This window comes from Triturus cristatus, chromosome 4_1 (assembly GCF_964204655.1).
Source record: "Triturus cristatus chromosome 4_1, aTriCri1.1, whole genome shotgun sequence".
In the NCBI taxonomy this organism is placed as follows: domain Eukaryota; kingdom Metazoa; phylum Chordata; class Amphibia; order Caudata; family Salamandridae; genus Triturus; species Triturus cristatus.
Genome location: NC_140585.1, coordinates 383,898,780 through 384,042,958, shown reverse-complemented (window position 1 = coordinate 384,042,958; position 144,179 = coordinate 383,898,780). Strand labels below are relative to the sequence as shown.

The 144,179-nt window shown below is 43.7% G+C and overlaps 1 long non-coding RNA gene across 1 annotated transcript; it reads left to right on the top strand.

Moving 5' to 3' along the window:
- Positions 1 to 59,053: 59,053 nt before the first annotated feature.
- On the top strand, positions 59,054 to 117,052 carry LOC146854988 (uncharacterized). The gene is made up of 2 exons (XR_014981265.1): positions 59,054 to 59,330; positions 114,267 to 117,052. It is a non-coding gene; the product is annotated as an uncharacterized LOC146854988 (long non-coding RNA).
- The last annotated feature ends 27,127 nt before the right edge of the window (positions 117,053 to 144,179 follow it).

Here is a 144,179-nt window from a genome sequence, read left to right as displayed (position 1 = left end):
TGTCACATATCAGTGCGAAAGGAATATGTAGGTTTTTGTCACCTGTATGGAGAAATGAGGGTATTGCTAAGTGTGCCGAGAGAGTGGTTAAGAACTGTATGGTGTGTTTGATGCACAATCCCGGCAAGGGCACTCCCACTCCACCTGGTCATTTTGCTCCTCCTGTTTGTCCCTTTGAGGTTATCCAGCTGGACTTTATCCATATGGAGAGATGCAATAACCTAAAGTATGTTTTGGTTGTGGTTTGTGCGTTCTCCAGATGGATTGAGGCCTATCCTCTTAAGGATAACACTGCCCTGTCCACAGCAAAAATCCTGCTGAAGGAATACTTTCCTCGGTACGGAATGCCACGGATTGTATGGTCGGATAATGGAAGTGAGTTTGTGGGAAGTGTAATGCAGAGTGTGTGCAAGGGTCTTGGAATTCGTCAAAAATTCCATAGCGCTAATCATCCACAGGCAGCGGGTTTGGTTGAAGGGTACAATGGTACCCTAAAACTAAAACTCGCCAAGATCCAGGCTACGACTGGTCTATCATGGCCTGATGCCTTGCCTCTGGCTCTCCTATCGACCAGAGCGACCGTACACTCTCGAGTAGGGCTTAGCCCGTATGAGATTGTGTTCGGCCGCCCTGCGAATATTTGGGGGGTCCCGAGACCAAGGGCTTTTAATAGTCTTGAGTACCCAATGTTAATTGATTACCTGCATGATTTGACCACTAAACTACGGTTAATCCATCAACAGGTCTTTGAAGCTCTACCGGCGCAGACAGAGGGCCCTGGACACCAGCTCCGGCCAGGAGACTGGGTTGTTACCCGAAATTTTGTTCGGAAGCGTAACTTGGAGCCAAGATTTGTAGGACCCTTTCAAGTCTTATTGACGACGAGGACTGCGGTTCGACTGGAGGGCCGGAAGAATTGGGTGCACGCCAGCCATACGAAAAGGGTACCGATTCCCTTACCAACGGATGGTTGGGTGAGGACTGGGATTTCGGCAACAGAAACTGAGACTCCTTTGCACTTTGTGCCGTTTAGCGACGCTCAACCTGTGGGGAATGATTTGTCACTGCCAAACCCACATGTGGAGTCATCAGTAGCAGAAAGCCCAAGGTCTGACTCGTTGTCCGCTTCATCGAATACTGTTGCGCCAGCTGAACAATTGTTTGTAGAGCAAACTCGACCTGGAAGAAGTCGATACTTTCTTCGTTCAAGGACTAATAAAAATTAGATTGTATATTTGCTTTTGATGTTATGAACATTATGGACAATTATATCCTTTCTTTTTAAGTTTTTATGTGCTTTCCCACGGCTTAGAGATTTGTAATCTAAACTTTTCGAGGGAACCTCTCCATCCGGGTCACCGTAGGGCCGTGCGGGTACTCCTTTCTGTTTAGCAGGTTTCTGACGCTAGGTCGGTTACTTTTGTCGATTCCTGGGAACTCCTGGGGATTGATAATCGCTACTCAGAACGAAGTGCGTCAAGTACGTCACGGACGGTCTGTAGAGGATGGTATTCTCTAAGCTGTTGGAAGTAGAAAGGATGTCGGCGCAGAGATCAGAATTAAGAAGAGTTGTATGTACAAAATGCTTTTTGTTTCAGGTGTTCCTATTGTTCCTGACCGTATCTATGTTATTGGTGGGTGGAGTGTACTTTGGGGTACAGTTGTTATTACCTTCTGTTTCACCTACCTCTTCTCCTAAACTGAGCTCCCTCACCACTGTTTCCCCACATTCTTTTCATCCCCTGCCTCAACATGAACAGGTTAGGCGTGCGGAATTTATGAATAACTCCTTCGTTCAACTTCTACATCAGCATCAGTTGGTGATGAATACTACCAATTGTTGGGTGTGTGGGTTAATGCCACATACCATGGATAGGGGTATTCCATATTTGGTCCTTCCTTACAGCTCCCAGGGTTCGGCTCGAGCATTCCAAACTATGTTCCGTAGTGCACTAGATTCCTACCCCAGTCGAGAGCCATGTTCTGCCAATTTTGGTCCTGGGCCGTATCACAAACCTTTGGCGATAGCGATAGCGGATTTAGATAGAGATGTTTTTGATGCATCACTTATCCCAAATGAAGAGGTACAGGCTTATAAGGATCTGAGCGAGGCTGAGTATAGTACGTCAGTGGGTGATAGACAGCTTAAGAGCTCGTCCCCAATATGGATTGTACCACACCTCGGTAATTTCTGCTTGAAAGGTCTGGGTCGAAATCCGAGAGCACAACTTGGGAACAGTGCTTGCACTGACACGTATGTTCTGCCGATGCTCTCCTCCCCTGTTTTTCTGACCGCTAAGGGCACTTATTTTGTATGTTATGAACGCGCATATACATGGTTATTTTTCGGGTACCTGTTATATTGCGAATCTTTTACCACCGACTTTCACAGTTGCCTCAGATTATCACAAGACTAGAGTTGTGAGAGGCGTTATTAGCAAAGAGGATACTGCCGGTCAAGAAGCAGGAGACTTCTTTAAGGGTTTCTTGCCGTTTTGGGGACCTATGGTTAATAGTAGGAACCTAAGACAGCTGACACGTGTAGTAGAGTCGACTGCTAATATTACTGCAAGTGCCCTTGGTAATCTCACAGCTGAACTTCAGGCGGATAGACTCATGACGTTGCAGAACCGTATGGTTCTAGATGTTGTTCTCGCAGATAGAGGTGGTGTGTGTAAAGTTATCCATTCGAGTTGTTGCATTTTTATTCCTGACAATGCTCCAACTGTCTACCAAGCCATCTCGAAGTTGCACAAGATCTCCGAGTCCATACACGTGGACGAAGGTAATTGGAAGCTACTAGGATGGTTTTGGGGCCTGATGTCAACTTGGGGTTGGAAGATTCTGATGATCGTAGGAGTTGTTGTAACGTTTCTGTTCACGTGTTGTCTTTGTGTACAGTGTGGTCCTGCCTTATGTGGCCTATGTGCTACAACGTGTATAAGACGACCGTCTGTTACCAAGGAGATGTTGATGAATAGAATGATGTTCCAGCAGCAACTGAGCGATCTGATGAATATTGAAATAGATTCCGATCTTGACTAGTGCTTGCCTACATGAGGGCAAAAGGAGCGTCTGAGGTTCCGTGTGGGACGGAACGACACTTTTTGGGTGGTGACGAATATGGGTGAGTTGGGTATCTATGAACCGCAAATGACGAGTATAGTGGGTGTACGCAGTTTCGCTACGCAACCACGTATGGTTCGTCTGATTTTTGGGTTTGTTCATCTGACCCCTCGGGTTCCATTTTAGATACGGCATCCATTTTGTTTCTTGCCCTCAAGTAGCCAGCGAACGGACTTTGTCCGCTTCGTGACCCTGGGACTCCCAAGCTTACACGAGGGACACGTGTTCTTTGGAGTATGACTTTTATGACGAGGGGAACGACACGACGAAGGCAGATGGCCCCGCTCAAGGCTCATCTTGCCGTGCCGGTCTATTGTTTCAGCCATGCATACATTAGACACGGTGTCTCTGATCCCGTTATCAAGTTCCCTTTATTACTCCTAACACTCTTCTCTAATCTGTTGTGCATCCTTGTCCTTTCTTTGCATCTGTTCTTGCCCCTTCTCCTAATGTGTTTACGATCAGGATGGAATGTGTTTTATTGCAGAGAAGATATGTTTTTACAGTTGGGAACTGGCAATACTGTTGTAATTATGTTCCGGCCTCCTGAAACATGAACGCGACCCTTTTGAAGTTTATTATGGGAACTGAGTTGTAATCTTTGTTCACTATACTGTTCTATGGGAAAAACATGTATAAAAGGAGCGATCCACTTTTGCAAATTGAAGCAGTCTCCGAGAACCTACACGCTGTGTACTTCTTGTGATCTCTGTATCCCTGCAGTAAATAAACGCTGATCTCTGACGTCGCTGGAAGTGTCCCGTGTCTCTGTGTTTGGTACGCCAGAACAGGTAACCCGCGAAGGTTTCAGGTGTTGTTCCCTGGCACCGCTGGGTCTTAGAAAAACCCAGTCCTTCAGTTGTCTTGGCTGTATGTCTAGATCTGGCTCTCTATCAGAGTCTTCCAGGGCAATGCCCCTATTGGTGGCAACGTTGTGCAACATAGCACATGTAGCGATGATTTTACAGCATGTCTCTGGCCTATACTGTAAAGCCCTACCGGTTTTGTGGTGGATGCAGAACCTGGATTTGAGTACACCAAATGTCCTCTCAATCACATTTCATGTTGCGATGTGTGCGTGATTGTATTGCTGCTCCTTTCGTGGTGTAGGATTCAGATAGGGAGTGACGATGAAGGACCTCACAGCGTATGCACTATCACCTACAGAAAGTTAACAAGAGACATACATTAGGTACTGCTATGTGTCACCATGGCGGACAGGTGTGCAAGACAGTAAGACATGTGTGTACCCAGCAAATATCCTTCTCCAAATTCACCCGCAAGCAGACTTCTGTGTATGTCACTATGCCTGAAGATGTAGGTGTCATAGGCACTGCCAGGGTAACTTGCTACTATATCGGTGATAATTGTTTTGGAATTGCATATTACTTGGATGTTCAGTAAATGGTATGATTTGCGGTTCCGGTAGATATGTTCATTCACTGAGGGGGGACATATGGGTACATGCGTACCATCAATGCAATCAATGACATGTGGAAATTATGCAACCTGATAAAAACCTAATTTGGTTTGCAGCAATTCCGGTGGTGTTGTGGGGAACCTGATGTGGTGGTGTATTCTCTGCAACATGGCATTTAGGAATGCTTTGAAGAAGCGTGATAGGGCACTTTGTGAGACACCGCCAGCTGTTGCAATTACTCCCTGGAAGGTCCCTGAGGCTAGGAGATGCAGTAAGCATAGGACCTGCACATGGGTGGGGATGGCATGTGTCCTGCGACCCTTGACCCTGTTTAGGCAGGTCGCTCCCCACGCCACACAGCGCCTCCTGTGTGCCGGTGTCCCTCGCTGCTGAAACTTGCTGAAGTGTTGAAGTCGAGGCCCTCCTCCACCCGCTGGCTACCACCTGCGCCTCATCCCTGGTGGCCACTGGTAAGCCGTCAGCTCTTGCGCTCGCTCTGCTCTTTTTCCCTGTGATTGTGCTTCGGCTCCCCTAGTGTACTAAATTGTACTCGCCTTATTCCTTGTACTGTTGTAGCGTGATTGTGTTATTGTGCCTGTTTTTGCCTATGTTCCTCTGCCCGCTCTACCCTCTCGCCCTCCCGCCACTGCGTCCCCTGCGTCCCCGCCACCCATGCTCGCCCATTCACTACCCCGCTCCCGCTTCCCAGCTGCTCTTCCCTCCCACCTCCCCTTATATGGCGGCCGCTGCGCGGTGAGGAGAGCCACCCTTGACCCTGTTTAGGCAGGTCGCTCCCCACGCCCCACAGTGCCTCCTGTGTGCCCATGTCCCCCGCTGCTGCAGGTTGACGAAGTCGAGGCCCTCCTCCACCCGCAGGCTACCACCAATATAGGGGGGGGGTCAGAATTTTAGAGGGATAGCAGTTTAGGTGCTGTATTTTCTGAGGGTTCCACTATCAGGCTTTTTGTTTACACTTATGCAAGACTTAATAACCTACCGTAAACATTTCATGTTTGTAAATCAAAGAACACAGAAAATTAAGATTGCCATGCTAAAATGGTAACTATTAAAGCACTCTTCATGGTCGCTAACCCACTGAGAACACCAAGATATGTACAACAACAATGAAATATGGATGCTGCAAGTCTGTAGGGAATAAAAGCAAAATTCTAAGAGTTGAATGAAGTTTCTCACTATTTGCACGAGGGCCGGAGAGCGTCACCCCACCGCCTGCTGCCAGCCGTGCCGGAGTGCACACTGCAGCAGCCAGCCGACCCCGAGCCCAGAGACATATGGGGTGTGTCCTCTGCTTGCAGTGCCTGGCTGGAGGCTTCAAAGTGCACTTGTCACTTTGGCCGGCTGTCTTGGCCGGCCGAAGTGACATGCACACTTTGAAGTTCTCCACTCAGCTGTCTTAGACAGCGGGGCGGAGACCAAGCGCAGGTCTGCAGCGCCTGAAGTAGTGTCTAGCCAGCCTGCTCCATCCAATCCAGGGACTTCTCTCATGGTAGTTGAAAGCATGAGAGCAGCGTCTGGATTGGTTAGGGGAACTCAACTGCAGATTTGGAAGTGGAATACCGAATTTTTGTTTTTGTGGGGTTTTTTACCTTTGGAAGGAGGGGTGTTTTATTTTGGGCTTTTGGAGGGCGGGGTGGTTTACTCTGGGATTTTGGAGGAAAGGGGTGTTTTATTTTGTTTTTTTACGAAGTGGTGGGGCACTTCACTCGCCCACCACTTCCAATGAGTACCAGCCACCCCTGTAAACTGGGAGTCTTAGCATCTGCAAGTCAATGGCCCATCATTCAGAGATTTAGATCTCAGTCATTGGGGAGGCAGACAGAGATCTTGAGAGAGCAATGAGAGTGTGGACCCACAGGCACAAGGACATTACAGAATCTAGTCAAGCTCAATGAATCTGGCTGGTGCACATGCCAACTGTGTTCTGGACCGATACACGGCAAGATAGGGTCTGGGGGACCATCCCATGTGGCCCCGGAACCCTACTAATAGCACCCAGTCCACTTTAGCTGTTGAGGGGCCCGTGCTCACACCAAATTGGTTGGGGATTAGTGGGTACTGGGAAAGGGCCAGTTCTTAATTTGAGCTGGTGGGGTGGGGCACACTGGTACTCATTTTTGGGGACCGGCACTTATATTTCCTCATCAGCCTCTGACCCAGAGCAAGAGAGAGAAAAATACTCAGGGGAAAAAGAAAGAGGAAGATGGAAACCCCTGACAAGGGGAGTACAGTGGGATGAAAAACAACCTGAAAGAGTGAGATAAAGGGCAGGGAGTGACTGGAGGTGAAACAAAAACTATGCAGCCTTTCCATTCAGCACAGCAACATTCCGTACCCCCCTCGGGCTTCTGAGCGAAACTTTGGGTTGAGCACCTACTCCTTTATAAATGAAGCACTAGAAAGTGCCATGGTTGATGAGAGGACCCCACAGCATTTAATAAAAGCACAAGCAAACTGTTGTGTCCAAATAATTATTCCAAGGGCCACACTTACCACTGGCCCGCAATATTATGCAAAAAGGAGCAGTTGGCAACGTGGAAGGTTCAAACGTTTATTAGCCACCACAGAACTCTATATAGAGGAGCCTCGTCGATCCTCACCCATCAGGTGCGCCGAGGAAGACTGCTGGCTCGTTGACAGTAACACACTTTTATACATTATCAGTACAGCATACAAAACCTTATATGTGGAAAAGTACCAGTCAGTCCTGGCGCCCCTAATGAGCTCATGCCTATTTCTAGTTTCGGTTACACATACAAAGGGTTACTATCTTTACAGAGAAGGTCGAAAGGGTGACTCCCTTCTCGTCCCAGGTCTAGAGGAATTTGCCTGATACTCCCTTTTAGCAGATGTGACCTTTGCTTCTCAGCAACTCAGCCTGTCTCCTAATTAAATGTAAGGAAAGGGGGAAGCAGAGGGTGTGCGGAAAAGACCACGTGACTCCCAAGTGAGAGAGAGCCGCAATCCAAGATGGAGGCGGTTCGGTTTCTCCGCCCTTTTTGTCGTACTAAACATAATCGGGGATTTCGAACCGTTTAATACACCATAACTAGTCAAACTATCATTAGATATACTGCGCTAATCATATCGTAGTGCCTTGAATACCTCAAAACGCTGGCACAGGGAGTGTGCTCGTCAAGGAGAATCACCTTCACTGGTAAATAGATGCTACTTTACAGCCTACCTCTGGTCTCTGGTGAAGGGTAGAAAGGGCTTCCTGATGCTGGATAAAGCAGAGCTTGCTCTGCTCCCAGAATGTACTCTGGGTTTCGTGGCAATACAAATGGAGAACAAAGAAACTGAGAACAACTGAGGAAAAGGGCTGTCTTTGTTGTACTCAGGGGGAAGCAGTCAGCGTCTATTTCACTCTTATGCAACTTCATAGATGTACATGATCATTAAAGGTTCCCATTTACCATAGTCCATTGAACTTAATTTACACAGATAGGTCCACTGCACCATTCCTGCAAACAACCTCTGCACCCCAAAAACGATATAATGCTGCCACCAGTCAAGACTTGCTGAAGAGGTTTGCGACCGGCTATCGTATGAACACTAAAGTGCAAGAAAAACAATTTAAGGTTTCCCCCATCCTAGGATGCTCCAACTCACTGTCACTTAAGAGCACTAGATATCCAGTTTGGGGTGACTGCAAACAAGGCAAAAGGGAACAAGCATTTGCAAAGCCAATAGGCCTCACCTATTTGAGAGCTATTGGCTTTGGCAATGTGTATTAGTCATGTTGTACATCAGTGCGACTGCTGTTCAGCATGTCTAAAAGTTAGTGGCATGGGGTAGGGTAGATTGGAGTGATGTAGATTGCGGTAGAGTGGAATGTGGTAGATTGGGGTAGAGTGTAGTGGGGCTAGATTAGAGTGGATTGGGTAGAATGGAGTGGGGTCAATTGGGGTAGATTGGAGTGGGGTGGAGTATGGTAGACTGGAGTGGGGGAGTTGGGTAGATTAGTGTGGTAGAATGAAGTGGGGTAGATTGAATTGCGGTAGATTGGGGTGGAGTGGGGTGGATTGGGGTGGAAAGGGCAGACTGGAGTGGAGCAGATTGGGGTAGATTGTAGTGGGGCAGATAGAAGTAGGGTAGATTGGGTATATTGGGGTAGAGTGGAATGGGATATATTGGGTAGATTGGAGTGGAGTGGGGTAGATTGGGAAAGTTTGGAGTGGGGTGGATCCGGGTAGAATGGAGTGGAGTCGGGCAGACTGGAGTGGAGTCGGGCAGCCTGGAGTGGAATCGGGTAGATTGGAGTGGTGTAGATTGGTGGATTACAATAGGTTAGAATGGAATGGAGTGGGGGTAGATCGTTTGAAGTGAGATAGATTGGAGTGGGATAGATTTGGGGTAGATTGTGGTAGAGTGGGGTAAATTGGAGTGGAGTGGAGTAGATTGGAGTAAAGTAGATTGGGGTACATTGCAGTGGAGTAGGTTGGAGTGGGATAGATTTAATTAGGATAGATTGAGGTTGAGTGGAGTAGATTGGGGTGGAGTGGAGTGGGGTAGATTGGAGTGGAGTAGATTGGAGTGAAATGGAGTAGACTGGAGTCGGATATATTGGAGTAGATTTGGGTGGAGTGGGATAGATTGTGGAAGGGTGGAGTGCAGTGGAGTGGGGTAGATTGGAGTGGAGTGGGATAGATTGTAGTGGGGTAGGATAGACTGGAGTGAGATAGATAAGAGTGGGGTAGTTTTGACTGGGGTAGATTGGAGTGGAGTTGGATAGAGTTGTGTGGGGTATATTGGGATGGGGTGGATTAGACTGGAGTGCAGTAGATTGGAGTGGGATAGAGTGGGCTAGGGTGGGGTAGACTGGAGTGGAGCAGATTAAAGTGGAGTAGATTTAAGTAGATTGGAGTGCAGCAGACTGAAGTGGGGTGGATTGGATGGGGTAGATTGGAGTAGGTTTGTTAGGGTGGCGTAGGGTAGATTGGATTGGGATTGAATAGGGTAAATTGGGATGGAGTGGGTTAGATTGGACTAGAGTGGGGTAGATTTGAGTGGGATGTGGTAGACTGGAGTGCAGTGGAGTGAGGTATGCTGGGAAAAGTGGAATGGAGTGTGGTAGATTGGGGTAGAGTGGAGTGAGGTAAATAAGATTAGAGTGGTGTTGGATAGATTGGCATGGAGTGAGATAGACTGGGGAGGAGTAGAGTGGAGTGGGGTAGATTGGATTGGAGTGGGGTGGATTAGGGTGGAGTGGGGTAGATTGGGTATATTAAAGTTGGGTAGTTCAGAATGGAGTGGGGTAGATTGAAGAGGGGTGAATAGAGTTGGATAGACTGGAGTGGAGTGGGGTGGATTGGAGCCAGGCGGATTGGCATTGGGTAGATTGCAGTGGGGTGTGGTGGAGTGCTTCCAGCTTTCCGGGAAGGTTGTGATCTCGAAGGAGATGTTGATGGCTTTGCGGAGATGGGGTGCGATGGTGGCGCTAGCTTTGTTGAAGATGTGGTACGGGCATGGGTCTGGATGGTGTTCATGATTTTGATGGTGTCGTCGTTGTTTATGTTAGTTCAGGTGAGCAGGGAGTTGATGTGGGTGGTGGCTGTGGGGTCTGAGGTGTCGGTGGCTGTCGGGGCGGTCAGGTTGTTGAAGCTGTCGTGGATGTCTGCGATCTTGCGATGGAAGAAGGTGGCAAGGGAGTCGCACAGGTCTTGCGATGGTGGGATGTCGTTGGTGTTGGAGCTGGGGTTTGAGTGTTCCTTCACGATGTTAAAGAGCTCTTTGCTGTTGTGTGCGTTGTTGTCGAGGCGGTCCTTGAAGGAGGCCCTTTTGGCGGATCTGATGAGGCGATGGTGTCTGCGGATGCCGTTCTTGTGGGCTGTGTAGCTGTCCGGTGTCTGTTCGCTGTTCCATTCCTTCTCTAGTTTTTGGCAGATTTGCTTGGAGGCCTGAAGGTCCGCGGTGAACCAGCTGGCTTTCTTGTTAGTCCTTCTGTTGGAGGGTTTCTTGATCAGGGCGAGAGTGTTGGCGCAGTCGTCGATCCAGCGTCTGAGGTTGCTGGCGGTGGTGTCGAAGTCGGTGGGGTCAGTGGGTGGACTTCGGGCGAGGGTGGTGTTTAGCTGGTCTTCGGTGATTTTGCTCCAGCTGCGGCGGGGGATCTGTTGAGTGTGGTGGTGCGAGTTGGGTTCCCGGAAGGTGAAGTGGATGCATCGATGGTCGGTCCAGTGCAGTTCGGTGGTGTGGCTGAAGGAGACATGGGGGCTTGCGGAGAAGATGGGGTGAAGCGTGTGGCCGGCAGAGTGGGTGGGTGTTGTGATGAGCTGTCTGAGACCGAGGTTGGTGAGGTTGTCAATCAGGGTGGTGGAGTTGGTGTCGTTGTTGTTCTCGAGGTGGAAGTTCAGGTCTCTGAGGAGGATGTAGTCTGTGGAGGCAAGAGCGTGCATGCGGATGAAGTCGGCGATGGAGTCGCTGAACTGAGGCCGGGATCCAGGGGGTCTGTAGACGAGAGTCCCTCTGAGGGTGGTGTTGGGATCAGTGTGGACATGGAAGTGCAGGTGTTCGGCGGTGCTGAGGGTGTCTTCGGTGCTGGTCGAAACCCTGAGGGTGTTCTCGTGGATGATGGTGATTCCACCTCCTACTCTGTTGGTGCTGTCCCTGCGGGTGATCGTGTAGCCGTCCGGGATGGCTATGGTGATGTTGGGTGCAGAGGAGGCGTCCATCCAGGTCTCTATCAGGAAGGCGATGTCCGCGGAGGATGTGTTGAGCAGGTCCCAGAGTTCGACGGCGTGTTTGCGTGTGGAGCGGGTGTTCAGTAGTATGCCTCTGAGGTGGCTACATCCTGTCGCCGTGGGCGGTTTAGCGGCTCGGAGGCTGGTGAAGCTGCAGCTCTGGCAGGAGAAGGGTCATTTGGTGTTTTTCGGGGCGGCCTGGAAGCAGGTGTGCTGTCGTCTGTTGTTGAGTGCGTGGAGGGTGCTGGCAGTGTAGTGGCGGCATTCAGTGTGGCATCCGCGGGGACCAGGGGGTCTGGCGCTGGGTGCAGTCCAGGTGCGGACGGGCGCATACAGGCTTGCCTTAGGCTTGCCTTTGCCCTTGGATCTCCTTAGTGTCCTCAAAAATCTCCACTCAACCCAGCCCTTTCAAATGTATACATCTGACCTAGACTATCACTCACTCTACTGCATTACGTTCAGAGTCTTAATAATACGGATAACACTGACATTTGCATTCAAATGCGGGATCCCTGAAATACCTTTCAAGTAATGCTTGATTGGTATCTACATAGTTCAAAGTACATTTAAATGTATCCAGACAAAAAAAGAAACTGAACTGTTGTTACATCTCAGAGATTGAGGCCTTATCATGTTCTCCCTCCCTCAGTGACCCAAGGGTCCTCTTCGCTTAAGTACTTGTGTCAAATGATGCAATCTATCGTGTGGGTGCAAGTAAAGCTTATTCCCTGCCCATCCACTTTGCAGTCTGGGTTTTCCCACCCCACCATGCTCTCCCCTCACACCCTGCACTTTTGCCTTGTATTCTATGTCCGCCCAATAGGGTCAGTCATTTGACATCACATTTGGGACTAGCTTGTGCTTTCCATTTTGCATAATTTTACCATTTAACTTGCATTATGTTACATCGTGTTACACACTATTGTACTGGAAGTGCATTCAATTGTACACCCTATCAGGAATCTTCACTCTCTCCCAATAGTTGTAATCTCAAGTGTTTTAGCGATGGTCAGTATTTCTCTCACATGGCAACGCAAGATACCATCAAAGTTGTTGGCATGTAAATGTGACCCTAGTGCATATCAATAAGTAACTACCCAAACGCTTGGACTGTCCACTTCGGCATCTCCAACACCCTGCTTCATGTCCAACGAAAATATCAAAACCAGTCCAGAAGAAAAAAACAAACCTTCGGCTCATCTATGTTGTAACAAGAGCTGAAAACATTGCCTGTCAGTCCACCAGAGCTACCAACACTGCAGATCCATGCACCAGTCCCACCAGTGCGTGTCTCTCGGCACCGGTTACCTTCACTCTGCCCTGGTGCCCCATTGAGAAGGAGGGCAGTCTCACTTTTGGAGTGTACCAAGCAATAGCACACAGAGGTCCTCAGTTAGCAGTGAACCCTGTTGTTTCTGCTCACGGTCTAGTTTATTGTCGCTGCCAGGGAAGCTAAAACACAGAATTAACATGTCTTCTGTTTATTGTGGTTATGCACAGCCATATATTTCTACCTATCCAAAATTACTATTTTCTCTGTGTCTTTCATTGAGCAAGACCAATCCAATTAGGATTTGAGTAGTCTTCCTCTGACTTCACTTTCTTTTCTAATCATACTTGGCCATATATAAGGAAGTTTGTGCAAATTTTGGGGATTTCACAAAAATTTATTTTTATAGTCGCATTCATCAGCCCTTCCATGCTGCTTTTTGTCCCATGTTTTACATTTTTCCAGTTCCATTCTAGTCCTGTCTTGAAGCCCTTGGCCCTTATTCTGCTCTATTCAGACTTGGGAGTTGTTGCCTATCTATCTTATTCTCTCCTGAGTCATCTCTACCTAGAAAAACACAAAGCCATCTTTTCCTAGGAGTTTTTTTTGCCATTTTTCTCCTTTGATGCAGATTTTGGAAGACACTAGTCACCTTTCACTATCCCTTAAGGGCGGGGCAGCCCCTGCCAGGTGGCTCCTGGAAATGGTCACCATACATCAGGCAATCAAGACCATCCAGAAAGGACTTACTACTGCATCCAGTCCATAACACCTTAAGGACTTCTCTATAGACAACCTACTGCACCAACTTGACTCATCAAAAACATCATCCAACATTAACCTCCTTTTTAACAACTTCAAAACATTACTGAAAAAAACATGTAAAAACCTAGGCACCAATGAAAACACACATACAAATTTAAGCAGTTGGTATTCTGGTGCTTCACCAACAATTGCACCATTTGCAAGCCAGAAAGAAACATTGAAGTAAAGTGACATACAGATAAATGTCAGTGAAAAAAACCCACCTACACTATCAATGAAGTATTCAGCAGAGGCTCTTCATGATAATCAAGCATTCCATCAACCTCCACCCAGACTGATCAATTGCACACTCCACCAATACGTGAAAAATTATCAGCCACTTATTCGATGAAGAAATGCAGATATCCGCACGACGCCATGTCCCATACTCTGCAACATCCTGCTTTCTCTCACAGATATTACTGACATTCCCAATTCCCTCAAGACCACCATTTATGTAAGCAATGTCTTATCCATTCCTTTCATCAAAGCCCTCAGTTGAAAAGCTCTCTTACCATTGCTTACCATCATCAATACATCCCTCACCCAAGGCATCTTCCCAGAAGCTTTGAAGACTTTCAAAGAAAATCACACTAGTCCCTGAAGAATCTCCACTTACTGATCCAGCAACCATCTATACTTCGTTAAAAATGTAATCAAAAAGCAGTCTACACTGAAATGCAAGAGCACGTTTTCACCAACCATCTCCTTCATGACTACCAATCAGGCATCAAATCACACTGCAGCACTGAAGCTGACACCTTAAAATGATACCTTCCTGACCTCTGACAAAGATCACTCCTATCTCCAATACTTCTGGACCTTTCAGCCACCTTCAGAACCATTAACCATCCCACCCTCATCCACACCCTTAAGTCGCAAATTTGATTGCCCCACAAAGTCCTCCACCTGTTCTGCTTCTAGATCTCTAATCAACACTTATTCATAACATGGGCACCTCAGATCCAAGATGCTCTGTGCCCCCTACAGTAAACCCCGGGCTCTATCCTGTCCTTCAATATCTACATGGAGCCCCAAGCAACTCTACTCACTGACAACAGCATAAAAATCCACAAATATATTGATGACACACAAATTTACATGAAAGTTTTATCTGCTAGTGACATTTAAGGACTCGTTCACTGCTTGCAAGACTCCGATGTCCAGCTCCAATCTGACCAAATTGTTTCTGTCCAACAACAAACAAGTACTTGTTCAAACCTGACTCATCAGCATTAACGTAGATGGATTTAACCTCCAATCCCAAATCACTCGGCACCACCCTCAGAACCAATCTTTCCCCCAAGGGATACATCCCCAGGAAAATCAAGACAGCATGGTAGCAGCTGTTCCCACCACAGACAGTGAAACAATTCCTTCAGCAAAGCAATTGCAGAATTGCTGCCTGAACCCTTGTACTCTCACATCTGGATGGCAACAAAGCCTTGCTCCATAGCCTCCAAGGATTTATTATGAAGAAAAAAAAATGATTTGAAGTGATGTGTGTTCTCTCTGATAAGTTGAGGTGAAAATTGTATGTAAAAAATGGAAATACTAAAAAGTAGATTTAAAAGAAGTAAAGGTATATAGTCATGGTTAACATATAGGTCTGTTGAAAATAAAAATGTTAAAGGTAAAAAGGTTGAAGTTTTACCACTAAGTAAATGAGTTGCACATAAACATACCTTAACCGTAACCCCAAACTGGCACCTCTCCTTAATCCTAAGCCTAGCATTTTTTCTCCAACATCACATTGTATCTGCCAGTTTACGGGGGCTGATACTCCACGCAAGCCTGTCCCACAGCCACTCTCCTCCCATACCATCTCTGACGCTTTCCATTATTTTAACCCTCAACCAACCCCTAAAGTTAACGTAAGCCTAGCCCTTCCCTGGCCCAAACAATAACCTTTACTCCAGCCCCTAACCAAAATACCTACCCTTGCCCCATCCCTTACTCTAATCTCAATCCTAACCCACCCAAAAAGATAAGATAATTATAACCCATCCCTTATCTCATTCCATCATACCCCTAAACTGTAGATCTTGTCTTGCAACATCCCTCACATCATGCCTTACTCTGAGTCCCTAGCTTTAACCTTACTCTTACCATAACCACAAACCATAATTTAAACCTTAACCCTAAACATTTTCCTCACCTTATCGCTCACGCCAACCTAACGCTTGCATTTCTTACTTTTTAAAAACATTTTGAACATTATTCTATTTTGTAGTCTAGCATTCTGCTTTTCTAGGTTTTTGTCTCTCTTTTTTTGTTAATCTCTCCTTTTTAGTCTATTTTTTCACTGCAAACGTGTGAAAAGTAGGTAAATTGGCCTTTCAGGGTAATTTGGGTGTGGTATAAACAAAAGTGATGAGTCAAAGTAGACCATTTATGGCCAATTTCAATCCTCGGGGTAGGGGGAATAATTTCATGGCTTGTTTTGTAATTATGGGATACATGTCCTGGTGAACAATGTGATGCTTTTAATTTCATGGACCATGGAGGGACAACTTAATGCATTAATACTTACCAGTAATTTTCATTACTCTGGGTCCCATTGTCCTCGTCCCATTCAATAGAAAGTAGAGATAACCATTTCCCGACAGAAAAAAAGACCAGAGGAATGCTGGGACCCTAACCCCGCCCCTCCTACTGGGAGTATATAAGCAGGACTTACCCATTGTACCGCCTGAACTACCAAGCCCCTAACAGGAAGGCCGTCCGGATGTCCGGGAGGGAGGGCGGGGCGTGTGAATGGAACGAGGACAATGGGACCTGGAGTAATGAAGATTACCGTAAGTTATAGAGCATTACCCCCAGGTCCCTCCTGTCCTTGTCCCATTTAGTACAAAGTGGAGAATACCAAAGAAGAAACCCCGGCCTTCCAAAACCCTCAAGCACACCCAGGAAACCACACCAAAGGCAGCCACCCAAAAAAAGCAAAAGGGAGAACTGCCGGAACCCAGGCAGCGCACCCAGACAGGAGGTCGCCCCACCAAAGCAAGGACACACCAAAGCAGGGATGCACTTACCAAAACAAAGGGAGACTACCAAGGCGAGGAGGCAGACAACACACAGAGGGCATCCAGCACACATCACAAGCACCCGCCAGCGATCAAGGAAGGGTGAGAACAAGCCCAACAAAAAAACAACCGAGGCTGCCAACAACGAAGGACAGCGAGGAGGCCACCCAAAGAAGAAGACCCCCAGCAGCCCAAAAGGCCAGCAAGCCAGATCCGGCCAACCAGAAAATGAGAAACAGAGAACCCAGGCCAACAAAAGGAAAAATCCAAACCGCCAGGCGAAGGGGAGCATGCCCAAATAGGCGACCAGGCCAAACAAAGTAAGCCGAAAAGGAAGCAACCCAAAGAGGCCCCAAAGGCAAAGCCAGAAGGGAAACAAGCGCCAAAGCAACCAACACCCCGTACTTCAGCGGGCCAGAGAAAACAAAGCCCCAACAGGACATGGACAAGGGTGCCCAACGGACAAAAGGCACCCCGCACCACCAGGCAGTCACACAGGACCAACCCAAAAAGGAAAGAGGACAGGGCCAGCCAACAGGTAAAAGGCACAAAATCAAAGAACCATACAAGGGCAGGACCAAACCAGAAAGGGGGGAATAATCGGCCAGGCTCAAACCCCCCCAACAACCAGAACGACCCGGCCCAAGAGAGCCCAGAGGAAAAAGCCCCTGGGACCCCACAGAAGAGCACCAGACCCCAGGAAAGAAGGCAAGCACCAATCACCAGAGCCGACAGACGACAACCATCCAGTACCCTGCCTGGGAGGCGAGGCGAGGCAGCGCCCAGGGACCAAGAGGGAAAGCCAAGGCACCCACAAACGAAACCGGGGAAAAACGAACACAACCCCGGAACACTGCCCCACAAGGCCCCAAGAGCCAAAAGGGAGCAGGCCCGGCAGAGACTAGAGCCCCAGTAGGCCCAAATACCACCCACGGAGCAAGTCCCCAAACAGAACCAGGGACCGCCAGGAAAAGCCCAAGCAGCAAGAGCCGACGAGGCCATCCCCCAAGGACAACAAGACCAGGGGAAACCAAAGAAGAAAGGGGTACAAGAGGGAGACCCTGCCCTAACAACACAGCCCCAGCAGAACACCCCAACCGCAAACCCGAGGAGACTGGAGCAGGAAGCCACAGCCCCGGAGAAGGCACACACCAACCACTGGAGAAGAGATACAACGGGCCCCCATCGGAACAGCCAGCCCAGCAGGCAGCCAGAGAACCCAAGACCAGAGCAAGGGAACCCCAAGCGAGCACCAGCAGCAGACGAGCCAAGACCAGAAACGGGCGAAAGAACAGACTAGCCAGTGACACCCTCAAAAAGACCAGGCAAACTGCCGACCACCAACAGACAGGCCAGCAAAGATGACCGGGAACCTACAGAGGCCCAGGAGGGGCGGGACAGGGCCAACGGCCACAGCCCGGAAAACCCAACCCGAGGGGAAATATCCCCAAACCAGCCCAGTCACAGAGGCAACACAAGCCAGGGCGGAAGTCAAGCAGACCGCACAGTCACACCAAACTCCAAGGCCCAGCATGCACCAAGGGAGGGCAGGAGCAGGGGAGGAACCCTCAGGGCAGAGCGAAGGCAACAGAGGACAAAAGCAGCTGAGAAGCCAGGGCCAAAGCCAAGCAATCCGCCCAAACAGAAGGACCCGCCGGCCCAACCCACACCCGGGGAAGGTTAAAGCGGGGAAGGCCCCAGCAGAGCACAGGTAAAGCAAAGGCCAGGGAAGGCAGCAGAGACCCTGGCACAGAACCGCCGGACCACGCAGGACCAAAACCTAAACAAGGCACCAGCCCAAAGGCCTGGACCAGCCAGGGCCAAGAACACAACAACCAGGCCCAAAACCAAACAGAGGCTGTAGCCAAAGCCCCAGAAGTAGACCGGGAGCCCTGTGCCCACGGTGGACACACAGCCCCCTCCACCCCACACGGGAACAGAGACCCAAAGAGGCCAAAGTAGAGAAAGAGCTGCAAGCAGGCCAACCAGACACAACCAAAAAGCGGAGAGCAAGCGACCCGGAGACAACACAACAGGCAATGCAGGCAGAGGGAAAACCGCCCAGGAACAGAAGGAAGCAGAGCAGGCAGTGGCACAACCCCCCCCCCCCCCAAACACAGCCGCAGACCCCCCAGCACCCAGGCAGGCAGCCGCAGAGGCAAGACAAACACCACAGGACCGCCCCCGACAGGGGGAGAGGGGGCACGTCGCCTGATAGACACCCACATCGGGAGCTAAAGCCCACAGAAAGAAAGAGACACCGCAACGCGGCACACACTGGGGGGGGGCGGGAGAGAGGAACAAGACCCCCCTCCGCTCCCTGCCACTAGCCAGCCTAAGGTGCCCGACCAACATCCACGCCAGGGCAGGAGAAAGCAGGAAGGCAGGAGAACCAGCAATCGTGCCGTGCCTTCCACCCGACCAGGCCACAGGAAGACTCACCCAGCACCCCCCGGAAGGTACCGGGAGGCCGGTGCACCAGCCGCAAAGGGCCAGGCATGCAGGGAAGACAGGAGCGGGTGGACAGGCAAAGACAGGCCCACCTGGAGCCACAAGGCCAGAACAGTAGGAACACCCCACACTCACAAGGACCAGAACCCGACTGCAGCGGGTCCTGCCACCCAACAGGCAGAGAACACGCAAGCCAGGACAATGACACCAGAAAAAAGGGGGAAGGAATGCCAGGCGAAACACACCCCATAGCCGGCACAAACCCCACAGCACAGCCAGCCCCAAACACAGCCTCACCAGGCAGCCCATGAGTGCCGCAAGCGAGTGCCTGGGCAACACAGAGCACACAGCACCCGAACACTCAGGCAGCTAGCCAACCAGGCAGCAACCAGGCCCGAACCAGCCGAATCACAGACAGGAGAAGAGCAGCACAGGGGGAAACCAAAACATGGTAATGGAGGGGCTTCAGACCCCAACAGCTGCAGGACAGCTCCACAGAGCAACAGACCCAGGCAGCCAAAGCAAAGGGAGAATGACAGCAATAGGCACACAACACCAGAGTCCCCACACAGGCAAGAAGAAAGCCAGAACCAGCTCCGCCGCAAGCCACAAGAGGAACCAATGAAGGAGGATCGCCTGGGCAACGGGAGAATGTCGCAGCCCAATCCCGGCCAAAGAGAAACCACCAGCACATGGCAGAGACAGACGGCCTCCCACCAGGGGCGAACCTAGCCCGTGGAGAGCGCCACAGCACAGTTGCCCGGGCCATGGAAATGCCATGCAGCAGCAAGGCCCAAAGAGGCCCGACCAGGATTCTCAGCACACTGGCAAGGGAAGCAGGCCCAGGAACGGAGAGCGGCCCGCACCACAGCACCCGCTGAGAACCAACAGAGGATGAAATGCAGAGCAGGCCAAGCAGAAATCGAACCAGCTCCAACAATGCCATGGACAGCACCCCGAAGCAGGAGCCGGACCCCACCCAGCACACACAGCAGACATGCAGCCACCGCCACCTGACAAAGCAAATCCACCTTGCGGCATTCAACCCGGCGGCGACAGCCACAAACAAGCCCCCCTCCCCTTTGCCACAGCCAGCCCAAGGAGTAGGACAGAAGCGGAGATGACAGTTCACCAAAAAAAGGGGAAAACAGATACCCCTCCACCAGGTCCCATGCCAGGGCAGGGAAGGCAAGAAAACAGCAAGCGCAGCACGTCGTCCAGCCGACAGGCCACAAGAAGATACATCCAGCAACCCGGAAGCAACTGGGAGGCTGGTGCATAAGCCGCAAAGGGCCGGCTGGTATGCCAGAGCCGGTCGTGAACAACCAGACCAGCAGACTCCCCTCCCACAACGCCTGGCAGCCGGACGATGAGAGGAAGAAGAAACGCCACTCCAGCCCAGCAGGAGCAGCACCAGCACCTCGTCCCAATACTGCCGACAGACAGAAAAAAAGAACAAGCGGAATGCTGGGTAAGTCCTGTTTATGTACTCCCAGGAGGTGGGGCGAAGTTAGGGTCCCAGCATTCCTCTGGCCTTTTTTTCTGTCGGGAGATGGTTATCTCCACCTTGTACTGAATGGGATGAGGACAGGAGGGACCTGGGGTTAATGCTACATTTAGTGAATTTAATATCCTGTTGGAGTTGTCTATTGTTTCAATTTTATGAGGCCTTAACATAATCCCCCGTAGTACCTAGTCAATGCCATGTTGTAGCCTAGTTTTCCAAGACCCATCTATAATGACCCCTGTAAGTTATTTTCTCTTACCACACAGCTACACTTATTACTTCATTTACCTTTGGCTATCCTTTCCGCCATGCACTCTTTTACTAACAATTAATATTTCAGAAACTGATAAATTAAGCTTGTAATTTCAATTGTTTGCCTGATGGAGCTGTTTGGGGCTTTTGACTGTTCGACCTGTTTAGGCTGCTGGAAATGAGAGCGCCCCCAGGCCATGTCCGGAACGTACGACAGATGCATTTACTTTCATTTCTAACAAACCTGTTAGGAAAGTTGACTTTTCCAGTTTGTGATCACTTTTCATTGTACTCCAAGTATACACAGCAATAGAGCTGACAGGTTAATGTGATGGAGTGCCTGCATTTGAGGCGAAGGAGCCCTGGTATCGCTATTAGGAATATTTTTATGACTCACTGCTCATAGATGAAGACACTAGAGAGCTAAGTCAAGCTAGTACAGTCAGAAACTGTAATGCAGTGTTTGATAAGAAAGGTAACGCATTGGTACTAATGTGATTAATCCGTTGAACAATTTTTCTGCCTATTATTTATTATTTTCATGCCTGCCAACAACAAACATCTATCGGATGGTAGGAACATAATCATAAATTTAGCTCCTTTGCAGATGGAGCTCTTGGTTCCAACACCATTGTTTACTTAATGAAACTCCTATCATTATTAGCATATCTTCATGTATAAATGTCCTGGGCTATTCCTTGTTATGTGACACAATCTCAGCGCACAGTCCTTATGATTTTATGATGCCTGGTTTTGCATGCCAGTTGCTGGCTGTGTCCATATCTGTCATTCCTTCATACCATGCTCTTCTTGACAATAGTTGCTATGTTTTTAGAACATATAAAGCAAACACAAAGAGATGATGGACGGAGCGCCAAACCTTTTCAGACACTCACCCCCAGCCACAGATCTGGGTTGAATCCATCATTGTTCTTCAGCTCACTTCACCATCCCAGTTCAGATCCAGCAATATGCAAATCAGTCTTGACCCTGTGCCTCATGGGAACAGTCCAGCCCGAATTGCCAAGCCAGGTCTTCCCTGGACCGGAAACAAGCATCTTGGGACCGGTTTCGCGGTAACACCACTCATCAGCCAGGTTAGCTTAAATCCAGTGGCAAAGTGAGCACGGGACCCATGCCTGGTCATACCCTGCCAACTTATGGCGAACAAAGGAAACACAAGGAGATGATGGATGGAGCGCCGAAATATTTTAGACACCCATCCCCAGTCACAGATCTGGGTTGAATCCATCATCGTTCTTAAGCTCACTTCACCACCCCAGTTCAGACCCAGCCATATGCAAATCAGTCTTGACCCTGTGCCTCAATGGAACAGTCCAGCCCGAACTGCCAAGCAAGGTCTTCCCTGGATCGGAAACAAGCATCCTGGGACCAGTTTCGGGGTAACACCCCTCATCAGCCAGGCTAGCTTGGTTCCAGCTAACTTGACCTGTTTGCCTGCACCTTCGCTAGTGCCACACTCACCACCAGGGCCTTCAACTACAATGTTTAATAATGTCTTGCCTACAGTGTTAGCTGTGACATCCCTTCCTATTCTTTCACCACCTTCCATTGTGTCTATGGTTGTTTTTTCTCCATCACCTTCTCCAATTGAACCTACATTTTATGATTTGATTAAAATGTTTTCAGCTTGACTATTGCACAAACTTTTTAAAAAAGCCGACAGGTGCTAATTTCTTTTCCTGTAAAGTGTTGTTTTTGTATCCAACATTTGCCCCTGATTTTGCACCCTGCTGTCTGGTCAAGAGAGGCATATAACTGTTGTATTGCTTGAATATTCCGGACGTTCTGATGGGGGGTGGGGGTGGCGCGGGACAGTCCTGACTGGTACATAAGCACTGTTTTTAATATAAGTGGCTATAGGAATTGTAACCTGCACATATTATGAGACCTGAGCGGAGGCGGAGGGTTGGGAGGAGGGGAAAGTTGATTGGTTTCCAAAATGACTTCATGTGATGTAACTGTATAATTGGCTTCTGATTAATAGTCGCTGTACTGTTCTTTGAACTACAATAAAAATGATACATAAAAAAACATGCTTGAATATTTTATCAATGTACAGCTATATAATAATGTCATCACATATCATCAAACAGATATACATACACTTACATGCATACGTCGGCTAAAGATGCCCACCATCATTCCAAGGATGTCATGTGTTGTTTATTGATTGGACATACGCCCAGTGTGTCGTGCACCTGCCCATCATTCTTTTAGGTCCTACAGGCCATATAGGTTTGTGCCAATTGGTTATTTCTTTGCATTGTGATTATTATTGTATGGAAATGTATTTTATTTAACATGAGTTTTAATATCCCTATATTTTGGATAATGTTTTGATAACCGTGTAGAAAGATTGTAAGTGAAAATGATATTTTTCTCACAATGGTTTTGAGGATCAGTATTAAAGCAGTGATTTCAACTTCTGGGGAACTTGTTGTCTTTCTACCAAGGCTACAGATTTAGGACATCTTTGCTTCTACAATTATAAACTGCCCTTGTAGGTAGTTCCGGGCTGTCTGTGCTTGACTTTAAGATATGCGACTGATGTTGTGCGCCCCCCACAATGGGACACCTTTCCGTGCTAACAACTATTAGTCAAGACAAAATAAAATGCATTATGTTATCTATATAGAGTATATTTTCTATTTGCCTGTATATAATCGCTACATTTATTTTAATATCGTCAGTCAGAATTGTGCATTTCCTTTGCATTAGTTTGGCTGTAAATAAAGCCTTCTCCAGTGGTGCTTCCTATTTCTTGCGAGGGCTCTATTGATAGAACTAGAACATGGGAAGCAATCTACAAACCTGCATCTCGGTGTTAGTCTATTACTGGTGTGGTCTAAACACGAACATTCTCTGGGTCAGATCGGCAGATGTTTTCCCTTTCTGAATGGTGAGTTGGTACACCTGTGCTTACTATAGGGCAAAAGGTAACATCCACCAGGGGTGGTCAGGATTGAGCTCTGACATACAACACTAGACCTTTATCTAGCAGCATATAACATTTGTAGGATGAGACCATTAAGCGTATCCTCTAGGATGCAACTAACTTTCTCCTGATTCCAAATGCAATACAACCTAATCTGCATTCACGTCACACTATGTAAACCACAATGTCATATATTATTTACTTGGGTGACCCACTGTATCATTAAATAGAGTCTGCTGATGGTTTATTAATCTCTCTATTTTCAGAAATAAACTTGAATTTGTATATTATTCTGTTATTTCAACTCCCAGTGTGCACTGGTGTGATGTATTCTTCATTATATGTTAGAGTGTCTGACTAGCTGGGATAGCTACACCTGATAATGCGCTACACTGATTACATAAACACCAGTATCACAGCTCCTGTTTCTCCTGGGATCTTGCATGGGCGTTGGGCTAAGCATCTATCCCTCCACTATCCTTCTCAATCCAAATAACAGACTAACATATCACCACTCAAAATACTTTCATATTTCACTATACTAATTGACCACTAATCCTTTATGGGTTCCGGATTAGCATGTTACTCGCAGAAAAGCACTTCAACACCTCATCAGGGGTAGCAAGCACTGTATAAATGCAAACCTTTTCCCTCTTCTATCTCTCCACCAGTGGCGGCTCCTCCGCAATGGCGGAGGAGCGTCGCCTCACTGCCTGGCGCAGAGCCAGCAAAAGAAAAAGAAAACAATGCTCTAGCATCGTTTTATTTTTCGTTTGCCAGCTTGTGCATGGAGGGGCGGCCTGGGCATGGGAGGTGGAGGAGGAATGCTTGGGCACTCCCTAAGTGCTCATGTGTATTTGTCTGGCCGTCTCAGTCGACCAAAACACACATGCGCACTTAGGTTGCTCCAGCCCAGCTGCATTCAGCAGCCACTCTGGAGTAACCCCACAGGCTCCCTGATCTGAGGAGGGGGTCTATTTCGCCCATTCAGACCAATCCCTGTGCTGCTCTGCAGCACAGGGATTGGCTGAGAGTCTGTCCCATTAGAAATGGCATTCCTGTGGCGATAGGGGCTTGTAAATATGCCCCATCATGTGTTTCCCAATTATCTCTGTGTTCTCCTATAGAGCAGCATTAATACCTGCCTATTCTTCATTGCATTGTTATTGGTTTCTGAAAGGTGTATTGTTTGCCAAGTTATTAAAAGAATGTTTGATCATTTTCCAAAAGTGTTCATCTCATCTTCAAACACAATCAGGTCTCAGAAGTCCAGTCCCTGGGTAGACCTCACATGCCCAGTAACCTTTACCACTCTCTTCAGTTGGGAGGATCTGCAAACCTCATGCAGAAGTGATAAGGGGTTTACCTGTTAGCGGCAAACACTGAAGCAGGTACCATTCCAAAGGCCAGTCAGTCAAGTTATTTTAAGTCTGTGTGTTTTGCTGTGGTACCGATAACGTTTATGAACAAATAACACAGAGGGCCTCATTATGAGTGGGTCGGTATATTCTGAGGTTTATGCATGGGTCAGAATTTCAAGTTTTAAGGTATTTAACATATCTGATAGTTATTGGATACGTAAATAACTCAACCTTCATTACATTTTGGCAGGTTATTTTTTTTTTATTAGACACAATTTTTTATTGAGTTTCAGTTTGCAAGTGCATACACATATACAATAGAGTATATAGCTCACGGCATATTGACATCTCAAGTCTGCAGTGCATGAAGGTGCCTCTAGTGCTGCGTGCACATGGCTATCTAAACAGTGAGTGAAACTTAGGTTTTCTCTTTAAGTGAACCATTACATCGTTAAAGATAATAAAGAACAGGCTAAACGAAAAAGGAAATAATAAACCACACACAGGTACCCCCCTCCCTTCCCTGGTCCATTGGTCCACACTGTGCATTAAGGTTTAGGAGAAAGTTGTATACACTGATTTAACTGCACAAAGAAATCAAACTCCACAAGGTGCAGTAGACAATTACATGCATCCCTGGGCATCGACAACACATTAGAACATATTGCTACTCAGTTTCAAGTGAGTCAGCCATAGGAGAAAGGGGGGCCGTGGGTAATGCGGGCACAGCTGCTGACACCGGGGGGGGGGGGTGAGTGAATCAAGAGCTTTAAGTGTCTCTAGCATTTGGTCCCAATCCATTGAAATGGGAGTCTTGCGGTGGCCTCTGTACTCCTCCTGTCTGAGGATACCGCTCTCTGCAGTGCCCCACCTGACCATTTCTGTCTGCCCGACCATTGCTGTGGGGGGGTGGATGGATTTCCACCTCATGGTGATGGCCTGTTTTGCCACCAGCACTGCCAGATCCGCAAATTTATACTGCACTTTCAGTTATGCAGACTTAGTAGGCAGCTATTTGCAGCTGCCCAGTCTGCCGTGCCAGTGACCTCTCGGACTCTGTAACCAATTGTTTGCCAGTAAGTTTGCAAGCGGGGGCAAGACCATAGCATGTGGAGGAGGTCTGCACCCGGCTCCTGGCACCTAGGGCAGGAAAGTTGGGCAGCTGGGTAGATACAGTTCAGTCGGTGTGGGGTCAGATAGGCCATGTGTAAAATCATATATTGTATATGTTTAAATTTAGCATTCCGGGAGACTTTCTTGGGGATTTCCAACATCTTACTGTCCCCCAGCGACCTGGATCATAGTTATTAAAGAGTTGCAGATGGTAGGCCTCCACTTCAACCAAATAGGTCCTTGACCACCTGAGGAGTAATCAAGGGGAACAAAGGGTCATTGCTGCCAGAGTCTGACGGCATCACGTCATCATCAGAGTGTTCCAGGGAGGAAGAGATCTGTGCAGGATCCCGCATGGCAACGGCCACCTCCAGCGCCGATTCCTATTCCAACACGGCCTGTTCCAGTGTTGGTTTCTTTGTAGGAGGCAGTGTTCGCAGAGCTCCATTAAAGCGGGGTCTGAGCCGGTTGGACTGCGCCCGTGCTCCCCGCACTCGCTGGTCGATGATATCCAGAGACTGGGAGGGTAAAGTGTGTTTGAGCCAGTCGTTCGCCACTTCAGGGCAGTCGAAGAAGTGGGTTTTCTGGTTATGGATAATTTTTTAATGTGTGGGGAACAGCAGAGCGTACTTCAGATTGAGGGCTTAGAGCTTCTTCTTAAGCGGCTGGTAAGAGCCCCTCTGGTGCTGTACCTGTACAGTGTAAACCGGATACAGGGAAATTCTGGTGTTTTCGAACTGTATCGGGACATTTTCCCGTGCCTTTTGTAGCAGAAGATCGCAGTCTCTGTAGTTGAGAATGCGGGCTATGAGGGGTCTGGGTGGCTGGCCTGCAGTGGGCCTGCCCGTAGGGATACGATGTGCACGTTCCACGCAGAAGAAAGCGGAAAGACCATCTGGAGCCACCATGTCCCTGAGCCATTGCTTAACAAAGTGCGTTGCATCTGTACCTTCAGAGCGTTCCGGCAGTCCAATAATGCGGATGTTATTTCGCCACGCCCACTCCTCAGCAGGACTGTCAGTTGTGCATTCAAGTGCGCTAGTTGAGCAGCATGATCTTTTTGTTGAGGCACAAGATCAGTTAGTGTACAGGCATGGTCCTTGATGGTGTTTGCGAGATTACCATGATCTGCCCGCAGGAGATTAAGGCAAGTAGTAAGCGTACCTATCTGGTGCTTGATTGCCTGGTGCGAGTCTCTTATCTCCTGAAAAATCAGGTCTGTTTTGTCGGGGGGGGGCGACAGGGCAGTCGGCGGAACGCAACTGATTGAGAAAGCCTGGGAGGCCAAGTCCGCAGCTCCTTGATGTGGATCCTCAGTGTTGGGCCCCTCAGGTTACTTCCCCCGCGGGTGCCCCATGGCAACGTGCACAATGCCAAGAAGAAAAAGTGAGAGGACCCACAGGCATCTTCAGCAGTCGTCACACCTAACACGACAGGAAGGCTATGCACCACTGGTCAAGAGAGCAGCCCACGCGCAAACAGTTTGTAGGCCGCAAACAGGGGAGGAGAGGTACTCCAGCCAGGAGCAGGGCATATGTCAGGCAGAACACAGGCAGTACTCACAGTGTCCAGTCTCAGTCAGTGGGTCCGCATCCACTCAGAGGGACTAGCGTGGGGTCAGCACCGGTTCCCAAATACGATCATCTGCCGTGCACGTGCCCAGGGCGCCGCCAGACCACAGAATCTGCTCACCGCACCTCCGGCCCGTGTCCAGCCAGTGGGGCTCCCTTGCATTCGGGGTTGAAGGGGTAATCAATGCATCGTAGAGTGGCTCCAGCCCCACAGCTGTGGGAGCACCAACACCAGCCTCAGGGCAGACACCGCAGTCACACCAAGTGATGCAGCCAACACAGGCAGCGCAGTGGCTGCACGCCCAGCCGGCCACCGGTCAGGGCTCAGGGCACAGCACCCTCACAGAAGGCAGATGCGTAGGCCGCACAGCAAGTCACCCTGCACCGCCCCCACCTCTTCAGGGAGGCTCGCAGGCTGGGCGGTCGACACGCCGTAAAACGGAAGATCTCTGTATGGAAGCTGGGGCCCTCCACCATCGGGGCCCCCGATCCGGTGCCAATCGGCACCCCTGCTCTGTCAATGTGGGGCCAGGCACTCGCTGGCCTGCGCCGTCCTCGATCGCCTCCACAGCAGGCAGCGACGGCAGACGAGCAACAGACGCCGGCTCCCAGTGGCCCTCCCTTCCGATGATGCAGGGCCGGGGAGCGCAGACGATGTTCAGGCCAGGATATCTTGGCCGTCTCGGGGATTTGCAGCTCTGTCGCTGCAGGTAGGAGACCCCGTTGGATTCCGCAAGCAGGCGGACAGATTGTGCAGCAGGGAGACGCCCAGGTTGTGCAGGGATATCAGGATGACTCGAGTCCCGGCCGGGAGCTCCGCTACAGCGTGACCGCCATGTTTAGCGCCTAGCCACGCCCCCCAAATTTTGGCAGGTTAAACCTGTCAAAATTTAATGGGGCAAAAGCATACAGTATTTACACCAGCATGTGTTAAACACCAAAATCTGCATGTTATTCCCCACAAACTTGTAATGGGTGTTATTTATCGCACCCGATAAATAATGAGTCCACAGACCTCGGTCCTAGGAGCTCACTCTCCCCGGCAGCTCCTCTGTGCCCTGCGTCGCCTCTGAAGCCTGCCACTCCGTAGCAGGGTTCGAGTCCACCCTGATTCCGGCTCTCGCTGGTTTGCACTTTGTGTGCTAAATTGTGTGCTATATTAATTGATTGTGCCTTTTGTTGTCTGTTATGCCATATTCCTCTTTTTCCTGTTGTCCTACTTCTGTTTTTTCGCACCGCTCCCGCCGCTGCTGACCCGTGACTCCTCCCCCTACCGCCCACTCCCGCCTCCCAGCTGCACGTCCCTCCCCCCTACCCTTCATAATGGCGGCCTCTGCGCGGTCGTGCCGCTGGCACGCCTAAGGCAAGCCCGTCTGCACCCGTACACGACCCGACCGTGACCGGCGCCAGCACCCCTGGTCCTCCCGGACCCCACCGATTCAACCACCCTCCACACACTCAACCCTGGAAGACACGCAGACTGCGCAAGATCCTCGCCGAACACCACCCATGGGCAGTTCTCGTGCAGACCCTGCCGCAGATCCTTCATCATCGACAAAGCTCCCACGACCACCGAAGGCTCGTACGATGCGCGCTCCACTGATACCCTGACTTGCATCCTTCTCAGCGTGTGCTCCCTGCACCGACACGCCGTAGAGATCTGGGACCTGATTGACCCCTCTCACCCGACATCGTGTTCTTCACGGAAACCTGGAACAATGCCTCCTCCGGCCCCGACATCGCCACGGCCATCCCAGACGGCTACAAGATCCAGAGAAAAGACCGGTCGCACTGCCCAGGAGGAGGACCCTCACTCCAACACAGAACACCTCCACTTCCAGATCCAGACTAGCCCCAGGACCATGCTACACGGCACCCTCATCTACAGACCGCCAGGACCGTGCACTCACCACGCAACCACTGTAGCCGAGCTCTCCGCACCCCACGCCATCACCTGCACGGACTATATGCTACTCGGGGACCTGAATTTCCACCTCGACAACGGCAACGACCCCGACTCCACCACTCTCCATGACAACCTCGTCAACCTAGGACTGAAGCAACTCATCAACACACCCACCCACAGAGCAGGACACTCCCTCAAACCCATCTTTGCAGGAGGAACTAACATCCGCTTCAGCCACACCACTCAACCCCTCTGGACTGACCACCACTGCATCCACTACACCTTCAGCTCCATCACCGCACCCAAACCCACCCTGCGCCCGCCACATCGGAACTGGAGCAAGGTCACAGAGGAGCACCTCAGCACCACCCTCCGCCAAAACCCTCCCATCACCACTAACAACACCAACTCCGCAGCCAGGGAATTCCACCGATGGGTGTCCTGCTGCACTGACAAGCTTGCACCCCTCAGCCCCCGCCAAACAACGCCCTCTGAAAGCCGCCTGATTCACCCCAGAACTTCAAAGCCAGACGCTCCTGCAGACGCCTAGAAAAAACCTGGCGAAACCTGAAAACCACGGAATCACGGAACAACCACAAGAACGCCCTGCAGGAAAACCACCAGCGCATAAGAGACACCAAATGGACCTTCATAAGAGACAAAGTCCAGACCAATGTGACCAACGTCAAGAAACTGTTCAACTTCATACAGCAGTTCGCCAGACCCGCCTGCGAAACCACAGATGCGCTTCCCCGGAACTCTGCGACAAGCTCAGCTCCTACTTCCACCTGAAGATCAAGGCCCTCTATGACAACTTCAGCGAACCAACGACAAACTCCACCCCCCTACCCACCGCCGCCGATAAACCTACCATCACGTCCTGGGAGCCCTCTACCATCAAACTCATCACCGCGACCATGAAGAGAACCCAACGGACCCCTGCCCACTGCACATATTCTACAGGGCCGCCGCCATCGCACCCGAACTAGGACGCACCATCAATGCCTCCCTTAGATCAGGCATATGCCCGGATGGCTGGAAACGGGCAGAGGTTAAACTCCTCCTCAAGAAACCAACAGCCGACCCTACGGACCTGAAAAACTACCGGCCCATCTCTCTCCTCCCCTTTGTGGCCGAAGTCACAGAGAGACTCGTGAACACTCAGTTGATCGCCCTCATAGAAGAGAACTCCATACTAGATGCCTCCCAGTCTGGATTCCGCAGCAACCACAGCACCGAGACTGCCCTCCTCGCTGCCACTGACGACATCCGCATGCTACAGGACCAGGGACACACCGCGGCCCTCATCCTTCTAGACCTCTCCGCACCATTCGACACCGTCTCACATCGCATGCTTGCAGCCAGACTTCACGATGCGGGAATACAAGGAGCCACCCTCGAATGGATCCAATCCTTCCTCAATCCAAATGGTCGCACACTGCTGACCTACCTGCGTGTTACCCCAAAGAACTGTGGTCCCTGTAGTCAGCGTCGGCGGATACACCTATGCTCGTGTCGTGAGTGCAAGTGTGAATAGCGTTAGCCATCCCTGGACACGTGTTTCGAGGTTGTTGCCTCTCGTCAGCAGGGAGTAGGAAAGAGTGCAGGGTTGCTGTGTAGGCTGCTAAAATCATTATCAGGTATGTACCTCTCGTAGCAACGCAGGTGCGTAACCTGAGCCCGTCGACTCCCCAGCTCAAAGAGCCACTAAATAACTAAATCCAAATGGTCGCACACTGCTGACCTACCTGCGTGTTACCCCAAAGAACTGTGGTCCCTGTAGTCAGCGTCGGCGGATACACCTATGCTCGTGTCGTGAGTGCAAGTGTGAATAGCGTTAGCCATCCCTGGACACATGTTTCGAGGTTGTTGCCTCTCGTCAGCAGGGAGTAGGAAAGAGTGCAGGGTTGCTGTGTAGGCTGCTAAAATCATTATCAGGTATGTACCTCTCGTAGCAACGCAGGTGCGTAACCTGAGCCCGTCGACTCCCCAGCTCAAAGAGCCACTAAATAACTAAATCCAAATGGTCGCACACTGCTGACCTACCTGCGTGTTACCCCAAAGAACTGTGGTCCCTGTAGTCAGCGTCGGCGGATACACCTATGCTCGTGTCGTGAGTGCAAGTGTGAATAGCGTTAGCCATCCCTGGACACGTGTTTCGAGGTTGTTGCCTCTCGTCAGCAGGGAGTAGGAAAGAGTGCAGGGTTGCTGTGTAGGCTGCTAAAATCATTATCAGGTATGTACCTCTCGTAGCAACGCAGGTGCGTAACCTGAGCCCGTCGACTCCCCAGCTCAAAGAGCCACTAAATAACTAAATCCAAATGGTCGCACACTGCTGACCTACCTGCGTGTTACCCCAAAGAACTGTGGTCCCTGTAGTCAGCGTCGGCGGATACACCTATGCTCGTGTCGTGAGTGCAAGTGTGAATAGCGTTAGCCATCCCTGGACACGTGTTTCGAGGTTGTTGCCTCTCGTCAGCAGGGAGTAGGAAAGAGTGCAGGGTTGCTGTGTAGGCTGCTAAAATCATTATCAGGTATGTACCTCTCGTAGCAACGCAGGTGCGTAACCTGAGCCCGTCGACTCCCCAGCTCAAAGAGCCACTAAATAACTAAATCCAAATGGTCGCACACTGCTGACCTACCTGCGTGTTACCCCAAAGAACTGTGGTCCCTGTAGTCAGCGTCGGCGGATACACCTATGCTCGTGTCGTGAGTGCAAGTGTGAATAGCGTTAGCCATCCCTGGACACGTGTTTCGAGGTTGTTGCCTCTCGTCAGCAGGGTGTAGGAAAGAGTGCAGGGTTGCTGTGTAGGCTGCTAAAATCATTATCAGGTATGTACCTCTCGTAGCAACGCAGGTGCGTAACCTGAGCCCGTCGACTCCCCAGCTCAAAGAGCCACTAAATAACTAAATCCAAATGGTCGCACACTGCTGACCTACCTGCGTGTTACCCCAAAGAACTGTGGTCCCTGTAGTCAGCGTCGGCGGATACACCTATGCTCGTGTCGTGAGTGCAAGTGTGAATAGCGTTAGCCATCCCTGGACACGTGTTTCGAGGTTGTTGCCTCTCGTCAGCAGGGAGTAGGAAAGAGTGCAGGGTTGCTGTGTAGGCTGCTAAAATCATTATCAGGTATGTACCTCTCGTAGCAACGCAGGTGCGTAACCTGAGCCCGTCGACTCCCCAGCTCAAAGAGCCACTAAATAACTAAATCCAAATGGTCGCACACTGCTGACCTACCTGCGTGTTACCCCAAAGAACTGTGGTCCCTGTAGTCAGCGTCGGCGGATACACCTATGCTCGTGTCGTGAGTGCAAGTGTGAATAGCGTTAGCCATCCCTGGACACGTGTTTCGAGGTTGTTGCCTCTCGTCAGCAGGGAGTAGGAAAGAGTGCAGGGTTGCTGTGTAGGCTGCTAAAATCATTATCAGGTATGTACCTCTCGTAGCAACGCAGGTGCGTAACCTGAGCCCGTCGACTCCCCAGCTCAAAGAGCCACTAAATAACTAAATCCAAATGGTCGCACACTGCTGACCTACCTGCGTGTTACCCCAAAGAACTGTGGTCCCTGTAGTCAGCGTCGGCGGATACACCTATGCTCGTGTCGTGAGTGCAAGTGTGAATAGCGTTAGCCATCCCTGGACACGTGTTTCGAGGTTGTTGCCTCTCGTCAGCAGGGAGTAGGAAAGAGTGCAGGGTTGCTGTGTAGGCTGCTAAAATCATTATCAGGTATGTACCTCTCGTAGCAACGCAGGTGCGTAACCTGAGCCCGTCGACTCCCCAGCTCAAAGAGCCACTAAATAACTAAATCCAAATGGTCGCACACTGCTGACCTACCTGCGTGTTACCCCAAAGAACTGTGGTCCCTGTAGTCAGCGTCGGCGGATACACCTATGCTCGTGTCGTGAGTGCAAGTGTGAATAGCGTTAGCCATCCCTGGACACGTGTTTCGAGGTTGTTGCCTCTCGTCAGCAGGGAGTAGGAAAGAGTGCAGGGTTGCTGTGTAGGCTGCTAAAATCATTATCAGGTATGTACCTCTCGTAGCAACGCAGGTGCGTAACCTGAGCCCGTCGACTCCCCAGCTCAAAGAGCCACTAAATAACTAAATCCAAATGGTCGCACACTGCTGACCTACCTGCGTGTTACCCCAAAGAACTGTGGTCCCTGTAGTCAGCGTCGGCGGATACACCTATGCTCGTGTCGTGAGTGCAAGTGTGAATAGCGTTAGTCATCCCTGGACACGTGTTTCGAGGTTGTTGCCTCTCGTCAGCAGGGAGTAGGAAAGAGTGCAGGGTTGCTGTGTAGGCTGCTAAAATCATTATCAGGTATGTACCTCTCGTAGCAACGCAGGTGCGTAACCTGAGCCCGTCGACTCCCCAGCTCAAAGAGCCACTAAATAACTAAATCCAAATGGTCGCACACTGCTGACCTACCTGCGTGTTACCCCAAAGAACTGTGGTCCCTGTAGTCAGCGTCGGCGGATACACCTATGCTCGGCAGAACCCAGAGGATCCGACTCCCTCCCTTCCTCTCCAAACCCACGGAAATCAGCTACGGAGTCACCCAGGGATCATCACTCAGCCCCATGCTTTTCAACATCTACATGGCCCCCCTCGCCGCCATCGTCAGACAGCATGGGCTCAGCATCGTATCCTACGCGGACAACTCCCAGCTCATCCTCTCGTTCACGAAGAATCCCAAAGACACCAGACTCTGCTTTCAGGAAGGAATGAAGAACGTGGCAGCCTAGATGAAGGGCAGCTGCCTGAAGCTAAACTCAGAGAAAACAGAGGTCCTCATCCTCGGACCCTGCACCTCTGCTTGGGACAACACCTGGTAGCCCTCTGCCCTCGGGAACCCACCCACCCCTACTGACCACTCTTGAAACTTCGGCATCATCCTTCAATCCTCCCTTTCCATGAACCGCCAGATCAATGCCGTCGCTTCCACTAGCTTCAACTGCCTGCGCATCCTCCGTAAGACCTTCAAATGGATCCCCCCGACTGCAGAAGGACCATCACTCATAACCAGCAGACTGGACTACGGAAACGCCCTCTACGCCGGAATCAACAAAACTCTTCTCCACAAACTCCAAACCATCCAGAACGCAGCACCTAGACTCGTCCTCAGCACGCCGCGCCACGAGCACATGACCGAACACCTACGAGACCTCCACTGGCTCCCCGTCGAAAAGAGAATCACCTTCAAACTCCTCACCCACGTCTACAAATCCCTCAACAACGTCAGACCCAAATACCTCAACGAGAGATTATCCTTCCACGTACATAAGAGGGACCTCCGCTCCGCCGACCCTGCCCTGGCCGAGACCCCCTCATCCGCAGAAACAGAACCGGCAGGAGAGCTTTCTCCTACATCGCAGCAAAAACCTGGAAAAGGCTCCCTGTGAACATCAGACGCTCCCCGACCCTGCACACGTTCAGGAGAGACCTCAAGACCTGTCTCTTCGACTGACCCGGAGCCGCTGCCCCCCCCACGCCTTGAGACCCTCACGGGTGAGTAGCGTACTTTATAAACCCCTGATTGATTGATTAATTGAATGTACCCTGTGGTATAGTTATTTATCAGCAGCGGCAGCGTAGGTAAGCTGACGATATTTAACCCCTTCGCTGCTAGGCCTTTTCCCCTCCTGTGCTAAGCCCTTTTTGGGCTATTTGAGGTAGTGCGCGCTTAGGCCCCTGTAACTTTTTGACCACATTAGGTATCCACGCCAAATTTGCGTCCTTTTCTTCCAACATCTTGGGGATTCTAAAGGTACCCAGGGTTTGTGGATTCTCCTAGAGGGGTCACAGAAATTAGTCAAAATACAGCAATTTTTTTTTTTTTTTGTGAAAAATGTGAAAAACGGGCTGCAAATGAAAGCTTCTGGGTTTTTCTCTGCAAATGGTATCAAAAAAGGGTTTGTGGGGCTGAAATCACAATTTCTCCAGCTTTTAGGGAATGACAGACTTTTGTTAGAAAACCAACATTTTTTACACAGTTTTGGCATTTTTCTGGGACATACCCTATTTTTGCTATTTTTTGTGCTTTCAACCTCCTTCCAGTTAACGGTAGAAAAGGGTAACAAAACAATAATGGATCCTGGAAAGCTATACATTTTTGAAAAGTAGACAAAATTCTGAATTCAGCAAGGGGTCATTTGCGTAGATCCATCAAGGTTTCTTTATAGAAATTTACAGGCAAATATATGAGAAATTAAAAATTTGTTGAAAAAAGCAGCCTCTTGAGTCAACGTTTTTACCTGTAACTTCTTCGAATTATGACATCTCTTTGAAAGCAATGTACCGTTACATCCGGTAGACCTTCCTGGTTGTGTGGACATATAGGACTTGTAGGTTCATCAAGAGCCCAACGAACCCAGAGTAGAAAAATGAGCAGCATTTTGTAATGTTTTTTTTTTTTGGTCCGGGTATATAGCTATTATTGTGGGAAAATGTATACTTGGAAAAATCGGTATGAAAGTCACCTATGTATTTCTGAAATGGGAACAAATTACAGAGTTCAGAAACAGTGCATATTTGCACATTTTCGAAATTGGGAATACTCATATTTGCATGACAATTATTGGTCATTTTTCAAAATGACTTTTTTTTTACACAATGTCTTTCATTTGGAAGGGAGAAATGCATCAAAAATCAACAGGTAATAACAGTAGCTTTACAAATTTGAACTACCCTAAGTCTCCCGAGAAAAATGGTACCTCACTTGTGTGGGTAGGCATAGTGCCCACGACAGGAAGTGGCTCAAAACCTAAGGTGAACACACCACATTTTCACACTGAAAATTTACACTTTTTTTGCAAAGAGTCTAGCTGTAGTTTTTGAACCCTAGCCCTGCCGGCACCTAGGGAAACCTAGCAAACCTATACATTTTTGAAAACTAGACACCCAGGGGAATCCAGGATGGGGTGACTTGACTGCCTCCCACCATGGTCTGTTACCCAGAATCCCTTGCAAACGTAAAAAATTGAAAAAAAAACCACATTTTCCCCACATTTCTGTGATGCAAAGTTCTGGAATCTGCGTGGATCCACAAATTTCCACCCACCCCGCGTTCCCCAAAGTCCTACGAGAAAAATGGTACCTCACTTGTGCGGGTCGGCCTAGTGCCCGCGACAGGAAACGGCGCAAAACGCAACGTGGTTTTGGAGTGAAAAATGACCCTTTTTTTGGCAAAGTGACTAGCTGTAGATTTTGTACCCTAGCCCTGCCGGCACCTAGGGAAACCTAGCAAACCTATACATTTCTGAAAACTAGACACCCAGGGGAATCCAGGATGGGGTGACTTGACTGCCTCCCACCATGGTCTGTTACCCAGAATCCCTTGCAAACGTAAAAAATTGAAAAAAAAACCACATTTTCCCCACATTTCTGTGATGCAAAGTTCTGGAATCTGCGTGGATCCACAAATTTCCACCCACCCCGCGTTCCCCAAAGTCCTACGAGAAAAATGGTACCTCACTTGTGCGGGTCGGCCTAGTGCCCGCGACAGGAAACGGCGCAAAACGCAACGTGGTTTTGGAGTGAAAAATGACCCTTTTTTTGGCAAAGTGACTAGCTGTAGATTTTGTACCCTAGCCCTGCCGGCACCTAGGGAAACCTAGCAAACCTATACATTTCTGAAAACTAGACACCCAGGGGAATCCAGGATGGGGTGACTTGACTGCCTCCCACCATGGTCTGTTACCCAGAATCCCTTGCAAACGTAAAAAATTGAAAAAAAACCCACATTTTCCCCACATTTCTGTGATGCAAAGTTCTGGAATCTGCGTGGATCCACAAATTTCCACCCACCCCGCGTTCCCCAAAGTCCTACGAGAAAAATGGTACCTCACTTGTGCGGGTCGGCCTAGTGCCCGCGACAGGAAACGGCGCAAAACGCAACGTGGTTTTGGAGTGAAAAATGACCCTTTTTTTGGCAAAGTGACTAGCTGTAGATTTTGTACCCTAGCCCTGCCGGCACCTAGGGAAACCTAGCAAACCTATACATTTCTGAAAACTAGACACCCAGGGGAATCCAGGATGGGGTGACTTGACTGCCTCCCACCATGGTCTGTTACCCAGAATCCCTTGCAAACGTAAAAAATTGACAAAAAAAACACATTTTCCCCACATTTCTGTGATGGAAAGTTCTGGAATCTGCGTGGATCCACAAATTTCCACCCACCCCGCGTTCCCCAAAGTCCTACGAGAAAAATGGTACCTCACTTGTGCGGGTCGGCCTAGTGCCCGCGACAGGAAACGGCGCAAAACGCAACATGGTTTTGGAGTGAAAAATGACCCTTTTTTTGGCAAAGTGACTAGCTGTAGATTTTGTACCCTAGCCCTGCCGGCACCTAGGGAAACCTAGCAAACCTATACATTTCTGAAAACTAGACACCCAGGGGAATCCAGGATGGGGTGACTTGACTGCCTCCCACCATGGTCTGTTACCCAGAATCCCTTGCAAACGTAAAAAATTGACAAAAAAAACACATTTTCCCCACATTTCTGTGATGGAAAGTTCTGGAATCTGTGTGGATCCACAAATTTCCACCCACCCCGCGTTCCCCAAAGTCCTACGAGAAAAATGGTACCTCACTTGTGCGGGTCGGCCTAGTGCCCGCGACAGGAAACGGCGCAAAACGCAACATGGTTTTGGAGTGAAAAATGACCCTTTTTTTGGCAAAGTGACTAGCTGTAGATTTTGTACCCTAGCCCTGCCGGCACCTAGGGAAACCTAGCAAACCTATACATTTCTGAAAACTAGACACCCAGGGGAATCCAGGATGGGGTGACTTGACTGCCTCCCACCATGGTCTGTTACCCAGAATCCCTTGCAAACGTAAAAAATTGACAAAAAAAACACATTTTCCCCACATTTCTGTGATGGAAAGTTCTGGAATCTGCGTGGATCCACAAATTTCCACCCACCCCGCGTTCCCCAAAGTCCTACGAGAAAAATGGTACCTCACTTGTGCGGGTCGGCCTAGTGCCCGCGACAGGAAACGGCGCAAAACGCAACGTGGTTTTGGAGTGAAAAATGACCCTTTTTTTGGCAAAGTGACTAGCTGTAGATTTTGTACCCTAGCCCTGCCGGCACCTAGGGAAACCTAGCAAACCTATACATTTCTGAAAACTAGACACCCAGGGGAATCCAGGATGGGGTGACTTGACTGCCTCCCACCATGGTCTGTTACCCAGAATCCCTTGCAAACGTAAAAAATTGACAAAAAAAACACATTTTCCCCACATTTCTGTGATGGAAAGTTCTGGAATCTGCGTGGATCCACAAATTTCCACCCACCCCGCGTTCCCCAAAGTCCTACGAGAAAAATGGTACCTCACTTGTGCGGGTCGGCCTAGTGCCCGCGACAGGAAACGGCGCAAAACGCAACATGGTTTTGGAGTGAAAAATGACCCTTTTTTTGGCAAAGTGACTAGCTGTAGATTTTGTACCCTAGCCCTGCCGGCACCTAGGGAAACCTAGCAAACCTATACATTTCTGAAAACTAGACACCCAGGGGAATCCAGGATGGGGTGACTTGACTGCCTCCCACCATGGTCTGTTACCCAGAATCCCTTGCAAACATAAAAAATTGACAAAAAAAACACATTTTCCCCACATTTCTGTGATGGAAAGTTCTGGAATCTGCGTGGATCCACAAATTTCCACCCACCCCGCGTTCCCCAAAGTCCTACGAGAAAAATGGTACCTCACTTGTGCGGGTCGGCCTAGTGCCCGCGACAGGAAACGGCGCAAAACGCAACATGGTTTTGGAGTGAAAAATGACCCTTTTTTTGGCAAAGTGACTAGCTGTAGATTTTGTACCCTAGCCCTGCCGGCACCTAGGGAAACCTAGCAAACCTATACATTTCTGAAAACTAGACACCCAGGGGAATCCAGGATGGGGTGACTTGACTGCCTCCCACCATGGTCTGTTACCCAGAATCCCTTGCAAACGTAAAAAATTGACAAAAAAAACACATTTTCCCCACATTTCTGTGATGGAAAGTTCTGGAATCTGCGTGGATCCACAAATTTCCACCCACCCCGCGTTCCCCAAAGTCCTACGAGAAAAATGGTACCTCACTTGTGCGGGTCGGCCTAGTGCCCGCGACAGGAAACGGCGCAAAACGCAACGTGGTTTTGGAGTGAAAAATGACCCTTTTTTTGGCAAAGTGACTAGCTGTAGATTTTGTACCCTAGCCCTGCCGGCACCTAGGGAAACCTAGCAAACCTATACATTTCTGAAAACTAGACACCCAGGGGAATCCAGGATGGGGTGACTTGACTGCCTCCCACCATGGTCTGTTACCCAGAATCCCTTGCAAACGTAAAAAATTGACAAAAAAAACACATTTTCCCCACATTTCTGTGATGGAAAGTTCTGGAATCTGCGTGGATCCACAAATTTCCACCCACCCCGCGTTCCCCAAAGTCCTACGAGAAAAATGGTACCTCACTTGTGCGGGTCGGCCTAGTGCCCGCGACAGGAAACGGCGCAAAACGCAACGTGGTTTTGGAGTGAAAAATGACCCTTTTTTTGGCAAAGTGACTAGCTGTAGATTTTGTACCCTAGCCCTGCCGGCACCTAGGGAAACCTAGCAAACCTATACATTTCTGAAAACTAGACACCCAGGGGAATCCAGGATGGGGTGACTTGACTGCCTCCCACCATGGTCTGTTACCCAGAATCCCTTGCAAACGTAAAAAATTGACAAAAAAAACACATTTTCCCCACATTTCTGTGATGGAAAGTTCTGGAATCTGCGTGGATCCACAAATTTCCACCCACCCCGCGTTCCCCAAAGTCCTACGAGAAAAATGGTACCTCACTTGTGCGGGTCGGCCTAGTGCCCGCGACAGGAAACGGCGCAAAACGCAACGTGGTTTTGGAGTGAAAAATGACCCTTTTTTTGGCAAAGTGACTAGCTGTAGATTTTGTACCCTAGCCCTGCCGGCACCTAGGGAAACCTAGCAAACCTATACATTTCTGAAAACTAGACACCCAGGGGAATCCAGGATGGGGTGACTTGACTGCCTCCCACCATGGTCTGTTACCCAGAATCCCTTGCAAACGTAAAAAATTGACAAAAAAAACACATTTTCCCCACATTTCTGTGATGGAAAGTTCTGGAATCTGCGTGGATCCACAAATTTCCACCCACCCCGCGTTCCCCAAAGTCCTACGAGAAAAATGGTACCTCACTTGTGCGGGTCGGCCTAGTGCCCGCGACAGGAAACGGCGCAAAACGCAACGTGGTTTTGGAGTGAAAAATGACCCTTTTTTTTGGCAAAGTGACTAGCTGTAGATTTTGTACCCTAGCCCTGCCGGCACCTAGGGAAACCTAGCAAACCTATACATTTCTGAAAACTAGACACCCAGGGGAATCCAGGATGGGGTGACTTGACTGCCTCCCACCATGGTCTGTTACCCAGAATCCCTTGCAAACGTAAAAAATTGACAAAAAAAACACATTTTCCCCACATTTCTGTGATGGAAAGTTCTGGAATCTGCGTGGATCCACAAATTTCCACCCACCCCGCGTTCCCCAAAGTCCTACGAGAAAAATGGTACCTCACTTGTGCGGGTCGGCCTAGTGCCCGCGACAGGAAACGGCGCACAACGCAACGTGGTTTTGGAGTGAAAAATGACCCTTTTTTTGGCAAAGTGACTAGCTGTAGATTTTGTACCCTAGCCCTGCCGGCACCTAGGGAAACCTAGCAAACCTATACATTTCTGAAAACTAGACACCCGGCGGTTTCCAGGGAGGTATGGCTTGCGTGGATCCCCCAACGTTTCCTTACCCAGAATCCCCTGCAAACCTCAATTTTTGCTCAAAAAATCACTTTTTTAACACATTTTGGGGTGGGAAAGTAGTGGCATCACCGGGCTCACACAAATTTACCACCACCCAGCGTTCCCCCAGGTCTCCCGGTAAAAATGGTGCCTCACTTGTGTGGGAGGCCCAAGTACCCGCGGCAGGCAAGGGCCCCAAAGGTAGTGAGGCCACCTCAAGATGGCCTATCGCCAAACCACCTGGTTTTGCAAGGGGGGTCACTTTGGTTTTTGGCCCGGTGCGCGGCGGCCATCTAGGGAAACCTACCAAACCCAGGCATTTTTGAAAACTAGACACCCGGCGGCTTCCAGGGAGGTATGGCTTGCGTGGATCCCCCAACGTTTCCTTACCCAGAATCCCCTGCAAACCTCAATTTTTGCTCAAAAAATCACTTTTTTCACACATTTTGGGGTGGGAAAGTAGTGGCATCACCGGGCTCACACAAATTTACCACCACCCAGCGTTCCCCCAGGTCTCCCGGTAAAAATGGTGCCTCACTTGTGTGGGAGGCCCAAGTACCCGCGGCAGGCAAGGGCCCCAAACGTAGTGAGGCCACCTCAAGATGGCCTATCGCCAAACCACCTGGTTTTGCAAGGGGGGTCACTTTGGTTTTTGGCCCGGTGCGCGGCGGCCATCTAGGGAAACCTACCAAACCCAGGCATTTTTGAAAACTAGACACCCGGCGGCTTCCAGGGAGGTATGGCTTGCGTGGATCCCCCAACGTTTCCTTACCCAGAATCCCCTGCAAACCTCAATTTTTGCTCAAAAAATCACTTTTTTCACACATTTTGGGGTGGGAAAGTAGTGGCATCACCGGGCTCACACAAATTTACCACCACCCAGCGTTCCCCCAGGTCTCCCGGTAAAAATGGTGCCTCACTTGTGTGGGAGGCCCAAGTACCCGCGGCAGGCAAGGGCCCCAAACGTAGTGAGGCGACCTCAAGATGGCCTATCGCCAAACCACCTGGTTTTGCAAGGGGGGTCACTTTGGTTTTTGGCCCGGTGCGCGGCGGCCATCTAGGGAAACCTACCAAACCCAGGCATTTTTGAAAACTAGACACCCGGCGGCTTCCAGGGAGGTATGGCTTGCGTGGATCCCCCAACGTTTCCTTACCCAGAATCCCCTGCAAACCTCAATTTTTGCCCAAAAAATCACTTTTTTCACACATTTTGGGGTGGGAAAGTAGTGGCATCACCGGGCTCACACAAATTTACCACCACCCAGCGTTCCCCCAGGTCTCCCGGTAAAAATGGTGCCTCACTTGTGTGGGAGGCCCAAGTACCCGCGGCAGGCAAGGGCCCCAAACGTAGTGAGGCGACCTCAAGATGGCCTATCGCCAAACCACCTGGTTTTGCAAGGGGGGTCACTTTGGTTTTTGGCCCGGTGCGCGGCGGCCATCTAGGGAAACCTACCAAACCCAGGCATTTTTGAAAACTAGACACCCGGCGGCTTCCAGGGAGGTATGGCTTGCGTGGATCCCCCAACGTTTCCTTACCCAGAATCCCCTGCAAACCTCAATTTTTGCTCAAAAAATCACTTTTTTCACACATTTTGGGGTGGGAAAGTAGTGGCATCACCGGGCTCACACAAATTTACCACCACCCAGCGTTCCCCCAGGTCTCCCGGTAAAAATGGTGCCTCACTTGTGTGGGAGGCCCAAGTACCCGCGGCAGGCAAGGGCCCCAAACGTAGTGAGGCCACCTCAAGATGGCCTATCGCCAAACCACCTGGTTTTGCAAGGGGGGTCACTTTGGTTTTTGGCCCGGTGCGCGGCGGCCATCTAGGGAAACCTACCAAACCCAGGCATTTTTGAAAACTAGACACCCGGCGGCTTCCAGGGAGGTATGGCTTGCGTGGATCCCCCAACGTTTCCTTACCCAGAATCCCCTGCAAACCTCAATTTTTGCTCAAAAAATCACTTTTTTCACACATTTTGGGGTGGGAAAGTAGTGGCATCACCGGGCTCACACAAATTTACCACCACCCAGCGTTCCCCCAGGTCTCCCGGTAAAAATGGTGCCTCACTTGTGTGGGAGGCCCAAGTACCCGCGGCAGGCAAGGGCCCCAAACGTAGTGAGGCCACCTCAAGATGGCCTATCGCCAAACCACCTGGTTTTGCAAGGGGGGTCACTTTGGTTTTTGGCCCGGTGCGCGGCGGCCATCTAGGGAAACCTACCAAACCCAGGCATTTTTGAAAACTAGACACCCGGCGGCTTCCAGGGAGGTATGGCTTGCGTGGATCCCCCAACGTTTCCTTACCCAGAATCCCCTGCAAACCTCAATTTTTGCTCAAAAAATCACTTTTTTCACACATTTTGGGGTGGGAAAGTAGTGGCATCACCGGGCTCACACAAATTTACCACCACCCAGCGTTCCCCCAGGTCTCCCGGTAAAAATGGTGCCTCACTTGTGTGGGAGGCCCAAGTACCCGCGGCAGGCAAGGGCCCCAAACGTAGTGAGGCGACCTTTGGGATAGGCAATGTTGATGTTGCCTCACTACGTTTGGGGCCCTTGCCTGCCGCGGGTACTTGGGCCTCCCACACAAGTGAGGCACCATTTTTACCGGGAGACCTGGGGGAACGCTGGGTGGTGGTAAATTTGTGTGAGCCCGGTGATGCCACTACTTTCCCACCCCAAAATGTGTGAAAAAAGTGATTTTTTGAGCAAAAATTGAGGTTTGCAGGGGATTCTGGGTAAGGAAACGTTGGGGGATCCACGCAAGCCATACCTCCCTGGAAGCCGCCGGGTGTCTAGTTTTCAAAAATGCCTGGGTTTGGTAGGTTTCCCTAGATGGCCGCCGCGCACCGGGCCAAAAACCAAAGTGACCCCCCTTGCAAAACCAGGTGGTTTGGCGATAGGCCATCTTGAGGTGGCCTCACTACGTTTGGGGCCCTTGCCTGCCGCGGGTACTTGGGCCTCCCACACAAGTGAGGCACCATTTTTACCGGGAGACCTGGGGGAACGCTGGGTGGTGGTAAATTTGTGTGAGCCCGGTGATGCCACTACTTTCCCACCCCAAAATGTGTGAAAAAAGTGATTTTTTGAGCAAAAATTGAGGTTTGCAGGGGATTCTGGGTAAGGAAACGTTGGGGGATCCACGCAAGCCATACCTCCCTGGAAGCCGCCGGGTGTCTAGTTTTCAAAAAGGCCTGGGTTTGGTAGGTTTCCCTAGATGGCCGCCGCGCACCGGGCCAAAAACCAAAGTGACCCCCCTTGCAAAACCAGGTGGTTTGGCGATAGGCCATCTTGAGGTGGCCTCACTACGTTTGGGGCCCTTGCCTGCCGCGGGTACTTGGGCCTCCCACACAAGTGAGGCACCATTTTTACCGGGAGACCTGGGGGAACGCTGGGTGGTGGTAAATTTGTGTGAGCCCGGTGATGCCACTACTTTCCCACCCCAAAATGTGTGAAAAAAGTGATTTTTTGAGCAAAAATTGAGGTTTGCAGGGGATTCTGGGTAAGGAAACGTTGGGGGATCCACGCAAGCCATACCTCCCTGGAAGCCGCCGGGTGTCTAGTTTTCAAAAATGCCTGGGTTTGGTAGGTTTCCCTAGATGGCCGCCGCGCACCGGGCCAAAAACCAAAGTGACCCCCCTTGCAAAACCAGGTGGTTTGGCGATAGGCCATCTTGAGGTGGCCTCACTACGTTTGGGGCCCTTGCCTGCCGCGGGTACTTGGGCCTCCCACACAAGTGAGGCACCATTTTTACCGGGAGACCTGGGGGAACGCTGGGTGGTGGTAAATTTGTGTGAGCCCGGTGATGCCACTACTTTCCCACCCCAAAATGTGTGAAAAAAGTGATTTTTTGAGCAAAAATTGAGGTTTGCAGGGGATTCTGGGTAAGGAAACGTTGGGGGATCCACGCAAGCCATACCTCCCTGGAAGCCGCCGGGTGTCTAGTTTTCAAAAATGCCTGGGTTTGGTAGGTTTCCCTAGATGGCCGCCGCGCACCGGGCCAAAAACCAAAGTGACCCCCCTTGCAAAACCAGGTGGTTTGGCGATAGGCCATCTTGAGGTGGCCTCACTACCTTTGGGGCCCTTGCCTGCCGCGGGTACTTGGGCCTCCCACACAAGTGAGGCACCATTTTTACCGGGAGACCTGGGGGAACGCTGGGTGGTGGTAAATTTGTGTGAGCCCGGTGATGCCACTACTTTCCCACCCCAAAATGTGTGAAAAAAGTGATTTTTTGAGCAAAAATTGAGGTTTGCAGGGGATTCTGGGTAAGGAAACGTTGGGGGATCCACGCAAGCCATACCTCCCTGGAAGCCGCCGGGTGTCTAGTTTTCAAAAATGCCTGGGTTTGGTAGGTTTCCCTAGATGGCCGCCGCGCACCGGGCCAAAAACCAAAGTGACCCCCCTTGCAAAACCAGGTGGTTTGGCGATAGGCCATCTTGAGGTGGCCTCACTACCTTTGGGGCCCTTGCCTGCCGCGGGTACTTGGGCCTCCCACACAAGTGAGGCACCATTTTTACCGGGAGACCTGGGGGAACGCTGGGTGGTGGTAAATTTGTGTGAGCCCGGTGATGCCACTACTTTCCCACCCCAAAATGTGTGAAAAAAGTGATTTTTTGAGCAAAAATTGAGGTTTGCAGGGGATTCTGGGTAAGGAAACGTTGGGGGATCCACGCAAGCCATACCTCCCTGGAAGCCGCCGGGTGTCTAGTTTTCAAAAATGCCTGGGTTTGGTAGGTTTCCCTAGATGGCCGCCGCGCACCGGGCCAAAAACCAAAGTGACCCCCCTTGCAAAACCAGGTGGTTTGGCGATAGGCCATCTTGAGGTGGCCTCACTACCTTTGGGGCCCTTGCCTGCCGCGGGTACTTGGGCCTCCCACACAAGTGAGGCACCATTTTTACCGGGAGACCTGGGGGAACGCTGGGTGGTGGTAAATTTGTGTGAGCCCGGTGATGCCACTACTTTCCCACCCCAAAATGTGTGAAAAAAGTGATTTTTTGGGCAAAAATTGAGGTTTGCAGGGGATTCTGGGTAAGGAAACGTTGGGGGATCCACGCAAGCCATACCTCCCTGGAAGCCGCCGGGTGTCTAGTTTTCAAAAATGCCTGGGTTTGGTAGGTTTCCCTAGATGGCCGCCGAGCCCTGGGCAAAAAACAAAAGTAACCCCCCTTGCATAACCAGATTACCTATTGTTACTACAGCGTGAGAATTTAGGAATAATACTGCAAAGAAAATGTGGCAGACAATTTGAGGTTTACAGGACAATGGGGATAAAAAATATTTTTCAAATCACTAGAGAGACATCACCATGAACTCCCAAAGGTTTTCGACAATATCTACAGTTGGTGGGTTATTCTTACATGGAAAGTGTACCTTGGCAGAGAAACAAAAAAAAAAGATTCCTGCACAACCATCTATTCCTCAAACACACACACATACTGGTTGGATTTGGCACGAGGGCAAGTCATGGTTCAGTGTATTAAATTTTATTAACGAGATTTCACAAATATGAAATGCACTGTCAATAATTAAATTCACAAAAATCCAAACCAATGACTTGCAGCTCGTGAGCTGTAAAGCCACGTCAAGGCACCAACCGCTTTACAGGCCATTCACACACCTTTCATACGTGATACAAACAAGACCATTCGCACCACCAGGTACAAAAGCAACACAGTACAAAAATCACCAAAAAGGGACAAGGTACACCCTGCTTCAAAAAAACAAATATTACTGCACAGTCATCTAACCCGCAAGCACACGCACATACTGGTTGGATTTGGCACGAGGGTGAGTGATGGTTCAGTAGATAAAATTGTATTACCAAGTGATTTCACAAAAAATGAAATGCACTGGTAATAATTGAAAGGGCAAGAAACTGAACCATTGACTCACAGCTCGTGAGCTGTAAAGCCACGACAAGGCACCAACCTCTTTACAGGCCATTCATACACCTTTCATACGTGTGAGACATACAAAACCATTCACACCGCCAGCCGCGGGCCCATCACATAACAAAACTCACACCGGCACACAGCGCCATTCAAGGGCCCATCACTTTCACACGCCCACAATCCAGACACAGCAACTACACAGGCAGAAGGATTGCGTGGAGTGGCACTCAGCTAGCAGTGTGTGTAGTGACCAGCAGAAAGTCACTACTCACACACAGCCAGCCAAGCACCGGTCGACACACACCGCTAGCCAAACGCCAGTCCACGCACACCGCTAGCCAAGCGCCAGTCCAGGCACACCACCATCCAATCGCCAGTCCAGGCACACCGGCAGCCAATCGCCAATCCACCTACACCGCCAGCCAAGCTCCAGTCCACGGACACCACCAGACAAGCACCATTCCACACACACCGCCAGCCAAGCTCCAGTCCACACACACCACCAGACAAGCTCCAGTCCACGGACACCACCAGCCAAGCTCCAGTCCACGGACACCACCAGCCAAACACCAGTCCGCACACACCACCAGTCCACACACACTGCCAGCCAAGAACCAGTCCACGCACAGCGCCAGCCAAGCACCATTCCACGCACACCACCAGCCAAGCACCATTCCACGCACACCGCCAGCCAAGCACCATTCCACGCACACCACCAGCCACGCACACCACCAGCCACGCACCAGTCCACGCACACCGCCAGTCCATGCACACCGCCAGTCCACGCACACCGTCAGCCAAGCACCATTCCACGCACACCACCAACCAAGTGCCAGTCCACACACACCAACAGCCAAGCGCAAGCCTACACACACCGCCATCACATTTTGGATTTTTTTAGAAAAAAATAAAAACACAAACAAATCGCAAATAGATACAAATTTTCTAACAGAAAATCAGCAACTAAATACATTGCACTAACACCAACCTTGAAACAGAATCAAATTATCCAAAGAATACAGACCAGCCAGTTCACTTTACCACTCAAGAATCCTCCCAAAAATTTTTTCGCGTGTGGTACGCTCTAAAACAAGCAGAGAGACACAGTGCAGGATGAGAGGGACAATCGGGGCAGTACATACGACACTCCTTCCGCGTACCTCTTCGCCAACAGACTCTACATCTCCTACTGGGAAAATCTTTTGCGGGTGTGGGAGGAATGTGATCTGGAAAGTGGCGTTCTTTCAATCTAGCAACATCCTCCACCAGTCCAACTCTAGGAACACTTGCCTGTTCCACTACAACAAGGCTGCCTATTACAGACTCCTGAAACTTAACAAAAGTCATCGTTGACTCAGGGCAAGAATCCTGGAACACAACAAAAGCATTAAACATTGCCAAGTGGAAAAGATGGATAGCCAACTTCTTGTACCAAATGTAAGCCTTACGAAGAGCAGTGTAAGGTTCCAACCTCTGATCTACTCTGTCAACACCACCCATGTACCTATTATAGTCTAAAACACATACAGGTTTGCGCGCTTCAGCGACCTGACCCCAAACAGTCACAGGTGCAGTGCTTTCATCATGGATGGAAGTCAGCATGTAGACATCTCTCCTGTCTGTAAACTTCACAGCAAGAAGCTCCTGGCAACGCAACGCACTGCACTGTCCCCGCACAAGCTTTTGACAAACAAGTTCTTTCGGAAAACCTTTACGGTTACAGCGGACTGTGCCACAAGCAAAAGTGTCCACTTTGGCCAATTCCCTGAACAACCGTACACCAGTGTAGAAGTTATCTACATATAAATGGTGGCCTTTGTTAAAAAATCCTCTTCCAAGTTCCCAAACAATTTTCTCAGTCACTCCAAAAGTGGACGGACAACCAGGGAGGTTAAACCTAGATTCCTTACCGGTGTACACCCTGAAATTAGAGACATATCCAGTCCTACTGTCACACAGCATATACAGCTTTATTCCATAGCGTGCCCTCTTACTAGGAATGTATTGCCTAAAAACCAAGCGGCCCTTGAACAACACCAAAGACTCATCCACTGCAATTTCTCTACCAGGGGCATAAATCTCAGAAAATCGATCAACAAAGTGATCAAGGACAGGCCTAATCTTAAAAAGACGGTCACAATCAGGGTGATCTCGTGGCAACGCTAAACCATTATCTACAAAGTGCATCATCCGAAGCAGAAGCAAATACCTGTCACGACTCATGACTGCCGGAAAAATAGACGTTGCCATCAAGGGACTGCTAGACCAATATGAAGCCAATGATGGCTTCCTTAGCAAGCCCATCAAAAAAGTTAAACCCAAGAACTTCTTCATCTCTTCAACATTTGTGGGAGTCCACCGGGTAGCTCTAGAGTGTGGCTTAAGACTGGCACTGTTGTCCCTCAAAAACTGTTCGGCATACAAATTAGTCTGCTCAACAATCTCTGCCAAAAACACATCGTCCATAAACAACTGAAAAAAATTTACAGGCAAAAAGTTCTCGGTATTCACTCTAGACCCTGGAACACCAGTAAACTCAGGAAATTCCGGCTGCACCATGCCAGGGGCAACCCAGAGGTCATCACTTTCAACGGGAAGACTTGCAGCCCCAGCCTGCAGCCCAGATGTCTCTTGCCGCACTACACCAACGGAAAGGCTTGCAGCCCCAGCCTGCAGCCCAGATGCCTCTTGCCGCACTACACCAACGGGAAGCCTTGCAGTCCCAGCCTGCAGCCCAGATGTCTCTTGCCGCACTACACCAACGGGAAGCCTTGCAGGCGCAGGCTGCAGCCCAGATGCCTCTTGCCGCACTATCGGCACATCAGTCTCCTCCTCTAACACAGGCACTTCATCCGCGCTAAGAGTATCTTCATCATCCGATGACCCCATACGGAGAGAAAACTCACTGCCAGAATCGTCCCCTGCCCCCTCTCCCTCAGAAGCAGAGTCAGTCTCTGACCCAATATCAGAGGAAGACTCAAACAGCAAACCAACAACCTGCTGAGCAGTCATCCTGCGGCTAGCCATTATACCTACTAAGATGGAAGACTGCACAAACAAGTCAACAACAACCAACAATGTGCAAACCAAGTAAGTAAAGAAATGTGTACCTTATATCAATAAGATCAATGTACTCAAAAACTATACAATCCAAAATCAAAAGAGACAGCTACACTCACCAGAAACAAACTCTGCAGTGACACAGCAAAGACCAACGATATCAAACTAGAAAGAAGAAAAAAAAACAAATTACTCACAAGACAACAAAATACACATCATGCACCAATGCAAAAAGTTTTTGAAACTCAAAAACCAAACATACTGCTATTATTACACCATTTGCAAAAAAAAACAGGCAGAGAAATCAAACACATTTGCATTGTACAAAAAAACAGTCTCTTACCAAACTACACAAACAGCAAAACCACCAGAACCAAAATGTCACCGTGAACAGAAGAAAAGCCTTCACCTAGAACAAAAAAGTAAACAAAAAAAACATTACAATTGGAAATCACAAAACATATAACAATAAACATTATAACATGCCATGTCACTACTCAAATGGTCAATCGGTTTGTGTGCCAGGTCAGGCAGAAAACAGCAGGAAAAAAAAGGCTATTCAGTCCCGGGGCAGGTGACCCAAATACATATAACAAATTGCACCCTGGAAGCGAGGGGTCACTTCTATTTCTAATTGAACTAATTCCCTGGTGTCTAGTGGGCTTTTCTGCCTCCAATGGGAGCAGAAACGGCAAAAAAATAAAACCGATCTGCCCACAGAGGGGGCAGAAAAGTCTTCAAAACATTTAGGGGCCCAAGGAAGCGACCCTTGCCCAAGGGGTCGCTTCCTACAATAATATTTATATCCCTGGTGTCTAGTGGGCTTTTCTGCCCCCCCCCAAAGAGCAGAAACGGACAGAAAGACGACCAATCTGCCCCCAGGGGGGGGCAGAAAAGTATTCTAAAAAATTAGGCCGCAAAGGAAGCGACCCTTGCCCAAGGGGTCGCTTCCTACATAAAGAAAAAGACATCCCTGGTGTCTAGTGGGCTTTTCTGCCCCCCCTGGGGGCAGAAACGGGCAGAAAGACGACCGATCTGCCCCCAGGGGGGGCAGAAAAGTCTCCTAATCACTTTACCACCCTAGGAAGCGACCCTTGCCCAAGGGGTCGCTTCCTACATAACGAAATAGACATCCCTGGTGTCTAGTGGGCTTTTCTGCCCCCCCTAGGGGGAGAAACGGGCAGAAAGAAGACCGATCTGCCCCCAGGGGGGGCAGAAAAGACTTCAAATTATTTGGCCCCCAAAGGAAGCGACCCTTGCCTAAGGGGTCGCTTCCTACATAGCATAACCAATATCCCTGGTGTCTAGTGGGCTTTTCTGCCCCCCCCGGGGGCAGAAACGCGCAGAAAGCGGACCGATCTGCCCCCAGGGGGGGCAGAAAAGACTTCAACAAAATTTGCCCCCAAGGAAGCGACCCTTGCCCAAGGGGTCGCTTCCTACATAGTAGGAACAGCATCCCTGGTGACTAGTGGGCTTTTCTGCCCCCCCCGGGGGCAGAAACGCGCAGAAAGCGGGCCGATCTGCCCCCAGGGGGGGCAGAAAAGACTTTGCAAAATTTTCGTCCCCAAGGAAGCGACCCTTGCCTAAGGGGTCGCTTCCCAAATCCAAATAAACAAATCCCTGGTGTCTAGTGGGGCATCCCTACTCCACGATCGCGACGCTGTGCGCGATCGTGGAGCAGGAATGCCCTGTATTGAGACATCGGGGGAGAGGAAATACTCTTTCCTCTCCCCCGATGCCTCAATACAAAAGAAATCACCCCCGCGGCCCCCACCGGACAACGGAACCTACCTCTTGCTGCCTTGGACGCGCTGGAAGAAATGGATTCCAGCGCGTCCAACGCTTCCTGATGACGCCGGCGCGCGCTGTGCGCGCTGACGTCATCAGAAAGCGTGGGGGGGCTCGGGGGGGGTCGGGGGTGGCAGCGGAAGCTCTTCCGCTGCCACCCCCGTAAAGGGGGGCAAGATCGAGGCAAAAGGGGGGGAGCGCCAGCGCTTCCCCCGGGGGCTGTCCTCATGACGGAACGGTTCCGTCATGAGCACAGCCCAACCGATGCTCATGACGGAACCGTTCCGTCATGAGCATCGAAGGGGTTAACAGGGGAAAACCATAATGTTCTGACCGTATCATGCGGATTTTGATGTGTTTAAACTGTGCTTAATTTGTCAAAAAAACTGCCAGAGCCTTTGTCAAGAGGCCGCTGCAGCTTGCACCACCCATTGAACCTGCCACAACTACTAACATCATACTCCTACAAGTATGACAATTCAGACTATTCCAAGCCCATAAAGCTATTAGAATGACTTGGGTGGTAGGTATTAGTCATTTGTCAAGTATATTAAATTAATGTACCAATGGTTTTGTGCTAATGTTTAGATTAGCTAAACAGTGCCACCATGTGGCGAGCCTTAATAAGTATAATAAAGATATCTCTGAAAAAGAGTGGGGGTCCTAGGGATAAAGTTTAAGGACTCAAATAGTTGCAATCCCCAGATCCACAAACTATAACAACATGAGCAACTATGAGTCTCGCCTATATGAAAAACTTGACACAATCGTGAGGGTAAAGCTAGTGTTGTGAATTCATGTGTACATGTGTGCGTGTACGCATGAGTGTAAGATTCCCATCATCCACCCGAAGTGGTTTGCTTCATCATCTGGGAATTGAGGACTAATTTAGAGAACCATCTTCTACTGAGCAAGTCGTAGATATTGGTCTCTTATTTGTCCCAACGTGGTGGAAACTAGTTTTGCTAGATGATGATTGGGTGTGATGGTCGCAGTGCTGGTGTGTGGTGATGGTGTATAAGTGCTGGTTAAAAATGTCTAACAAGGTACTAAAACAACTTTATTAGTAGCTACCTTGTTGACAAACTCTAAAAACAGTGCTCTAACAGTTTCAAATATAATAACTGTGTTGAAGAACGGTCAACATGTTTCTGCTAACGGATTTGAATCATCCTAGCTTTCGTCAGGACCTAGAAGCTACTGCGAAAAACTGTGTAAAATAATAAAGTGATTGATACAACCTGGACCCTGATAGGTGTCCAAGAAACTCCGTGGGCGGTAGTTTATATTCACTGACCCTATCTGTGATGGGTGTGCGCCTCACCTCACCTGGCTACTGCTCAGGTATAAGGAGGCCCCGCTCTGTCCGTCGGTACCTCTTGTCAGTACTGAGCTCGTAGGGGAGGCCTCCCAGCACTGCGACCATCACACCCAATCATCATCTAGCAAAACTAGTTTCCACCACGTTGGGACAAATAAGAGACCAATATCTACGACTTGCTCAGTAGAAGATGGTTCTCTAAATTAGTCCTCAATTCCCAGATGATGAAGCAAACCACTTCGGGTGGATGATGGGAATCTTACACTCATGCGTACACGCACACATGTACACATGAATTCACAACACTAGCTTTACCCTCACGATTGTGTCAAGTTTTTCATATAGGCGAGACTCATAGTTGCTCATGTTGTTATAGAGCCTTAATAAGTGCCAGCGCTGACAATTAAGCGCTGGTGCCGAGCACCAGAACCACCAACTAAAATTAAGCACTGGCTAAACACCAACATATGCATGTTATTCCCCATAGACTTGTAATTAGTGCTATTCGTTGCACCAGCTAAATAACGAACCCGTTTATATTGTTATTTACGATGTGCGATAAAGAGCCTCTATACTTTTAATATGGCCCATTGTGACACAGACATATAAGCATAGTAAACCTACACGAAGACAGACCTGCACACAGGTGAATGCATGCACCCAATAGGAGGTGTGCAGATGGAATAATGGATGTTTGAGAGTGGATGAACGTATGTGAATATATGGATGCCTCAGTGTGGGGGAGGGGTGAGGGCGTGTGGGAGAGAACGAAAGCTTTTTCATGCTAGACTTAACGAATCTGAAATCAAGCACAGATGAGTAAGCTCCACATATAAAAGTGCAGTGTTCATATAACTGTCAAAATAAAAAGTTTGATTCCCAAATCCACGTTTTCCTTCCAAATTGGAAATACAATGTGGGACGACCCTGGGCATCTTGGGGAAGTTATTTCAAACTATGCAGTATTTTCTTCCAAATCCTTTAAATCACACAAATTACCTTTTCAGGTATTTCCTTTTTGTGAAACTATGGTTTGGTAAGTCTCATTTTGGGTTTCCCCATCTCGAATATCCACTTGTACCAATTAGACTTGCAACATGTACATCGTATTGATCTTCTGCTGCCGGCAGGTGTGGTCGTTTAAAACAGCCTGGTGAAGCAGTGAACCATATTAGACAGTGCGCCTTTGCTAATGCCCTAAAGAGAAGGCGTGGTGAGGACGCATGTGTGTTAAAGCAATGTTACTATCAACTGAAAATGGAAAATTGTGTAGCATGTGACTAGCAAATGTGATATTGTGATTATATCGCTGTAAAAAGGAGTGTCGTGTCTGTGCAGCGTTGATACAGCAACACCTCTCTAAATGCTGTTTTTGTCAAGTTGGTCTATAGCCAATCAAAATGCAACTTCAATTTAGAATTTAATCTAATGTAACAGTGATTTAGAAAACGTGGTTAATACCCAAGGAAATGGTCTTCTAGGCGCCGTAGGCTGGAAACCCAGCAGATCTCCTGGTGGGACACATGGGTTTTGAGCAAGAACCTTCACTGGGAGTGACATGGCGCGAGGCACATTCTGTATTGTATTCTTTTTTATTTGTGGTTTTTGTAAGTGGCTACCAACCACCCTACGGTGGTCTCAGCACATTTTGGGGGTACCTTCAGCTGTCCATCGCTGCTGGATGATTAACTGGTTACCCATCACCGGTTTTAGTAAATGTACTATAAATCTAATATATTTTTATGTTAACTGGATACCCATCACCGGCAAAAACACATTTTGCTATCTAACAGAATGAAGGTAATGAATGCCCTTATTAGTATAACATTGTAAGTGCTAGTTTTATACAACAACTGTAAGAGATGCATTCTTCATGGAGAAAATGTAATTTAATTTTACAATCTATGAATGCTAAACGCAGGCGTGGTGAAAAGCAGAAAAGGCAGGCATAAACTTGCATTTTACAGTGTGTGGGAGGAAGGTGCTGGTTTGGAGCAGAAAAGAAAAAGGAATAATGAATTTCTTTCATTCAAACTATAGTGGGTATGAAAGGGAAATGGAGCTTTGGTAATAACTGAAGGGAGGGAACATATTAATGATCACGTGTTGCATACATTCAGCCATCACTTACGTCACTTACCTGCAAGGGAGAGTGAGTGAGTGTTCTCTAGTGAGCACACTTGCGAGATGATTGACAGGTTCCTTGCTTAGGATGAAGGTACACCCCACCTAGGCAGAGTTAAGCAGCTTGAAGAGCGGGGTTAGTAGAACGCTTGGGAATAAAAAGGAGGGCTCCATTTCAGTTCGTCACGATGTTTCATGTGCAGATTGTCTAAAGGATGGCGGTGGAAAGTCAAAGGTATGAATGTTCATGTTCAGCAGGGGCCAGAAGTATGTGTCCCAGTTCCCTACTGTGAGATATAAATTATCTGTCTATGTTACTACTATTGCTTACACCCCAAGGGTTTGCATCAACATGATTCATATATTCTATATTTCTGTATTTTGATGTTCACGTTTAGAATTGTCACACTCATGTCCTTAAAGGTATGTCATGGACCAACTGAATGTTCTCCAGCAATTCTACTTTTGTTCCTGTGATTGACGCTTACATTCTTCCAGCTTGTCCAAGGCTGCAGCCAGAAAGCCATTCTTTCAGCTTGTCCAATGCTGCAGCCACCACAGACATTATTCCAGCTTGTCCAAGGCTGCAGCCACAAAGCCATTCTTCCAGCTTGTCCAAGGCTGCAGCCACCACAGACATTATTCCAGCTTGTCTAACGCTGTAGCCACCACACACATTCTTCCAGCTTGTCCAAGGCTGCTGCCACCGCAGACATTCTTCCAGCTTGTCCAAGACTGCAGCCACAAAGCCATTCTTTCAGCTTGTCCAAGCCTGCAGCCACCACAGACATTTTTCGAGCTTGTCTAACGCTGCAGCCACAAAGCCATTCTTCCAGCTTGTCTAAGGCTGCCACCGCAGACATTTTCCAGCTTGTCCAAGGCTGCTGCCACCGCATACATTCTTCCAGCATCTCCAAGGCTGCAGTCACAAAGTCATTCTTTCTGCTTGTCCAAGTCTGCAGCTACTGCAGACATTATTCCATTTTGTACAAGACTGCAGACATTCTTACAGCTTGTCCAAGGCTGCAGACATTCTTACAGCTTGTTCAAGGCTGCAGCCACCACAGACGTTCTTACAGCTTGTCCAAAGATGTAGCTTCAGCTTGTTCAAAGATGCAGCCATTGCAGATATTTTTCGGGGTTGTCCTAGCCTGCTGTCACCACAGCTATTCTTTAAGCTTGTCCAAAGCTACAGCACCACAGACATTATTCCAGCTTGTCTAAGACTGCAGCCACCACACACATTCTTCCAGCTTATCAAGGGCTGCAGCCACTTCATACATTCTTCCAGCGTGTCCAAGGCTGAACATATTCTTCCAGCGTGTCCAAGGCTGCAGCCACCACAGACATTCTTACAGCTTGTCCAAGGCTACATTTCCAACCGGCATTCTCCCGGCTTGTCCAAGGCTGCATCTCCAACAGGCATTCTTCCAGCTTGTCCAAGGCTCCATCTTCAACAGACATTGTTCCAGCTTGTCCGAGGCAACAGCCACTGCATTCATTCTTCGAGATTGTCCCAGGCTGCAGTCACCGCAGACATTCTTCCAGCTCTCCCAAGCCTGTTGGCAGTAGTGTCTACAGCACTGATAGTAGTAGTAGTAGGGCAGATCATTTTTTAGGTCTAGCCTAGCGTTGCAGCGCAAATGCGCTGCCATCGCTTTGCGAGGCATAAGGTATGCAATATAGTGTGGAAGCTCCTCCCACTCTACGCCCATCATTTTGATTGGCCTGTGTCTTAAATGCTGCTTTCTGATTGGGATGTAGGGTTGTTAGTCCCACCGTATGACGGCCATGTCATCATTCATGTCCTTCCATGGCTACTGGCCTCTTCACTGCAGACTACTTTCTTCCCGTACAAAAGGGGGTGGTGATGGACAGAGCATCGGAACCAATCAAACACTCACACCCAGTCAACAGATCTGGGTTTGATCCATCACCGTTCTTTAGCCCACTCTGCCACCCCAGTTCAGACATGGCCATATGCAAATCAGTCTGACCCTGTGGCTCATGGGAACAGTCCAGCCCGAGCTTTGTTCGCCATAAGTTGGCAGGGTATGCTCAGACGTGAGTCCCTTGCTCACTTTGCCACTGGATTCAAGCAAGCCTGGCTGAAGACGGCTGAAATGCCAGAAACCGGTCCTAGGAAGCTTGTTTCCGGTCCAGGGAAGGCATGGCTTGGCAGTTCGGGCTGGACTGTTCCCATGAGGCACAGGGCCAGACTGATTTGCCTATGGCCATGTCTGAACTGGGGTGGCAGAGTGGGCTAAAGAACGGTGATGGATCAAACCCAGATCTGTTGACTGGGTGTGAGTGTTTGATTGGTTCTGATGCTCCGTCCATCACCACCCCCTTTTGTACCGCTTTGTTCGCCATAAGTTGGCAGGGTATGCTCAGACGTGAGTCCCTTGCTTACTTTGCCACTGGATTCAAGCAAGCCTGGCTGAAGACGGCTGAAATGCCAGAATCCGGTCCTAGGAAGCTTGTTTCCGGTCCAGGGAAGGCATGGCTTGGCAGTTCGGGCTGGACTGTTCCCATGAGGCACAGGGTCAGACTGATTTGCATATGGCCATGTCTGAACTGGGGTGGCAGAGTGGGCTAAAGAACGGTGATGGATCAAACCCAGATCTGTTGACTGGGTGTGAGTGTTTGATTGGTTCCGATGCTCTGTCCATCACCACCCCCTTTTGTACCGCTTTGTTCGCCATAATTTGGCAGGGTATGCTCAGACGTGAGTCCCTTGCTCACTTTGCCACTGGATTCAAGCAAGTCTGGCTGAAGACGGCTGAAATGCCAGAAACCGGTCCCAGGAAGCTTGTTTCCGGTCCAGGGAAGGCATGGCTTGGCAGTTCGGGCTGGACTGTTCCCATGAGGCACAGGGTCAGACTGATTTGCATATGGCCATGTCTGAACTGGGGTGGCAGAGTGGGCTAAAGAACGGTGATGGATCAAACCCAGATCTGTTGACTGGGTGTGAGTGTTTGATTAGTTCTGATGCTCCGTCCATCACCACCCCCTTTTGTACTACTTTCTTCCCGTGGCACCCACCCTCCCGCAGTCCGATGCCTTCTCCAGCCCCCCACCCCCCATTCCGTGCCTTGTCGCCCACATGCATTCCCGCATTAATCACCACGGACTGCTCTGTCCCGGTGAACCTGACTACAGTCAATTATTCTAGCGAGAGTTTCCAATAATGTAGAAGGGACATAGGCATAGAAAAAGGACACAATTATCAAGTAGTCAGAAGCTTCTTACTACAATTAGCTTTGTCCACCAACCATTTTCAAGTTCGGTATCTCCCTTCGAAAACAATGAAACCAACATAGATTGGCATGTAATGCTACACTTCTGTAGCTGATATACACCATTATGCCACTACCGTGTTTAAGATATTAAATAACTTTACAGGGACCTTAACACTTCTACTTGTTTTTATATTTTGAGGAAATGTGTTTTCAAGCAACTTTGTACAATATAATAAACTGTATTTTACGTTTCAGACGATTTGATTATTTCTATCACCAATACGTTTAGAGCTGCCAGTAGCAAAAAGCCGCTTTGGTGGCGTCGTTATTTGCTATGGTTGTCCTTCTTCCATGTCGGCGCAGGTGCAGGTCCTGCTGGAGCAGAGAACTGCCAGCGGCTCGGATTCACACTTGCGCCTCCTGTGCGCTAACTTGGCAAGATAACAGCTTGCAGGAATCTGAGCACATCCTGCGGAAGCCATGGACAAACTGCCGCCCTATGAGCCCAGTACAGTGTCTGCAGCATCAGTACCCTCAGCCAGGAAGCCCCACAGACCTGCCGTGCCACCAGCTGTGCTGGTGGTAGCAGCAACAGCGGACCATCAGCCTAACATCAGTCTCTGCCAGCTTGGGGACCCTAGACAGGTGAAGTGTCCCTGCTTTACTTGGGGTGGTACCTGAGTAAAAAGAGTATCTTGTTGATCCAGTAGGTGAGTCCAGATGAGCAAGCAATGGATCTGGAAATAGACGAGCAACCTGAGAAGAGCAATGGGAGGATTGTGAAAATGGACCATCAGGGTGCACTAGACCAAAAGTGGGGTTCAGAGAGCACTGCAAAAAGAGTGCTACTCAAATAGTGGTGAGAAGACGGGCGACCAGGTGACGTTAAAAAGAGGGGATGCTATGGAGTACTACAAATCGAGTACTTGTACATCTAATCAGGCCAATGAAACCGTATTATGTTGTACTGTAATGTATTGAGAGGATCAGAAAGGTGCATTCCACCTGTTTGTAATTGTATATGGCGCTTACTACTACTACTGATGGGGGCATTTAGGAGTGAGCCACTACGGGGGACTTTCCATCCGCCACACTTACAGAAGGACAGCTCTTGACACCCCCTGATCTCCGATCCCCTATTAAGTTTCTTTTTTTGTTAACAATCCCAAAAGTTTGGTATGGCCGTTTATCGCTGTTCCCACCGATTCTTATCCTTTTTTTCAGTTTTATATAGCGTGAACTCGACCCGAATGCATTGGAGCTCTTTACACGAGCATCAGTTACATTGCGCATTCATAATTGATAGACACGGGTAGATTAAGTGATTTGCCCAGAATGCCGGGACTCAAACCTAGTTCACCAGCTCTAAACTCGGCAGCTCTGGCTGTTAGGTCATATCCTCTTGTGGCCCACCACTGACGCACTCCAGCCTGGTTATACCCGTCCTTTTGTACGTGTCTTGTCTTTTGCTGCACTATTTCATGTTAATTAATGTTTCATCACACTCACTGCATATCTCGAGGAAGTCCAAAGATCACAGTGCAGACAGAGGTTCCAGCCCAGATCAGCCCACTCCTCAGAACATGCACTTCCCCTGCTGGGACCCCACCGCATAAAAACAAGGGTGTCCCCCTCCTGTAACTGTGCTGCATTAACGTGTCGTGTTTGGGGGCACGGTGTAAGGAGGGTGGCAGGACTGCTGCCCTGGCACTATTCTCACCTGCATTCATGTATTACAGATCCCTTGGAGCGCCAGCATAAACAAGGGGTGTCTGCCTCCTCTGAACAGACACTTTTAAGAGAGATGGCGCAGAGAGGAAAGGAGATCTCTGGCAATGCTCTATCCACCATCTCATCTCAGTCCTAAATGCCTCCCTGCTCTTGGAGAGCAAGAGCCCTCTCTCTGTGGGTTCCCCACACCTTACAATGAAAGGCCTCTGCTTGTTTTTCCACCTCCAGTTTTCGGGTGTTTGACGCCTTTCGGCTCACCCAGCTCTTTATTTCAAGCGGCATAATAGAGCCCTTGCAGCCTCTGTGACCCAGGACCACCCCTAACCCTTAAGTGCCCCCTAACTCTTCAAGGACCGCCATTGAGACCAAGATCAATGAATATCTTTGAAATATGGGAGACTCAGGGGCCCCTTCTTAATATTCTGTAGAGGCAGCATCATTTTGTGTTATGCCACTGCTACTATCTGGGCCCTACTGATATTTTACAGTTGGCATTAATGTCAGGGTCTTTTTTTAAGAGATCAATATATCATTTTTCAGTAAGAAAAATGGAAAAAAGTTGCACATCCCAAAACTGTAAAAATATATTGTAAATGCTGGATAGATATTGGAATCCAATGATAATGCAGTAATTCTTTTCAATAATATTCCTGAAATGTTGTCAAGATGTTCTAACAGTTTCCAGATGATGAAATGAGAATCCACCAAAGTCTTAAGTATAGTGTTGATTGTGATATTCTTTAATACATGTAGGAGACGAATTGCAGCCAACACGTGTTTCGCCTGTACAAAATTAGTACCATGACTTTTTCAAGGCTGTCATACAATAAAAAGAAAAGAAAATTTAACTTTTTATGTTTTAAAAGAATGATGACAAAATTGAATATTATGATACAAACACATATAAAAGAATTTGTGTACAATCCAAAAAAAACATTCCAAAAAAACATTAAATATCCCCTACATTTGTATCAGCTATGAGGATTATTCTCTGATTGTGGAGATGTGAACAGATAACTAAAAGGAAAAGTATATACATACATGCAGAGCATATTGGGTGACTAAGATGAAAAGTAGAAGAAAGAATGAAAATCAAGTAGAACAAATGAGAAAAAGAAGAAACGGTTATCACAGCAAAGAAAGGAGAAGTTTGAGTGATGCTATAAGTGGCATGTGAATAGAAGTCATGAATCCAAGGAAAGTAGGAAAGCAGCCCGATAGTAAAAAGCGATAAAAAAATATATGAAGGCATATGAGGCAATTGAGATGGAAGAAGAAAATCAATCAGGCAAGAAAATAAAGACCGTAGTGTAAAGAATTAGATAATATTATGTAGTCAAGTGTCTAGATACCATAGTAAAATTGAGAATGAGTACAACCCAAAAAGGTGTATACTATAGCAAGGAAGAAAGAGCGAGGTCATTTAGTAGAGTAAAACTAAGAAAGTAGTATTTAAGATAGGGAAACACATTTACAACATACCAACTGACAAAATATGATGCTTAGATAGTCAATAGCGTGTCAAGATTTCCACGGAATCGTATCCAATAAGTAAAAGGTCCCGAATGCAAGCAATCCGCGTCTAATATATGGGTACAAACAAGTATAAGTAAAGTAGTGCTTGCAGATATCGTGCATAGCAGAAAGCCACTAATGGAGGCTCAACAAGTATTTAAAAGGACTGTTTGGAGAGTTCACAAATCTATGGATTAAAAAAACACTGAAAATTGGGTGCCATGAATAGTAATGGCATAATTATAAAGATCAAAATTAAATGTGGTTACACTAACAGTAGTAGTTAATACATCCGTTTAGTATGGTAAATACCCGATTCGTAACGATCAATATAGGAGCAAGAATGGAATATGTATGTCTTGCTCTTGAATCTGAAAGTAAAAAAAAAATAAAAAAAAGGGAAAAAACACATAAGTGTGTAGCGTTGCTGATAAGACCTAAGTAGTGCCTGATGCATTACGCTATTACGATGACTGACTTGCGCCAATGTGTAATAAAGTTTAGGCAAAGCACAAAGACTCACCCCTTAGAGCCGAGTCAACAAAAGCTCATGTAAGGGAAAGGAGGCATAGCCTAAGCAGACTGGATCTGAAGAGTCAAAAGATAAAAACAAAGCAAGACCCTTATTTAGTTAGGTAACACACCAAAAACCACGAAGTTGCTAATTTGGAGTTAAAAAAGTGTGAGTGAGGCTAGAAAAATAGTACACCAACCAAATATCCGAATCTGGGTCAGGATAGAAAGGTAACGCGCATGACGACGCCAAACGTGAAATGTTTTGAAAACCTCAACTTTAAGCAGTGGAACATAATTGGATGCCTATCTACGTCATAGCGTCACATGATCGGAAATCAGAAAGGCGGCCTATGGTACATGAAAACAAGGACGCCATGTTGTAGCATGATAATCGTTGGTCTATTATGAAAAATACGATGATGTTAATTAAAATTGGTATGCTGTGAGGATAAAGAGTGTGTTCCCAGTATGAAAGAATATTCTTATTATAATATCGACCCAAAGACAATAGAATCCTTAGCTGCCACATAAGATCGCATTATCGAAGACAATTAAAGCGGTCTCCAAATGTGTAGTAGCACAGACGCCATATTGTAACATGTTCGTATATCGATGCAAATAGAGAGAGGAGAGTTCAATAATATTTAAGCAAGGATATATAGGAATGTTGAGCATTAAGATTTCAGCAGTATGAGATAAAATTCCGTAAATAAAGGATTATAAAGAAAATATGTGTCTCGGCGATCCAAAAGTGATAAAAACTATGGCTGCCAAATAAGGTCGCAATAATGAAGGCAATATAGGCGGTTATAAAATGTGTAGTAATACAAACGCCATATTATAACATGTTCATATATCGATGCCAGAAAAGAGAGGAAAGTTCAATGTTGTTAGGCAAAGGTATATAGCAATGTTGAACCTTCAAAAATTGCAACGATACGAAGTTATTTGTTTAAAAATTAATTAATTGAATATCAAGTTGAATATCCATCAATGTCAGTATATGGACGTAACGACTTAGTAATGGCGGACTTATATGTGTATATCAAACATATGGGCAACCCTGTAAGGGAATAGTTATTCGAAAATGGAAAAATAGTTCCACTGTATATTGTGAGGTTTGAGGAAAAAAGAAAGGTAAAAAGGCACAAAAAAACACAAATAGCACAAATAATAAGGAAAAGAAGGATAACATGAAAAAGAAACAAAGTACATCATATTAAAAGTGACAAGGAGCATGGTTGTTCAAATAGACAATATCAGAATTTGCAGATATACAAAGACATCTATGCAATACACGATTTCAACAAAGAAACAACAGGCATAATAATGTACAGTTAGTTTTTTAGGAAAAGCCTGTATCTCTCAATCAATGTTAGGTCCTAAGTCAATGGATCTTAATTAAAAAGTGAAAAAGAGCATGGTTATTGAGATAGACAATATCAGACTTTGCAGATAAATGAAGACATCTATGCAATGCATTGTTTCAACAAAGAGACAACAAGCATAATAGTGTACAGTTAGTCCTTTAGGAAAACGTGCAACTCTCGATCAGTGTTAATTCCCAGGTCTATAGATCTTAGTTTAATTAGCCATTTGCACTCTAGTTTCCTCAGCGCTAGGATTTTATTACCGCCCCTAGGATCCCCAACCAATTTGTCAATGCCATGAAATTTGATGTTTAATACTTCCGACAGGTTGTGTTCCTGATTATAGTGTACGGCTAGTGGGTAGTTGATGTTGTTGTTTCGTATAGCCCTGATATGTCCTTGAATACGCTCCTTTAAAGGCCGTATCGTGCTGCCCACATAGATGCGTTTACACTGGCATATAATGCAATATACAACAAATTTGGTGTTGCAGTTGATAAAATGTCTAATGTTATAGATCTGTTTGGTGTTATAACAGAAACTGGTAGTCTTGTCGATTGTGAATTGGCAAACATTGCACATGCAACACTTGAAAAACCCCTTGAGTTTTGTAGGTAGCCAAGATTTTACAATTGGTTTCTCAGTATGAGTTGTTTGTGATGTGTTGTACATGTTGTTAAGTGTCCTACCCCGCTTATACGTAAACTGGGGCTTAATTTTGATGTAAGGGTCAAGGTCGTGATCTAGTTTGAGTAAGTGCCTATGTTTGTGGAAAGAACTATAGATCTCATTGCTATGTGAGTTGTACTGAGTAATAACTGCAATTTGTTTTCTGTTGGGTTGATTCTTTTTCCCCTTACTGTTGTTTTTGAGAAGATCTGTGCGATTTCATCTGTTAATCCTGGTGTGAGCTTTGTTAAGAGTTTCATTATCATAGCCTCTAGTAGAGAAGCGTCTTTTGAGGTCATTGATCTCATTTTGGAAAACCTCTTCGGTGCTGCAGTTTCTCCTCAAACGGGTCATTTCTCCAAATGGAATTGCCCTGATTTGGGATGCAGGGTGTGCACTGCTGGCATGTAAAACTGAGTTACATGCCGTGATTTTACGAAAAAGGTTTGTCTCGACCAACCCTTTGCCTGCAAACAGTGTTAAGTCTAGAAAGTCTATCTGTTGTTTACTTGAATTATGGGTAAATTTCAAATTATACTCATTGATGTTAAGATGACCGATGAACTGGTCCAGATGTAAGTCAGTACCACCCCATATAAGGAGGATGTCATCGATATAGCAACCCCAATACATTATGTTGTTAGTCAAGTGTGGTGGACAAGCTCTCCAAATATGCTGCTGTTCGAAAAAGCCCACATATAGATTAGCAAACGATGGAGAAAACTTGGCCCCCATGGCAACACCCGAGTGTTGTTTGTACCATGTGTCGAGATGTTTGAAGTAGTTGTTGTCAAGAGTAAGTTTGGTAAGATCCAACAGCATCCTAGTGTGGTCATAAAGTGATGCGTAACGTTTAGAAAGGAAATAAGTTAGAGCTTCCATACCTCTGTCTACAGGAATTCTGGTGTATAGATCGTTTACATCGTTTACATCAAGAGATACAAAGGTAAGGTCATCTGTCCAGATGAAATGTTCTAACTTATTGAGAAGATCTTTAGTGTCCTCAATAAACGATGGTAGTTGTCGTACAAATGGTTGCAAAAACATATCAATGTATTCTGATATGTGTTTAGTGGGTCCTCCAATGCCCGAAATAATGGGTCTTCCAGATGGCATTGTGATGTTTTTGTGGATCTTGGGTAATATGTATATGTAGGCTGATCTCGGAGTTGGATTGAATAAGTATCTGTATTCAATCTCAGACAGAAGACCAGCAGAAGTCCAATATCGTAGTGTTTTCTCAATTATGTCAGTAGTGGCTTGTGTTGGATTGGAGCAGATCTTAGTGTAAGCATTTGTGTCTGAAAGCTGTTCCTCAATTACGCCAAGGTAATAATCATTGTCCAAAAGGACAATGTTTCCACCCTTATCTGCTTCTTTAATAGTCACTAGCGAATAACTAGTCAATTTAGAAAGAGCAATTCTCTCGTCCTTGGTTAGGTTATCTTTGGTGATACCTGGATGACGATGCACTTTGTCCTCTAATGAATAGAGTTCATTGGTGACTGCTTTGTAAAAGCAGTCAATCAGATTGTCAGATTGTCAGATGGTAATGTGGTAATAAATGAGGACTTGGGTTTTTAGTCCACGATCAGTTTCAAAATTAGTACTATGTCCAAATCTTGTATGATCTCCTCCATGCTGGGAGTTATTGGGAGATCGTCATCCAGGGACAAGAGCATATGTAAGTTCTGTATGTCTCCAATTGTTTGACCACTGTTGCTAGAAGTATAAATAGGTATAGGCCGCAGTCTTTGCTGAGTATTGAAAAACTTTTTTAATTTCAGCCGCCGTACAAATTTAAACAGGTCAATGTGGACTTCGGAAGTGAAGTCCGGGCTAGACTTTGGACAGAACTTTAGTACATTAAGCTCAATATTGGTCAATGGCTGTTTAGACAAATTGATAATAGATACATCATCATCAATGTTTGAAGCAAGTAAGTTATCACAATTTAAGACAGCATCATTCAAAGAAGTCGCACCGGCACTCAATGGTTCTGTACCCGCGATACTGATCTTGTTACTCTTTTGCTTTCTTCTAGTTCTGTTGTTCCTTCCCCCCCCGTCTAGTTCTTTTCTTCCCTTTGGTTTCTGATTGTTGAATCCCAATCTGGTACCTTTCCTGTATCTTTCTAGTTCGGATAAAAAAGAGGAAGAAGAGGAAGTACCCGGGACATCATTGTTGGTGGTAATAGTAGGGGTTTTTTCACTTCTAGTTTCACTAGTTCCACTACTGATACTGGAGAGGTCAGATTCACTAATAGTGGCTTCAGCACCTCTTCTTGTGTTATCAAGATCCCTGACACCAGCTCTGGGTTTATGTTCATCGAACTTTTTCGCAAACGTGAAGATGCGACCGTTCTTGTAGTCGTTCTCATCCCTCTTAAGTTTGCGAATTTTTTTGTCACGAATATAGTTTTGATGTGCACTCAATACTTCTTTTAAGATTTTAAAATTCTTTTCAATAGTTTCTTTTAGATCCAATTTGTTGATTTCTTCTTCCACAAGTTCAATTTCTGCCAACAATTTGGATCTCCTCCTTTCTGCATGGCGGATGAGAAGACCCATCATGCCAAAAGATGAGGATGAGATCAAGTTCTCCCATTCCTGTAGTAAGTCAGGATCTAAATCCTCGAATGTTGGGAAAATAATCACACGTAAGCCTCTAGGTACCTGTTTTATTTCTATATATTTTTTCAGAGTGGTGAGATCCCACCATCTGGAGAGTTCAGATTTACGTAATCTCTCCAATTTGATAAAGAGTTGTTTAAGTCCCTGAGGTTTAGTTTCCTTTGGAGCAATGCTGGTGGATTGTACACCATGTCCTGAGAAGATGTCATTAAAGATTCTATCCCTTTCATCATCAAAGCCTGCCATGATATAGTGTTTTTAGTGTTGAGAAAAAGTAAGATCAGAGTGATTGCTTAGTCTGATCACGCTTCCAGAGATATTGAGTGCCGGTACCCACTGAATTCACAAATATATGTAGAGGTAGTAGTGTCCCCAAATGGGGATGGACCGCACCTCAAAAGAGACCAAAGGATGTCAATACAAACAATGTAAGAAGCGTATATTATAGGAATTGTTGATAGTATTTACAGGGGTGCTTAGTAGGCCGAGACACTTACTACCAAGAAGTGCCGTAAGCAAATTGAGGATACAAAATGCCGGAAAATATATAAGAAAAATGGCTTAAGTAGCACATCCCAAAACTGTAAAAATATATTGTAAATGCTGGATAGATATTGGAATCCAATGATAATGCAGTAATTCTTTTCAATAATATTCCTGAAATGTTGTCAAGATGTTCTAACAGTTTCCAGATGATGAAATGAGAATCCACCAAAGTCTTAAGTATAGTGTTGATTGTGATATTCTTTAATACATGTAGAAGACGAATTGCAGCCAACACGTGTTTCGTCTGTACGAAATTAGTACCATGACTTTTTCAAGGCTGTCATACAATAAAAAGAAAAGAAAATGTAACTTTTTATGTTTTAAAAGAATGATGACAAAATTGAATATTATGATACAAACACATATAAAAGAATTTGTGTACAATCCAAAAAAAACATTCCAAAAAAACATTAAATATCCCCTACATTTGTATCAGCTATGAGGATTATTCACTGATTGTGGAGATGTGACCAGATAACTAAAAGGAAAAGTATATACATACATGCAGAGCATATTGGGTGACTAAGATGAAAAGTAGAAGAAAGAATGAAAATCAAGTAGAACAAATGAGAAAAAGAAGAAACGGTTATCACAGCAAAGAAAGGAGAAGTTTGAGTGATGCTATAAGTGGCATGTGAATAGAAGTCATGAATCCAAGGAAAGTAGGAAAGCAGCCCGATAGTAAAAAGCGATAAAAAAATATATGAAGGTATATGAGGCAATTGAGATGGAAGAAGAAAATCAATCAGGCAAGAAAATAAAGACCATAGTGTAAAGAATTAGATAATATTATGTAGTCAAGTGTCTAGATACCATAGTAAAATTGAGAATGAGTACAACCCAAAAAGGTGTATACTATAGCAAGGAAGAAAGAACAAGGTCATTTAGTAGAGTAAAACTAAGGAAGTAGTATTTAAGATAGGGAAACACATTTACAACATACCAACTGACAAAATATGATGCTTAGATAGTCAATAGCGTGTCAAGATTTCCACGGAATCGTATCCAATAAGTAAAAGGTCCCGAATGCAAGTAATCCGCGTCTAATATATGGGTACAAAACAAGTATAAGTAAAGTAGTGCTTGCAGATATCGTGAATAGCAGAAAGCCACTAATGGAGGCTCAACAGGTATTTCAAATGACTGTTTGGAGAGTTCACAAATCTATGGATTAAAAAAACTCTGAAAATAGGGTGCCATGAATAGTAATGGCATAATTATAAAGATCAAAATTAAATGTGGTTACACTAACCGTAGTAGTTAATACATCCGTTTAGTATGGTAAATACCCGATTCGTAACGATCAATATAGGAGCAAGAATGGAATATGTATGTCTTGCTCTTGAATCTGAAAGTAAAAAAACAAAAAAGGGAAAAAACACATAAGTGTGTAGCGTTGCTGATAAGACCTAAGTAGTGCCTGATGCATTACGCTATTACGATGACTGATTTGCGCCAATGTGTAATAAAGTTTAGGCAAAGCACAAAGACTCACCCCTTAGAGCCGAGTCAACAGAAGCTCATGTAAGGGAAAGGAGGCATAGCCTAAGCAGACTGGATCTGAAGAGTCAAAAGATAAAAACAAAGCAAGACCCTTATTTAGTTAGGTAACACACCAAAAACCACGAAGTTGCTAATTTGGAGTTAAAAAAGTGTGAGTGAGGCTAGAAAAATAGTACACCAACCAAATATCCGAATCTGGGTCAGGATAGAAAGGTAACGCGCATGATAACGCCAAACGTGAAATGTTTTGAAAACCTCAACTTTAAGCAGTGGAACATAATTGGATGCCTATCTACGTCATAGCGTCACATGATCGGAAATCAGAAAGGCGGCCTATGGTACATGAAAACAAGGACGCCATGTTGTAGCATGATAATCGTTGGTCTATTATGAAAAATACGATGATGTTAATTAAAATTGGTATGCTGTGAGGATAAAGAGTGTGTTCCCAGTATGAAAGAATATTCTTATTATAATATCGACCCAAAGACAATAGAATCCTTAGCTGCCACATAAGATCGCATTATCGAAGACAATTAAAGCGGTCTCCAAATGTGTAGTAGCACAGACGCCATATTGTAACATGTTCGTATATCGATGCAAATAGAGAGAGGAGAGTTCAATAATATTTAAGCAAGGATATATAGGAATGTTGAGCATTAAGATTTCAGCAGTATGAGATAAAATTCCGTAAATAAAGGATGATAAAGAAAATATGTGTCTCGGCGATCCAAAAGTGATAAAAACTATGGCTGCCAAATAAGGTCGCAATAATGAAGGCAATATAGGCGGTTATAAAATGTGTAATAATACAAACGCCATATTATAACATGTTCATATATCGATGCCAGAAAAGAGAGGAAAGTTCAATGTTGTTAGGCAAAGGTATATAGCAATGTTGAACCTTCAAAAATTGCAACGATACGAAGTTATTTGTTTAAAAATTAATTAATTGAATATCAAGTTGAATATCCATCAATGTCAGTATATGGACGTAACGACTTAGTAATGGCGGACTTATATGTGTATATCAACCATATGGGCAACCCTGTAAGGGAATAGTTATTCGAAAATGGAAAAATAGTTCCACTGTATATTGTGAGGTTTGAGGAAAAAAGAAAGGTAAAAAGGCACAAAAAAACACAAATAGCACAAATAATAAGGAAAAGAAGGATAACATGAAAAAGAAACAAAGTACATCATATTAAAAGTGACAAGGAGCATGGTTGTTCAAATAGACAATATCAGAATTTGCAGATATACAAAGACATCTATGCAATACACGATTTCAACAAAGAAACAACAGGCATAATAATGTACAGTTAGTTTTTTAGGAAAAGCCTGTATCTCTCAATCAATGTTAGGTCCTAAGTCAATGGATCTTAATTAAAAAGTGAAAAAGAGCATGGTTATTGAGATAGACAATATCAGACTTTGCAGATAAATGAAGACATCTATGCAATGCATTGTTTCAACAAAGAGACAACAAGCATAATAGTGTACAGTTAGTCCTTTAGGAAAACGTGCAACTCTCGATCAGTGTTAATTCCCAGGTCTATAGATCTTAGTTTAATTAGCCATTTGCACTCTAGTTTCCTCAGCGCTAGGATTTTATTACCGCCCCTAGGATCCCCAACCAATTTGTCAATGCCATGAAATTTGATGTTTAATACTTCCGACAGGTTGTGTTCCTGATTATAGTGTACGGCTAGTGGGTAGTTGATGTTGTTGTTTCGTATAGCCCTGATATGTCCTTGAATACGCTCCTTTAAAGGCCGTATCGTGCTGCCCACATAGATGCGTTTACACTGGCATATAATGCAATATACAACAAATTTGGTGTTGCAGTTGATAAAATGTCTAATGTTATAGATCTGTTTGGTGTTATAACAGAAACTGGTAGTCTTGTCGATTGTGAATTGGCAAACATTGCACATGCAACACTTGAAAAACCCCTTGGGTTTTGTAGGTAGCCAAGATTTTACAATTGGTTTCTCAGTATGAGTTGTTTTTGATGTGTTGTACATGTTGTTAAGTGTCCTACCCCGCTTATACGTAAACTGGGGCTTAATTTTGATGTAAGGGTCAAGGTCGTGATCTAGTTTGAGTAAGTGCCTATGTTTGTGGAAAGAACTATAGATCTCATTGCTATGTGAGTTGTACTGAGTAATAACTGCAATTTGTTTTCTGTTGGGTTGATTCTTTTTCCCCTTACTGTTGTTTTTGAGAAGATCTGTGCGATTTCATCTGTTAATCCTGGTGTGAGCTTTGTTAAGAGTTTCATTATCATAGCCTCTAGTAGAGAAGCGTCTTTTGAGGTCATTGATCTCATTTTGGAAAACCTCTTCGGTGCTGCAGTTTCTCCTCAAACGGGTCATTTCTCCAAATGGAATTGCCCTGATTTGGGATGCAGGGTGTGCACTACTGGCATGTAAAACTGAGTTACATGCCGTGATTTTACGAAAAAGGTTTGTCTCGACCAACCCTTTGCCTGCAAACAGTGTTAAGTCTAGAAAGTCTATCTGTTGTTTACTTGAATTATGGGTAAATTTCAAATTATACTCATTGATGTTAAGATGACCGATGAACTGGTCCAGATGTAAGTCAGTACCACCCCATATAAGGAGGATGTCATCGATATAGCAACCCCAATACATTATGTTGTTAGTCAAGTGTGGTGGACAAGCTCTCCAAATATGCTGCTGTTCGAAAAAGCCCACATATAGATTAGCAAACGATGGAGAAAACTTGGCCCCCATGGCAACACCCGAGTGTTGTTTGTACCATGTGTCGAGATGTTTGAAGTAGTTGTTGTCAAGAGTAAGTTTGGTAAGATCCAACAGCATCCTAGTGTGGTCATAAAGTGATGCGTCACGTTTAGAAAGGAAATAAGTTAGAGCTTCCATTCCTCTGTCTACAGGAATTCTGGTGTATAGATCGTTTACATCGTTTACATCAAGAGATACAAAGGTAAGGTCATCTGTCCAGATGAAATGTTCTAACTTATTGAGAAGATCTTTAGTGTCCTCAATAAACGATGGTAGTTGTCGTACAAATGGTTGCAAAAACATATCAATGTATTCTGATATGTGTTTAGTGGGTCCTCCAATGCCCGAAATAATGGGTCTTCCAGATGGCATTGTGATGTTTTTGTGGATCTTGGGTAATATGTATATGTAGGCTGATCTCGGAGTTGGATTGAATAAGTATCTGTATTCAATCTCAGACAGAAGACCAGCAGAAGTCCAATATCGTAGTGTTTTCTCAATTATGTCAGTAGTGGCTTGTGTTGGATTGGAGCAGATCTTAGTGTAAGCATTTGTGTCTGAAAGCTGTTCCTCAATTACGCCAAGGTAATAATCATTGTCCAAAAGGACAATGTTTCCACCCTTATCTGCTTCTTTAATAGTCACTAGCGAATAACTAGTCAATTTAGAAAGAGCAATTCTCTCGTCCTTGGTTAGGTTATCTTTGGTGATACCTGGATGACGATGCACTTTGTCCTCTAATGAATAGAGTTCATTGGTGACTGCTTTGTAAAAGCAGTCAATCAGATTGTCAGATTGTCAGATGGTAATGTGGTAATAAATGAGGACTTGGGTTTTTAGTCCACGATCAGTTTCAAAATTAGTACTAATGTCCAAATCTTGTATGATCTCCTCCATGCTGGGAGTTATTGGGAGATCGTCATCCAGGGACAAGAGCATATGTAAGTTCTGTATGTCTCCAATTGTTTGACCACTGTTGCTAGAAGTATAAATAGGTATAGGCCGCAGTCTTTGCTGAGTATTGAAAAACTTTTTTAATTTCAGCCGCCGTACAAATTTAAACAGGTCAATGTGGACTTCGGAAGTGAAGTCCGGGCTAGACGTTGGACAGAACTTTAGTACATTAAGCTCAATATTGGTCAATGGCTGTTTAGACAAATTGATAATAGATACATCATCATCGATGTTTGAAGCAAGTAAGTTATCACAATTTAAGACAGCATCATTCAAAGAAGTCGCACCGGCACTCAATGGTTCTGTACCCGCGATACTGATCTTGTTACTCTTTTGCTTTCTTCTAGTTCTGTTGTTCCTTCCCCCCCGTCTAGTTCTTTTCTTCCCTTTGGTTTCTGATTGTTGAATCCCAATTTGGTACCTTTCCTGTATCTTTCTAGTTCGGATAAAAAAGAGGAAGACGAGGAAGTACCCGGGACATCATTGTTGGTGGTAATAGTAGGGGTTTTTTCACTTCTAGTTTCACTAGTTCCACTACTGATACTGGAGAGGTCAGATTCACTAATAGTGGCTTCAGCACCTCTTCTTGTGTTATCAAGATCCCTGACACCAGCTCTGGGTTTATGTTCATCGAACTTTTTCGCAAACGTGAAGATGCGACCGTTCTTGTAGTCGTTCTCATCCCTCTTAAGTTTGCGAATTTTTTTGTCACGAATATAGTTTTGATGTGCACTCAATACTTCTTTTAAGATTTTAAAATTCTTTTCAATAGTTTCTTTTAGATCCAATTTGTTGATTTCTTCTTCCACAAGTTCAATTTCTGCCAACAATTTGGATCTCCTCCTTTCTGCATGGCGGATGAGAAGACCCATCATGCCAAAAGATGAGGATGAGATCAAGTTCTCCCATTCCTGTAGTAAGTCAGGATCTAAATCCTCGAATGTTGGGAAAATAATCACACGTAAGCCTCTAGGTACCTGTTTTATTTCTATATATTTTTTCAGAGTGGTGAGATCCCACCATCTGGAGAGTTCAGATTTACGTAATCTCTCCAATTTGATAAAGAGTTGTTTAAGTCCCTGAGGTTTAGTTTCCTTTGGAGCAATGCTGGTGGATTGTACACCATGTCCTGAGAAGATGTCATTAAAGATTCTATCCCTTTCATCATCAAAGCCTGCCATGATATAGTGTTTTTAGTGTTGAGAAAAAGTAAGATCAGAGTGATTGCTTAGTCTGATCACGCTTCCAGAGATATTGAGTGCCGGTACCCACTGAATTCACAAATATATGTAGAGGTAGTAGTGTCCCCAAATGGGGATGGACCGCACCTCAAAAGAGACCAAAGGATGTCAATACAAACAATGTAAGAAGCGTATATTATAGGAATTGTTGATAGTATTTACAGGGGTGCTTAGTAGGCCGAGACACTTACTACCAAGAAGTGCCGTAAGCAAATTGAGGATACAAAATGCCGGAAAATATATAAGAAAAATGGCTTAAGTAGCACATCCCAAAACTGTAAAAATATATTGTAAATGCTGGATAGATATTGGAATCCAATGATAATGCTGTAATTCTTTTCAATAATATTCCTGAAATGTTGTCAAGATGTTCTAACAGTTTCCAGATGATGAAATGAGAATCCACCAAAGTCTTAAGTATAGTGTTGATTGTGATATTCTTTAATACATGTAGAAGACGAATTGCAGCCAACACGTGTTTCGTCTGTACAAAATTAGTACCATGACTTTTTCAAGGCTGTCATACAATAAAAAGAAAAGAAAATTTAACTTTTTATGTTTTAAAAGAATGATGACAAAATTGAATATTATGATACAAACACATATAAAAGAATTTGTGTACAATCCAAAAAAAACATTCCAAAAAAACATTAAATATCCCCTACATTTGTATCAGCTATGAGGATTATTCACTGATTGTGGAGATGTGACCAGATAACTAAAAGGAAAAGTATATACATACATGCAGAGCATATTGGGTGACTAAGATGAAAAGTAGAAGAAAGAATGAAAATCAAGTAGAACAAATGAGAAAAAGAAGAAACGGTTATCACAGCAAAGAAAGGAGAAGTTTGAGTGATGCTATAAGTGGCATGTGAATAGAAGTCATGAATCCAAGGAAAGTAGGAAAGCAGCCCGATAGTAAAAAGCGATAAAAAAATATATGAAGGCATATGAGGCAATTGAGATGGAAGAAGAAAATCAATCAGGCAAGAAAATAAAGACCATAGTGTAAAGAATTAGATAATATTATGTAGTCAAGTGTCTAGATACCATAGTAAAATTGAGAATGAGTACAACCCAAAAAGGTGTATACTATAGCAAGGAAGAAAGAACAAGGTCATTTAGTAGAGTAAAACTAAGGAAGTAGTATTTAAGATAGGGAAACACATTTACAACATACCAACTGACAAAATATGATGCTTAGATAGTCAATAGCGTGTCAAGATTTCCACGGAATCGTATCCAATAAGTAAAAGGTCCCGAATGCAAGTAATCCGCGTCTAATATATGGGTACAAAACAAGTATAAGTAAAGTAGTGCTTGCAGATATCGTGAATAGCAGAAAGCCACTAATGGAGGCTCAACAGGTATTTCAAATGACTGTTTGGAGAGTTCACAAATCTATGGATTAAAAAAACTCTGAAAATAGGGTGCCATGAATAGTAATGGCATAATTATAAAGATCAAAATTAAATGTGGTTACACTAACCGTAGTAGTTAATACATCCGTTTAGTATGGTAAATACCCGATTCGTAACGATCAATATAGGAGCAAGAATGGAATATGTATGTCTTGCTCTTGAATCTGAAAGTAAAAAAACAAAAAAGGGAAAAAACACATAAGTGTGTAGCGTTGCTGATAAGACCTAAGTAGTGCCTGATGCATTACGCTATTACGATGACTGATTTGCGCCAATGTGTAATAAAGTTTAGGCAAAGCACAAAGACTCACCCCTTAGAGCCGAGTCAACAGAAGCTCATGTAAGGGAAAGGAGGCATAGCCTAAGCAGACTGGATCTGAAGAGTCAAAAGATAAAAACAAAGCAAGACCCTTATTTAGTTAGGTAACACACCAAAAACCACGAAGTTGCTAATTTGGAGTTAAAAAAGTGTGAGTGAGGCTAGAAAAATAGTACACCAACCAAATATCCGAATCTGGGTCAGGATAGAAAGGTAACGCGCATGATAACGCCAAACGTGAAATGTTTTGAAAACCTCAACTTTAAGCAGTGGAACATAATTGGATGCCTATCTACGTCATAGCGTCACATGATCGGAAATCAGAAAGGCGGCCTATGGTACATGAAAACAAGGACGCCATGTTGTAGCATGATAATCGTTGGTCTATTATGAAAAATACGATGATGTTAATTAAAATTGGTATGCTGTGAGGATAAAGAGTGTGTTCCCAGTATGAAAGAATATTCTTATTATAATATCGACCCAAAGACAATAGAATCCTTAGCTGCCACATAAGATCGCATTATCGAAGACAATTAAAGTGGTCTCCAAATGTGTAGTAGCACAGACGCCATATTGTAACATGTTCGTATATCGATGCAAATAGAGAGAGGAGAGTTCAATAATATTTAAGCAAGGATATATAGGAATGTTGAGCATTAAGATTTCAGCAGTATGAGATAAAATTCCGTAAATAAAGGATTATAAAGAAAATATGTGTCTCGGCGATCCAAAAGTGATAAAAAACTATGGCTGCCAAATAAGGTCGCAATAATGAAGGCAATATAGGCGGTTATAAAATGTGTAATAATACAAACGCCATATTATAACATGTTCATATATCGATGCCAGAAAAGAGAGGAAAGTTCAATGTTGTTAGGCAAAGGTATATAGCAATGTTGAACCTTCAAAAATTGCAACGATACAAAGTTATTTGTTTAAAAATTAATTAATTGAATATCAAGTTGAATATCCATCAATGTCAGTATATGGACGTAACGACTTAGTAATGGCGGACTTATATGTGTATATCAACCATATGGGCAACCCTGTAAGGGAATAGTTATTCGAAAATGGAAAAATAGTTCCACTGTATATTGTGAGGTTTGAGGAAAAAAGAAAGGTAAAAAGGCACAAAAAAACACAAATAGCACAAATAATAAGGAAAAGAAGGATAACATGAAAAAGAAACAAAGTACATCATATTAAAAGTGACAAGGAGCATGGTTGTTCAAATAGACAATATCAGAATTTGCAGATATACAAAGACATCTATGCAATACACGATTTCAACAAAGAAACAACAGGCATAATAATGTACAGTTAGTTTTTTAGGAAAAGCCTGTATCTCTCAATCAATGTTAGGTCCTAAGTCAATGGATCTTAATTAAAAAGTGAAAAAGAGCATGGTTATTGAGATAGACAATATCAGACTTTGCAGATAAATGAAGACATCTATGCAATGCATTGTTTCAACAAAGAGACAACAAGCATAATAGTGTACAGTTAGTCCTTTAGGAAAACGTGCAACTCTCGATCAGTGTTAATTCCCAGGTCTATAGATCTTAGTTTAATTAGCCATTTGCACTCTAGTTTCCTCAGCGCTAGGATTTTATTACCGCCCCTAGGATCCCCAACCAATTTGTCAATGCCATGAAATTTGATGTTTAATACTTCCGACAGGTTGTGTTCCTGATTATAGTGTACGGCTAGTGGGTAGTTGATGTTGTTGTTTCGTATAGCCCTGATATGTCCTTGAATACGCTCCTTTAAAGGCCGTATCGTGCTGCCCACATAGATGCGTTTACACTGGCATATAATGCAATATACAACAAATTTGGTGTTGCAGTTGATAAAATGTCTAATGTTATAGATCTGTTTGGTGTTATAACAGAAACTGGTAGTCTTGTCGATTGTGAATTGGCAAACATTGCACATGCAACACTTGAAAAACCCCTTGGGTTTTGTAGGTAGCCAAGATTTTACAATTGGTTTCTCAGTATGAGTTGTTTGTGATGTGTTGAAGATGTTGTTAAGTGTCCTACCCCGCTTATACGTAAACTGGGGCTTAATTTTGATGTAAGGGTCAAGGTCGTGATCTAGTTTGAGTAAGTGCCAATGTTTGTGGAAAGAACTATAGATCTCATTGCTATGTGAGTTGTACTGAGTAATAACTGCAATTTATTTTCTGTTGGGTTGATTCTTTTTCCCCTTACTGTTGTTTTTGAGAAGATATGTGCGATTTCATCTGTTAATCCTGGTGTGAGCTTTGTTAAGAGTTTCATTATCATAGCCTCTAGTAGAGAAGCGTCTTTTGAGGTCATTGATCTCATTTTGGAAAACCTCTTCGGTGCTGCAGTTTCTCCTCAAACGGGTCATTTCTCCAAATGGAATTGCCCTGATTTGGGATGCAGGGTGTGCACTACTGGCATGTAAAACTGAGTTACATGCCGTGATTTTACGAAAAAGGTTTGTCTCGACCAACCCTTTGCCTGCAAACAGTGTTAAGTCTAGAAAGTCTATCTGTTGTTTACTTGAATTATGGGTAAATTTCAAATTATACTCATTGATGTTAAGATGACCGATGAACTGGTCCAGATGTAAGTCAGTACCACCCCATATAAGGAGGATGTCATCGATATAGCAACCCCAATACATTATGTTGTTAGTCAAGTGTGGTGGACAAGCTCTCCAAATATGCTGCTGTTCGAAAAAGCCCACATATAGATTGGCAAACGATGGAGAAAACTTGGCCCCCATGGCAACACCCGAGTGTTGTTTGTACCATGTGTCGAGATGTTTGAAGTAGTTGTTGTCAAGAGTAAGTTTGGTAAGATCCAACAGCATCCTAGTGTGGTCATAAAGTGATGCGTCACATTTAGAAAGGAAATAAGTTAGAGCTTCCATACCTCTGTCTACAGGAATTCTGGTGTATAGATCGTTTACATCAAGAGATACAAAGGTAAGGTCATCTGTCCAGATGAAATGTTCTAACTTATTGAGAAGATCTTTAGTGTCCTCAATAAACGATGGTAGTTGTCGTACAAATGGTTGCAAAAACATATCAATGTATTCTGATATGTGTTCAGTGGGTCCTCCAATGCCCGAAATAATGGGTCTTCCAGATGGCATTGTGATGTTTTTGTGGATCTTGGGTAATATGTATATGTAGGCTGATCTCGGAGTTGGATTGAATAAGTATCTGTATTCAATCTCAGACAGAAGACCAGCAGAAGTCCAATATCGTAGTGTTTTCTCAATTATGTCAGTAGTGGCTTGTGTTGGATTGGAGCAGATCTTAGTGTAAGCATTTGTGTCTGAAAGCTGTTCCTCAATTACGCCAAGGTAATAATCATTGTCCAAAAGGACAATGTTTCCACCCTTATCTGCTTCTTTAATAGTCACTAGCGAATAACTAGTCAATTTAGAAAGAGCAATTCTATCGTCCTTGGTTAGGTTATCTTTGGTGATACCTGGATGACGATGCACTTTGTCCTCTAATGAATAGAGTTCATTGGTGACTGCTTTGTAAAAGCAGTCAATCAGATTGTCAGATGGTAATGTGGTAATAAATGAGGACTTGGGTTTTAGTCCACGATCAGTTTCAAAATTAGTACTAATGTCCAAATCTTGTATGATCTCCTCCATGCTGGGAGTTATTGGGAGATCGTCATCCAGGGACAAGAGCATATGTAAGTTCTGTATGTCTTCAATTGTTTGACCACTGTTGCTAGAAGTATAAATAGGTATAGGCCGCAGTCTTTGCTGAGTATTGAAAAACTTTTTTAATTTCAGCCGCGGTACAAATTTAAACAGGTCAATGTGGACTTCGGAAGTGAAGTCCGGGCTAGACATTGGACAGAACTTTAGTCCCTTTCTAAGTACATTAAGCTCAATATTGGTCAATGGCTGTTTAGACAAATTGATAATAGATACATCATCATCAATGTTTGAAGCAAGTAAGTTATCACAATTTAAGACAGCATCATTCAAAGAAGTCGCACCGGCACTCAATGGTTCTGTACCCGCGATACTGATCTTGTTACTCTTTTGCTTTCTTCTAGTTCTGTTGTTCCTTCCCCCCCGTCTAGTTCTTTTCTTCCCTTTGGTTTCTGATTGTTGAATCCCAATCTGGTACCTTTCCTGTATCTTTCTAGTTCGGATAAAAAAGAGGAAGAAGAGGAAGTACCCGGGACATCATTGTTGGTGGTAATAGTAGGGGTTTTTTCACTTCTAGTTTCACTAGTTCCACTACTGATACTGGAGAGGTCAGATTCACTAATAGTGGCTTCAGCACCTCTTCTTGTGTTATCAAGATCCCTGACACCAGCTCTGGGTTTATGTTCATCGAACTTTTTCGCAAACGTGAAGATGCGACCGTTCTTGTAGTTGTTCTCATCCCTCTTAAGTTTGCGAATTTTTTTGTCACGAATATAGTTTTGATGTGCACTCAATACTTCTTTTAAGATTTTAAAATTCTTTTCAATAGTTTCTTTTAGATCCAATTTGTTGATTTCTTCTTCCACAAGTTCAATTTCTGCCAACAATTTGGATCTCCTCCTTTCTGCATGGCGGATGAGAAGACCCATCATGCAAAAAGATGAGGATGAGATCAAGTTCTCCCATTCCTGTAGTAAGTCAGGATCTAAATCCTCGAATGTTGGGAAAATAATCACACGTAAGCCTCTAGGTACCTGTTTTATTTCTATATATTTTTTCAGAGTGGTGAGATCCCACCATCTGGAGAGTTCAGATTTACGTAATCTCTCCAATTTGATAAAGAGTTGTTTAAGTCCCTGAGGTTTAGTTTCCTTTGGAGCAATGCTGGTGGATTGTACACCATGTCCTGAGAAGATGTCATTAAAGATTCTATCCCTTTCATCATCAAAGCCTGCCATGATATAGTGTTTTTAGTGTTGAGAAAAAGTAAGATCAGAGTGATTGCTTAGTCTGATCACGCTTCCAGAGATATTGAGTGCCGGTACCCACTGAATTCACAAATATATGTAGAGGTAGTAGTGTCCCCAAATGGGGATGGACCGCACCTCAAAAGAGACCAAAGGATGTCAATACAAACAATGTAAGAAGCGTATATTATAGGAATTGTTGATAGTATTTACAGGGGTGCTTAGTAGGCCGAGACACTTACTACCAAGAAGTGCCGTAAGCAAATTGAGGATACAAAATGCCGGAAAATATATAAGAAAAATGGCTTAAGTAGCACATCCCAAAACTGTAAAAATATATTGTAAATGCTGGATAGATATTGGAATCCAATGATAATGCAGTAATTCTTTTCAATAATATTCCTGAAATGTTGTCAAGATGTTCTAACAGTTTCCAGATGATGAAATGAGAATCCACCAAAGTCTTAAGTATAGTGTTGATTGTGATATTCTTTAATACATGTAGAAGACGAATTGCAGCCAACACGTGTTTCGTCTGTACAAAATTAGTACCATGACTTTTTCAAGGCTGTCATACAATAAAAAGAAAAGAAAATTTAACTTTTTATGTTTTAAAAGAATGATGACAAAATTGAATATTATGATACAAACACATATAAAAGAATTTGTGTACAATCCAAAAAAAACATTCCAAAAAAACATTAAATATCCCCTACATTTGTATCAGCTATGAGGATTATTCACTGATTGTGGAGATGTGACCAGATAACTAAAAGGAAAAGTATATACATACATGCAGAGCATATTGGGTGACTAAGAAGAAAAGTAGAAGAAAGAATGAAAATCAAGTAGAACAAATGAGAAAAAGAAGAAACGGTTATCACAGCAAAGAAAGGAGAAGTTTGAGTGATGCTATAAGTGGCATGTGAATAGAAGTCATGAATCCAAGGAAAGTAGGAAAGCAGCCCGATAGTAAAAAGCGATAAAAAAATATATGAAGGCATATGAGGCAATTGAGATGGAAGAAGAAAATCAATCAGGCAAGAAAATAAAGACCATAGTGTAAAGAATTAGATAATATTATGTAGTCAAGTGTCTAGATACCATAGTAAAATTGAGAATGAGTACAACCCAAAAAGGTGTATACTATAGCAAGGAAGAAAGAACGAGGTCATTTAGTAGAGTAAAACTAAGGAAGTAGTATTTAAGATAGGGAAACACATTTACAACATACCAACTGACAAAATATGATGCTTAGATAGTCAATGGCGTGTCAAGATCCACGGAATCGTATCCAATAAGTAAAAGGTCCCGAATGCAAGTAATCCGCGTCTAATATATGGGTACAAAACAAGTATAAGTAAAGTAGTGCTTGCAGATATCGTGAATAGCAGAAAGCCACTAATGGAGGCTCAACAGGTATTTAAAATGACTGTTTGGAGAGTTCACAAATCTATGGATTAAAAAAACACTGAAAATAGGGTGCCATGAATAGTAATGGCATAATTATAAAGATCAAAATTAAATGTGGTTACACTAACCGTAGTAGTTAATACATCCGTTTAGTATGGTAAATACCCGATTCGTAACGATCAATATAGGAGCAAGAATGGAATATGTATGTCTTGCTCTTGAATCTGAAATTAAAAAAAAAAAAAAGGGAAAAAACACATAAGTGTGTAGCGTTGCTGATAAGACCTAAGTAGTGCCTGATGCATTACGCTATTACGATGACTGATTTGCGCCAATGTGTAATAAAGTTTAGGCAAAGCACAAAGACTCACCCCTTAGAGCCGAGTCAACAGAAGCTCATGTAAGGGAAAGGAGGCATAGCCTAAGCAGACTGGATCTGAAGAGTCAAAAGATAAAAACAAAGCAAGACCTTTATTTAGTTAGTTAACACACCAAAAACCACGAAGTTGCTAATTTGGAGTTAAAAAAGTGTGAGTGAGGCTAGAAAAATAGTACACCAACCAAATATCCGAATCTGGGTCAGGATAGAAAGGTAACGCGCATGATAACGCCAAACGTGAAATGTTTTGAAAACCTCAACTTTAAGCAGTGGAACATAATTGGATGCCTATCTACGTCATAGCGTCACATGATCGGAAATCAGAAAGGCGGCCTATGGTACATGAAAACAAGGACGCCATGTTGTAGCATGATAATCGTTGGTCTATTATGAAAAATACGATGATGTTAATTAAAATTGGTATGCTGTGAGGATAAAGAGTGTGTTCCCAGTATGAAAGAATATTCTTATTATAATATCGACCCAAAGACAATAGAATCCTTAGCTGCCACATAAGATCGCATTATCGATGACAATTAAAGCGGTCTCCAAATGTGTAGTAGCACAGACGCCATATTGTAACATGTTCGTATATCGATGCAAATAGAGAGAGGAGAGTTCAATAATATTTAAGCAAGGATATATAGGAATGTTGAGCATTAAGATTTCAGCAGTATGAGATAAAATTCCGTAAATAAAGGATTATAAAGAAAATATGTGTCTCGGCGATCCAAAAGTGATAAAAACTATGGCTGCCAAATAAGGTCGCAATAATGAAGGCAATATAGGCGGTTATAAAATGTGTAATAATACAAACGCCATATTATAACATGTTCATATATCGATGCCAGAAAAGAGAGGAAGGTTCAATGTTGTTAGGCAAAGGTATATAGCAATGTTGAACCTTCAAAAATTGCAACGATACGAAGTTATTTGTTTAAAAATTAATTAATTGAATATCAAGTTGAATATCCATCAATGTCAGTATATGGACGTAACGACTTAGTAATGGCGGACTTATATGTGTATATCAACCATATGGGCAACCCTGTAAGGGAATAGTTATTCGAAAATGGAAAAATAGTTCCACTGTATATTGTGAGGTTTGAGGAAAAAAGAAAGGTAAAAAGGCACAAAAAAACACAAATAGCACAAATAATAAGGAAAAGAAGGATAACATGAAAAAGAAACAAAGTACATCATATTAAAAGTGACAAGGAGCATGGTTGTTCAAATAGACAATATCAGAATTTGCAGATATACAAAGACATCTATGCAATACACGATTTCAACAAAGAAACAACAGGCATAATAATGTACAGTTAGTTTTTTAGGAAAAGCCTGTATCTCTCAATCAATGTTAGGTCCTAAGTCAATGGATCTTAATTAAAAAGTGAAAAAGAGCATGGTTATTGAGATAGACAATATCAGACTTTGCAGATAAATGAAGACATCTATGCAATGCATTGTTTCAACAAAGAGACAACAAGCATAATAGTGTACAGTTAGTCCTTTAGGAAAACGTGCAACTCTCGATCAGTGTTAATTCCCAGGTCTATAGATCTTAGTTTAATTAGCCATTTGCACTCTAGTTTCCTCAGCGCTAGGATTTTATTACCGCCCCTAGGATCCCCAACCAATTTGTCAATGCCATGAAATTTGATGTTTAATACTTCCGACAGGTTGTGTTCCTGATTATAGTGTACGGCTAGTGGGTAGTTGATGTTGTTGTTTCGTATAGCCCTGATATGTCCTTGAATACGCTCCTTTAAAGGCCGTATCATGCTGCCCACATAGATGCGTTTACACTGGCATATAATGCAATATACAACAAATTTGGTGTTGCAGTTGATAAAATGTCTAATGTTATAGATCTGTTTGGTGTTATAACAGAAACTGGTAGTCTTGTCGATTGTGAATTGGCAAACATTGCACATGCAACACTTGAAAAACCCCTTGGGTTTTGTAGGTAGCCAAGATTTTACAATTGGTTTCTCAGTATGAGTTGTTTGTGATGTGTTGTACATGTTGTTAAGTGTCCTACCCCGCTTATACGTAAACTGGGGCTTAATTTTGATGTAAGGGTCAAGGTCGTGATCTAGTTTGAGTAAGTGCCAATGTTTGTGGAAAGAACTATAGATCTCATTGCTATGTGAGTTGTACTGAGTAATAACTGCAATTTGTTTTCTGTTGGGTTGATTCTTTTTCCCCTTACTGTTGTTTTTGAGAAGATCTGTGCGATTTCATCTGTTAATCCTGGTGTGAGCTTTGTTAAGAGTTTCATTATCATAGCCTCTAGTAGAGAAGCGTCTTTTGAGGTCATTGATCTCATTTTGGAAAACCTCTTCGGTGCTGCAGTTTCTCCTCAAACGGGTCATTTCTCCAAATGGAATTGCCCTGATTTGGGATGCAGGGTGTGCACTACTGGCATGTAAAACTGAGTTACATGCCGTGATTTTACGAAAAAGGTTTGTCTCGACCAACCCTTTGCCTGCAAACAGTGTTAAGTCTAGAAAGTCTATCTGTTGTTTACTTGAATTATGGGTAAATTTCAAATTATACTCATTGATGTTAAGATGACCGATGAACTGGTCCAGATGTAAGTCAGTACCACCCCATATAAGGAGGATGTCATCGATATAGCAACCCCAATACATTATGTTGTTAGTCAAGTGTGGTGGACAAGCTCTCCAAATATGCTGCTGTTCGAAAAAGCCCACATATAGATTGGCAAACGATGGAGAAAACTTGGCCCCCATGGCAACACCTGAGTGTTGTTTGTACCATGTGTCGAGATGTTTGAAGTAGTTGTTGTCAAGAGTAAGTTTGGTAAGATCCAACAGCATCCTAGTGTGGTCATAAAGTGATGCGTCACGTTTAGAAAGGAAATAAGTTAGAGCTTCCATACCTCTGTCTACAGGAATTCTGGTGTATAGATCGTTTACATCGTTTACATCAAGAGATACAAAGGTAAGGTCATCTGTCCAGATGAAATGTTCTAACTTATTGAGAAGATCTTTAGTATCCTCAATAAACGATGGTAGTTGTCGTACAAATGGTTGCAAAAACATATCAATGTATTCTGATATGTGTTCAGTGGGTCCTCCAATGCCCGAAATAATGGGTCTTCCAGATGGCATTGTGATGTTTTTGTGGATCTTGGGTAATATGTATATGTAGGCTGATCTCGGAGTTGGATTGAATAAGTATCTGTATTCAATCTCAGACAGAAGACCAGCAGAAGTCCAATATCGTAGTGTTTTCTCAATTATGTCAGTAGTGGCTTGTGTTGGATTGGAGCAGATCTTAGTGTAAGCATTTGTGTCTGAAAGCTGTTCCTCAATTACGCCAAGGTAATAATCATTGTCCAAAAGGACAATGTTTCCACCCTTATCTGCTTCTTTAATAGTCACTAGCGAATAACTAGTCAATTTAGAAAGAGCAATTCTCTCGTCCTTGGTTAGGTTATCTTTGGTGATACCTGGATGACGATGCACTTTGTCCTCTAATGAATAGAGTTCATTGGTGACTGCTTTGTAAAAGCAGTCAATCAGATTGTCAGATGGTAATGTGGTAATAAATGAGGACTTGGGTTTTAGTCCACGATCAGTTTCAAAATTAGTACTAATGTCCAAATCTTGTATGATCTCCTCCATGCTGGGAGTTATTGGGAGATCGTCATCCAGGGACAAGAGCATATGTAAGTTCTGTATGTCTTCAATTGTTTGACCACTGTTGCTAGAAGTATAAATAGGTATAGGCCGCAGTCTTTGCTGAGTATTGAAAAACTTTTTTAATTTCAGCCGCCGGTCAAATTTAAACAGGTCAATGTGGACTTCGGAAGTGAAGTCCGGGCTAGACATTGGACAGAACTTTAGTCCCTTTCTAAGTACATTAAGCTCAATATTGGTCAATGGCTGTTTAGACAAATTGATAATAGATACATCATCATCAATGTTTGAAGCAAGTAAGTTATCACAATTTAAGACAGCATCATTCAAAGAAGTCGCACCGGCACTCAATGGTTCTGTACCCGCGATACTGATCTTGTTACTCTTTTGCTTTCTTCTAGTTCTGTTGTTCCTTCCCCCCGTCTAGTTCTTTTCTACCTTTGGTTTCTGATTGTTGAATCCCAATCTGGTACCTTTCCTGTATCTTTCTAGTTCGGATAAAAAAGAGGAAGAAGAGGAAGTACCCGGGACATCATTGTTGGTGGTAATAGTAGGGGTGTTTTCACTTCTAGTTTCACTAGTTCCACTACTGATACTGGAGAGGTCAGATTCACTAATAGTGGCTTCAGCACCTCTTCTTGTGTTATCAAGATCCCTGACACCAGCTCTGGGTTTATGTTCATCGAACTTTTTCGCAAACGTGAAGATGCGACCGTTCTTGTAGTCGTTCTCATCCCTCTTAAGTTTGCGAATTTTTTTGTCACGAATATAGTTTTGATGTGCACTCAATACTTCTTTTAAGATTTTAAAATTCTTTTCAATAGTTTCTTTTAGATCCAATTTGTTGATTTCTTCTTCCACAAGTTCAATTTCTGCCAACAATTTGGATCTCCTCCTTTCTGCATGGCGGATGAGAAGACCCATCATGCCAAAAGATGAGGATGAGATCAAGTTCTCCCATTACTGTAGTAAGTCAGGATCTAAATCCTCGAATGTTGGGAAAATAATCACACGTAAGCCTCTAGGTACCTGTTTTATTTCTATATATTTTTTCAGAGTGGTGAGATCCCACCATCTGGAGAGTTCAGATTTACGTAATCTCTCCAATTTGATAAAGAGTTGTTTAAGTCCCTGAGGTTTAGTTTCCTTTGGAGCAATGCTGGTGGATTGTACACCATGTCCTGAGAAGATGTCATTAAAGATTCTATCCCTTTCATCATCAAAGCCTGCCATGATATAGTGTTTTTAGTGTTGAGAAAAAGTAAGATCAGAGTGATTGCTTAGTCTGATCACGCTTCCAGAGATATTGAGTGCCGGTACCCACTGAATTCACAAATATATGTAGAGGTAGTAGTGTCCCCAAATGGGGATGGACCGCACCTCAAAAGAGACCAAAGGATGTCAATACAAACAATGTAAGAAGCGTATATTATAGGAATTGTTGATAGTATTTACAGGGGTGCTTAGTAGGCCGAGACACTTACTACCAAGAAGTGCCGTAAGCAAATTGAGGATACAAAATGCCGGAAAATACATAAGAAAAATGGCTTAAGTAGCACATCCCAAAACTGTAAAAATATATTGTAAATGCTGGATAGATATTGGAATCCAATGATAATGCAGTAATTCTTTTCAATAATATTCCTGAAATGTTGTCAAGATGTTCTAACAGTTTCCAGATGATGAAATGAGAATCCACCAAAGTCTTAAGTATAGTGTTGATTGTGATATTCTTTAATACATGTAGAAGACGAATTGCAGCCAACACGTGTTTCGTCTGTACAAAATTAGTACCATGACTTTTTCAAGGCTGTCATACAATAACAAGAAAAGAAAATTTAACTTTTTATGTTTTAAAAGAATGATGACCAAATTGAATATTATGATACAAACACATATAAAAGAATTTGTGTACAATCCAAAAAAAACATTCCAAAAAAACATTAAATATCCCCTACATTTGTATCAGCTATGAGGATTATTCACTGATTGTGGAGATGTGACCAGATAACTAAAAGGAAAAGTATATACATACATGCAAAGCATATTGGGTGACTAAGATGAAAAGTAGAAGAAAGAATGAAAATCAAGTAGAACAAATGAGAAAAAGAAGAAACGGTTATCACAGCAAAGAAAGGAGAAGTTTGAGTGATGCTATAAGTGGCATGTGAATAGAAGTCATGAATCCAAGGAAAGTAGGAAAGCAGCCCGATAGTAAAAAGCGATAAAAAAATATATGAAGGCATATGAGGCAATTGAGATGGAAGAAGAAAATCAATCAGGCAAGAAAATAAAGACCATAGTGTAAAGAATTAGATAATATTATGTAGTCAAGTGTCTAGATACCATAGTAAAATTGAGAATGAGTACAACCCAAAAAGGTGTATACTATAGCAAGGAAGAAAGAACAAGGTCATTTAGTAGAGTAAAACTAAGGAAGTAGTATTTAAGATAGGGAAACACATTTACAACATACCAACTGACAAAATATGATGCTTAGATAGTCAATAGCGTGTCAAGATTTCCACGGAATCGTATCCAATAAGTAAAAGGTCCCGAATGCAAGTAATCCGCGTCTAATATATGGGTACAAAACAAGTATAAGTAAAGTAGTGCTTGCAGATATCGTGAATAGCAGAAAGCCACTAATGGAGGCTCAACAGGTATTTAAAATGACTGTTTGGAGAGTTCACAAATCTATGGATTAAAAAAACACTGAAAATAGGGTGCCATGAATAGTAATGGCATAATTATAAAGATCAAAATTAAATGTGGTTACACTAACCGTAGTAGTTAATACATCCGTTTAGTATGGTAAATACCCGATTCGTAACGATCAATATAGGAGCAAGAATGGAATATGTATGTCTTGCTCTTGAATCTGAAATTAAAAAAAAAAAAAAGGGAAAAAACACATAAGTGTGTAGCGTTGCTGATAAGACCTAAGTAGTGCCTGATGCATTACGCTATTACGATGACTGATTTGCGCCAATGTGTAATAAAGTTTAGGCAAAGCACAAAGACTCACCCCTTAGAGCCGAGTCAACAGAAGCTCATGTAAGGGAAAGGAGGCATAGCCTAAGCAGACTGGATCTGAAGAGTCAAAAGATAAAAACAAAGCAAGACCTTTATTTAGTTAGTTAACACACCAAAAACCACGAAGTTGCTAATTTGGAGTTAAAAAAGTGTGAGTGAGGCTAGAAAAATAGTACACCAACCAAATATCCGAATCTGGGTCAGGATAGAAAGGTAACGCGCATGATAACGCCAAACGTGAAATGTTTTGAAAACCTCAACTTTAAGCAGTGGAACATAATTGGATGCCTATCTACGTCATAGCGTCACATGATCGGAAATCAGAAAGGCGGCCTATGGTACATGAAAACAAGGACGCCATGTTGTAGCATGATAATCGTTGGTCTATTATGAAAAATACGATGATGTTAATTAAAATTGGTATGCTGTGAGGATAAAGAGTGTGTTCCCAGTATGAAAGAATATTCTTATTATAATATCGACCCAAAGACAATAGAATCCTTAGCTGCCACATAAGATCGCATTATCGATGACAATTAAAGCGGTCTCCAAATGTGTAGTAGCACAGACGCCATATTGTAACATGTTCGTATATCGATGCAAATAGAGAGAGGAGAGTTCAATAATATTTAAGCAAGGATATATAGGAATGTTGAGCATTAAGATTTCAGCAGTATGAGATACAATTCCGTAAATAAAGGATTATAAAGAAAATATGTGTCTCGGCGATCCAAAAGTGATAAAAACTATGGCTGCCAAATAAGGTCGCAATAATGAAGGCAATATAGGCGGTTATAAAATGTGTAATAATACAAACGCCATATTATAACATGTTCATATATCGATGCCAGAAAAGAGAGGAAGGTTCAATGTTGTTAGGCAAAGGTATATAGCAATGTTGAACCTTCAAAAATTGCAACGATACGAAGTTATTTGTTTAAAAATTAATTAATTGAATATCAAGTTGAATATCCATCAATGTCAGTATATGGACGTAACGACTTAGTAATGGCGGACTTATATGTGTATATCAACCATATGGGCAACCCTGTAAGGGAATAGTTATTCGAAAATGGAAAAATAGTTCCACTGTATATTGTGAGGTTTGAGGAAAAAAGAAAGGTAAAAAGGCACAAAAAAACACAAATAGCACAAATAATAAGGAAAAGAAGGATAACATGAAAAAGAAACAAAGTACATCATATTAAAAGTGACAAGGAGCATGGTTGTTCAAATAGACAATATCAGAATTTGCAGATATACAAAGACATCTATGCAATACACGATTTCAACAAAGAAACAACAGGCATAATAATGTACAGTTAGTTTTTTAGGAAAAGCCTGTATCTCTCAATCAATGTTAGGTCCTAAGTCAATGGATCTTAATTAAAAAGTGAAAAAGAGCATGGTTATTGAGATAGACAATATCAGACTTTGCAGATAAATGAAGACATCTATGCAATGCATTGTTTCAACAAAGAGACAACAAGCATAATAGTGTACAGTTAGTCCTTTAGGAAAACGTGCAACTCTCGATCAGTGTTAATTCCCAGGTCTATAGATCTTAGTTTAATTAGCCATTTGCACTCTAGTTTCCTCAGCGCTAGGATTTTATTACCGCCCCTAGGATCCCCAACCAATTTGTCAATGCCATGAAATTTGATGTTTAATACTTCCGACAGGTTGTGTTCCTGATTATAGTGTACGGCTAGTGGGTAGTTGATGTTGTTGTTTCGTATAGCCCTGATATGTCCTTGAATACGCTCCTTTAAAGGCCGTATCATGCTGCCCACATAGATGCGTTTACACTGGCATATAATGCAATATACAACAAATTTGGTGTTGCAGTTGATAAAATGTCTAATGTTATAGATCTGTTTGGTGTTATAACAGAAACTGGTAGTCTTGTTGATTGTGAATTGGCAAACATTGCACATGCAACACTTGAAAAACCCCTTGGGTTTTGTAGGTAGCCAAGATTTTACAATTGGTTTCTCAGTATGAGTTGTTTGTGATGTGTTGTACATGTTGTTAAGTGTCCTACCCCGCTTATACGTAAACTGGGGCTTAATTTTGATGTAAGGGTCAAGGTCGTGATCTAGTTTGAGTAAGTGCCAATGTTTGTGGAAAGAACTATAGATCTCATTGCTATGTGAGTTGTACTGAGTAATAACTGCAATTTGTTTTCTGTTGGGTTGATTCTTTTTCCCCTTACTGTTGTTTTTGAGAAGATCTGTGCGATTTCATCTGTTAATCCTGGTGTGAGCTTTGTTAAGAGTTTCATTATCATAGCCTCTAGTAGAGAAGCGTCTTTTGAGGTCATTGATCTCATTTTGGAAAACCTCTTCGGTGCTGCAGTTTCTCCTCAAACGGGTCATTTCTCCAAATGGAATTGCCCTGATTTGGGATGCAGGGTGTGCACTACTGGCATGTAAAACTGAGTTACATGCCGTGATTTTACGAAAAAGGTTTGTCTCGACCAACCCTTTGCCTGCAAACAGTGTTAAGTCTAGAAAGTCTATCTGTTGTTTACTTGAATTATGGGTAAATTTCAAATTATACTCATTGATGTTAAGATGACCGATGAACTGGTCCAGATGTAAGTCAGTACCACCCCATATAAGGAGGATGTCATCGATATAGCAACCCCAATACATTATGTTGTTAGTCAAGTGTGGTGGACAAGCTCTCCAAATATGCTGCTGTTCGAAAAAGCCCACATATAGATTGGCAAACGATGGAGAAAACTTGGCCCCCATGGCAACACCTGAGTGTTGTTTGTACCATGTGTCGAGATGTTTGAAGTAGTTGTTGTCAAGAGTAAGTTTGGTAAGATCCAACAGCATCCTAGTGTGGTCATAAAGTGATGCGTCACGTTTAGAAAGGAAATAAGTTAGAGCTTCCATACCTCTGTCTACAGGAATTCTGGTGTATAGATCGTTTACATCGTTTACATCAAGAGATACAAAGGTAAGGTCATCTGTCCAGATGAAATGTTCTAACTTATTGAGAAGATCTTTAGTATCCTCAATAAACGATGGTAGTTGTCGTACAAATGGTTGCAAAAACATATCAATGTATTCTGATATGTGTTCAGTGGGTCCTCCAATGCCCGAAATAATGGGTCTTCCAGATGGCATTGTGATGTTTTTGTGGATCTTGGGTAATATGTATATGTAGGCTGATCTCGGAGTTGGATTGAATAAGTATCTGTATTCAATCTCAGACAGAAGACCAGCAGAAGTCCAATATCGTAGTGTTTTCTCAATTATGTCAGTAGTGGCTTGTGTTGGATTGGAGCAGATCTTAGTGTAAGCATTTGTGTCTGAAAGCTGTTCCTCAATTACGCCAAGGTAATAATCATAGTCCAAAAGGACAATGTTTCCACCCTTATCTGCTTCTTTAATAGTCACTAGCGAATAACTAGTCAATTTAGAAAGAGCAATTCTCTCGTCCTTGGTTAGGTTATCTTTGGTGATACCTGGATGACGATGCACTTTGTCCTCTAATGAATAGAGTTCATTGGTGACTGCTTTGTAAAAGCAGTCAATCAGATTGTCAGATGGTAATGTGGTAATAAATGAGGACTTGGGTTTTAGTCCACGATCAGTTTCAAAATTAGTACTAATGTCCAAATCTTGTATGATCTCCTCCATGCTGGGAGTTATTGGGAGATCGTCATCCAGGGACAAGAGCATATGTAAGTTCTGTATGTCTTCAATTGTTTGACCACTGTTGCTAGAAGTATAAATAGGTATAGGCCGCAGTCTTTGCTGAGTATTGAAAAACTTTTTTAATTTCAGCCGCCGGTCAAATTTAAACAGGTCAATGTGGACTTCGGAAGTGAAGTCCGGGCTAGACATTGGACAGAACTTTAGTCCCTTTCTAAGTACATTAAGCTCAATATTGGTCAATGGCTGTTTAGACAAATTGATAATAGATACATCATCATCAATGTTTGAAGCAAGTAAGTTATCACAATTTAAGACAGCATCATTCAAAGAAGTCGCACCGGCACTCAATGGTTCTGTACCCGCGATACTGATCTTGTTACTCTTTTGCTTTCTTCTAGTTCTGTTGTTCCTTCCCCCCGTCTAGTTCTTTTCTACCTTTGGTTTCTGATTGTTGAATCCCAATCTGGTACCTTTCCTGTATCTTTCTAGTTCGGATAAAAAAGAGGAAGAAGAGGAAGTACCCGGGACATCATTGTTGGTGGTAATAGTAGGGGTTTTTTCACTTCTAGTTTCACTAGTTCCACTACTGATACTGGAGAGGTCAGATTCACTAATAGTGGCTTCAGCACCTCTTCTTGTGTTATCAAGATCCCTGACACCAGCTCTGGGTTTATGTTCATCGAACTTTTTCGCAAACGTGAAGATGCGACCGTTCTTGTAGTCGTTCTCATCCCTCTTAAGTTTGCGAATTTTTTTGTCACGAATATAGTTTTGATGTGCACTCAATACTTCTTTTAAGATTTTAAAATTCTTTTCAATAGTTTCTTTTAGATCCAATTTGTTGATTTCTTCTTCCACAAGTTCAATTTCTGCCAACAATTTGGATCTCCTCCTTTCTGCATGGCGGATGAGAAGACCCATCATGCCAAAAGATGAGGATGAGATCAAGTTCTCCCATTACTGTAGTAAGTCAGGATCTAAATCCTCGAATGTTGGGAAAATAATCACACGTAAGCCTCTAGGTACCTGTTTTATTTCTATATATTTTTTCAGAGTGGTGAGATCCCACCATCTGGAGAGTTCAGATTTACGTAATCTCTCCAATTTGATAAAGAGTTGTTTAAGTCCCTGAGGTTTAGTTTCCTTTGGAGCAATGCTGGTGGATTGTACACCATGTCCTGAGAAGATGTCATTAAAGATTCTATCCCTTTCATCATCAAAGCCTGCCATGATATAGTGTTTTTAGTGTTGAGAAAAAGTAAGATCAGAGTGATTGCTTAGTCTGATCACGCTTCCAGAGATATTGAGTGCCGGTACCCACTGAATTCACAAATATATGTAGAGGTAGTAGTGTCCCCAAATGGGGATGGACCGCACCTCAAAAGAGACCAAAGGATGTCAATACAAACAATGTAAGAAGCGTATATTATAGGAATTGTTGATAGTATTTACAGGGGTGCTTAGTAGGCCGAGACACTTACTACCAAGAAGTGCCGTAAGCAAATTGAGGATACAAAATGCCGGAAAATACATAAGAAAAATGGCTTAAGTAGCACATCCCAAAACTGGAAAAATATATTGTAAATGCTGGATAGATATTGGAATCCAATGATAATGCAGTAATTCTTTTCAATAATATTCCTGAAATGTTGTCAAGATGTTCTAACAGTTTCCAGATGATGAAATGAGAATCCACCAAAGTCTTAAGTATAGTGTTGATTGTGATATTCTTTAATACATGTAGAAGACGAATTGCAGCCAACACGTGTTTCGTCTGTACAAAATTAGTACCATGACTTTTTCAAGGCTGTCATACAATAACAAGAAAAGAAAATTTAACTTTTTATGTTTTAAAAGAATGATGACCAAATTGAATATTATGATACAAACACATATAAAAGAATTTGTGTACAATCCAAAAAAAACATTCCAAAAAAACATTAAATATCCCCTACATTTGTATCAGCTATGAGGATTATTCACTGATTGTGGAGATGTGACCAGATAACTAAAAGGAAAAGTATATACATACATGCAAAGCATATTGGGTGACTAAGATGAAAAGTAGAAGAAAGAATGAAAATCAAGTAGAACAAATGAGAAAAAGAAGAAACGGTTATCACAGCAAAGAAAGGAGAAGTTTGAGTGATGCTATAAGTGGCATGTGAATAGAAGTCATGAATCCAAGGAAAGTAGGAAAGCAGCCCGATAGTAAAAAGCGATAAAAAAATATATGAAGGCATATGAGGCAATTGAGATGGAAGAAGAAAATCAATCAGGCAAGAAAATAAAGACCATAGTGTAAAGAATTAGATAATATTATGTAGTCAAGTGTCTAGATACCATAGTAAAATTGAGAATGAGTACAACCCAAAAAGGTGTATACTATAGCAAGGAAGAAAGAACAAGGTCATTTAGTAGAGTAAAACTAAGGAAGTAGTATTTAAGATAGGGAAACACATTTACAACATACCAACTGACAAAATATGATGCTTAGATAGTCAATAGCGTGTCAAGATTTCCACGGAATCGTATCCAATAAGTAAAAGGTCCCGAATGCAAGTAATCCGCGTCTAATATATGGGTACAAAACAAGTATAAGTAAAGTAGTGCTTGCAGATATCGTGAATAGCAGAAAGCCACTAATGGAGGCTCAACAGGTATTTAAAATGACTGTTTGGAGAGTTCACAAATCTATGGATTAAAAAAACACTGAAAATAGGGTGCCATGAATAGTAATGGCATAATTATAAAGATCAAAATTAAATGTGGTTACACTAACCGTAGTAGTTAATACATCCGTTTAGTATGGTAAATACCCGATTCGTAACGATCAATATAGGAGCAAGAATGGAATATGTATGTCTTGCTCTTGAATCTGAAATTAAAAAAAAAAAAAAGGGAAAAAACACATAAGTGTGTAGCGTTGCTGATAAGACCTAAGTAGTGCCTGATGCATTACGCTATTACGATGACTGATTTGCGCCAATGTGTAATAAAGTTTAGGCAAAGCACAAAGACTCACCCCTTAGAGCCGAGTCAACAGAAGCTCATGTAAGGGAAAGGAGGCATAGCCTAAGCAGACTGGATCTGAAGAGTCAAAAGATAAAAACAAAGCAAGACCTTTATTTAGTTAGTTAACACACCAAAAACCACGAAGTTGCTAATTTGGAGTTAAAAAAGTGTGAGTGAGGCTAGAAAAATAGTACACCAACCAAATATCCGAATCTGGGTCAGGATAGAAAGGTAACGCGCATGATAACGCCAAACGTGAAATGTTTTGAAAACCTCAACTTTAAGCAGTGGAACATAATTGGATGCCTATCTACGTCATAGCGTCACATGATCGGAAATCAGAAAGGCGGCCTATGGTACATGAAAACAAGGACGCCATGTTGTAGCATGATAATCGTTGGTCTATTATGAAAAATACGATGATGTTAATTAAAATTGGTATGCTGTGAGGATAAAGAGTGTGTTCCCAGTATGAAAGAATATTCTTATTATAATATCGACCCAAAGACAATAGAATCCTTAGCTGCCACATAAGATCGCATTATCGATGACAATTAAAGCGGTCTCCAAATGTGTAGTAGCACAGACGCCATATTGTAACATGTTCGTATATCGATGCAAATAGAGAGAGGAGAGTTCAATAATATTTAAGCAAGGATATATAGGAATGTTGAGCATTAAGATTTCAGCAGTATGAGATACAATTCCGTAAATAAAGGATTATAAAGAAAATATGTGTCTCGGCGATCCAAAAGTGATAAAAACTATGGCTGCCAAATAAGGTCGCAATAATGAAGGCAATATAGGCGGTTATAAAATGTGTAATAATACAAACGCCATATTATAACATGTTCATATATCGATGCCAGAAAAGAGAGGAAGGTTCAATGTTGTTAGGCAAAGGTATATAGCAATGTTGAACCTTCAAAAATTGCAACGATACGAAGTTATTTGTTTAAAAATTAATTAATTGAATATCAAGTTGAATATCCATCAATGTCAGTATATGGACGTAACGACTTAGTAATGGCGGACTTATATGTGTATATCAACCATATGGGCAACCCTGTAAGGGAATAGTTATTCGAAAATGGAAAAATAGTTCCACTGTATATTGTGAGGTTTGAGGAAAAAAGAAAGGTAAAAAGGCACAAAAAAACACAAATAGCACAAATAATAAGGAAAAGAAGGATAACATGAAAAAGAAACAAAGTACATCATATTAAAAGTGACAAGGAGCATGGTTGTTCAAATAGACAATATCAGAATTTGCAGATATACAAAGACATCTATGCAATACACGATTTCAACAAAGAAACAACAGGCATAATAATGTACAGTTAGTTTTTTAGGAAAAGCCTGTATCTCTCAATCAATGTTAGGTCCTAAGTCAATGGATCTTAATTAAAAAGTGAAAAAGAGCATGGTTATTGAGATAGACAATATCAGACTTTGCAGATAAATGAAGACATCTATGCAATGCATTGTTTCAACAAAGAGACAACAAGCATAATAGTGTACAGTTAGTCCTTTAGGAAAACGTGCAACTCTCGATCAGTGTTAATTCCCAGGTCTATAGATCTTAGTTTAATTAGCCATTTGCACTCTAGTTTCCTCAGCGCTAGGATTTTATTACCGCCCCTAGGATCCCCAACCAATTTGTCAATGCCATGAAATTTGATGTTTAATACTTCCGACAGGTTGTGTTCCTGATTATAGTGTACGGCTAGTGGGTAGTTGATGTTGTTGTTTCGTATAGCCCTGATATGTCCTTGAATACGCTCCTTTAAAGGCCGTATCATGCTGCCCACATAGATGCGTTTACACTGGCATATAATGCAATATACAACAAATTTGGTGTTGCAGTTGATAAAATGTCTAATGTTATAGATCTGTTTGGTGTTATAACAGAAACTGGTAGTCTTGTTGATTGTGAATTGGCAAACATTGCACATGCAACACTTGAAAAACCCCTTGGGTTTTGTAGGTAGCCAAGATTTTACAATTGGTTTCTCAGTATGAGTTGTTTGTGATGTGTTGTACATGTTGTTAAGTGTCCTACCCCGCTTATACGTAAACTGGGGCTTAATTTTGATGTAAGGGTCAAGGTCGTGATCTAGTTTGAGTAAGTGCCAATGTTTGTGGAAAGAACTATAGATCTCATTGCTATGTGAGTTGTACTGAGTAATAACTGCAATTTGTTTTCTGTTGGGTTGATTCTTTTTCCCCTTACTGTTGTTTTTGAGAAGATCTGTGCGATTTCATCTGTTAATCCTGGTGTGAGCTTTGTTAAGAGTTTCATTATCATAGCCTCTAGTAGAGAAGCGTCTTTTGAGGTCATTGATCTCATTTTGGAAAACCTCTTCGGTGCTGCAGTTTCTCCTCAAACGGGTCATTTCTCCAAATGGAATTGCCCTGATTTGGGATGCAGGGTGTGCACTACTGGCATGTAAAACTGAGTTACATGCCGTGATTTTACGAAAAAGGTTTGTCTCGACCAACCCTTTGCCTGCAAACAGTGTTAAGTCTAGAAAGTCTATCTGTTGTTTACTTGAATTATGGGTAAATTTCAAATTATACTCATTGATGTTAAGATGACCGATGAACTGGTCCAGATGTAAGTCAGTACCACCCCATATAAGGAGGATGTCATCGATATAGCAACCCCAATACATTATGTTGTTAGTCAAGTGTGGTGGACAAGCTCTCCAAATATGCTGCTGTTCGAAAAAGCCCACATATAGATTGGCAAACGATGGAGAAAACTTGGCCCCCATGGCAACACCTGAGTGTTGTTTGTACCATGTGTCGAGATGTTTGAAGTAGTTGTTGTCAAGAGTAAGTTTGGTAAGATCCAACAGCATCCTAGTGTGGTCATAAAGTGATGCGTCACGTTTAGAAAGGAAATAAGTTAGAGCTTCCATACCTCTGTCTACAGGAATTCTGGTGTATAGATCGTTTACATCGTTTACATCAAGAGATACAAAGGTAAGGTCATCTGTCCAGATGAAATGTTCTAACTTATTGAGAAGATCTTTAGTATCCTCAATAAACGATGGTAGTTGTCGTACAAATGGTTGCAAAAACATATCAATGTATTCTGATATGTGTTCAGTGGGTCCTCCAATGCCCGAAATAATGGGTCTTCCAGATGGCATTGTGATGTTTTTGTGGATCTTGGGTAATATGTATATGTAGGCTGATCTCGGAGTTGGATTGAATAAGTATCTGTATTCAATCTCAGACAGAAGACCAGCAGAAGTCCAATATCGTAGTGTTTTCTCAATTATGTCAGTAGTGGCTTGTGTTGGATTGGAGCAGATCTTAGTGTAAGCATTTGTGTCTGAAAGCTGTTCCTCAATTACGCCAAGGTAATAATCATAGTCCAAAAGGACAATGTTTCCACCCTTATCTGCTTCTTTAATAGTCACTAGCGAATAACTAGTCAATTTAGAAAGAGCAATTCTCTCGTCCTTGGTTAGGTTATCTTTGGTGATACCTGGATGACGATGCACTTTGTCCTCTAATGAATAGAGTTCATTGGTGACTGCTTTGTAAAAGCAGTCAATCAGATTGTCAGATGGTAATGTGGTAATAAATGAGGACTTGGGTTTTAGTCCACGATCAGTTTCAAAATTAGTACTAATGTCCAAATCTTGTATGATCTCCTCCATGCTGGGAGTTATTGGGAGATCGTCATCCAGGGACAAGAGCATATGTAAGTTCTGTATGTCTTCAATTGTTTGACCACTGTTGCTAGAAGTATAAATAGGTATAGGCCGCAGTCTTTGCTGAGTATTGAAAAACTTTTTTAATTTCAGCCGCCGGTCAAATTTAAACAGGTCAATGTGGACTTCGGAAGTGAAGTCCGGGCTAGACATTGGACAGAACTTTAGTCCCTTTCTAAGTACATTAAGCTCAATATTGGTCAATGGCTGTTTAGACAAATTGATAATAGATACATCATCATCAATGTTTGAAGCAAGTAAGTTATCACAATTTAAGACAGCATCATTCAAAGAAGTCGCACCGGCACTCAATGGTTCTGTACCCGCGATACTGATCTTGTTACTCTTTTGCTTTCTTCTAGTTCTGTTGTTCCTTCCCCCCGTCTAGTTCTTTTCTACCTTTGGTTTCTGATTGTTGAATCCCAATCTGGTACCTTTCCTGTATCTTTCTAGTTCGGATAAAAAAGAGGAAGAAGAGGAAGTACCCGGGACATCATTGTTGGTGGTAATAGTAGGGGTTTTTTCACTTCTAGTTTCACTAGTTCCACTACTGATACTGGAGAGGTCAGATTCACTAATAGTGGCTTCAGCACCTCTTCTTGTGTTATCAAGATCCCTGACACCAGCTCTGGGTTTATGTTCATCGAACTTTTTCGCAAACGTGAAGATGCGACCGTTCTTGTAGTCGTTCTCATCCCTCTTAAGTTTGCGAATTTTTTTGTCACGAATATAGTTTTGATGTGCACTCAATACTTCTTTTAAGATTTTAAAATTCTTTTCAATAGTTTCTTTTAGATCCAATTTGTTGATTTCTTCTTCCACAAGTTCAATTTCTGCCAACAATTTGGATCTCCTCCTTTCTGCATGGCGGATGAGAAGACCCATCATGCCAAAAGATGAGGATGAGATCAAGTTCTCCCATTACTGTAGTAAGTCAGGATCTAAATCCTCGAATGTTGGGAAAATAATCACACGTAAGCCTCTAGGTACCTGTTTTATTTCTATATATTTTTTCAGAGTGGTGAGATCCCACCATCTGGAGAGTTCAGATTTACGTAATCTCTCCAATTTGATAAAGAGTTGTTTAAGTCCCTGAGGTTTAGTTTCCTTTGGAGCAATGCTGGTGGATTGTACACCATGTCCTGAGAAGATGTCATTAAAGATTCTATCCCTTTCATCATCAAAGCCTGCCATGATATAGTGTTTTTAGTGTTGAGAAAAAGTAAGATCAGAGTGATTGCTTAGTCTGATCACGCTTCCAGAGATATTGAGTGCCGGTACCCACTGAATTCACAAATATATGTAGAGGTAGTAGTGTCCCCAAATGGGGATGGACCGCACCTCAAAAGAGACCAAAGGATGTCAATACAAACAATGTAAGAAGCGTATATTATAGGAATTGTTGATAGTATTTACAGGGGTGCTTAGTAGGCCGAGACACTTACTACCAAGAAGTGCCGTAAGCAAATTGAGGATACAAAATGCCGGAAAATACATAAGAAAAATGGCTTAAGTAGCACATCCCAAAACTGTAAAAATATATTGTAAATGCTGGATAGATATTGGAATCCAATGATAATGCAGTAATTCTTTTCAATAATATTCCTGAAATGTTGTCAAGATGTTCTAACAGTTTCCAGATGATGAAATGAGAATCCACCAAAGTCTTAAGTATAGTGTTGATTGTGATATTCTTTAATACATGTAGAAGACGAATTGCAGCCAACACGTGTTTCGTCTGTACAAAATTAGTACCATGACTTTTTCAAGGCTGTCATACAATAACAAGAAAAGAAAATTTAACTTTTTATGTTTTAAAAGAATGATGACCAAATTGAATATTATGATACAAACACATATAAAAGAATTTGTGTACAATCCAAAAAAAACATTCCAAAAAAACATTAAATATCCCCTACATTTGTATCAGCTATGAGGATTATTCACTGATTGTGGAGATGTGACCAGATAACTAAAAGGAAAAGTATATACATACATGCAAAGCATATTGGGTGACTAAGATGAAAAGTAGAAGAAAGAATGAAAATCAAGTAGAACAAATGAGAAAAAGAAGAAACGGTTATCACAGCAAAGAAAGGAGAAGTTTGAGTGATGCTATAAGTGGCATGTGAATAGAAGTCATGAATCCAAGGAAAGTAGGAAAGCAGCCCGATAGTAAAAAGCGATAAAAAAATATATGAAGGCATATGAGGCAATTGAGATGGAAGAAGAAAATCAATCAGGCAAGAAAATAAAGACCATAGTGTAAAGAATTAGATAATATTATGTAGTCAAGTGTCTAGATACCATAGTAAAATTGAGAATGAGTACAACCCAAAAAGGTGTATACTATAGCAAGGAAGAAAGAACAAGGTCATTTAGTAGAGTAAAACTAAGGAAGTAGTATTTAAGATAGGGAAACACATTTACAACATACCAACTGACAAAATATGATGCTTAGATAGTCAATAGCGTGTCAAGATTTCCACGGAATCGTATCCAATAAGTAAAAGGTCCCGAATGCAAGTAATCCGCGTCTAATATATGGGTACAAAACAAGTATAAGTAAAGTAGTGCTTGCAGATATCGTGAATAGCAGAAAGCCACTAATGGAGGCTCAACAGGTATTTAAAATGACTGTTTGGAGAGTTCACAAATCTATGGATTAAAAAAACACTGAAAATAGGGTGCCATGAATAGTAATGGCATAATTATAAAGATCAAAATTAAATGTGGTTACACTAACCGTAGTAGTTAATACATCCGTTTAGTATAGTAAATACCCGATTCGTAACGATCAATATAGGAGCAAGAATGGAATATGCATGTCTTGCTCTTGAATCTGAAAGTAAAAAAAAAAAAAGGGAAAAAACACATAAGTGTGTAGCGTTGCTGATAAGACCTAAGTAGTGCCTGATGCATTACGCTATTATGATGACTGATTTGCGCCAATGTATAATAAAGTTTAGGCAAAGCACAAAGACTCACCCCTTAGAGCCGAGTCAACAGAAGCTCATGTAAGGGAAAGGGGGCATAGCCTAAGCAGACTGGATCTGAAGAGTCAAAAGATAAAAACAAAGCAAGACCCTTATTTAGTTAGGTAACACACCAAAAACCACGAAGTTGCTGATTTGGAGTTAAAAAAGTGTGAGTGAGGCTAGAAAAATAGTACACCCACCATATATCCGAATCTGGGTCAGGATAGAAAGGTAACACGCATGATAACGCCAAACGTGAAATGTTTTGAAAATCTCAACTTTAAGCAGTGGAACGTAATTGGATGCCTATCTACGTCATAGCGTCACATGATCGGAAATCAGAAAGGCGGCCTATGGTACATGAAAACAAGGACGCCATGTTGTAGCATGATAATCGTTGGTCTATTATGAAAAATACGATGATGTTAATTAAAATTGGTATGCTGTGAGGATAAAGAGTGTGTTCCCAGTATGAAAGAATATTCTTATTATAATATCGACCCAAAGACAATAGAATCCTTAGCTGCCACATAAGATCGCATTATCAAAGACAATTAAAGCGGTCTCCAAATGTGTAGTAGCACAGACGCCATATTGTAACATGTTCGTATATCGATGCAAATAGAGAGAGGAGAGTTCAATAATATTTAAGCAAGGATATATAGGAATGTTGAGCATTAAGATTTCAGCAGTATGAGATAAAATGCCGTAAATAAAGGATTATAAAGAAAATATGTGTCTCGGCGATCCAAAAGTGATAAAAACTATGGCTGCCAAATAAGGTCGCAATAATGGAGGCAATATAGGCGGTTATAAAATGTGTAATAACACAAACGCCATATTATAACATGTTCATATATCGATGCCAGAAAAGAGAGGAAAGTTCAATGTTGTTAGGCAAAGGTATATAGCAATGCTGAACCTTCAAAAATTGCAACGATACAAAGTACTGCTGTCATTACCACTGTCATTGCGCATGTGATGTTGCCTCTGTCCACTGGCATCAGCAGTAACCAGTGTGAATCTGTGACAGCACTAACATCTTCCCTCAGGATGATATAGTAAATAGTGGCTGTGGAAGACGACTTACAGCCCAGACCTAAAGGCTGGATCCGTGGTGGCAGGGGATTCTTTTAGGGTTCTATTAAGGACAGGGCTAGACTGGGAACCATTTTCCATTTGAATACTTTATTTCAGTTGCTAGACCATAAAAGTGTAGGTGGAATAAACTCATACAATGACTGGGAACCAAATGTAGACCAGGCAAATGTTATCAGACCAGCAATTAGTAGAAGGGAGCAGAATGAAGGGCTGTTTGCTAGACATTGTTGCAGGAAAAAGAAAATACATCTATAAAAAGCAGAGTGTTCCTTAGGCTACTGAAGCTGTAATTATTGCAGGGTATAAACAAGAGGGCCATGATAGGGAGTACCCTCAAGGCCATAATTGATAAGAGTGGTCTGAAAATCAACGTCTTTGTCATACAGGCTCTGCATTTTCCTCACTGTAGTGAAAGAGCCTCTCTTGTGGTTTGGCACCCTATGATGACCTCCAACTACCACCATTTTAACTGACCTTAGTGTGTTATTTTACCCTAGCCTTATTGTAGGATGGTCCTGCATATATCTGCTTCTCTTCTATCCTGTGATCTTGCTGTCAGTCTTTGACATGGCCTCATGTCTGACTCTGCCTTGCTGCTGCGTGCACAGCAGTGCTTGCAAGTTGTTTGGGTTATTGACATTCAAGGTCTTGCTGTTTTCCTGAGCGATTGTTTTTGTTTAGTGTACTGTGGAAGGCCTTGTGAGAGCTTCGTCAAGACAGAGGCTGGAAGAAGTGCGAATGGAGGAAGAGACTTGAGAGCTCCTTACTGCCATGAGAATGCTTGCTTGGAACTTGGCCAGTTCTGATAAAATTCCTCTGGCGGTGGGAGTAGGTCTTTCACGAATCTTCTAGTGTGTTTAAAGCTGAGGGTTGCAGGATGAGAAACTAGGAGTTTGGATTCCGAGCGAGGGCAGACGTGTCTATCTCGGATTGAACTCTGGCTTGCTGAGCTCTGATCCCCGGCTGTGATTCCCCCGGTCAAAAGTGGGCAGTGTATGCACCAGGTGATGTATTTAGTTGTGTGGTTCTTTGATCATTTGAGGTGTTTTCTTTGTGGTGTGGGAGGTGCACATCCAGAGTGATCCTCTACTGTGTACATATAAATATATATGATTGCTTCCGTTTTGCCCACAGATTGAGTCACACTCAGACACATGCTGACGGTGGCAAACCTTTATTTTAGGGGTGCAGACGGGCCTCTCTCCGTAACTTCAATCAGGCAGTCCCAATGCGATAAGCCTGACACGTTTCAAGAGTTCATCTCCCTTCCTCAGAGGCACTCGCAATGACGAATGCGTGCTCCAGTCTCCTTTTCACAGTGCGAGATCACGCCCCCAGATGGGCCGGTCAGATGACCGTACAGCATTGTGGTTAGTGAAGTCCTGGTCATAAATCCACAGATGGTGCACTAATTTCTGCCAACATTTCAAACCCCTGGATGGGTCACCACAAAGAGCGCACGTCTCAGATCCCCAGCACGTGTTCCGTGGAAAGGCTCAACCAATTTGAGCCATACGGCCCCCTCACTTCGCGGGGTGGTGCAGACTCGACGGCTGGACAGCCGTCTCAAATGATTGCTCCCGTTTTGCCCACAGATTGAGTCGCACTCAGACACATGCTGACGGTGGCAAACCTTTATTTTAGGGGTGCAGACGGGCCTCTCTCCGTAGCTTCAATCAGGCAGTCCCAATGCGATAAGCCTGACGCGTTTCAAGAGTTCATCTCCCTTCCTCAGAGGCACTCGCAATGACGAATGCGTGCTCCAGTCTCCTTTTCACAGTGCGAGATCACGCCCCCAGATGGGCCGGTCAGATGACGGTACAGCATTGTGGTTAGTGAAGTCCTGGTCATAAATCCACAGATGGTGCACTAATTTCTGCCAACATTTCAAACCCCTGGATGGGTCACCACAAAGAGCGCACGTCTCAGATCCCCAGCACGTGTTCCGTGGAAAGGCTCAACCAATTTGAGCCATACGGCCCCCTCACTTCGCGGGGTGGTGCAGACTCGACGGCTGGACAGCCGTCTCAAATGATTGCTCCCGTTTTGCCCACAGATTGAGTCGCACTCAGACACATGCTGACGGTGGCAAACCTTTATTTTAGGGGTGCAGACGGGCCTCTCTCCGTAGCTTCAATCAGGCAGTCCCAATGCGATAAGCCTGACGCGTTTCAAGAGTTCATCTCCCTTCCTCAGAGGCACTCGCAATGACGAATGCGTGCTCCAGTCTCCTTTTCACAGTGCGAGATCACGCCCCCAGATGGGCCGGTCAGATGACCGTACAGCATTGTGGTTAGTGAAGTCCTGGTCATAAATCCACAGATGGTGCACTAATTTCTGCCAACATTTCAAACCCCTGGATGGGTCACCACAAAGAGCGCACGTCTCAGATCCCCAGCACGTGTTCCGTGGAAAGACTCAACCAATTTGAGCCATACGGCCCCCTCACTTCGCGGGGTGGTGCAGACTCGACGCCTGGACAGCCGTCTCAAATGATTGCTCCCGTTTTGCCCACAGATTGAGTCACACTCAGACACATGCTGACGGTGGCAAACCTTTATTTTAGGGGTGCAGACGGGCCTCTCTCCGTAACTTCAATCAGGCAGTCCCAATGCGATAAGCCTGACACGTTTCAAGAGTTCATCTCCCTTCCTCAGAGGCACTCGCAATGACGAATGCGTGCTCCAGTCTCCTTTTCACAGTGCGAGATCACGCCCCCAGATGGGCCGGTCAGATGACCGTACAGCATTGTGGTTAGTGAAGTCCTGGTCATAAATCCACAGATGGTGCACTAATTTCTGCCAACATTTCAAACCCCTGGATGGGTCACCACAAAGAGCGCACGTCTCAGATCCCCAGCACGTGTTCCGTGGAAAGGCTCAACCAATTTGAGCCATACGGCCCCCTCACTTCGCGGGGTGGTGCAGACTCGACGGCTGGACAGCCGTCTCAAATGATTGCTCCCGTTTTGCCCACAGATTGAGTCGCACTCAGACACATGCTGACGGTGGCAAACCTTTATTTTAGGGGTGCAGACGGGCCTCTCTCCGTAGCTTCAATCAGGCAGTCCCAATGCGATAAGCCTGACGCGTTTCAAGAGTTCATCTCCCTTCCTCAGAGGCACTCGCAATGACGAATGCGTGCTCCAGTCTCCTTTTCACAGTGCGAGATCACGCCCCCAGATGGGCCGGTCAGATGACGGTACAGCATTGTGGTTAGTGAAGTCCTGGTCATAAATCCACAGATGGTGCACTAATTTCTGCCAACATTTCAAACCCCTGGATGGGTCACCACAAAGAGCGCACGTCTCAGATCCCCAGCACGTGTTCCGTGGAAAGGCTCAACCAATTTGAGCCATACGGCCCCCTCACTTCGCGGGGTGGTGCAGACTCGACGGCTGGACAGCCGTCTCAAATGATTGCTCCCGTTTTGCCCACAGATTGAGTCGCACTCAGACACATGCTGACGGTGGCAAACCTTTATTTTAGGGGTGCAGACGGGCCTCTCTCCGTAGCTTCAATCAGGCAGTCCCAATGCGATAAGCCTGACGCGTTTCAAGAGTTCATCTCCCTTCCTCAGAGGCACTCGCAATGACGAATGCGTGCTCCAGTCTCCTTTTCACAGTGCGAGATCACGCCCCCAGATGGGCCGGTCAGATGACGGTACAGCATTGTGGTTAGTGAAGTCCTGGTCATAAATCCACAGATGGTGCACTAATTTCTGCCAACATTTCAAACCCCTGGATGGGTCACCACAAAGAGCGCACGTCTCAGATCCCCAGCACGTGTTCCGTGGAAAGGCTTAACCAATTTGAGCCATACGGCCCCCTCACTTCGCGGGGTGGTGCAGACTCGACGGCTGGACAGCCGTCTCAAATGATTGCTCCCGTTTTGCCCACAGATTGAGTCGCACTCAGACACATGCTGACGGTGGCAAACCTTTATTTTAGGGGTGCAGACGGGCCTCTCTCCGTAGCTTCAATCAGGCAGTCCCAATGCGATAAGCCTGACGCGTTTCAAGAGTTCATCTCCCTTCCTCAGAGGCACTCGCAATGACGAATGCGTGCTCCAGTCTCCTTTTCACAGTGCGAGATCACGCCCCCAGATGGGCCGGTCAGATGACCGTACAGCATTGTGGTTAGTGAAGTCCTGGTCATAAATCCACAGATGGTGCACTAATTTCTGCCAACATTTCAAACCCCTGGATGGGTCACCACAAAGAGCGCACGTCTCAGATCCCCAGCACGTGTTCCGTGGAAAGACTCAACCAATTTGAGCCATACGGCCCCCTCACTTCGCGGGGTGGTGCAGACTCGACGCCTGGACAGCCGTCTCAAATGATTGCTCCCGTTTTGCCCACAGATTGAGTCGCACTCAGACACATGCTGACGGTGGCAAACCTTTATTTTAGGGGTGCAGACGGGCCTCTCTCCGTAGCTTCAATCAGGCAGTCCCAATGCGATAAGCCTGACGCGTTTCAAGAGTTCATCTCCCTTCCTCAGAGGCACTCGCAATGACGAATGCGTGCTCCAGTCTCCTTTTCACAGTGCGAGATCACGCCCCCAGATGGGCCGGTCAGATGACCGTACATCATTGTGGTTTGTGAAGTCCTGGTCAAAAATCCACAGATGATGCACTAATTTCTGCCAACATTTCAAACCCCTGGATGGGTCACCACAAAGAGCGCACGTCTCAGATCCCCAGCACGTGTTCCGTGGAAAGGCTCAACCAATTTGAGCCATACGGCCCCCTCACTTCGCGGGGTGGTGCAGACTCGACGGCTGGACAGCCGTCTCAAATGATTGCTCCCGTTTTGCCCACAGATTGAGTCGCACTCAGACACATGCTGACAGTGGCAAACCTTTATTTTAGGGGTGCAGACGGGCCTCTCTCCGTAGCTTCAATCAGGCAGTCCCAATGCGATAAGCCTGACACGTTTCAAGAGTTCATCTCCCTTCCTCAGAGGCACTCGCAATGACGAATGCGTGCTCCAGTCTCCTTTTCACAGTGCGAGATCACGCCCCCAGATGGGCCGGTCAGATGACCGTACAGCATTGTGGTTAGTGAAGTCCTGGTCATAAATCCACAGATGGTGCACTAATTTCTGCCAACATTTCAAACCCCTGGATGGGTCACCACAAAGAGCGCACGTCTCAGATCCCCAGCACGTGTTCCGTGGAAAGGCTCAACCAATTTGAGCCATACGGCCCCCTCACTTCGCGGGGTGGTGCAGACTCGACGGCTGGACAGCCGTCTCAAATGATTGCTACCGTTTTGCCCACAGATTGAGTCGCACTCAGACACATGCTGACAGTGGCAAACCTTTATTTTAGGGGTGCAGACGGGCCTCTCTCCGTAGCTTCAATCAGGCAGTCCCAATGCGATAAGCCTGACACGTTTCAAGAGTTCATCTCCCTTCCTCAGAGGCACTCGCAATGACGAATGCGTGCTCCAGTCTCCTTTTCACAGTGCGAGATCACGCCCCCAGATGGGCCGGTCAGATGACCGTACAGCATTGTGGTTAGTGAAGTCCTGGTCATAAATCCACAGATGGTGCACTAATTTCTGCCAACATTTCAAACCCCTGGATGGGTCACCACAAAGAGCGCACGTCTCAGATCCCCAGCACGTGTTCCGTGGAAAGGCTCAACCAATTTGAGCCATACGGCCCCCTCACTTCGCGGGGTGGTGCACACTCGACGGCTGGACAGCCGTCTCAAATGATTGCTCCCGTTTTGCCCGCAGATTGAGTCGCACTCAGACACATGCTGACGGTGGCAAACCTTTATTTTAGGGGTGCAGACGGGCCTCTCTCCGTAGCTTCAATCAGGCAGTCCCAATGCGATAAGCCTGACGCGTTTCAAGAGTTCATCTCCCTTCCTCAGAGGCACTCGCAATGACGAATGCGTGCTCCAGTCTCCTTTTCACAGTGCGAGATCACGCCCCCAGATGGGCCGGTCAGATGACGGTACAGCATTGTGGTTAGTGAAGTCCTGGTCATAAATCCACAGATGGTGCACTAATTTCTGCCAACATTTCAAACCCCTGGATGGGTCACCACAAAGAGCGCACGTCTCAGATCCCCAGCACGTGTTCCGTGGAAAGGCTCAACAAATTTGAGCCATACGGCCCCCTCACTTCGCGGGGTGGTGCAGACTCGACGGCTGGACAGCCGTCTCAAATGATTGCTCCCGTTTTGCCCACAGATTGAGTCGCACTCAGACACATGCTGACGGTGGCAAACCTTTATTTTAGGGGTGCAGACGGGCCTCTCTCCGTAGCTTCAATCAGGCAGTCCCAATGCGATAAGCCTGACGCGTTTCAAGAGTTCATCTCCCTTCCTCAGAGGCACTCGCAATGACGAATGCGTGCTCCAGTCTCCTTTTCACAGTGCGAGATCACGCCCCCAGATGGGCCGGTCAGATGACGGTACAGCATTGTGGTTAGTGAAGTCCTGGTCATAAATCCACAGATGGTGCACTAATTTCTGCCAACATTTCAAACCCCTGGATGGGTCACCACAAAGAGCGCACGTCTCAGATCCCCAGCACGTGTTCCGTGGAAAGGCTCAACCAATTTGAGCCATACGGCCCCCTCACTTCGCGGGGTGGTGCAGACTCGACGGCTGGACAGCCGTCTCAAATGATTGCTCCCGTTTTGCCCACAGATTGAGTCGCACTCAGACACATGCTGACGGTGGCAAACCTTTATTTTAGGGGTGCAGACGGGCCTCTCTCCGTAGCTTCAATCAGGCAGTCCCAATGCGATAAGTCTGACGCGTTTCAAGAGTTCATCTCCCTTCCTCAGAGGCACTCGCAAGTCCTTGTCATAAATCCACCAGGACTTCACTAATCACAATGCTGTACGGTCATCTGACTGGCCCATCTGGGGGCGTGATCTCGCACTGTGAAAAGGAGACTGGAGTACGCATTCGTCATTGCGAGTGCCTCTGAGGAAGGGAGATGAACTCTTGAAACGCGTCAGGCTTATCGCATTGGGACTGCCTGATTGAAGCTACGGAGAGAGGCCCGTCTGCACCCCTAAAATAAAGGTTTGCCACCGTCAGCATGTGTCTGAGTGCGACTCAATCTGTGGGCAAAACGGGAGCAATCATTTGAGACGGCTGTCCAGCCGTCGAGTCTGCACCACCCCGCGAAGTGAGGGGGCCGTATGGCTCAAATTGGTTGAGCCTTTCCACGGAACACGTGCTGGGGATCTGAGACATGCGCTCTTTGTGGTGACCCATCCAGGGGTTTGAAATGGCAGAAATTAGTGCACCATCTGTGGATTTATGACCAGGACTTCACTAACCACAATGCTGTACGGTCATCTGACCGGCCCATCTGGGGGCGTGATCTCGCACTGTGAAAAGGAGACTGGAGCACGCATTCGTCATTGCGAGTGCCTCTGAGGAAGGGAGATGAACTCTTGAAACGCGTCAGGCTTATCGCATTGGGACTGCCTGATTGAAGCTACGGAGAGAGGCCCGTCTGCACCCCTAAAATAAAGGTTTGCCACCGTCAGCATGTGTCTGAGTGCGACTCAATCTGTGGGCAAAACGGGAGCAATCATTTGAGACAGCTGTCCAGCCGTCGAGTCTGCACCACCCCGCGAAGTGAGGGGGCCGTATGGCTCAAAATGGTTGAGCCTTTCCACGGAACAAGTGCTGGGGATCTGAGACGTGCGCTCTTTGTGGTGACCCATCCAGGGGTTTGAAATGTTGGCAGAAATTAGTGCACCATCTGTGGATTTATGACCAGGACTTCACTAACCACAATGCTGTACGGTCATCTGACCGGCCCATCTGATGGGCGTGATCTCGCACTGTGAAAAGGAGACTGGAGCACGCATTCGTCATTGCGAGTGCCTCTGAGGAAGGGAGATGAACTCTTGAAACGCGTCAGGCTTATCGCATTGGGACTGCCTGATTGAAGCTACGGAGAGAGGCCCGTCTGCACCCCTAAAATAAAGGTTTGCCACCGTCAGCATGTGTCTGAGTGCGACTCAATCTGTGGGCAAAACGGGAGCAATCATATAAATATATATATATATATATATCTTTCTGATCTCTTGCAGGACGTCCAGTGTATCTTATCCTATATCAGTTATTGCTGGTTTATTAATCAGTATAATTATTGATTCATGCCTGATTATAAGTTTGCTCAGTTGTTGATTCATGTCTTCAGATTATAAATTTGCTCAGTTATTGATTCATGCCTTTAGATTATAAGTTTGCTACATATATTTGAATCTTATGCATTTGGTATCTGAGACAGCTTTTGTTTAGAGAGTATTATGTAATAAACCCCAAGCCTTATTCTAAAAGTGATAGTCTTTGCCTTTTGTTAAATAAAACCCATTTTCAAAAGGTGCTGTTTGTTTTGTGTTGAAGTCTTGCTGTGCCAGGGGTGGTAAGACATGCTCAAAAGTGTATATTATTAAAAGGTGAAATGGTTTATTTGACTCTCAGGTGGAAGTGCAGGGATTGGGTGTGGCCTATTGGTGAGAAGCCACATTCAAAACATTTTGGCGTAGTCGGCAGAATGTGAACGTTGATTTAAAAGGGGAAGAAATATGTTTTCTAGAAATTAAAAGCAGACTCACAGGGACCAATTGATATATGCATATATTTGGATGGGAGGTAGCCCATATGGTGGGTGTGCTAGCCCGTGAGTGAACTAATTGTGCTGGGTTGAGTGAGAATTGGAGTGTGTGTTTAAGTGTGTTTTGTAAAAAGTGCTTATAAATAATTTACTACGTTAGGCAGAAACGGCTGGATCTCTTTCAAGTGTTTATTAAGAAATGCATGAGAAATATGTTCAGCTGCAGCATGAATTTGAGACATGAGAAAAATAGTTTGAAGCCAAAAATATGATCTGATAATGTATAAGTGTTTTGACATAGGAAAAGTGCAAAATTAGGAAATTGTTAAGAGAAATGCACATTTAAATTGAGACAATGCTGTGTATTTGTGTGCTCAAAAGGACACGTACTTTAGGAGTGCATGTAGGAATGTGCTCTCTCCTTCTATGAGGTCAGGAGAGAAGGCTGTTTATCTTCTCAGACATGAAATGTGTCCAGGGAGTGGGTGGCACGTAGAAATCTGGTGCAAAGGAAGAAATGAAATAGACTGTTCGTGCCTCATTGACAGCGTCTTTGAGATAAATGTTTGGGAAGCTTGCAAATAGGTGCAGTTTCCCTCCTCCCCTCTGCAAAAGAAAGGGATGGGTTGAGAGGACAGAGCAGGAAGGAGAGGGTTTGTTGCTGACTCTTTGGCCTTGATGATAAGCAAATGAAATTCCGAAGGAGGGGGCCCAGAGCAGTAAAGCATGGTTTGAAGGTAATGAAAGTGAGAAAAATGCATAAGTTTCACAAGCAGAAATAAAAAGCGAATTAAAACATGTACCGAGCTCTGAAGCCATTTGTTTTAACCAGCTAGGATGAGTCAGATGTGAAAAAATGTGAGTTTAGAAAACGTGAGGAAAATGAACAGACCAGTTTTTTTTTTATTTTAGATGTAACGATCACTGTTCATAGGTATAACTTAGACATGTTGATGAATAATGAATTTTGTTTCACAGGGAGGAATGTTATTTTAGGAGATGAATGCAGTAATGTTTTTAACTCTGCACAAGCAATTTGTGCAGAATGGTTTTAAAATGTAGTCAATTTAGAAATGTGATAGTGTATTTTGTGTGCTGGTTCAAGAGAAATGTGTTCTTTATAGGTTTTGTAATGAATAGGGAAAGGAAAAATATTGGTTTGTTTTTTTTAAAAAAGTTACAGATACTTTTATGTGTTATTGCGCATTGACAGATACTGGACAGAGGGCAATAAAATATAATACTATGTGATTTCTCAGGTCCTAATGATAAGTCCAGAGGTGGAGATTGAGTTATAGGATTCCCCAGAGTGTACTGCAAAGTGCAGTTACTGTGCATGATGGAGCATTTAATTTCTTTACAGATGACAAGGCTAAAATGTTGGAGACACGATTCAGATTTGGTGTGAATACCTAAATATGAGCACCTAGGAGATAAAGATCATACGAACAGGTGGGCAGAAAATGAAGGGATTTCCCCTAGATTTAATAAGAATTGTCATTCTTATGTGCCAGAATGCACAAGCCAGACAAGTCCCATAGAAAGTGAAATGCTGGTTGAGGAAAGGAAAATTAGCGGAACAGATGAAGTGTCTTGGGTTTCTGCCAATAGATAAAGGGAGCACGTATCCAGCAGTGAGTGGAGAAATAGTCAGGAAGGAAACTGCCCCAGCCCTTTTTGCTGTGAAGAGAAAAAGAGAGTTTGACCTCAAAATCAAGTATTCAGAGGTTAAAGTGTGGGTAGAATTCTCAGGCAATTCCCCAGAGTTAGATGAGAGCTATGCAGACAGTGATGGAAATATTTTACTTTCAGGATAGGGACAGGAAAAAGCGTGTGCTTTTTGAAAAATGTTTCTTGCAAGAAGAGTGATGCTTGTTTCTTTTTTCAGATCATCGTACTGCGACGTGTTGGAGTGCGTGATGCCCAGTCCCCGTGTGAGTGGGACCCCCTTCGTCCCCTTCCCTCCCTTCCCCTTCCCTCCCCCCCCAAGCCTGGAGTGATCACCGGACGATGGAAGCTGATGTCCTGTGGCTGAACTGACCAGACGGGGTCCTCCTTTGTCGAGCAGAATAAACTGGTGCGATGGAGATGAAGATAGATGCCGGAGAGCTGTATCTTTACACAGATGGACTGCTTCTTTTCAAGCGAAAAGGGAACAGCAGAGTGTGCTGCAATTGGAACTGTTTTATTCATATGAGGTTGAAGTTATAATGCATGAGGGCTGTGTGTTTTTCCCACAGAAGAACGTTTTTTGAAGGAGACCGACAGAGACGTTGTGCTGCAATTAGAGTAGATATTTTTGAGCTAGAGATTGAAAAGAGAAAAAACTTGTTGATGATGCTTTTATTTTTTAGCAGACAATATGTTTTTGGCTGTTTTAGCAGTAGAGGTTTCCGTTTAACTATTAGAGACATTAGGAGCATTCAAAAGCTTGATGCATTTATTTTGTGTTACTATTCAACATGTCTCCAGATACATATGAGCTATTTCTGTGCTTTCAGTTCAGCACGATAGTTGCTGCTTCAACATGTATGTAGAGAATGTAGTTCTTTACTCACAGTTCTGTTTCTCAGTTATGAGATGCGGTGCTTCAATCATAGTTGTGTTTTTCAGTTAGGACTTGCTTTGTAGCGATTATCAAACGTTTTTATGCATTCAGTTTTTTTTTCAAACATAGTTGTGCCTTTAGTTAAGAGATTTAATTTTTGATATATGTGAATGGTGATAGTCGAAGGTCATGGGGTGGAATGTAGTGAAAGAGCCAGTCTTGTGGTTTGGCACCCTATGATGACCTCCAACTGCCACCATTTTAACTGACTTTAGTGTGTTATTTTACCCTAGCCTTAATGTAGGATGGTCCTGCATATATCTGCTTCTCTTCTATCCTGTGATCTTGCTGTCAGTCTTTGACATGGCCTCATGTCATCCTGCTTTCTGACTTTACCTTGCTTAAAACTTTTCTGTGTGCACAGTGGTGATTGTAAGTTGTGTGGATGAGAATTATAAGTGCTGATTATTGCCTTTGACAGGGCCTCATGTCTGACTCTGCCTTGCTGCTGCATGCACAGCAGTGCTTGCAAGTTGTTTGGGTTATTCACATTCAAGGTCTTGCTGTTTTCCTGAGCGATAGTTTTTGTTTAGTGTACTGTGGAAGGCCTTGTGAGAGCTTCGTCAAGACAGAGGCTGGAAGAAGTGCGAATGGAGGAAGAGACTTGAGAGCTCCTTACTGCCATGAGAATGCTTGCTTGGAACTTGGCCAGTTCTGGTAAAATTCCTCTGGCGGTGGGAGGAGGTCTTTCATGAATCTTCTAGTGTGTTGAAAGCTGATGGTTGCAGGATGAGAAACTGGGAGTTTGGATTCCGAGCGAGTGCAGACGTGTCTGTCTTGGATTGAACCCTGGCTTGCTGAGCTCTGATCCCCGGCTGTAATTCCCCCGGTCAGAAGTGGGCAGTGTATGCACCAGGTGATGTATTTAGTTGTGTGGTTCTTTGATCACTTGAGGTGTTTTCTTTGTGGTATGGGAGGTGCCCGTCCAGAGTGATCCTCTACTGTGTATATATATATATATATTCACTGAAAAAACCATAGGTTTCACACATGTTATAGTTAGCTGGACATTTCGCTCGTAAAAAAACAATGAAATTCCCCTGTTATAGTTACTTCAGCTAACTATAAGTCGCGCGCCCGCAATCCACTGCTGATGACGTCACATATTACATCACTCATGACATGGTCAGTGACATCACTCATGACATCACTGATGACATCTCAAATGACTTCACTCATGACATCATCCATTGAGTATGTGTTTCTTAACAATTTTAATATGTTTAATATATATAGGGAAAGGCCTGTTGAAGAATGACTGGGTGGACAAGTGTGTATATGGATGATTTTCTGTGGTGCATAACTGAGTCTATAAGTGAGTCATTAAATGTATCTTACTGCAGACTAGTGACTTAACTGTGTAAATGTCTGTATGTGTCTGTGTGTTGGTGTCTAAGTTGCTCCATGGTTTTGTGATTAGCTATATGAGTGTCTATATGAGTTATTGATTGGTTGTCTGAGTATCTGTATGGGTGCCTGTGTGTTTGTGTGGGTAGGGTATGTGTTACATATGCCATACCTTCTTTAATCACAGTAGATCCAATTTTTACAAAAGCACTATCTACAGTTAATCCTTGAGATTTGTGAATAGTTACAGCATATGCTAGAGAAAATGGAAACTGCTTCCTACGTACATATGTCTTTCACAAGCAAGAAACTAACTGAACAACGACAAATGTCTTTTACCTCTTCAATCTGATCAAATTTTATTTTTAAAAATTCAATTCCAACTTTTTTCTGGTAATTAACAAAACCCACAACTTTACCCATAGCTCCATTCACTAAACCTTTCTCTACGTCAAAATTACGTCTTAAAATTACTCGACAGTTCATACATATATAAAGATTCTATTCTAAACCGGCTGTTTTCGAGATGTTTTTCTCTAGAGAATCCAATTTAGTTGTCAATTTGCTTGTCAAAATAATTTTATGATCTTCAGTATTATGGATGTATCTTAATGTTTTTTATTGTTTTTTTAAAAATAGTTTTTATAAGAGACTGTTTATATGCTATGTATGCTTCATGCTTTTATGAGTTTTTATCTCGAATAAAGCTACAAATTGAATTGCTTGTCAATATAATAGTTATTCCTTCATGTTGTATTTTATCCACAGCTTCCAGTTCGACAATCTCTTCATTTTCCAATTTCAAAAGTTCTTGATTGAATATAGAGCATTCATGTAGTGTTGGCATTAAGCAGATTACAGTATTTTTTCCAGCAATTTTCTTGTATATTTTCTCTGGAACAATTTGTTCTGTTGGGAACAAATTACATAGCAATCGACTCTGTAAAGCTTTTCTGCCATGTTCTGTGAGTAGTCCAATTCTGATATCTTTGAGAATACTTGCATAATCATCATCATTTGCCTGCCGCATATTGGTAATGAGTTCTTTATACTCAAAGTATGTCCAAATATTCACATTACCTATACTTCCTAATGACTTTTTCGTGTCTTCATGTGTAAGAGTTTGACATACTGGTTGTCCTTTAACTGGAGTGAGCTGCAGGAGATCCCCAAAAACTATAACATGTTTTCCTCCAAATAGCACGTCATAGTTTGTCTTTAGAATTTGCTGCATTCTTAAATGCACAAAGGCAAGGATTAAGTTTGATACCATGCTTACCTCATCAATGATGAGAACTTTCATTTTTTTCAATACTCTTGCAACTTCAAAACATGCTTATCCTGTTAGCTTGTGGTATTGTATTTTGTTCTCGTGTTCTACTGGTAACATTAGCAAACGATGGAGGGTAATTCCTTTTATGTTATATGCTGCTAACCCAGTTGGAGCAGTAACAACACAAGACAAAGTTGAATCTGTTGGTGTAGGTAGCTTCTAATTACTTTAATCAAGAAACTTTTTCCAGTTCCGGCTTGTCCACTCACATACATTCTGATTGGTTCAAACGATGTGCATGAGCACTCTTTATTTTCATGTAGTAATCCATGATCAATCTGTTTTGTGACTTCCTCATAAATTTGTTTTTGTTCATCATTCAGTTGCTGTTCCAAACTTGGTAAGGTTATTAAATCTTCCAGAGCTTGATTCATAGCTGTTTCCACTTCAGTCATGGCTATTGCAGCTTCATTTTCTACGATTGGTTGTCCTAGGGGATCTTGACTAATCAAACTTCCTTTTGTTTGTTTTACCAAACATCCTTCCTCACCAATGACTTTATATTTTCCATTGTTGATGTCTTCTGTGGCATTCCGTTTATAAATGTAGTTCTGCAGCACTTCATAGAGACACATGTTCTCAAGATGATGACTTCTCTTTGGGTAATATGTGTCCAACATGTTTGTTCTTAAAATGTCTGTACTTTCAGGTTCGTACTCTGCTAAATATTCAATTTCTCAAAGAGATTTTAGTACCCGATTTCTCATTCCTGCAAGGCCTAAACTTACCCAAATTATTCTTCTGGATTTGGAGTACAGACTTGCAGACGATAACCTATCTGAACAATCGTAAGATCCAATTTCTCGATGCGATAACATCTTTAAACTGAAACTGTATAGCTTTTTACTGACAGTCTTCTCGTGAGAAATCTCTTCCCACATTTCTTTCAAATCCGTTTTCTCAGATTTAGTGATGTAAGATGTGACATACCGAGCAACAGCAATAGAATTGTCAGCTACATACTGTATATCCATGTTAGCATTCCACATGGATAAAATGACTGGGTTGTAGTCATTTATATATTTTGACTCTTCTTTTCTTCTTAGGTTATAGGTATTCTTAGGTGATTTTCTTGTAATAGTATTTTGCACAGCTGACATAAAACTGTTTACTCTTCCTTTTGAAACAACAGGTCGTGGTAATCCAAATCGACATTTTGTGTAGAATTTATCTTTACTCTTGTACTTTCTTCGACAGTATTTTCCACACCGATGACTTTGGAAACGTAAAACTTGCTCTTTTAAGTTTTTTTCTTCTGTGCTTTTAGGTATAGCACATGTTGCATATCCTTCAATGAAAGATAAAACTGCATCATCAGAATCTGTTCCAAATTTTGGAGCATCCTTGATCCACAGCAGCATATGAATATGAGGAGCACCTCTTGCTTGGTGCTCTTTTCTCCAAAAGAAATCCACAACTTCTCCAAGAGGTGGATTTTTTTATTGCAGATGAAGGACATCATAGCCTCAAATCTGTGATTGAAATATCTGCAAACATTAACCGGATCCAATGAGCACAATTCTCCTGCTGTCTTGTATTGGATGTTTTCAATATTTGAATTTGCCTCTCGTAGAAAATCCAGTAAATCATCCCAAGCATACTCTGCACAGCTTAGGGTAAGGAACCATGTAGGAGTTCCTAAATTCCGTAACATACATTTCAATTCTCCATGGCGTCGGTACTAATATTCATTAGTCCCACGCTGACAAGCCATCAGATTTATTAATTGTGATTCCAAATGATCATCGCGCTGTTGCACTTTGTTCAGAAAATCCTTTGCAGACACATTATGTAGATGTACTCCAGTTTTCAAAATGTGATTTACTGCATAAGATAGTGCTGAGAAGTCACTTTCAAATAAAAGATGGAACAAATAAGGAATACTTTGACGAAATCTTGGATCTTCTACATATAACCTTGTAGTCCGATACTCAGAAGCAGGAATCTGTACTGGACGTTCATCATATCGTCCACCTTTTCCTGTAGGAAACAGCTGGGGAAAACAACGAGCTTCCAAGCTCTCCTCCCATACACTCACAGGAGTTCCTTTTGCTTTTTTCATCTGAAAGAGATCAATAGTGTTTCCCATAACTTCTTTAGAATGAATAGGTTGTATGCTGAAATGTTCATAAATTTCTTCTTCTTTTGACTTATCCACTTTTTCAATTTGCCCAGTTGGTATTCCTGAGTCTCCTAGTAAAACTTCTTCATCTTCTTCCATATAAATTGATTCATACCATTTAATATTTCTTTTCAAATATAAATGTGCTCTTTGTACTTTTCGTACATCCACCAGCTCCTGCCAAATTTTCTTGTTCTTTGTAGGTACACCATTAACCAGAATAACTAATGTTTCAGTTTCCAAACTATCTGCATCAATTGTTTCAATATTTTTTTTCAAATCTAATGGCAAATAGGGGGGGGGGTAAATGCTTTATTGTATAGTTAATAAAAACCATTACAAAATGTAAATATGACGATATGTTAAAACACAGAAAATTTACACTACCGTTCATATGATAAAAACTAAAAAAAATGAAGATAAAACAGATGTCTTTCTACTATAAAAGTAACATATTCCAAGTTCAGCAATTTGCTAATGCTTTTTGCTTTTTCTCAAACTGTTCAATGAATTTGATTGCTCTGCAGATGAATTGTGGGTCTACTGTACATAGGGTTTGTATGACAGCGGACCGACATGTACGCATTCCATACTCCTTGGATTTGTTTTTCAACCAATTCCGACGTTCCTGTATAAGCGCCGGGCATATACAAATCAGGTGGATGAAATCTTGCCTTGCTGCGCCACATAACCCGCACCCTTCACTTTCTTGGGGCTTCCACTTTGGTTGCTCAATGTTAGTTGGCAGATTGCCCAGCCTTATGTCGAGGTATTTGCGTTTGATAAAAGGCGAAAAAGCAAGGTCCAAGAAAAGCGCCGGGATTAGTTTTTTGTAGGAATGGATGGTCATCCAGGCATTTGACCGGCGGCTAAAAGCTGTTTTGTCGTCCAGCAATGAGTGTCTCATGGCTGCCTTCCTGACCAACTGTTTGAATGAGGGTACTGGGAGCTTAGATTCCCAGAGGCCGGCCAGATTTGTTGACTCTATTGATGTTTTGAAATACTTGGCATGATTTAAGTTTGGATTTTTGGAGATAGTTTCCCACATAGCTCGATAGAGCATGATCTCTTGATTCATCCAGACATGATACCAGAATTTTATGGTCTCATATTTTCTCAGCAGCACTTGGGATTTCAGGCCGAATTCCAATCTTACTTGGGCCGGTGATGCGTTGGTTGGTAGCGCAAAGACGCGTTTATAGATTTTCATTTGCAGTTTGTCCAAAAGTTGTGCACTTTTGCCATGATGCAGTACACTCCCGTAAGCTATAGTTGGGATTAGTTTAGCTTTCATTATTGTTAGCAGAGGCGAAACCAAAGGACCTTTGAGTTCAGTTGCTAGACTCATAAAGGCGTGCATTAGGGCCATGCCCTTCTTTTCCATGCTAGTGAATTGTACGTGGAAATTAAGGCGCTTGTCCAACTGTATCCCAAGATACTTGTAACTTCCAACCGCTTCAAGTTTAACATTATCTATTAAAAAGGTTGGTGATGGTTTGTGACGTCGCGTTATGACCATTGTTTTTGTTTTCGTGCTATTTATTTCTAGCATGTTCTGTTTTGTGTAGCGGGTCAGCTCCTGTAAAAGGCGTTGCAAGCCTACTCTTGTCTGGCTTAGCAGGACCACATCGTCTGCATAGGATAGGTGTGTTATACGAAGTGTGCCCAGCCGGGGAGGATGTGCGTTGATCAGGTCAAGGCTTGCTGTTAGGTCGGCCATGAACAAGTTGAAAAGATGGGGAGCCAACACACAGCCTTGTTTTAGTCCGTCAAAGGTGTGGATCTTCCTAGTTAGCCTTTGCCCATTGTTGATTTTTACCTGCATCCAGGTGTTACTATACAGGTCGATGATCGGCATTAGGATTGAATCCGGTAAGCCCTGCTGCTTCAGTTTGGCCCATAGTAAATTCCTATTAACACGGTCAAAGGCCGCCTTAAAATCGACGAAACAGGTATATAGTTCCCGATGATTATCCAAACTGTTTTCGCCAATCAAGCACAGTGCCATTGCATTAGCCATGGTACCTGTTCCGCCACGAAACCCTGTCTGATTTAGCAGGATCTTGTTGTTCGTGTCCGACCATTGTGCTAAATCAGCTAGCACCAGGGATGCATAGTATTTTGCCTCTGCATCGATCAGGGCTATTAAGCGGTAATTTGTTGGATTTTTGCGATCTCCACCTTTATAGATAGGATTAATGATGGCACCTCTCCAACTTTCCGGGACCCGTCCTGAGTTACTGATTGTCCGGAACAGGAGGTTGAATTTGCATGCCCAGAACTTAGGGTCTTCTTTATAGATTGCCTGCGGGATGCCATTTGGCCCTGGTGCACTCTCTTGCTTGCCTTTCTTAATTATAGATGATATACGTTGCTCGTCAGCTGACCACGTTGATTGATCTTGGCTCTCCTGGCGGTTGGATATATCATTAAGTCTGAGAACAGGCTTGTTTTCCTGTACCATTTTTCTTGGAGATTCGAATGCCGTTGTAGCCATCGTGACCTGGTGCTCCACAGGCTTTACCGAAAATGTATCGACTATGTGCTGGGCCCAAATATTTTCGGGGATACATGTCATACTTATGGGTTGTACTGGTCTATTGATGGAATTGACTTGTACCCAAAACGCCCTGGAGTCTGCTTTTTTTGTATTATACACCAATTTGGCCCAGAAATCATTGATATTATTCCTTTTTTCCATCCATACTAGCTTTTTATATTGTTTCCTTGTCGACCGAACTTCTTGCCAGACGCTTTGGTTTGTCCTTGAACCTTGAATCCGTCTTATTAGCTGTTGAAGATGTTTCTTCATAGCTAGCGTTGTTATTGAGAGTTTAGTTTTGGTTGTAGGACAGCTCTGTCTCTTAGCCTTACTGTTTGATCTTGGTAATGTTTCCAGGAAATAGGCCCAAGTTTTTGAACATAGATCTTTCTTTGCCGTGGCTGTTTGTATTAGATTCTTAGCGTCCAACGCTATTTGGGGTAATGTGTTGCTTGTCCACTTTAACCGCTTCAAATTGGTTGTTGAGAGTTGGCCTGGTACAGCTGGAGCATTTGCGTACCTGGGAGCATTTAGTTTCATCTCAATGTGTTGCATTGAGTGATCGCTGTCCAGGGAGCTGATTATTTGGAATTTTTTGACTAGACTCAGTAGGGGCAAAGTTACTAATGTGTAGTCCAGGATGGAAATTGTATTGTGACCTATATATGTGGCTGCGGGGGGTTTATCATGCATACATCTTCCATTGATTACCCGTAAACCGAGTCGTTCCAGGTCCCACACCAATTGCATGCCCAGTTTGTCTCTCTTCAAGGCTGGTGTGACCTCCTGGGGTTCAACGTTCCACATTTCATTTGCCACAAAGATGTTATCCTCTTCCTCCGGTTGATGTAGAAGGTTGGAATTAAAGTCACCCGTAGCAGTTATCTCCCAACTTGGATGGTCAAGACGGATGGTAGTTACAACGTTGACAACTCGTTGGAATAGTTCTTTTTTTTTGCTGTTTTTTCGGGTGGGCGTATATGTTGATTAAGACCATTGTTCTTGCCACGCGTTTTGGTATACTCTCCAGCTTAATAATTTGCATGTCCGGTGTTGATATAGGCATATGCGAGGTGTTTATCTTTAATGCAGTGGAAACGTAAATAGATAAACCCCCCCTTGCGCGGCCATAGCGCCGAGTGCGCGTCGCGCTTTCATGGAAACATAATCTTCATGGTATATCAATTGGCTCCATTGACCATGTTTCCTGCAGCGCTATGATGTCATATTGGTCCCAGGTTGCTGTCTTTCTACTGTGATTTAGGATGTGTTTTGCTCCTGCGATGTTCCAGGAGAGCAGTTTTATTACGTTTCCTTCAATTTTGCCTATCTCACGATTGGTTCAATTACCATTAATGCCCAATAACTGTCTCTGGTGACTATTAATTGTGGTTTCGGCCCCCCTGGCACCGTGTAATATTGAGCGAGTTGTCGGGTTTGCAGGATCATCTCTTTTCCTACATCTTCTTAGCAGGGGTGACGGGTAGCTCTTATTTGTTTGTTCTTTCAGAGAAATTCCCCACTCTTCAAATTTATTCACTTCTGTGAGGATGCGTTTAGCCACTTCTAAATTCCTCCAGGTGGCAAGTGTGCCTTCTCTGGGCACATTGTCTCCTAATGAGACAAATTCAATTGATAGTAGGTCCCCGGATGTTAGGTGGCTAAGCTTGGTATGGTTGATGTGAGGTGGAGAATATTCCCTCGGTTAAGGTAATCCTGAGTGCCTTGAGGCTCATAGTTGGGAATAAAAAGTATCTTCCCTGCTGTAGCTATTTGCATCTCAGAAAATGTTTTGCTGTTGATCTGGGCATTTACATTATTAGCAGGTTTCTGACCATCATGACCTTTTGTTTTGAGGTGGAGATATTGCGCTATTTGATTGTAAGCATCATTCGGAGTTGGTACTGGTGGCTTATTTGTCTGGGGATTTTGCGCTATTTGATTATACGCTTCATTCGAGGTTGGTGTTGATGGCATGGTTGTCGTGATTTTTACCTCCCGGCCTATTCTGTTGGGTCCTGCCTGTTCACGGTGGTTCCCACTTGATGTGATCACTGGTCCTGGGGGTGGTCGTGTCCTTTCCACATTTGTAATCTCTTTTGTTGCTTGCATGCCATATGCATCAGTGTATATCGTGAATTGCATTTGATCATCCATGTGTCTATCTGCCTTTGTTCTGGTTTGCTTATAGGTATTTTGAAGGTCAGAGGATGTGGTGACACTTTTCCCTGTTGTTGTATTCGTGCTAGGTAGTGTAACACGAGTAACGGGGATCTTTTTTTGATTTATATTCGTGTCTTTGAGTACGGCCCAATGTGGTCTCAAATTGCTTGGTTCATAGCTGTTTATTTGCTCAGATGTCTTTATGCAACGGCTTTTGTTTTCAATAATAGTATGCCCTATTTGATTTGGGGCCGACTCAATTTTTTGGGGTTCATCCAGCAGGTTGTCTGAGGTTTTGTTTAGTTGAGTAATGACGCTAAGCCCTTGGTCCATGCTGCATCCAAGAGTGCTTGCGGCAGTTGTTGAACTCAATGGTGCATTATTATTAGGGTTCCCTGCTTCTAAGTTTTTTGCTGGGGCAACCCCCACTATTTGTGACGACATATTTGCTGTTTTCACTTGAGGTATGGCCCTGGGGCATATCCATAGTCGTGTTTGACTATCTTCTCGATCTTTCCCGTTTTTGAGTTCCGTTTCTGTCTTAAGTGTTGGAATATGTTTCCCCTCTGTAACATGGGTTTCAAGCTTTGATTTCGTTTTTACCTGACTAAAAATAGAATAAGTGGCCAGCGTCTGTTTATTGGCGGGTGGGAAGCTTAACAGCTGATTTCTATTCTTCCTTGCCCGTTTTTTTTGCCTCTTGGTAAGATGTTTCTGATCATTTTGATTTTTCGCCCCGTCTCGGCTAGGTGATTCTAGTCCTAGTGATTTGTGACCATTGTTTTGTGCAATGAGGGATATTGTACCAATTGTTTTCGGTTCCTCTATTGTATTGTCAGGTTTCGTTGACGGATTGCGCTCTAAGGTTTTTCCCGCTGTTGTTTGCCTTACTAACCCATTTGGAGTGTGGTTGTCACTATAATTAGCGTATTTGCATTCCTGCAGTATATCTTTAAGTATTGATGGCAAATTCTTTAATTTATCCAATATTGGGTGGCAGGTGCAAGACTGGGGTGTAGCCCACGGTCGGATCTGTTCCTTGATGATATCAAAAGTGCTGGCCATATCATCTAGCTTTTTGTTTATGCTAGCGATGTATTCCGCCATTGATGTCATAAGGTGTATCTGTATATCAAGTTTATCCGACTGCATGTTAAGGGTTTTAATAGAGGTTTCCAATATACACCCTAGTGCACTATGCAATGTAATGATGGATTCCAAATTGTCGCTGATGTTATTTCCTCTTTTTTGCCGATGTCGGTCTCCTGCATTGCAGCCAGGTTGAGGTCCCTGTGGAGCATGCTTTATGGATGTTGAAACATCATGCTGCGCTTTGGTTTTTTGTCTTATTTCACAACATGTGTCGAGACTTTTTGTTGATATCACTTCTGGGGCGGCTGAAACACTTGAGATCTCTACGATTGAGGGTTCTGTTTGAGCACCAATATAAGTCACGTGCAGTGAGTCTGTTAATTCAATAATATCCACATCTTGGTTCATTCCACTGGATGTATCGACTATGTTTTTGCTTTGCGACTCATGTGATGGAGAAGTTTTTGAACCCCAACCGGTTGCCTTTACTCCTTGATTCATCCTTTCGGTGTTGATTTCTTTGTTAGGGTTTTTTTGTCCCTCTTGGTTACTTCCTGCTATTTCCTGGGCCTCATTTTCGGAGGTGATTGCTTTAATACGGGTTTTCGCTCCCTCCTGAGAGCATTCAATTGTGTGGTTGTCCGCACAAAATTCTTGTGTCTTAGCTCTGCCTTTATTGTGGCTAGGTACTTGGGGCACCCAGCAGGAGTTTAAACCTTTTGTCTTAACCCTCTCTGTAGATTTGTTCAGTACTGGGTTCATGCGTTGGTCCAGTCTAGGGGTTGAGTGGGAATATAAAGGCAGTTTATTTGCCGATTCGTACATGCTTGTGTTCGAGTTACAGGAGACTTCATTGCTGGGTTGGGCCGAATGGCTTCCCTTTATTATTTGCTCTTGGTATATATCGTTGATTGGTAATACTGGTGTTGATATAATTTTGTCACCTTTATTCTCTTTGTAGTTGGGAGAACAGCTTATATTGTGTCCTTCATGCTGGCGTTCCGTGGTCTTAATTAATCCTGTAATAGTTGTTATTGACTTCTCCTGTCCTTGCCCTTGAGTAACGTCATGCTTTTTGCAATCCTTGTGTACCTGGGCTTGAAATTGAAAAATGTTTTTCACAAGGGTGGCATTCGTGCGCTTATGTGTCTCCTCTATTCCGTTTGTCCTATCGACATTCGTATTTTGGGCACTCCGAGGAGTCCTTGGTGCGATTAATCCTGCTGGCCTTACTTCAATTTTTTTGGGTGTCATTGGCTTTTGTAATCCTGTTGGCGTGTTTTCCATTGCGTATACTGCCGCTACTGGGTCTTTCAAAAAGGCAAATCTACCAGTATGGTTCATGTTACTGAAAATTGGATATACCGGCGAGATTAATAGGGCAGATGAACTTCCCTTAGCTGAGTTAGCGGGGGATTTGGTCTTAGCTTTAGCTTTTCTCCTCGCATTCTTGGGTGGGTTTGTTCATATTCTCCCCGACCTCATTCCCTGTTATTTATTTATTTATTATTATTTATTATTTTGTTTTTCCCTTACGGCTTCCCCTCTGCTTCTCACTCCACCTCCCAAGATTTGCCTGTATCCTCAGTCAAATCCTGTCAGGGAGATTGCAAAATTGCAAAGTGCTATTGCGTTGTGTGACCGAAGGTCTGGTATCACTCTGGAGACAGGGAAATGGATACGCATTTACTGTGGGTCCTTATAGGGAGTTTTTTTTTTTTTCCCCCAGTTATTGGCGCTTGTTCCTACGTTGCCAGGAGAGACGCGGATAGTGCCAAGTAGCGCCAAGTTGGGCCGCTGGTACTGGCACCTCACACCTTATGTCCTGTGAGCTCCGTGCTCCGTACTCCGCTCCGCTCTCCGAGCTCCGAGTTTTCGCGGGCTTTCGCTTCGAGTCCAAACTCCTCCTCAAGCACCTGGCTCTCCGCTAGTCCCACATGTAGTATAATTGATGAATAGAGGAGTAGGACAGGCGGAACAAGATCGAGGCCAAGCGAGGCACACAGCAGGGGCTCACAGAGCGCACACAGCAAACTTGCTGGTAGTGCCACAAACTGGTAGTGCTAAACACGCCACCTCTGCCTCACTCTCGCTGCGGCCGCCTTGCCACTTACCGCAGATTTCCACACGGTTCTCTTCTGTCCTCACCAACTGTGCTGCCGCTGCCGGTGTCGCTGTTTCGACCACTGCCGCCACTATTCTCTGCCCGCCCTGCGCAAAACCGCAGAAACCTCAGAGTCCCAGAGCCGCGTCTAGAAACGCTAGGAACGCTGAGGCGTGGTGCTCGCAACCCGCAGCCGCGGCTCTCCACGACAACAGGACCGCGGACTGCGGAGCAGGTGGGACGGCTCTTCCGAGCGTGATGGGGGGGTGATGGCGCTGTTTTCTTTCAGCCGGCTTCTTTTCACTCGCCCCGGCTGTATCGTGTCACGATCGCGCAAGCTAAGGGCTGGGAGCCGTGCAGTGTCCGAGTCTTGCGCATGCGTCTTCCTTCCTCTGCATCTAGACTTCTGTTTGTGTAATGGCAAATAGACAACTCTTCCTTTTAAACCTCTTTGTAAATCTGTAGGAGGTAATTTGCCTGTTTTGGGCTCCATACGAACTATAGTCTGAAAAGGATGGACACATTGAATGAGTATAGACTCATACGTATTTAAATCACTAAGTTCTGCAGGAACTTCAACCAATTCTAAATTATTATGTACAGCTCTTGCTGGCATTTTATTTTCTTCTAACTTGTTATAACAGTATTTACAAATACGGTGATATTCACCCAAATCAAAACAATTTTCCAGAAATAAATATGTAGCAAAATCCATCCACTTAGTATTATTTTCTTTTTCACTTTTTTTTATAGAGATCAACATACCTTGTTTGATTTTTATAATGGCTTCTCCGGCAACAAATACAAGTAATATTTGGTCTTTCATTAGAGATGATAGTAAATTTTGTCATTTGATCTTCAAATGTTTTACTAACAGTGAGTTCTACATTTTCTTCCACATTTTCTTCAATAACTGTGTCATTTCCTGCACTTTCTTGCTCTGGACCAAAGTAACAAAACTCAATATCCTCACAAACCTTCTTCACATCTGTTACAGATCCACGGAACAGAGCATTATTCAACTCATTTAACTTTAAAGCTGGACTTTTAGCAAAATACAATCTTCTCACAAACTTTCTCATTTCAGTATGATGAACAGCCAGCATCCTAAAATGGTGAAAAACACTTTGACAAACTTTCCTAGAAAGATAAGCCAGAGAATGTCCTTGCAAACCAGTATTCTCTCTCACTCTGCATGGATCTAGTCTTTGAAGCACCTTAATCTTCTGTTTAACACTTTTGTTACTATATTCTCTTAGAAAATCACAAAATTTATCAATTGATTCCTGTCGTACAGTACAAATACTACTACAATTCCAAGTGTACACTGGGGCTTTAGGACGTCTCCCCATAACCTCATCAGCTAACCCTTCTTCCTCATTTCTTGGAACCATTTTCTCCTTTTCCATTACACAACCATCCTTAACTTCATAAGCTCGACCACTGGTGTCAACTGCATGCAGCAAACTATTACTTTGAAGATAACTCTCTTCATTAAAAAATGGTTCAGGACTTGAACTATGCTCCCATTCTCCTAAGAACACTTTACAAAAGTTTTTTTTTCACTTCTCTTTTTCTTTTGCTTTTTGACTTCATTACATTCACTAATTTATCTAATGTAAGGATCCTGTTCAAAATTAAAATGAATAGTTTTCTTTTTAATTCCAAGGCCTTGGCAACAATTGATTCAATATGTTTCCTTTTCTTAAAAATTTGGCTTTCTTCCTATATTTTTTCACATCCTTCAACAAATTGAACATCACTCTTCTCTCAAACATTTTTCTACAAATGTTTTTAAAATCTATTTTTCTTTTTAAGTCATTCTTTCTTACTTCTGATTGTACATTAGCATTTAGTATATTCTGTCGATTGTCTGGTTGTTTTCTACTTGAAACACTATTTCCAGTGGATATATTTCTTACATTTTTTCTTTGCTTGAAGATATTTTTTTTTAAATCCTTAGTCTGCTTACCAGAAGGTTTTTTCTTTTTTCCAACATGAGGTTCTTCAACTATTTTTTTTTGTCCAGTTGTCTTCAAATATAGATGTTGTTGCTGTTCTTTTCTCTTTCTTGATTTTATAGGCATCTTTAATTTATTTCAGTGTTGTTCAGCAATACCTGAAAAAAACTTTAAAAAAAATACCTTTATGTAATTTTTATATATTACTATATTTTTATGAGCTTTTCAAAACATATCATATGAGCTATCCCTTTCCTACGACCGCAAGTCTTACACAATAAAAGCTACACAAATTAAATCTCTGACAACAAATTCCTGTGTGCAGACAGACTCATGGTGTGATTCTAGGCAGAAAACGATTTTTCATTGGCAATTTCAAAGCACATTTTCTGCTGTGGTTTTGCAAGTGATAATTACTGTAAGAGTCTGACACATTTTCCTTATAGTTTAGAGAGGCAGAAAAGAGCACATGTCCTAACAGCTACTTGAGAGCATGAGCATGTGGAACCTGGGTGAGTGATTAGACTAGAGCATAGGAAATGAGCCTTGGTGACGTTGAATGTGTTAGCATTACACACTGCTATCTGAAATACCACACAGTGCTGAATACTTAGCATGGGAGTGCAGGAGAAGCAACTGCCTGTGTATTAAGAGCGTGCTTCTGGAGACTGTGTATTGTCACGTGCAAGATATATCTGCATGGATGCTTGCAGAACTGCATGAAGACTCCACAGATGTATGTAAGAGTACATGTGGGGTAAGGGTGAATTGCAGTTTGGAACAAGAAAAGAGCTACTTGAGAGCATGAGCATGTGGAACCTGGGTGACTGATTAGACTAGAGCAAAGAAAATGAGCCTTGGTGATGTTGAATGTGGTAGCGTTACACACTACTATCTGAAATACCACACAGTGCTGAATACTTAGCATGGGAGTGCAGGAGAACCAACTGCCTGTGTACTAAGAGCGTGCTTCTGGAGATTGTGTATTTTCAGGTGCAAGAGAGATCTGCATGGACGCTTGCAGAACTGCATAAAGACTGCACACATGTATGTAACAGTACATGTGGGGTAAGGGTTAATTGCAGTTTGGAACATGTAGGATCTACCTCACCAATGGCAGGTGTGGAAGGAAAGTCTACCCTGTTGTTTTCAAATGTGTTAGCATTTCCCTCTCATTTGTGAGATAGTGATTTCTGCTGAATGCAAACCATCACAGTTCAAGAAAACAAGCTGCCCCTTTCCTACGAATGCATGTCTTACAGTACAAGAGCAACACAAATTAAATCTCTGACAACAAATTCCTGTGTGCACACAGACTCATGGTGTGATTCTAGGAAGAAAACGATTTGTCATTGGCAATTTCAAAGCACATTTTCAGCTGTGATTTTGCATGTGATAATTACTGTAAGAGTCTGACACATTTTCCTTATAGTTTAGAGAGGCAGAAAAGAGCACATGTCCTAACAGCTACTTGAGAGCATGAGCATGTGGAACCTGGGTGAGTGATTAGACTAGAGCAATGGAAATGAGCCTTGGTGACGTTGACTGTGTTAGCGTTACACACTGCTATCTGAAATACCACACAGTGCTGAATACTTAGCATGGGAGTGCAAGGGAAGCAACTGCCTGTGTCCTAAGAGCGTGCTTCTGGAGACTGTGTATCGTCAGGTGAAAGAGAGATCTGCATGGACGCTTGCAGAACTGCATGAAGACTGCACAGATGTATGTAAGAGTACATGTGGGGTAAGGGTGAATTGCAGTTTGGAACATGTAGGATCTACCTCACCCATGGCAGGTGTGGAAGGAAAATCTACCCTGTTGTTTAAAAAATGTGTTACAATTTGCCTCTCATTTGTGAGACAGTGATTTCTGCTGAATGCAAACCATCACAGTTCAAGAAAACAAGCTGCCCTTTTCCTACGAATGCATGTCTTACAGTACAAGAGCAACACAAATTAAATCTCTGACAACAAATTCCTGTGTGCACACAGACTCATGGTGTGATTCTAGGCAGAAAACGATTTGTCATTGGCAATTTCAAAGCACATTTTCAGCTGTGATTTTGCATGTGATAATTACTGTAAGAGTCTGACACATTTTCCTTATAGTTTAGAGAGGCAGAAAAGAGCACATGTCCTAACAGCTACTTGAGAGCATGAGCATGTGGAACCTGGGTGAGTGATTAGACTAGAGCAATGGAAATGAGCCTTGGTGACGTTGAATGTGTTAGCGTTACACACTGCTATCTGAAATACCACACAGTGCTGAATAGTTAGCATGGGAGTGCAAGAGAAGCAACTGCCTGTGTTCTAAGAGCGTGCTTCTGGAGACTGTGTATTGTCAGGTGAAAGAGAGATCTGCATGGACGCTTGCAGAACTGCATGAAGACTGCACAGATGTATGTAAGAGTACATGTGGGGTAAGGGTTAATTGCAGTTTGGAACATGTAGGATCTACCTCACCCATGGCAGGTGTGGAAGGAAAATCTACCGTTTTTTAAAAATGTGTTAGCATTTGCCTCTCATTTGTGAGATAGTGATTTCTGCTGAATGCAAACCATCACAGTTCAAGAAAACAAGCTGCCCCTTTCCTACGGATGCATGTCTTACAGTACAAGAGCAACACAAATTAAATCTCTGACAACAAATTCCTGTGTGCACACAGACTCAGGGTGTGATTCTAGGCAGAAAACACATTTTTCATTAGCAATTTCGAAGCACATTTACCGCTGTGGTTTTACAAGTGATAATTACTGTAAGAGCCTGCCTCATTTTCCTTATAGTTTAGAGAGGTAGAAAAGAGCACATGTCCTAACAGCTACTTGAGAGCATGAGCATATGGAACCTGGGTGAGTGATTAGACTACAGCAAAGGAAATGAGTCTTAGAGACATTAAATGTGTTAGCGTTACACACTGCTATCTGAAATACCACACAGTGCAAACCATCACAGTTCAAGGAAACAAGCTGCCCCTTTCCTACGAATGCAAGTCTTACAGAACCAGACAACCACAAATTAAATCTCTGACAACAAATTCCTGTGTGCACACAGACTCATGGTGTGATTCTAGGCAGAAAACAGAATTCCTGGGTGATACCAGTACACCTTAACTTATGGTGAAGACATACTCCATAATATCTGACAAGTTCAAGGCAGTTACATTTCTTCCAAAACATAATATGTAAAACACAACTTTAAAACAAGAATCACATTTACATTTTTTTAAATCAAAATGCACCACATACATCCCCTCTCATATTCATAACTCACCTTCTAAATGTGTTAGCGTTACACACTGCTATCTGAAATACCACACAGTGCAGACCATCACAGTTCAAGAAAACAAGCTGCCCCTTTCCTACGAATGCAAGTCTTACAGAACCAGACCACGACATATTAAATCTCTGACAACAAATTCCTCTGTGCACACAGACTCATGGTGTGATTCAAGGCATAAAACAATATTCCTGGTTGATATCAGTACACCTTGACTTATTTTGAAGACATACTCCATATTATCTGACAAGTTCATGGCAGTTAAATTTCTTCCAAAACATAAAATGTAAAACACAACTTTAAAACAAGAATCTTATTTACATTTTTGTTTATCAAAATGCACCACATACATCCCATCTCAAATTCATAACTCACCTTTAAAAGTAGTTAGTTGAGAAAGAAATGTGGCACTCACACAGCAGATTATCAGAGCCAGAATATCTGAACTGTGCACCTCTCAGCAGAACCAGTAAATGGCAATATTTCCCTCTCTCATATACATGTTAACTTCAAATCACAGTGCTTCCCACATTTTTTGAAATGGAAACACACATTTCTATTGGTTGCAAATTTCAACCCTTTTCCAAATGATTCCTACCCCCAACATGACTTCTGCCTGCTACCATAGCAACAGGTCATGGAACACTGGTGTGAGCAGAAAGGTCAGAAGTTCAGCACACAATGTTTCTAATCCAAAGAGCAAGAGTGCTTGACTTTTCAAACCTAACAGCAAATCTAAAGTAATGTTCTGTGGGTACACATTTTTCTGAACCAATACAAAACATGCTTTTAAAAATTTAAACTTACAGCCAAGTTTTTTGTGTAGAATGATCTGAAACAGCCAATGAGCTCTTTTTATTAAAAAAAGTATTTAAGCCTCCATTTTACAACTATCTTTCTTTTCGTATTGCCATTCTACTGAAAGACACCTTCTGAGTGCATCCAGATCTCCTTGAAAGATGTTCACAGTGTGGATTGTAGGTCATAGCTATGTCTTCTGGAGTGAAAAGTATGCAGAAAAAAGAGGTATTTTCAAAGACCTTGATTTGCCAAATGTAGACATTAAATGGATTGGTCAGAGAGGGTTAAAGTGGCACCAATTAATGCCCTTGGTGAAATCCTTTCTACATCTCCCACAGCCTGACCTTTTAATTGTGCACTGTGGTGGAAATGACCTAGGCACTTTAACTGGGGTAGGTCTGGAAATGCTTGTTAAGGACACCTTTATGCAATTGATGTCACTTTTTCCACAAACTACCTTTGTATATTCTAATATATGCCAAAGGCAAAAGTGGAACTGGTCCAACCATTATTGTCCACAGATTGCCAAACCCAGAAAGCACGTCAATAAGTCTGTTTCTGCTTTCCTCAGAGACTATGGTATGGGTTCTATATACCACAACAACTTGCGTTACAACATGCAAGGCATTTATAGAGGAGACGGTGTTCATTTCACAGATGAAGGCAACAGAGTCTTCCTCTTGAACTTTAGACTCTGCATCGGTACTTACTTGTAGGTACAAAAAACACTCAATGAACACAACGGCTCTTTTTAGAGCCAACCAACATCTAAACACTTATACTTGATTTTTTAATCTATTTTTTTATGTTTTTTTTGCCACCGTGCGCACACCGTGCGCGCACCCCTCGATATTTTTTTTGATGTTTTTTTTTTGAGACCTAAGAGGTCTTTCATGGTCCCCCTGACAAGGCCTAGAGGGTCAGGGACTCTCTACCCTGCCCCCTTTTCACGTTTTCCTCTTGTGTTTTAAGTCTCTTCTACCTCTAAAACTCAAAATGGCGGCTGGGGGTGCGCGCACGGTGCGCGCACCTCGCGATTTTTTGAAAAAAAATAAAATGTGTTTTTCACCCTTCGTGGTCCTTCAGGGACCCCCTGACAAAGGCTAGGAGGTCAGGAACTCTATACCCTGCCCCCTTTTCACGTTCTCCACCTTTCTTTTTCACTGTCACACACACAACACACAAAATGGCGGCCGACACTTCCTGATTTCGACCGATTCGATTGTTGACTGACATAAATCCACCAATCAGAATTACGCTCGTGCACGTTAGGGTGCGCGCACCGTGTGCGTACGGTGCGCGGCTATAGATATGTATGTGCTTTTAACTGCAATTTTCTCAGGAACTACTGAACAGATTGACACCATATATGCAAAAGGCACATGCCTGACCTGAGGACTACCTCTCTGCCAAATTTCAAGTAATTCTGTTCAGCCGTTCGGGCTGTACCTTTGACTAAAGGAACTATGGGAAAATGCATGGAGAAAACGCGTTTTTGGACCCCCCTTTTTTCTCGGCCCCCGCTTGACGAATCACCCCGAGACTTTCAGGGTAGGAGCTGAGCGGAGCGCCCCATTAGTTTTGAAAATTTTGCGAGGATTCATCAACCGGCGCGAAAGTTATTCAAAATAGAATTTTGAGATTTCATATGGAAACACGGTCCTAACTATAACTATCTACTGGCGACCGCCAGTAGATAATATATCTTTCTGATCTCTTGCAGGACGTCCAGTGTATCTTATCTTATATCAGTTATTGCTTGTTTATTAATAAGTATAATTATTGATTCATGCCTTCAGATTATAAATTTGCTCATTTATTGATTCATGCCTTCAGATTATAAATTTGCTCAGTTATTAATTCATGCCTTTAGATTATAAATTTGCTACATATATTTGAATCTTATGCATTTGGTATCTGAGACAGCTTTTGTTTAGAGAGTATTATGTAATAAACCCCAAGCCTTATTCTAAAAGTGATAGTCTTTGCATTTTGTTAAATAAAATCCATTTTCAAAAGGTGCTGTTTGTTCTGTGTTGAAGTCTTGCTGTGCCAGGGGTGGTAAGACATGCTCAAAAGTTTATATTATTCAAAGGTGAAATGGTATATTTTCCCCTCAGGTGGGAGTGCAGGGATTGGGTGTGGCCTATTGGTGAGAAGCCACATTCAAAACACTCACATAAAGTGTTCTAGTTCTACACCGTGTGAAATATTCCCCAGACAAAAAAATGACAAGGGACAAAGATGATAACATAGATAAATGTAATCTGCCAGGTGAAGGAGTTTTCTCTAATACAGATAGAACATTCCTAACAGGTCTGTGTCTAAGCAATAAAGACTGGCAGGATCACTAAAGATAAAAATGTTTAACCAGGTCTAGAACAGCTTAGAGACCACTTTTCAAATTCAACGGATAAGCAAGAAGAGACTGTTCTTTCTACAGAGTCTATTAGTGTGAGGAGGAAAGGTACAGAAGCACGTGCAAACAAACACATACAAAACGAGATGAAAGCGAAAAAGACATGTAATAAGAAGAAGAAAGAACAGTAATTTCCCTGTCTATTTCTGGGAATTAATCACAACAATCAATATGGCTGTTCAAGATTAAAATGCCAAACGGTGCGTACAAGACACCCTGAATCAGGCTACATTTAAAGATGATTACCATCAGCACTCAACTACCAGAGATTAAAAATGTATTCCAGCAATAGCAGAGCAGGTAGCAGAAATTAAAAACTCGGGCGATCAATTGAACAACCAAATGATCTCTTAAGATTCACTCAAGAGAATTAGACAAAATGAAAAAAAAACTGAATAATTAAATGTCAAGCAATTACAGAATTATTTGTGTTTAAATAATGTACGTATAATAGAGATTCCAGACTGCTGGAAAAACTAACCTAAATTATTCGCCATCAAATTTTTTCAATGGTCATGTGAAAGCTCCCTGTCCTATGTTAGATTTACATGCCAACATTTAACATATGCTTAGAGAACACTTATAGGATTCTCACAAAGACCCTTTAAAACCTAGGAAATTTCTAATTGAATTTCAGACATACACAGTGGCTAAAAGCATATTGGAAAATATATGTATCCGTATTGAATATAATGTATAGACAGTGTAAATATGCCCAGATATAAGTAAAACCGAAGACCTGAAGGTATAGGAGTTGAAACAGTTTACAACTCAAAGTAAAAACTATGGATGTAATGGCTATCTTCAATACCCTTGAAGATTAAAAATGATAGGTAACAAAAGCCCCACATTTGTCTTTTCAAATCCTCAGTCAGAAAAACTTTTGGGCTCATTATCTAGAGAGAATAAAATTGAGTAGGTATGGATTGAGACATAAACTGAAATACTGTTAAGATTGATTTATGGCATTTAAGAAATAAACTAGAAACCCTTCTGCATTTTCAGTAGCACTACAAAGCACAGGTGCAGGTGTATATAGTCAATGTTGTGGTTGCGCTGGGGTGGGAAAGGTCTTAAAAAAGGGTGTGAACAAGAGGAGGCATTAAACAATAGAAGAGCAAAGGGTGGTGCAAAAGGGAAAAGTCTGAGCAAAATCTGAGGTCTTCACACTAGAAAGAGAGACTTTAGGCTTGACAATGCAGTAAATCAGAGATGATGGCTAAACCTATTAGCATTTATACATCAAACATGGATATGCTATTACACAATTGAAAACAATGTTGAACATTAATGCACACTGTTTAAGAATCTGGGACACAAATTTTGTCTCCACAAGAGTCCCACATTCTAAACAGCCAGTTACATCTACCTGAGAGAAAATGGGCTACTAATGATACAGCCACTACTAAAGAAATGACAATTAAAGGCATTTTATCATGATCTTTCGTCACAAATAACAATTAACTACTGTAGGCTAATCAAAAGGGAAGATTGGCGTATAAACTTCCCACATAGAATAACAGTAGTTAATGTATGCGGATCACACATTAATGACCCTTCAATATATCATGCAATTGAATTTGGAAAACGAAGTTGCGAACACCTTATTTTATTGTGGGAGACTGGAATATGGCATTTAACTCTACAGATCAGTTCATTAAAATGTATTGTATTCTAAAAGACTATTAAAGACTCAACTCTATGTTCTTCATACATATTTGTTATCCATCTCTTCTTAGACAGTAAAATCTATGATAAACTATTGGCTGAAAGATTACAAAATACTGAGACAACAATAATTAATTCAGGTCAACTAGGTTTTACTAAAATGCCGAGATATTGTGAAAAATATTGCATGACTGCTATTCCCAATAGGCTCTACTTGGGTTAACACAGCAATCCCACGCCAGAGGAGCTGCTTTTGTCACCTTCTGCCACAAGTTAAACAACTCAGAGCCCAATACCATAAATGGCCATGTTTGGTAAGAGGTCATAAAGAAACCATGCTTGCCTTTTTCCAAACACCTCAATGACACTATAGGTCTGTTAGGCCTGGCAGTACTATGGTCGACCTCTATAAGCTTAGACTAATTTAAAAAGGCAGCATCAAAATCAACTTAAATCTCAGGATCACTAGAAGACAGAGCCGCCCTAGCGAAACGCTCACATGCCTGGGTAGTATTAAACAGTTACAAATCCCTGAGACCTCAGCAGTACTTAGGGGAAGCCCTAAAATCCAGGACAAAAACCACATTTCTGTCCTATAGCGTAGGCGGTCTTCTATCGCTACCGTTCATTAAGCCTTGGTTGAGGACAGCAGGAGACATGGCCTGCAGGCTATGTGGCCGGGCAGTCGTAAACCTGGTCACACAATCTGACTTTGTGAAACGAACCTAGAAATCATACGAAAATGTATTTGCCCCCAATGGATGCAACAAGGGGTGCGTATCTGCAGGGAAGCCATTTTGACCTGCTTCAACTCATCAGACCAAGGCTTCATTGCGAGAACTGTTAAGTACATGCAAGACATTGAGAAGGCACTCAGAAAGGTAGCAAATAACAATGTTTGGGGCCAACACACTGATTTATCCCTGCAATCACTGACCTAAAATTTCCCCTCAACAAAATAGACGATCTACTTGGGTCAGTGGCAACACAACATTTTACATTCTAACTAACTTGCCTTTCTCCTAGGACCACTGGCCCACGGATCCTACTTTTATTTGCCCTGAGACAAATAAAAATCCTTACTTCCTTAATTTGCTGCCCCAGCACATTTGCACACGCTCTTTACCGATATTTCAACAGATTATTCTTAGGGCGGTATTTCTTTTATTGATTGTAATTGTAAAGATTTTAAACAATTAACTTGCTGCCTTTTGCATACTGCACATGCTTTTTATCAATTTTTTAACAAATTATTCAAAGTGCTGTACTCCTTTTATTGATCGTTATTGTTACGATTTTAAATAATTAACCAGTAAACATATTTATTATTGGCTCTACTATTACAGCTAAACCATTTTAGAAATGTTGGGCGAGGCTGGAAAAGGCCTTTTTGATCTACTAGGGTGGGAATATCAATGGGAGACTATGTCACTATTTCATTTTCCCGACTCATTTAAAATAACAATAGAAGCATTGTCTCAATGTCTTTGCCCAATTGTAATTATAAATAGCAGAGAAATGTCAAACATACAGATGGAGAAGACAAGGCAGAGCCACTTCCCCATTTCTGTTTTCTGTTCCAAAGGCCACTTGCAGTGTCACTAAGAAATATTTAGCGGATTCTAAGATATAAATTAGTAACATTACTTCAGAAAGTAGAATTAGATGCTGATTGTCTATCGATTTGGACATTGGATCCTGCAGCGGTCGAAAGAATAAGAAATACAAATTTGGTGGGGAAATAGCAGGTTACAAAAAATGCCAAAACTGAAGTGAGTGTATGGAATTTAATGAAAGATGAATGAATACAACTATTACCAATAAGGAAGGTCAAAGGGCAAATTAGATGTTTCAGAGTTTAAGCTGAAAAAATCCAGCACCTCCGAATTTACATCACATATACTTTCTTGCAAAATTAGAAACTGAAGTTGATACCTTTATTGACTGAACAAAGACCCCGGAATTTCCAGAAAAAAGTTCTAACAGCCTCAGGTTCCCAGACTTTAAAAATAGTATTGGTCTGCTACTCTACTTGCAGTGCAATTTAACCCAAATATACAATAAAGGAAAGTCAAAGTTTTGTTATAATTTATATATCGGAAATCACAAAAGGCTTATTAGCAAAATTAATCATCTTAAATATTTGCAACAACAAAAAATGAAGATTGTTGGCGGGACATTCAAATGATTTGAAAATATTGACACATTTGTTCCTTTTCAATACTCCAGAACAGTATCAAAATTCCCACTGCTGAATGTCTCATAATAATCAAAAATACCCCGCAAAAATAGAATATATATTGACATAACAGATGATTCAGGAAGGATTACAACTTTTGTACATTTATTCTCCTAAAATCAAGAATTTTGGAATATGCTATATATATTATAAATGGAAAGAAACACTTTACCGTTTTAAGAAACATTTTATCAGAAAATTCACAGATAATTTCTATGAAATATTTATTATAACTCTGAGTAGAATTTGATTGGTTGATTTTATTTTTTATTTGTAGAGCACCTGTCCTCCCATGAGCACCCTGGCACTAGGATTCATACACAGAAATAACCGTGAGGCTCAAAAGAAGACATATGAGGCATTGTAATGGAGAAGGTCAAAGTCTTGAGCAATAAAAAAAATTGAAAAGTTTCAGGATGCTACTGAAAACCAAGTAAGGCTTATGTCAGGGGTCTGGCAAAGCCTTGTGGCTGAGTAGGCAAAGAGAAGAGAATATTGGTAACAGAGTTATTTAGAAAGCAGCTAAAGACATGATTGTTTCCACTTTAATTAGTCGGTCACCCTGGTTTTGCTTTCATTTCCCCCTAAACCTGCAGCTCCTTCTCTTGGCCTGGATCTGCCTAGCACTAAGACACCCTCGGGTAATACGCGCTTTATAAAACTATTTTATTCATTCATTCATTCAAGATCAGACAGGGAGTCAGAGGATAATACAGATTCATTGGAGAATCTCGGCACAAGGTTACATGAAAGTTCAACCACAGAATGGTCAGGCACTCAAGAGGCAATTCAGCATTCAAAATACCTAACAGCCAGGATGTACAAGACATACATATATTAATATTAATAAAGGGAATGTTGGGTAAAGCATGAGGAAGCTTCACCTGATTAACTATAGTTCAGTAAGTTCCTCTCCCACAATTACTGTAGCAGATGCTGATTGCAAATATCAAAATATATAACCAGATGCGATGCAGTGTCTGTGGAGTGAATACTGTTAGTGATGCCTACCATAAAGGCAATACACACGTGGGGCTTTACCTGCCTGGAACCAAGATGGCCATGTAACCTGTGAGATCCGGCAGTCGGGGGCCTTGTGGGCAGTAATATACCATGAAGGGGTAGGAATAATCATCCTAATCCTCCGGTTGAGCCCCCTGGAGTTCCACCCTCAACACTGCATGAAAAGGAGTGACCTGGGCTGGTCTCCGGTGTCACAGTGTGGCTCGGTGGGGTCAGCCGGACCACTAGGAAAGATGGCCGTCACAGAGTGAGTTGACAGGAATCAGTGGCCGTGCGTTTGATCAGCTCCTGGAGACCAAGGTGGTGAGTTGTGGTGCTAGCCCATGGAGAATACTAATTAGTGGCTGATCACTTCAGAGGATCTGGGTAGGTAAAGATGGCACCCCGAAAAACCTGCCCACAAGTGAGCGGGCGTTGGCGGGAGAACTGGGTGGACTGCCCCGGACCTAGAGTGCAGCACTGTCATGGCAATATCGGATGCAGTAGGAAGGAGCTAGTTGATTTCCCTGCTCATGCTCTGAGAAATTAATGGCCAGCGGGTTGGCCCCCACTCTGTCTGCCACGTGTGGGAGCCTACTGTAACTAGGAGCCGTCTGCAACCAAGAGTACCATCTCCTGAGAGATGCCTGGAGCCTGAGCAAACGTCCCGCATAGTGAATTGCAACTGTGGGCGGCGGAGTCTCTGTGCTGAAGGGCTCTCTTCCTGAATCCTAGTACCAGTGCCGATTGGTGAGGACCGATTACTCACTCCCCGCAACAACAAAATGGGCAAAAAGGCTGACCCAAAACAACTCAAGCTGCCTTTTGATAGGTATTAATCCTATAAACAGAGACAGGAGATCTGCTGCTTGCTGCAGAAGGGAGATCACAACCAAGTGGTTCCAATGACCTGGATGTTAAACAACTTTTATACAATCTACAGTTCAGCAACTCCTAAATCAAGAAATTGATAGACTAACAAAATGTGTGTTTTTTTATCAATATTGAAACTAAACTAGATAAACAATAAGATTGTTTTACAGAGGCTGGGCACAGGCTCTCCTTGCTGAAGGACGTGCAGCAGGAGGGCAAAGAAAAGCTTCTCAAAATGGGTCAGGTATTGAAACTTATCAAAGCAAAAAACGAACACCTTGAAGGACGGTCAAGATGCAATAATCCATGAATTCTTGCAGTAGCAGAATAAGTGGTTTCAGGGAGAATGGAAATCTTTGTTTAGACGCTACTAACAACACTCTTTGAGGTGGAATTCTTTAAAAAAATGTACTTTGTGGAGAGAGCACACAGATCACTGACTCCCCGGCTCCCTATGGGAGTGCTTGCACGTCCTATCATAGCCAAGTTATTGACCATCTGAGATAGAGACACTGCACTTAAATTGGCAAGAGAACATAAGGAACTGCAGTATAAGGGAGACCATAAATCCTGCTAACCGGACTTCACATTGGCTGTGCAGCAGTCACATTGTGCTTTTCTACCAGTTAAAAGAAAGTTGGGTGAGCATAACATAGAGTACACTATGCTGTATCCTGCCAGACTGCGGATAACCAATCGGGGCAAGGCTAAGACCTTAATGAAGCCCCAGTGCTTTGTTTGTAATATAATATGGGCAGTGCCCAAAATACTGAGACACCCACTGCTGGCGCTATAAAATGTCTACATGCAGAAATACCAAGGGTGCATTGTCCTGAATCCACATCAGACCTCTTTAATTCACTGACAGGCACTTCCTACCCCTGTATCTCACTCTTACAGGTTACTACTTACTCCTTTGATGATGGATCTTCTGTCTTTCTCTACCTCTGTCTTTATGTTTTGTGTGTTTTTCCCTCTCTTGGCAACCATCTGCTCAAATTAAGCACTGTGGAGGCCCACCATGTGACGTCCTAATTGACACTGAGAATGGTATCCCCATGTCCATCACAGCCCTGAAAGCCGTGGGCTCATTAGAACTAGAATGCTCCTGGTCTCTTCAAAGTTTTATGGGTCCCTCCGGTGACATACACTCACACTGACCAAAAATAAAACTATGGCTGCCGACTACCACAATGGTGACCCAAAGGACTCTACAATATCACTGCAGTGGCTTCCACCACTTGCCTGCCCGGCTCTGGCCACTACCCATCGGTAAACTACAGTGACGTTGCCTTATCTCGCTGCACCTTGAAGGTTCAAGTTATGCACTCTTGGATTATGGTTGTTCTGTTCACAAAGTTAAGTGGGAGGGCTGTTATTCGCCCGCAGAGTTTGGGTTCAACAAAAAGATGAGAGGCAATACAACCTTAAAAAGACGTTTCATTGTTCAATAATATTCATGTCAGGGCGCTTCGAAGTCGAGTACACTGAAAGCCGATCCTGAAGCTGCAGTGTGAGGAAAGACTCCTTTTCCCAGCATTCCGAGGTTTCCAACGTAACACGCACGGCAGAGCGTGGCATCAGGAAAAGCCGGATATAGGCAAAGGATGCCTTCATGAAGACGCCGGTTATTTTGTGGATAGTGGTGTTCTGATACTTCGAGGACGCGGTCCGGTAAGGGTGCTATATGCACCCCACTTGTTTCCTTGAAGAAGTCGCTTGCTGTATTGAGTTTTTTTTAAAACGACTTTGTTGGATTTCTCCAGTTGGCGAGACACGTCACTCGAGCGGTCTCATGCGGGAGAAACGCAAGGTGAATAGAGTATCACTGTTGTTGTGCAAGGAGACCCTGCTGGTAGGGGTCTCCAAGCGCATTCAAATCGCTTCCGATGGCGTGTCTATATTCCGGCTTATGTGGAGGAGGTTTTTGTTAACGTTTTTTGGTCACGTACTTTACTTTGTCATTTTGTCAAGACTTACCAAGGATGTATTGTTGGCCCCCTTTCTCTGGAGAAAAGAGTGAGAATCTTTATGTGTTTTGGATTAACAGGCATGACAATCAGTATGGCCCAGTAAAAACCATTTAATGTGCATTACCTTTTGGCCGCATTTTGTGTTCATACCGAAAAGAGTGGAAGTTTTGCTCTTGAATATACTGCTGTAACTATTTCTCTGCATTCTGGATATATCAGTTGATGTGGGATTTGTAGTCCATGGTCATTCTGCCAAGACTGGGGTTCTTATCAATGGTG